Source organism: Apus apus, chromosome 4 (assembly GCF_020740795.1).
Source record: "Apus apus isolate bApuApu2 chromosome 4, bApuApu2.pri.cur, whole genome shotgun sequence".
Lineage (NCBI taxonomy): Eukaryota > Metazoa > Chordata > Aves > Apodiformes > Apodidae > Apus > Apus apus.
The window spans coordinates 47,340,574-47,455,872 of NC_067285.1; the positions used below are offsets into that span (position 1 = coordinate 47,340,574).

The 115,299-nt window shown below is 39.9% G+C and overlaps 2 protein-coding genes across 3 annotated transcripts; both read right to left on the reverse strand.

Annotated features, from left to right (window-relative positions):
• Positions 1-8,654: 8,654 nt before the first annotated feature.
• TNIP3 (TNFAIP3 interacting protein 3) lies at positions 8,655-86,585 on the reverse strand. Of its 2 annotated transcripts, XM_051616844.1 has the most exons (17): positions 84,545-86,585; positions 83,591-83,778; positions 82,330-82,522; positions 74,877-74,995; positions 73,888-74,030; positions 54,686-54,771; positions 46,077-46,209; positions 39,014-39,100; positions 37,769-37,858; positions 36,569-36,634; positions 35,114-35,245; positions 32,341-32,469; positions 27,469-27,585; positions 23,548-23,673; positions 20,252-20,410; positions 16,881-16,941; positions 8,655-9,473 (listed from the first exon to the last, which is right to left on the reverse strand). In XM_051616844.1, exons 6-17 carry the CDS (start codon positions 54,691-54,693, stop codon positions 9,442-9,444), a joined length of 1,140 nt encoding a protein of 379 aa, XP_051472804.1. In that variant the 5' UTR covers positions 54,694-54,771; positions 73,888-74,030; positions 74,877-74,995; positions 82,330-82,522; positions 83,591-83,778; positions 84,545-86,585; the 3' UTR covers positions 8,655-9,441. The 2 variants fall into 2 exon arrangements, with proteins under 2 accessions (XP_051472804.1, XP_051472806.1); XM_051616846.1 differs by lacking the exon at positions 20,252-20,410.
• A 78-nt stretch (positions 86,586-86,663) lies between these two features.
• Positions 86,664-103,732, reverse strand: QRFPR (pyroglutamylated RFamide peptide receptor). Its single transcript, XM_051616839.1, has 6 exons — positions 103,234-103,732; positions 92,506-92,664; positions 91,778-91,839; positions 90,844-91,079; positions 89,165-89,262; positions 86,664-87,261 (listed from the first exon to the last, which is right to left on the reverse strand). Exons 1-6 carry the CDS (start codon positions 103,571-103,573, stop codon positions 86,858-86,860), a joined length of 1,299 nt encoding a protein of 432 aa, XP_051472799.1. The 5' UTR covers positions 103,574-103,732; the 3' UTR covers positions 86,664-86,857.
• Between the last annotated feature and the right edge of the window lie 11,567 nt (positions 103,733-115,299).

A 115,299-nucleotide genomic window follows, 5' to 3' on the forward strand; every position in this document is an offset into this window, starting at 1 on the left:
CTTTCTAAGATTTGTGCTCAGCAAAGAGAAAGGGAAACAGCATTTTAAAGCCAAGCAAAAGCCAAATAGGAAACATACAGCTTAGAAGCCACTCATTTTCCTCATCATCATCATAAACTTTGAAAGGGGGATAAAGTGCAGCACATTTGTTTTCAAGTTGTTTTCTACTCATGTTAAAAAAGAAATGGGATGATGGAAAACTAAAGCTGGAGACAGCATTAGCACCAGCTACAGCTTAGCCACAGCACCACAATGCTGCTTCAGTGAAGGCCTGGCACTACACAGACAAAGCAGCACCCTCAGGTGCTGCTTAAAATGCCCCCCTTTTCCAGAGAAGAGAGAGTTGTTTCTCTTTGAGACCATCAAGATGATGATGACTAGGTCCACAAAAATCCCACTGCCAACCCAAAGGAAGACCAGCATCAAAGCACTTCAGCTGCACTAACTTCAGACTGGCATCAAGAACCACATTTCACTTTATTGCCTAGATTAGCTTCCAGCCCATCTACTAATTTATGGTGCACTATTTTATAATGTTCTCCTACTTTACTGGTAGCGTTACAGGTTTTCTCTGAATTGGCCTGGATCTGGATTACAAAAGTGCTATGTTTTAAGTGCTCATTCCCTCTAGAGTCAATAAAGCTCCTTCCCAGCTTAACTCACATATGCAGTTGTTTGAAGAATGTTATGATCTCCAAAGCAGAGATGAGACTGTATGGATACCCTTATTTAATCTATTTTTATACTCTTGTTCAGACAGAGCTCCCACTGATCAAACCAGACAGATTGGACTCTTATCTTCTAAACATGTCCTGATTTTTATGTGTGTACATATATATGAATGTGCACATATATTACTGACATTTTATGTTCTTATTTTACTATTCTGCTAATGCAGAATTTTATCAATGAATGGCTACAAAAAATATCAAATATAAAAACCTTGGTTCCCTAAATAGAGGACTGTCCATAATGCATAACATACAAATCCCACTTTTATTCATTATGGTCTGTGCCTCTCCCTCAGAAAAATTTCACCAGCTTGGCAAGAATGAGGGGTAAAGATCAAACAGGCAATGTGGTTCTGGGCCACTGAAGCTGTCTCCCCTAGGGACAATGTCCCACTTGGCTGAGGTCCTGCATGGATTCTCTGATGTCTAATAAGGCCTGAGTTCACACTGAGATTTCCTTGAGCAAAGAGGTTCCCATCTCCTACCTGCCCCCCTCTAAGAAGCTAACACCCTCGAGACTTGCTGGTATTCTATCCAATTTGACTGCAGCTGGCAAATACAACCTTTCACAGATGTTGCGAAGTCACTGGGAAGGCCTGGAAGAGACATGCATGCACTCCCAGGTACATTCATGCATGCAGCCAGCACAGCTTTATAAACAGTGTTCCACAGCAAACCAGGCAAAGAGCACAAACCTGTTCTGTCTGGGTCCTTTCCCCTGCGTGCAAGGGTAAGGCAGGGTCCTACCTATGTTTGGGAACTCCTAAAAATAATCCAACTCTCTGTAACAAAGAGCTTGTGCCTTGCAAAATGGAAACCAGCTCTGGGAGGTGATGGAACAGCCTGGGAAAGTATTGCAAAAGCCAGTTTTTATACTGTATGTTCTCCCTACAAAGGAAAGGTGCTTAAATTGAGAGGAGGGGTTTTTTAGGCTTGTTAATAATGATGTAATTTCAGACAAATCTAGCCTTCCTCTTAGCTATGAGCACAGCTGGGGAGGCACTGACCTCCTTGTTGAAACACGAGCTGTTGGGCAAAGGAGGGTGCAGAGAGGGGAGGAGTCCACTGCCTATTGCCACTCCAGGTGCACCACGAGCCTTTCCACAGCCTGTGGGCAGAGAAGAGACAGTGGTTTAGCTCAGGAGGCCCCTCATCACAAAAGGAAAAACAGAAGCAGAACTACAGTACACTTCTGTGAGTGAGACAGACCTCTTTGGAGCCCAATTAAACTGTTCTAGTAAACACAAAGTACCCTTATAAAAGAGTAAATAAAAAACAATGGGAATGCACATTTCCCTCAGCAGCATATAAGCAGAAAGCTGGTGCTGAGAAAACAAGCGTGGTGGGAGGAAGCAAACCTTGCCAGCCTTAACTACAACATATCCTTAACACAGGGAAAGTTTCTCAGCCTGGGAAGACTTAAAAAAAATTAAGAGCTTGGTGGATCTTGAACTCCAGGCTAAAAAGAAATCTTCATTTTCTTTTACTACAATGCTCTCCCATGGGAATATGGCATAGTGACTCTTGTTATGCGGCCAGGTTAAACATTTTAGTAATCCTGATAGATTTCTTTCCTAGAGGGAAAAGCATGTATATTTATATACTTACACCTTACATTCTAACCTTCATAACTGAGCACTTATTTTCTATATCTATAATATAAATATGCAAGTATGCTCACAAGTGCAAACTAGGATGCATTTATGTGCACATGAATGTCACTACCTCCCCAGACAGTCCTTAGCCCACCTGGAAGAACCCAAGTTATCCACTCGCATTTTTCCTGTAGAGCAAAGAAAAACCATGCAGTTTAGCAAAGCCAGAATCACCCTGGCTCTGCAGAGCCCCACTGGGTTTCTGTGGATTTCAGAGACAGAAAGTCTGCAGAATTTCAGGGAATAATCTGCAGTTCAAAGTAGCTTGAGTAATTCAATGGAGATTTAGGTGTCGGCAAGTGAAATGTATTTTTGAGAACAATTAACCCAGAGGAATGACATCCACTTAGTAGTCATGGAACATCATGCCAGTGTTATGCCCTACTAGCATACACAAATCAAGGTGCAATGTCTGTATCTTTTTCTTCTCAGATGAAGAAAGGCTTATAAGTCTTGGTAAGATTAAGCTGTTCTAAAAAAAAATGATACACTGCTCGTAAACAGTATGGGTGTTTACATACAGAAACTGAACAAAACTGGGTGGAATAGGCTGAATGAATCAGAACAAACAAGAAACCCATAAAGAGATGTTCCTTCATTATTAATATCCTCCCCCTCCTTGTTTGCCTTTCCCACGTCTCTTATCTGTGCTTTCAGATACAGAGAGCCTCACAACATGCTATGGCTTGAATGTTTGAATTCATCAAAGTGAAAACTTCTATTAATAAGCATTCAATTATTTGGAAAAGTTTCCTGGTGGTACAGCACCACTTTTGTAAGTTCTCTTCCAATAGGAATTTTACTTTCCACAAACCTCGCTTGACTCGAAAAATACAAATAGACAGTTTGCTCTGATTCCAAAGTAAAGGACTTCAGAGGAATGAGCATGAAAAGCAGAGCCTGTCACAAGCATCTGTGGAACAGTAGGAAGTTATGGTAAGCTTGTGAATAGTAGCACTGTCTAAGGCTCCCCATGGGAATACTATTAAATTAACAGCACATTCAGATTAATTGCCCTTTTTTTTTTTCTTTTTTTTTTTTTTTCCTGGGGATTTTTTTTTTTTTTCAGTTGCCCAACAGGTATCTTGTAATGCAGAGCAGTGGTTCACAGAGGTCACCCTGTGACACAGCAGCTTTGATTTAGTGCTGAGGTTTTCTGGTTTTGCAGCTTTTTCTTAGCTGTGTTTCAAAGTCACAAATTATCAATTTATCAGACAGAAAGAGAAAAGCAGTTACAGTGCGCCGACCCAACCACACCCAAATCCTCAGGGAAGTCAAGATGTCTCCTCAGAAGTCATGAGCAGTGAGAGAACATCATACACACATTTTAATTGTTATTATTAAGGATTAGGAACAATCCCTGGGAGCTGGCATTACTGGGCCAGACTCAAGCCTGCTTTTAGCTAATTGTAATGCAACATTCATACCTCAAACCTGATTTTATTGAGTTCCCTTCTAGAGCAAGTATATCACCAGAGGCTCCATGTCCCCCATTGACATCCACTAATTCTTGACCATGGGGGAATTATAACAAAGTAATCCCTCCCCTGCTACTGCCAATGTAAGAGGGCACTGTTATACCAGTTCATAAGTGATCAGCTTTTCTCCTGCACAGCCATCATGTTCCTTCCTAAAAGGAAGTTGAAAATATGGGGAACTAACTGCCCCTCCAAAGATGTTTTGGTGTCTGAATGGGTTGCTTATGCAGAAAGAATTGTAATTAAATACCCTGCTCTTTGGTGTCAATGACTGTGTTTTTCTGGTATCATTGCTAGTCCCTCCATTATGCACAACTAGGTTTGTTTCTTCTGACACTTTATTTCTACAGATTATATGTTGGATCACAACTACATAAGGACAGGCTTCCAATTTGGTGTTGCAGAGAAAGAGGGGAAAAAACAGAAATTACAAAAAGACCACCTCTTCTTTCAGTCTTTGTAAAAGTGCAGCCTTTCCTAACTTTAGCACAGGTTAAGTAATAGATTTAAGTGACTGCTATATTTAGTCAAAGTGATGCCTGTTTTTGTGAATAACCTGCAAAGGATCTGTGCATGTGCCAGCTCTATAGGGTAATGTGATTGCCTTAAATAGATTAACTTGGGATTTACATGATTAAGAGCTGAAATACAGGATGCCCAAACACAGAAGGCACAAAATTAAAACTTCCTCCAGGAATATTAAAATATCTCACTCTCTTTTCTCAACTAAACCAAATAATTACATTAAACAAACAAATGGGATGATTAAAATGTCAATAAAGGACCTTTACCCTTCATCAAAACTGTAACTTCTTTCAATCAGGTCATGTGATACAAATATTAGTAGCACACGTCCTCCTTTCTCTCCACAAGATTTCCCTTTTCCAAATCCTTTCCGTTGGCCGTGGGAAGAGCCCCAGCCACTCCTTGGTTTGATATCTCCCATGAGACCAAGAAAGTTGCAACCTATGGTCTCAATTCTTGCAAGATCTCAACTCCTACAGCAATCAGCAGATTCTATCAGGGACCATGCCCCATCATGTACCGTGCTTGCCTGTCCTCAGCCCTGCTCTCACAACTACCAGCCCATTGCATGGTTGGCAACGAGCACGGACACTTGGCTCCTCTGTAAGCAGCCCTTAAACAGGAAGCACCTGGGTGTTCCCCATTTACAGGGCAGGTGGAAGAGCAGCTGTTGCTGCCATCAGTGAAAACACAGCATTAGCCAGCATCCTGGCTCCTGGTGGGAAAGTGTTTTACTAACCAGAAAAATACTTTCCACCCTGTGGTGTCTTGCAGACCTTTAAACTTGCATCTGCAAAAATCAGAGAAATTTTTCTGTCATTCTCACAACAAAGTTAAATTACAGAAACAACTTTTAAAATGTGAGGATTTTCTTTTTTTAAAATAAGAGAGGAAACTTCAACATGATTAGAAATATTCCCTAAGCTCAGCAAGGGGTGGTGTGGGCAAGATAGAATTTCCAGCTCATGAGGGAAGTAAGAACCGTGTTCCCAGTCTATTGAGGGGAGCGGGGGGGAAATATGGAGAGCTGGACCAGCTGAGCTTTGCTTGGCCAAAAAGGTATTGTCCTACACCAGCTTTTCCTAATTCTATTCTAGGCTACAGAAAGGGAGAGGGGGATGAAGACCAGAAAATCTGGGCATCTTGTAATCCTGATTCTTCCAAAACATGTTGTAATGGAAAGTAGAATGCTGACAGAGCAATGACAGATAGAAGGATGGGAGTAAGATGTGGAGCTAACAAAGAGCAAATCTGTGGGTGTAAGAAACCAGAGCCAAAGGGTATAGTGCATTCTTTAATCCACAGCATCGACCATGAATTTCTAGATCTACTGTTTATATAAATTGATTCACCTCAGAAGCAAGTATTTTCATTGCTGATATGTTCTTACTATAATTTATAAGATTATATATAACAATTCAACAGTCTTCATTGTAGTGGGCAAAACATCAAACCCTCTTACAGGTCTGCAGTATGGCACTCTTTGCAAGTAGAATCAAACAAAAAAACTTCAAGTCAGCAAAATGCTGGTGTCATATGTATTAGGTCAATTAAAAAAAAAAACTAAAAGTATGGGATAAAATTCCCCAAAGACCCTCAAGCTTTTAAATACCTTATTTGTGTTAATGACTTGATGAGTTCAAGCACCCTCCTGTTTTAATGTTGAATAATTACTGTTATGGTAATCAAAACATCATTTAGTGAATCAAGCATATAATGTTGAAGATATTCTAAAATAATATTGAAAGCAGATAATTTAACTCAACACATGAAGACTTGCTCTCATTCCTAGCAATGAAAATTTCTCCACAACATGCTTGGTGCATAACACTGCAACCAAATGGGAAAAGTTTGGTTTAGAACAAAAGTCTACAGAAACTCATGCCAAAACATACATTAAATGTTCTCTAGAATATGTTTTTTAATAAAATTTTGTGTGTCTATTAGATATTATAACTCACCATTCAAAATCTGTACAAACTCGTGTCAATGTGTGCTCCCACCAAGTAACAAGGCTTTTCAAGGACTGATCCCCACTCATGCCTGGACCCCTCCCATCATTTTAACATGCTGAGTAATCAGTTTCATTATGGGTCAGTTCCTTATTCTATACCTAAAACTTCATCCCCTTGTAAGTGTTCTTAATATGGCAGTTGAGTCCTTATGACAGTCATACAGGGATACAAGTCAAGTGTTCCTGATACATCTCACCAGGTGGGCAGACTGGCCAGCATCAATGCAGGGCATGTCAGCTTCTGCTAGACAAGTGAAAATATCCCCTTAAACTGCTGAAAAGTTTTGATAGAAAAATCACTTCATGTTTGTCTTGTTTTCCCAAACCACCATAAGAGAGGAAATGAAGGGGCAGAAAATGTGGGTGTACCTCATTACTGCTGTTACAGGTTTGGGTATTCAAATAAATGCCTGGTATGGTAGGAAAAGAAATTTACTCTCTGTATATGAATGACTCCTCTTGCAATGTGCATAGTAATTCCAACATTCTCAAAACTTGAGCAGTTCCTACAAGAAGAGGAAGGAAAAAACCCAAAAAGGCTTTCCACAAACACATTAGCCCTTACTGTGAAATTGGTCCACTCACCACTGATAACACAAAAACATCAGAGAAAGCCAAATAGAAAGAATCAGATGGAAAATTTGGAAATTGTTTGGAAAATAAAATACATTAAAAAAAGATTGGGAAATGCCAGAAGGCTTTTCAAAAGGCCAGGGGAAGAACTGAGAGTGCTGATACCCAGTTTGGCCAAAGCTTGAATAAGGAAAAATGTCTGTTTTAAGTACTACGGTCGATTTTAACTAAAATAACTCACCCCCAGAATCTGGTCCATGTCACTGCAGAAAGCATATTCTTTGGGGATGTTTCAATCTGACTATGCTATTTCAAACAGATGACAGCACCTGCATTTGGGAAACAGATCATTTCAGGAAAACCAAGAAGAAAATCCACTGTACAGGCATTTCATACAAATGTTAAAAGATACTAATTCTCTTATCGTATTATACAAGGAATACCCCACACTTCACATGATTAGGATCTGTGTGAGTCAAGGTTTACAGTCTTGTGCCCAAGACAGCCAAACATTAAAAGCCTGTGACTAAACAGAGTGGGGGGGAAGACCCAAAAGAGGAAAAAAGAAGACAGCCATGCAAATTATTTTCTGCCTGTGAACAGCCCATGTTGAATCATCCGCTTGGGCCAGATAATGCCTGCAAAAGTTGTCAGATAATGAGTTAAGCACCACAAAAGCAAGGCACAAACCTTCGCCGTCAGTTGAGGGAACAGAGGAAATTAATGAAATGGGGGTTTGTTGCCTCCCACACCAACCACACAGAAGCTCGTCTGTTTTGAGGATTCACGACAGCTTTGAGTGCAGGGTGCTCTGCCCACAGCACTGGTCACCTGCTGAGAGCTAGCATTGAACTGGGTTACATTATAATTGGATTTTCCGAAGGCAGCACATTAGCATTTTCCATGATCTCACCCTTATTAGCCAAATCACTAATCAGGGGTAGCACAGTTATATTGTTTGCTGGTTAAGCTATCTGGTGCTACAGTGTCTGTCAGCCAGCTCAAATTCATGCATAGATAAAAACTCCTCTCTCTCTAACAGAGACTCTGGAGTCTATTCTGTAGCTAATGTTCCAGTCAAATTCTAATTTCCAGTAGTTCATGGAAAAGCAATTTCTACCCAGAGGTTGGTTCACTCAGCGCTTTGCTCTTGTTCTTCCTGAGTTAAGAGCTTCATTTCTTTGATCAGTGTAAGCAAAAGCAGCATTGCTGTAAAATGTGACAGCAGAAAAATCCTTTGCCATGGACTTTTGTGTCCAAAATCAAGCACAGAACATGTTTAATCCCGTTCTATTATTTTCATGCACAGACCTTTGTATATTGATGGGAATGGAAATACCTGTTCTAAAAGCAGAAATGACACAGGCAGGAGATCTCTTTACTGATGGCTCTGTCTTTGCATGGCTCGATAAGCTGTTTGTGTGGAAACTTGAACTCTAACTTCTGAGCTATGAGGAAAGCACACACGACATCTCATGCAGCCTTATGGTGCAAAAATCTCAGTTCTTTCTTTTAGGTGGGACCCCAGCAGGTGCAGGTACCTGTCTCCCAACAGCTGCCCTGTTAAAAACATGAAAGGAAGAGGCAAATTTGCAAGATTATCAAGTAATGTTTGCTGAACACTCACTCACCACAATTTTCTGAAAAATAATAATAAAAAAAATATTATCTAAATACAATTTCATTTAAAAAGCCAGGTTTTATTCTCAGGTTAGAGGTTACACGATGATGTTCAGATGCATTACAAGAATAATTTGGAAATATAAAGCCATTTTCACTACGAAGTTAAACCCATTAAATATATGTATTCAGATTCTTCTGATCCAAACAAGCATACACAGAAAAAAATGATTAGATTTCTTCTGGAGCCAAAACAAAAGGAGGGCTGGCCCTGACTCAAAAAGGGGAACAGGTTCCTTCCACCTGGCCTGGCATCAGCAGTGCCCTGCTTACAATTACAGGAATATGTTAAAACAGTGAAGCAGATTTCCCTTCTACCAAAGAATCAAGAAAAAGAGGACAGAATTCAAGATGGTATATAAACAAATTATTCCCTGGAATCAAATAAAGAAGACTGTAACTCTCAAACAAACAAACAAACAAAAAATCACATTATTTGGCTTATAAGCTCTTTAATTCAAACCAAATGTGACTGTCTCTGCTTCCCCAGCAATAGCTGTATCTTCTCTCATAAGGCTTTTTAACAGATTCTCATAGGCAGCACACACAGCATCTTCAGAACAAAGGGCAATAATGCTTCCCAGCAGAGTTTAACTGGATTCTGAGGATCACCAGCCTGTACGATCTGCTTTTCTATTGTCCTCGCAGGGATTTCACCAGGCATAAATAACATGCACTGAGGAGATAAGGAGCTAGGGGCAAAAAAGCCTCAGAACAAAACAGAATAATGAAGTTGCAAGACTAGCTTGCAGCCTTTGGTCTACACTTCTCCAGGTCATAGGCTGTCAGCGATGGGCTCTCTTATCCAAGGATGAATCTGCAAAAGTAAATCAATACAAGTTATTTTGACATTGAGAAACACAAGTCACTTATGATTAATTTCCTCTGTTTTGTAACACACGCATGCACCCCCCCCGAGTCAATACTGTACATAATTACAAGTCTGTAATCAATCCAATAGAAATGACATTAAGTGTGAAGAAGCAAAAGAGGGCAGGGATATCATACAGTGCACTAGCAGTGTCTCTCTCAACTTCAATCTAGCCCTGATTGTTAATACAGAATGAACAGTAGGTTCTAATAACCTAAAGCCCTCATATAAAATCTTTCTAGACCTCTAAAAAGGTGCTCATAGGTATAAATTAGCATTAGGTGCACCCAAGAGAGAAGGTAAGTACCACAGAGGGAAGAATTAGGTAGCAGTACCTACAGCTAAGTAGGTGTCTGTGGTTCAAAGATGTGTTTGACAGTAACTCACTGGAGCTAGGAAAAGAAAATAAAATTGAAAAAAGGAAATATACTATGGCCAGAGTAACACATACTTCCTTCCTGAAGTTTCAAAAGATCTAGAAATGCTGTAACATGTCACTAGTAGCAAACACACTAGCACATAAAGTATTTCACTTAAAAGAGAAACATTAAGAGTGAAATATTTCCAGCGGGGCTTGAATTTGCCTAGGAGAATTGCTCTGCAGCTCAGTAACCCCATCATTCACTTCCAAACCCACATTGCTGAAGATATTCAAACGTATATGGAAGAAAACTTGATCCAAAGGTCCACATTTGTAGCAAGCAGCAGTACCATGAATCACAAATTTGTGTGACACCTTTTCCTTGCAGGTTAGTACCACAACTAAAATTCATGTTATTTGTTCACAGAAGCCAGGAAGAGCAAAAATTAGCAGACTGGTTCTTTGTGCAAGAAAGATAAATCAAAGTACTTGTGTGTCCATTTTATTCCACATAAAATAGATGCCTATAACAGCAAAGAAGGTGAAACAAAATTTTCTAAGAAGAAAAGTGCTTCCAAGCTTTACATCAAATTTTGGTATGCATATAACAATAAAAAGGGGGGAGCAGAGGGTGGTGGAAAAAGAGGACTCTGATATTCAAACACCTCAGGCAGCTATACCATGGGGATGTCTTTTAATTGTTTTTATTCCTTCCCAGTCCTGAGTCCCAGTGGGACACACTGAGGTCACCCTGCTTATGCCAAGATGCTTTTGGCTCCTAAAATTCTTGCCTAGCTGATGCAAAGCAGAAGGTTCCACAGCACTGCAGGCACTGCCTGCCAGAAAAGAAAGGCAAACATGATATAACATGCAGTTCCCCAAATGGAAGAGTGTCTCTCACCTAGGATGGCATTAACCATTCAGAAAACCTTCTGTATATTTTGCAGCACAAGCAGGCTTCAGAGCCCAGCACAGAGTACTTTTACACTTAAAACATACAACAGGCAAAGGAAGGTGGATTCCTTATAGCCAGGGTGGGTAGGAACTGGCTGCTACTTTAATAAGCAAATGGAATGGAATGGACATTTACATTGCTCCTTTAGATGATCAGTGAGGAACTAAGGATATTTCCAGATCACAGGTGGATGCTTCATCAAGTCATCAGGAAAAAAAATGATGTAATGAGAACAGCCACCACGTCACCTATCAGCAGAGGACCCCCATCAATGTCTATTTTCAGGCAAGTTCCCTTAAATGCCTTGATTCTTCCCTATGTTTTACTCTCAAAGGGAGAAAAAATGCCAGCGTCTGAAGCCATTTAAAATCTAACTGGTACTGAATGATCATAGAATCATAGAATCATAGAATCCTAGGGGTTGGAAGGGACCTCGAAAGATCATCTAGTCCAACCCCCCTGCCAGAGCAGGGTCACCTAGAGCACATCACACAGGAAGGCATCCAGGCGGGTTTTGAATGTCTCCAGCGAAGGAGACTCCACAACCTCTCTGGGCAGCCTGTTCCAGTGCTCTGTCACTCTTACAGTAAAAAAATTTTTCCTGATATTCATCTTAAACCTCCTATGCTCCAACTTGTATCCATTACCCCTTGTCCTATCACTGGTCTTCACTGAAAAAAGCTTAACTCCATCGTCTTGACACTCACCCTTTACATATTTGTAAACATTGATGAGGTCACCCCTCAGTCTCCTTTTCTCCAAACTAAAGAGACCCAGCTCCCTCAGCCTTTCCTCATAAGGGAGATGTTCCACTCCCTTAATCATCCTTGTGGCTCTGCGCTGGACTCTTTCAAGCACTTCCCTGTCCTTCTTGAACTGAGGGGCCCAGAACTGGACACAATATTCCAGATGTGGCCTCACCAATGCAGAATAGAGGGGGAGGAGAAATCCTGATATGTTGTTTCATAGAAATAAAATTATCAAATCATGCAGCTGTTTAAATTACATATTCCGTTCCTCTTCACATGAGACTTTTCTGCCTGGCACTCTGAAAAACTACGTAACGTTCTGTGATCTTTTGCTTAAGCTGACTTTTAAAAGCAATACATTTCTAAGAAAAGGCAACTACTCACATTCTGGAGTTAGAAATTAAAGGTGTGCTAATGGCCTCTTTTCTACACTGCAGAAATCCAGTTGTATTGGTAAAAATCCTGAAAATAATCACATTTTCATTCCCAGTGGCGATGGCAAGCTGCTAATTAAATCTGTCTTGACTGGTTGGGAGCTCTGATAATTTCTAATGTAATGTATGCACTGAGGACAGGCTAATACCACAAATATTGAGGGTCTGGGATTTTTTCCAGGGAAATTAAGATGTCAGTTAATTGACTTTTTTCCTGTCTGGTTTTCATTGAAGACCTCCACAAATCCATTTTTCAGTTTTTCATTTTGCACCCCCCTCCCTACAGATGTCATTATTTTCAGTGGAAAACCCCACACTTCTCCCTCCTCTTCTTCCAATTAGCTGTAATTATAACAACATTAGCAGCAAAGTAGGTACCTTGAGGGCAAAAATCTGGAAAGGAGTAGAGTGTGGAAGGGAACAAGAGATTATATTACAATGAAAGTAAGTGGAGACACCATGCTTCTTCATGTGCTCATCTGGGCATCCTTAGGGCTTTGCAGGTCAATTTTTGCTTTCCCTAGGTGTGCCAATACAAGGCGGTGACCACCTGCTCTCCCCACAAGCCTCCAGAGATGGCCCTTGAACTGAAAGGCTCATGAAGGCCTGAAACAAAGGCTTCTCCCCGTGCCTGCCACAACTGGATCCAAAATTAAAATGTACCATTTAGGTCAAAGAAATCCAGTAGTTATATCTGATGTTCTCAAGGGGCAACCGGGGTTCATAAATACATGTACTGAGAATATTTCTGCCAAGAAAACGAATACAGTAAGATTAATTTTGGAAATGAAAAAGGCAATACATGCCAGCAACTGTGGCATGCAAAAGGGTTTTTGCTCTGAGTAGGGCTTTGAGTAATAAACCTCTTTTCCAGAGAATTTTTCATTAAAAAACTGTGTTCAGGGAAAATCTCCAGAAGTCAATCTTTTTTTTTCAACTGTCTTTTCAATTTTGCACAGTTGGATAAGGAAGGAAGTCAACAGTGCTTGCCAAATACAGCGACATTAAGTACACTTGCTGGAAATCTTTCTGCCTTGCTCCTTAAAAAGGGGGAAAACAAACAAACAAACAAACAAACAAAACAAACAAAAAAACCCAAACAAAAACCCACCCCACAACCAAGAACAAAGAGATTGGAAACCAGTTCCAGGAACATTGCGTGCCCAAGCATGAAGAGACTTAGGAGCTAATGTCCCTCCAAAGGCAGCATTGCTGGTCAAACAAGGCTAAGCTGGAAGAATTTAAGTTTAGGACCAGGCTTGCTGCACAACAAAGAACCTGGGGAGGAACCAGCCCCGTGGTGGGCAGGAGGAGTTATTCTCCTGAAAATATATTGCTGGCTCAGTGAGATCACAACTCATCATCTTCCTTAATCTCTACCAATCTCCCATAATTTACCTTTCCACATTGCCTTTCTCTCTTTATTGTGACCTTCAAGGAAATGTTTTTGCTTTTTTGGAAGCCCAATGAATTTCTCTAATTCTCCTTTGCAGACAGATGGTTGCCTGTTGAGGACTCCCCTGAGTGGTCTTTCCCTAGCAGCCTGACCACCATTGCAGCCCACCTATAGAGAGCATGGCTGGACACAAAGCATTCCTCTCCACCTCTTCACCCCGCCTGATTTCAGCTGGAGCATGTCATATTTGGGAAGATATGGAGAAGAAATACTTATGTTCACAAACAAGCTGAACTCTGGTATGAGTTATCTGAGTTTTTAAGCCTTTTAACAAGAGGCGCAATATGAAACTTTCTGGATACAAATGGGAAGAAAACGCTAGTAAAATCAGACCAATAAATATGAATTCAGCCCACATCCTCCTATTTGCAAACCACCCCTTAAATATTTCTGGATTCAGTTTGGATCCCAGTGGTGGTGGAAAACTGAACTCTTTATTAGATTGCAGCATGGAAGAGCAGGAGGAGAAGAACCAGGTTAAACATTCAGCTCCCTGTGCCTGTGCAGATGCACAGACAGCAGGCAACTGCATCCTGAGTGTAGCCTGGCATGAAAGCCACCCCAACCCCTGGGCATGCCTTGAGTACCTGTTGCACTGTGAATGAACAAGGGTGTGGAATACCTTCCTCTCACCCATTGAATGAAGTTATTTTCAGGCTAATTATAAAGGGCTCAAATAAAAAAGTGCCAGATCCACACCCGCAGGCTACCATGAAAGTTCAGTGCTGGAGGCAACATTGCTCCTCAGACCTGAGTGCAAGTGATCCTCTACTGACTACCAAAACATAGATCTGTGGAGAAAATAACAGACTGGAGTATAAACTTTGAAAAACAAGATCAAATAGGATTGATGAAATTTCTGTAGCAGATTAAAAAAAAAACAAACACTAAATAAAAAAATTTCAGTGATTATCCTATTTGCATAGATAGAGGGAACGAGGTGTTCCTTAGAGAAAACAGAAAGACAGCTAGGTGCAAATAACTTGCTCCTTCACAAGGAACAGGACAGAGGGAGGAAAACACAATCTAAGTATATCTATCCAAGACTGCAGAAAAAATTAATAATTCCTCCTTGGTGACAATATACCTTTGCAGTCCCAATGACGTTACAGCAAACTACTTGATGTACAGACACACATAGATTTCAGCTATCTTTAAAAGAGGCACTTTTTTGATAGTATATAATAAAAAGAATCAGTTTCATTATTCATTTCACTTGTGTTCACCTCTAAAGTTACAAACTGTGACCTGTATTTTGTAATTATTCCTTAAGAAAAAATAGTCAGTGCTAAAGAAAAAAATCGTTAAGTAAAACTTCAAGGTTTCCCCTAGAAACATCAGTCTCCTGAAATGAAACTGCCTCATGCCTAGAAGTTGCTGCCCTGCTGCCTTTTTTTTTTTTTCCTATAATGAAGCCCTATCTCAGAAGAGATAAGGTTTATTGGTCAATTTATCATCTAACGAGGAAATGAAGACGAGAAATGAGACTCAGGAATGTTGCTTCAGGTACTAGCTCATTTAAACCCACCATTGTAATTAGCAACTAGCTCATTTAAACCCACCATTGTAATTAGCACTCACACAAAATAGAACAAAGAAATTGGGACATCAAGAATACTTTCATCACATATTCTTGGCATTTCTATCTTTGATACCCTCTCAACACACTTAAATGCAAATTAGATATAGGTGACTATATATAATACATAACCCAGGGTAGTGCCTTTTAATTGATCGCAGGGGTCGGATTTCTGTGTGATCAACGGCTAATAGTCTTTGTTCTATCAGCAAAGATAAAAAGAGTAAGAGTCCCAAAGATTTTAAAACAGACATCCTAGACAGTGCCATGATGGGACTTGTAGAGAATTCCTCTTTGTGAAGACTGAAGACAAAGGAAAGAGACAAGTCTCAAAGTGTCCTATTCCCTGTCCTATTGAGGAGGAGAAATTTGGATGTTCTGGACAAGGAACAGTAACAGAAAGACAGAGCATGGATTTAAAAATCTCTTTTTCAGGAAGCCAGAGTCAAGTCATATATTCAAGTAGGGTAAAAGAAGAACTCTCTCTCTTCAGATTCTCCAAGTGTACTGCCCTGGACCACAGCTGAAATTGGTGTCCAGACTTGTTTCAATCACTGTTATAAACATGTTCCCTGTATTCTCTGGTGCAGTAAATCACTGAAGAGTTTAAGTGGGAGGAACTACAAAATTAATCTCCCATCCTCTCTTGCAGTCACAGAACTACTTTCCCCACAACCACATCAGAACCCTCCAAACAGCTGCCATGTAATTATGGGAAGCTCATCCTCCAATTTAGTGAGCCATGTACCCACCCTACTCTCTCTTCTGTGCAAATGTGGACCACAATAAGTGGAATAGTTCCTCTGTAGCCATCTTCTTCTAGATGTTACAAAACAGCTTTTGGTGATGAGTCCCTGCAACTCCATATGGTATCCACTCATACCACTGAATGGCAGATGCAAGAAGCACACACACTCCTGCAGTGCACACCAGCAAACTTTGCTGGTCCTTCTGCAGCACAGGAGTATGTGTCATTCATCTGAGATAGCACCTCCAACAAAGGGCCATGAGATATGACAAAAAGAGAAAAACCCAACAAATTTAGATGCCTTAATTCCCAACCACTTAGAGAGAAAAAGGGTGGTTTATGGAAGTTTCTGAGGAGAAAATTCAGAGGGGCAGATTCCTCCCCCAGCACAACATCCCTTTTTCTTTGTGCTCTCTAGCATCCATCTTTTGAGTGGTCTGAAACAAGTACTTTGAAATGGCCAGGAACCTAGCATGATTCCAAAAGCAGGTACAAATATTAAATAGCCCTCCTGCTTTCCAAAAGATAATTTGCACAGACACTTTGGCAACTAATTAACTTTGTCCAATTACATGGTTTTATTTTCAGACCTGGCACCTTGAATTATTAGAGGAGATCAAGAATAGCCATGGGCAATTTACCTTTAAGGTGAAACAAGGTCCTAAAGCCTGTACTTCATTCCCAAGGACTTCTAAAAACTGCCCCATCTTGGCCCCCAGGTTTGACACATCATTAAGTTTAGTCTTGGCTGGCGCAACAGAAGCTCTAAGGACAACTCTGAGAATATCTTTTCTTTAGGATTATTACTAGGTGTTTAATGAGGCAAACGTGTGATCCTATAATGTGTAATAGAGACATTTTGTTAATTGCAATGAAGCTGAAAGCCGTAATGTAGATGGTATTACATTAGAAACCTCACCTGTGTTGCACAAACACCAGCCTCAGTTCTTTGAGGCAAAGCTGTGACATAAGCACTCAACAGATAAATAGGAAAGTTTACTCTATATCCCTCAAAGGCCCCCATTTACAAAAAGTGCATTTAAAATATGCTCTGTACAGCTGTTGTCTTACCATTTGCCTTGTGCTGTACATCTGGCGGAAACTGGTCAGGAACATACCACTGATAGTCTGGCTGCACAGAACAATAAAACATTATTACAGCAATATGGACTGCATAGACTCTTCAAACAAAAGAACAGTGACATGATAAAAATATAATTGCACTGTGAAGTTTTTTATTAGTCATACAAAAGGAGTTTACAAAAAAATGTTATATTTTAGCTTTATATTTCCACTGATTAAGTCTTTCAGCTTGCTCCCTTTTTTATTGCTTGTGGTTTAGGTGCTGCACTCATTAAAAATATTGATGCAAACCTTTCTAGATCCCACAAATCAAAAGAGACATTACCAGAAAGAAATCAGGTTTTAAAAGAGCTAAAGAATAAAGTGCACCTGAAGATACTAGCAGGCATCCCATTCTTGGTACTAAACAACCCCAGAGAAACCTGGTACACATGTACAGGTGAAGCTGTTCCAGTCTGAAAACATGTAACATCTGTAACACATTTCAGTGTGACAAAAATAACCCACTTAATAAATTTCTCTCCCCTCCTCCCTTCCTTACAGGTTAGCATTAGTGTTACTATAACATTAGCTCTTCTCAAATAACTTCCTGAAAATATTGTGGGATGGGTAAAAATCCCACCTTTCTTACAAGAGGAAGTATTGGGAAGGTTATGTCCATGTAAACAGTTTTGTTCAGGGAAATCTTGGTAGAAATACTGCATTGTATTTTATACCACACACCATGGTAAATGAGTAGCAAATTACCACTCGAGAAAACAACTTTGGGGCCAGACATTTCAGTTGAAGCTGTATTAAGCTGTCTATCTGGTTTAAGTAGTACATGCAAGCTTGTCAAATTCCAGGTAATTACTGCTTCAAAATTAGTTAAACTGTGAAAATACTTCTTGTCTTGCAGAAATTTACTCTGACAAAATCCTGAGTAGTCCCAAGGAGACTCTTACAGATTTCAACTTGTAGGGAAGAAATTTCATAATCTTCTAAAGAAGTTTTGCCTAAATTAAGATGACAGGATGAAGCTGCAGACACAGAAAACAGATTTAACTTCTGTGCATGCTGTCATTCATAGTTAAAAGCAGTAATCACTCATACATTGTCAGGAAAAAAAGGAGCTAACCTATTTTCACTTAAATTATATCATCCACAGTAATTATTAACTAATTCTGTGCTGGTGGGCAAACAGAATAGGCTTTGGTACACAGCAAGACTGTTTTGCTTTAAGCACAGGTAGCTCTTCCACCAATGGCTCAAAATATACTTATTTGCATTGCTTTTTTGAATTTCTGTTGAATTTTCTGTTCTCTGATCTACTCTTTCGTAAGAACGTACACTACACAAACTTGAATGAATTTCAGAAAGAAGAGGTGTATTTCATGTCAGACTGAACAAAATGCTTCTGCTAACAATGTAAAAAGGAAGGAAAAGGTGCAAGATATAAAAAGAATGAAAAAGCAAAAGCACAGACTAAACACACAGCATTACATACATTAACTCAGGACACTCATTAAATTCTAACACCTTTCCTCATTGCTAAACAAATTGCTAAGGGAGGTATCAAAAGCTCAGAGCAGCAGCGCTGCACTCACACAGGAAGAATTTCAAAGAAAACTCAGAATGAAACTGGGAGTTACAAAGCAACCAGTCAAAATGACCCCAGTGCTCCGGCAGGAATGGCAAAGTTGTAAACCTGGTGATCCCTCGCAGAATTAGAAACCCAGATGATGAAAGTTCAGGGAGAAGAGCCAAAATAATCTGGGACAACGTCCAAAGTGCAGTGAAAAATATTCTGCAATACTTCCAACTCTGATAAATAGGCAGATAAGCACACTCCTGAAGCACAGAAATTACTTGTTTGACCACAGCTTTTCTGATGGATTCCTACAGCCTGAAAGCCTTATGTGTGTTTTGCAAAAATTCAGATATAATTTCTCAAATAATGAGCATCTTTCCATATGTGACAGCTTTATAGCCAGCAACAGATACTGTGCATTCAGAATGACATTCACCATGTGTAAATGAATTCTGGCTAGGTTTGAACACACACAGCCCACACTGATAACCCAAAGTACTTCAGAAATACCATACATTGAAGCAGTACTTTCCTTGAGATAGGTAACTCTTCCTCACATAACCTGCCCTAGAGCAAAGCTATTCTTTGTGCTGAGGAAGACAGGATTCTCTCGTATGCCAGGAGGAAGGGCAGATTTCCCATTGTGTTAGCTATACTCAGAGATAATTTCCACTTCTGTTAATTTTTTTTTTTTTAATTTATGTTATTTTTTTGGAGTACACAGGGAAAACTGCATTCCTAAAGCATTCACAGCCAGAGTGTCTCACCCTCAATAGAACCTTATTCCTCACGTAATCCTGTTTCACAGCAGTCTACTGGAAGGAAGATACTACTGGGTACAAGCAACAGTATCTGGTATTTTGTCCTTACAGCTTAAAAGCAACATTCTGAATCCTGCCAATCCTGTCCCAGAAGGCGTGGGGGAAACCTGGGATTGTGCAGTCTGGCTGAATAGAGTAACCATAAGTGAAGACGGAAAGTAATTTTCAAATAGGACCAGAGAAAGAAATACCCAGTGTAAGACATTGGAAATAAGACATTTAGTCAATAAGCTTTCTTAGACCAAACAGAGGGAAGAGACCAGAATAATGCTGACCACAGCTACGTTCTTCTTTCCCTTACTATTGTTTATATTGAAAGCCCAGAACAGGCTTCAGAGAGCAGATCCATATTTATGAATTTGAGTAACTATATAGCTAGAAAGGAAGTGGAAGTAAATTAATCTAAGAAATCAGCAAGAGTCCAATCAAACTTTTTAAATTAAGGAATGACCACCGGTATTCATTGAAAACAAATGTATAATATCCCTTTTTTCTTCTTAGTGGTATTGTAGATAAATAGTATTTGCCAAAGTAAATTCAAAATATATAAGAACATATACTTAAAGTATATGTCATCAACCATATATTTAAATCACTGCATTTTTCCCCTTTGTGCAGATTTCTGTTGGTTATTCTTTAATTTGCACATGGCAGCACTTTGTGCAATTCAACACCAAAGCACTACAACAGCAAGGAAGAAAAGAATATGGCTATCAAAGAGAAAATCAGCGTTTCTGAGCAGATGGTAAGCGAAGAGACTGCAGAGAGATCAAGAAGACTTTTCCAGACCTAGGACTAATTCTAAAACTAGTACAAAATCTTAATCTGAAACCAACAACAAACTGGGAAACAACAGATTTAGTTACTGGTAAGGATGGCACTGTGGTAGCACCACATTATCCTCCTGTGGTCAACATGCTGTGAGAAAATCAGTGCCTTTGGGAAATGGGAGATGGCAGGAACCTTACTGAGTGCTGTTGCTGTTCATGTGCGCTGCAAGATGCTGAGTGTGCTCGAGGATCTGGATAGTGAAGAACCAACCCACAACTTCCATAATTAACACATGGTGAGAGAAAGAGGGGAGGTGGGTAGCTGGGCCTCTCAGACTGTATTGGGAGGTCTTTTGTCTGTCAAAAAATAAGAAAAACACAATGAAGTGCATTACTAGCTGGATGCTGTAGCACGATGCTCCATCTCTCAATGTGCCTGCCTCAGTTTCCCTCTATGATTCAATTACATTTGTCTCTCTGTTTTGCAGGCCCAGGCCTGGAGTGGAGAGTGGAAAGATTCCCATGGGAAATAAAAGGACATAGCAAGCTCTGAGCTGGTAACAACCTTGAAAGATATAAACAGAGGGCCACGTTAGTGTTCGTACCTCTGGTGTTGAAGAACAGAGCGCCCAGCCCAGCCACAACTAGGCCCCAAACAAAGATAAAGAAAGAACAAAGAGATAAACAAGTTTGCTTGGTAAGAACAAGGCCTTCATTGTTTTTTGTACTGTTTTACTTTTGTTCTCCAATGAGAGATACTGGAGGTACAGCTAAATAGTTAAATGACAGCAGTCAATCCACTTTAATCTATAAAAGCCTGATCCCATCTTGGATCAGAGAGACCTCCTGTACCCTTTCCCAGGAGGTTGCTGGACCCTATCCTCTCCAGGGGGGACACCTGCCAGAGAGATTGATTCTCAAGAATTAAGATACACCCAGGGACACCCAGCTGCAGCCGGGCAAGGGTGAGAGATATTAACTCCTTTTTTGTCTTTACTAGTGCACTTAATATTAAGCAACTGCTCATCATTAAGTTTTAAGATTCCAGACTCCTTTTAATGTTGATAATTACAGTTCTAGACCTAGTAGAAAACTTAGTAATAAGTAAGTTGCCAACATTTTTAATGGTTAACCTTTTTTGCTTGTTCTAACTACTAATAGTGTATTTTATTGTTAAGATTACACTTCTGTATTCTAACCTTAGCTTCTGTTCCCATCTCCCAATTTCCCTACCATTTGTCTGTGCTTGTGCCTTCTAAGGGTTAAGACCCCACTGTCATATACAATAAATTTCAATCAGTGCTTATATGCCCTGTCTGCCACCCCATCCTGTTCAGGACAGGTACCATGACCAAAAGAATATTCCAATACAAACTAATCAGGAAAAAAGCTACAGGGAAGAAACTCTCCTCTCTCTCAGCATGGGTCACAATGCTGCTCATTTAACCCCTTCAGACTCTTTATGACTTAAAAAATTATTTTAAAAAGCTGACTTGTGCCACACCAGAGTCTTGACACTTTTAAAATGAGAAAATACTGGTTTCAAGATATGGCAAGCACATTTCTGGGAGTTTTGTATATTCAAGAACTATTTCATTTGCACAGGGTAGCTTTCAATAGTTCGAAGTACAACTAGATGAACAGGCACTTGTATAACAAGAAAAAAAAAAAAATATTGGTAAAGGACCTTGAGATTTGGATCTGCCTTTCCTTAGGCCCTCTGTGTCCCAACAGAGTCAATGGGAATTTGCCTAAGGACAGAGCAGGGAGGCATAAAAGATGATTAACGTTCTATGAGTCAAAACTAAATAATTTGATTTAAGAAAGCAAACTAACAAATATTCTGTAATGTTCCTCTCATGTTTAAAATCTCTCACAAACTCTGTTTAATCAAATCCCAAGGCCAGAAGAGACAAACAAGTTGATCTCTAGTGTAAACTGCCAACGCAATGCAGGGATAGTCAAGTTGCACGTAGACATTACACAGCATTTGTACAGCCCTTGGTATGCTGTAGACATGCACTGAAGGTTACTGCATGCAATGCCAACAGGTTTGTCCAAGGTGGTTCTATATGCCCTGAGGGACAAACAAAAGCATAGAATGGTTTGGGTCGGAAGGGACCTTCATGATCATCTAGTTCCAACCCCATTGCCAGGGACACCTCCCACTAGACTAGGTCACTCCCAAGCCCCATCCAACCTAGCCTTGAACACTCTCAGGGAGGGGTCAGCCACAACTTCCCTGGGCAACCTGTTCCAGTGTCTTACCACCCTCACATTGCAGAATTTCCTCCTAATATTCAACCTAAATCTCCCCTCTTTCAGGTTAAAGCCATTTCCCTTATTCTCTCACTCCATGCCCTTGTAAAAAAGTCCCTCTCCAGCTTTCCTGTAGCCCCTTCAGATACTGGAAGGCCACTACAGGGTTTCTCTGGAGCCTTCTCTCTCAGAAGGCCCCAACTCTCCCAGCTTGTTTTCATAGGAGAGGTGCTCCAGCCCTCTCATCATCTTTGTGGCCCTCTTCTGGACTCACTCCAACAGCCCCACATCCTTCTTGTGTCGGGGCACTCCCTGTGGCATTGTAATTCTACACTTGCATGAAATGCTTCCAAGTACCCATAAAATCACTGGCAAGTCTGGGGCCTTACTGCAGCAGCACCCAGGATGCCTGACCTGCTCTGCACTCCCGCTAAAGCTGATGGGAGCAAAGGGCGGCTGACGGCCCCTCACCTTGTACCACTGCAAGACTCTCCTAGTATCGATGCATGGCTTGGTTGAGGACAAGTCAATGCTGAAGTTTCTGTTTCACAACAATGTTGGGAAGGAGAATAAATCATCACAGAACATTTTGGTATTTCATCATTCTTTTAAAATGTTGCACAATTTTGTCAAGACAGGAAACCTCGAAATTTCATCATTTTTAAATGGGGATTGAGAAAGCTCAGAGTTTTACATGCCGTGATTTTACTGTGGCTTCCCGAATGTCAGTGAACAGAATACTGACACTGCTCTGAAGAGATAAAAAGGATGTAGCAACAAAAAATTATTGCAGGGGCTGCTCAGCTAATTTGGACGGAAACTTTTTTTTCCTCAGCAATATTAACATTACTCTGTAATTCCACTGCAAAGGTCAAGATTAATTACAGAAGCTTCTTATTTAAAAAGTTGGTTTGATGTTACAATTCTTAAATCAAGTGCCAGTGAAACAATCAACAGTCCTCTGGATTTGTTTTTGGTTCCCCCCTCCATTTTAAGATATGTTTGAAGAGTTTTTGCAATAAATACTCCCTTCATCTATTTAATTTAGAAGCAATATCTAATCATCTCTCATCTTCTTTCTGCATTACTTCAGAATGATTTCATCCCAGGTGGTGACCTCATAAAAGTCCAAAGTCAATTAATGGAAGCCAGAAAGCCTTGGGTTGTATGGAAAGTGAGAAAATAAAAATAAAATACACATGCGCTGGCAGTGGTAACTTTCTTTTGACTCATACCTGAGAGTTTAGTTTATTCAGTTGAGACTGTAATCTCTCGTTAGTTTTCTGCAAAGCTTCTTTCTCCTCATTAAGTCTTTCTCTGTCAGATCTCTCCTTCCTGAAGTCTTCTTCATATATTTGTACCTGCAATCATTATGACCACATATGTAAATTTTGGCAGAGCCATAACGGAAATTTTCAATCAGTTTATTACTCAGTTGCTTTTTAAACACTGACAAAGCAGCGAGGTGCATTGCAAAGGGATCCCTCCGCTTTCCAATTGTGCCACCAAAAATTTTATGACCAACAAAACATGACAAGCAATGGCTATTCTACAATAGTTGCTGTCAATTGACACAGCCCACAGCTTCAGTATTCACAGACCCTTGTAATTTAAGAGGCTGACTAGGGGATATCAGTTTTATATGTTATAAATAAGATGCAAATACTAAAGACATTGATCTTTTAAGGGATAAATAATAGCAGGACAAGCATTTCACCAACATTTTTTCCAGTTTTCTCTTCAATCTTGAGCACTTTAACTTTCTCCTGTACCTCAGATGCAAGCAATCAGCATCCTGCTGGAGATACAAGGTGCTAGTCCAGCACAAAAAACCCGACTCTGGCACACAGTCTGACAGAGCGTTATCACCTTACCCGACCTAATTATAAGCCACTGTAACCAAACAATATCCTGCTTTTTTGTAGCTCACTGAACACCCTTGGCCTTGAGCCTGCTTTGCTTTACATCTTTCTGTAATTGTCTGCAGCTTTACCTTACCCACTAAGCTAGCTGTCTAACCAAGGTGTGGCCCAAAGGACTCATCCCTGCAGAGTAAGTGGTAGTATTTAGAGCAGTGGTCACATATTAACGACCAGAAGACTTGGACTAGTAGTTAGCTACTAGTAGTAGTTAGCATTGTCAAGGAATTTAGACCTTGGCTGGAAAATAGTGGGAAAAAAACCAAACCCTGTAGGAGACTATCACAGAACAGTTTGAGTTGGAAGGGACCTTCAAGATCATCTTAGTTACAACCCCCCTGCATGGGCAAGGACACCTCTCACTAGACCAGGTTGTTCCAAGCCCCATCCAACCTGCCCTTCAACACTCTGAGGGAGGGGTCAGCCACAACTTCCCTGGACAATCTGTGCCAGTGTCCCACCACTCTCAGACTAAAGAATTTCTTCCTAATATCTACCCTAAATCTCTCCTCTTCCCAGTTTTGATCCAATCCCCTTTGTCCTATCTCTCCATGCCCTTGTAAAAAGTCCCTCCCCAGCTTTCCTGTAGCCCCCTTCAGATACTGGAAGGCCGCTATAGGGTCTTCCCAGAGCCTTCTCTTCTCCAGGCTGAACAATCCCAACTCTCCCAGCCTGTCTTTGTAGGAGAGGTTCTCCAGCCCTTGCATTATCTTTGTGGCCCTCCTCTGGACTTTCTCCAGGAGCTCCATGTCCTTCTTATGTTGAGGGCTGCAGAACTGGACACAGTACTCTAGGTAGGGTCTCACAAGAGCTGAGTAAAGGGGGAGAATCACCTCCCTGACCCTGCTGGCCATGCTGCTCTTGATGCAGCCCAGGACAGGGTTAGTTTATGGCGCACGGTGCCGGCTCATGTTGAGCTTCTCATCCACCATCACCCCCAGGTCCTTCTTCCCCAGGCTGTTCTCAATCCATTCTCCACCCAGCCTGTATTTTTGCTTAGGATTGCCCCAACCCAGGTGCAGAACCCTTGCACTTGGCCTTGATGAACTTCATGCAGTTTTCACGAGTCCACTTCTCAAGCCTGTCAAGCTCCCTCTGGATGAGACCCAGATGTTAGAAACTGTATGGGGGGGGGCGGGGGGAAAGGCCTGTGTATCTTTTGTCTGTAAGATAGGACTTCTTTTTCATCCTCTTAAACTGCAGCCTGAAGAACCTACCTGTGCCAGTGCAGAACCAGAGGGGAATATTACATACATAATTCAAAATGGAAATACAGAGGTTTGACACTGTTCCTAGAAGATAAGCTGCCTTTCAAACACTGAAGGATGCAATGGCTGAGCTGTTTTTCTGTCACCGAGAATCACAGAGCTTCATCCCATTAAAAAATATCTGACCACCCTGGGCACAGTCAGCAAGTGCATGAATCCAGAAGCAAATCACAAATCCGTAAATTAGTTGGTGTTAAGCTTTCTGGCTTAACTCTTCAGCTAATGGGCAGGCATCCACCTGGTAAGGAGCTGGAGGTTGGTGGCACTTCTACTGACAAGCAACAGCAAAAGCACATTGGGCTGGGAACTGCCAACAGAACTTTCAGAAGTCCTTCATGTGTTCTTGGTTGGTCACTAAAGCCTGCTGCCAGTCTATTTCCAAAGAACTTGTTTGTTGTGGCTCATGCCCTGCCCATCATACAGATCAAGTTTTCTTTTTGCTGGCAGCAGCACTGTGACTTCACAGGAGGACTAAAGAAATATTAATACCTCAGGGTAAGAAAAAAAGTCAACAAAGGGCTCTATAAATTATTTTTACAACTCGTCTGTTGCAGCTAGTTTTTGCAAGGTACTTTTTTTTTTTCCAGACTCCATGGTCCCCTAGTAGGTCTAACCCCCTCCCTGAGTAACACTGTGTAAAAGGAACAAAGGCTTTCTGTGTGGCCCTGTGGGGACTCAGCTCCACAGCCTGTGCCTGGAGGAGGCACACATGACCCTGACCCTCCAAAGCAGAGGCAAAGTTGTTGCTTGCAGTAATCCAGGTCTCTTGTATCCCTGTCCATCTACACGCTTCCCTCATTTCTTCTCTTCCCCTCTTGCTGTCCCACCCCAGCTCCCCAGTACAATGTATTGAAACTGTGAGGGAGCTACTTTGTCTCAGTTCTGCCATATACTCTGAGACAGATGGGGACACCTCCCAAGGAATGAATGCCTTCATCTCTTCTGTCATGGCCAGGGACTGGCTGATGACAGCCAAGCTCTGGTGAGACTCTGTCACGTTGCTGTTTGTCCCAAGAGTCCCTCCTCCATACAGTTAGAACCTTCTGCTCCATGTCGTGCAGAAGGAAGTCTGGACTCACTGTACTGGTTTATACAACTAGAAAAAGACATTCATAAAATGGATACCCCATGAGAATTCTGGAAAAAAAAAAGGTTTACTTGATTTTATTGTGTAGAATGAAATAACTCATTACTGTACAATCAAGTACAGCATTTTATTCTCCAGCATGTGGCAAGCATTACATTAGAGAGCAAAATCTGGCTCTGCTGTCAAACGTGACAGAAACAAGTATTTTATTTCCATTGAATAAAATTCCCATTCTGATCACATCCATTTGTGTGTCAATTATGTTCACCCTAACACTGTCCAGGATAACAGACATAAAATGTAAAATTATCTGAAAAGTATAAGGTTTTTAAAATCATTCTTTCATATGGAAAGAAAAAGAGTGCACAAAGCACTTGAATTGCTCAGAACAAAGATTAAAAAAAATAAATACACTTCTCTGTAGTGACTGGTATGCAGGTTATGGACGGAAATGTTTTGCCTCACACTTTGGAAAATTGTAATGCCCACACTCTATAGTTTTCCAAGACTAGGATTCTTAGACAATTCACTAAACTTTCAGATTCTAAGAAAAAAATGAGCAGAAGACATGATAGCAATCCCTATGAATTGAATTCAGCCCCTAGCAGAGAGCTGGCAGGACATCTCCAAGGGTCAGGAGAGCCACCCTGCTGCTCTGAGTCCTACACTGAGTCCTTGCTCCAGTCCTTTGCAAGGACTCAGTTTCACTTCATGGACACTACTGTGATGACAGCGTCTTCAGAAACACCATTTGAATGGGCTACAGCTAAACTGGTTCTTCCTTTTCAAAGTTCTACATAGCAAGTCTAGCAGGCATAATTCTTGGGAGGGCAGAACTATACTGTATGAAACCCACACAGGCTTACTTTCAGCTGCTCTCACCTGCTGTCTGAGAACTTCAACTTGGGTTTTCATGTCCTCAATGCTGTTCCTGTCACCTTTCTCTGAAGAAGTCCCAGGAACAGGTGAGTGCTGCTTTTTCAACACATCTCGAAGGGCCTGCAACGTCAAACAGCAAAATCACTAAAAAGGGATTCACTATAATATTTTTAAATAATTAGAATGTTTGCTCTCTAAGCAGATTACAGTGAGTCACAGACTTGCACGGTTTTCCCTTCACTTGCCGTTTCTTCAATTATATACACTCAATATAAACCCTGTGAATAATAAAAATTCATGACTTGTTCCAAATTTTCAAAGTGCCTACCCTACATCCATGAATTTGAGACAGTGCCATTTAGGAGACTGTGCTTTTACTTTTGCTTTGCATTTACCTATGGAAATCACAGCAGCAAATCTCATTCATAAACACCATTTCCCCATGCAAGTCAGAATTAGAGAAAACAAAGAAAGGTATCTGTACTCAGCTGAGGCCAAAAACAATGAAATAAAAAACCCAGGAACATAAAAGTGATGTTCAAAGGCAGCCTAAAAACGTGACTACATTAAGGTCAGACGGAAACTTTTTTTTTTTTTTCTCTAAGAGTACAAATTTCTTCAACTGGAACCGAAATAAAACCTCCAGTTGAGAGGAAGTTTTGCAGTCTCTATAGCTTGTCACTAGAGGGAGTTATGAATACACACACTACACTGGTAATGCTCTTACTCTATTTTCCAGTCAAATTCTGCCATAGTGCTTTGCAGATTTTGTTTATTTTTAACAGCATTACACAGCTCTCCCTTTGACTGGAATAAATTTTAAGTGTCTCTTACCCCTCTCTGTCTATAAACACACATTTCACTTTTTTTTACTCTAGCACAAATATTCCCCATTCAGTCCTTTTCAATGTCTCTCACATAAGACTTAGACTCAGCTAACTTCATCCATTTTAGAAAGTTCAGCTCCTCATAATGATCCCCTGCTCTCCCTTGCTGGCCACACTTCATTCATGAAATAAGGGAAAGAGGGAAGATAATCTGAAGAGGGAAGAGTCAGAGGGAGAAGTGTCCAAGCAGGAAAACAAGTATCTAAAATAACCCAAGGATTAGTATTAACTAACAAAAGGGCAACAACAAAAAAATTAATAAAAATTAGCAGTTTCCATGGAGAGCACAGAAGAGAAAAGGGAGGATTTTTATCTGATGAGCTACTGTTCCTAAGCATTGTGGAGAAGATAGATTGGTATAATAGTGGCAAAGCTTGTGTGTGCCACGTCAATGTGCCATGTCAATCCATAAGTAAGGTTGAACATAAACATGGGAGGATTGACAGCTTACTGACTAACCCTCCTTTTTCCCCTTTGAGCCCCTGCTAATCCTTTTTAAATGATGACATTGCAGTGCTCTGCATAAATAGTAAAATAAATTATAAAAGCAAGCTTCACAAAGGTGTTTAGCTTGGGCATGGATGGCCAGCAGTAATGAGAGTCAGTGAAGTTTGACAATATCATATGACACGTTCCCTAGCTGACTCCAGCCCAGATCCATTCCAGGCACGTGGTTTGTTAAGCATACTACTAAGGACAAAGGCAAATGAAACGTGTTTTTCTGCTACCCCCTGTCTACACGGGACACATCTCCATCTTGGTGACAACCACAGAATCACCAGCCTTATTTGGGTGGCAGGGGACCTCCAGAGGCCCAAACTCCTGCTCAGAGCCAGGCCAAAGAGGTCAGGTTACTCAGGGACTGTCTTCCAAGGAAAATTATTTCATGGCCTCTCCAGGCAACCTCTTCTAATATTTAACCAACCTCAAAAGCAAGTGCTTCAGATACCCCAAAGCAAAGATAACTGTCTTGTTTCCTTTACAACACATCATTTTCCCAGTCATCTGCTGCACTCACTTTTTATATAGCTCTGTCTTCTGTTAAAGTCTTTTATTAGGACGTATCTTACTAATCATGGCCATCCCAACATTACCAAATGGTAAAACACCTTTGCAATTAATTATATATATTCACATAAGATGTTGACTGATCTATTAATTCTTGAACAAATATCACTACATAAACATATTTTTCTTGCAGTTCACTTCCTGGAATTATATCATGACATAGACATAGTAGTTATTTGGGCAACTCTTCAGGGTATTTTTTATTTGGGTTGTTGGGTTTTTTTGAGGAGATTCTTCATCTGAGAATTATGAAGAAAAAAAACAACAAAAACCAGAAAAATCCAGAAAATTCAATCTTCAGAAGGTTCACAGTAGAGAAAAATAAGGTGAGGATTTTTTAAACCCCATTTGGAAGCAGTACCGTGAGTCTTCATTTTATAATCTCACATAAAATAGGAAACTGGAGCATGTATAATGCTGAATTTGTTTAGCATCATCGTAAGCCCAGATCAAAATCTTTGAGGAAAGATTATAAGAGTCATTTTGAGAAGTGCTAGGTATGGGGGGAAAAAAGGTAAAATTTTGTAATGCTGCCATTAGATCAACAGCAAATTATTAACAATTATGTCATTATAGGAGATTTAGGTCCCAAGTATAAAATGGACACTAAAGTTAATACTCAGAGCTGTAACCAGGATATTTATCTTGCAAAATTCCCATCACTCTGAACTGACAAAACGTGGGGCTGCTTTAGAGTCATTTGTGGAAGAAATTAAGATATTAGTATTCCACTAGTTTTAACAAACAACTGCGAATAAAATCCTGATAAACACTTGAAATTAAAAGTAAATAACTGAGCTCAGTAATTTCAAGGTAGCAAATCTGAGAAATGACTAAGAACTTCTAGGCACCTAGAACTACTTTGCTTTCCAAAGCAACAAAAAGGACAAGTGGTCTATGCACCTAGAAACGTCTTAATCTAACCTCAAGAGTGTGTTAAGCTTGGGTGGAAATTTGGAAGAGAATTGCCTTGTAGACATGAGAACTGGTATTAAGTAAAGCACTCTTTAATCTGATGTATTTCATAAAAAACAGATTTTCTTACCAGAGGAAATAAATTAGAGCTTACTAGTCTATGTTTAAATAACAATTGAGATGGTGCTGCAGCAAATTATGAAATAAGTCAGAAATTTGGCTTGTACTTGAACAGCCACAGGAAAGCAAATAAAATTGGGATATAGTGTTGCAAACTGTTTTTGCATTGCAACACCACTTTCATGCTGCAGACATTCAAAGTAGGATCAGATGGGTCTCTGCTTTGGGTAGTCTGGATGACCAGATTAAAGCTGGATGAAACAGGAAGTAAAAAGGTCGATGTACCTAAAGCAAAACAGTTAATGTACTCAGAAACAAGTAGTAGTATCTTGCATGAAATGGGAAATAAACAGCTTAAAATGACTGAGATGAAAAAAACATTCTTATTAGCAGGCATAGCTGTATTTCAGAAGATTAAAAGAGATGGGTCATTTTAGCTAAACTGTCCTCCCGTGAAAATACAACTGCTCTGTGTAGCTACAGGGAAAGAGCAAGTGCCCCTGACAGCAATCATATTTTCACTAGAGGACAGTTCTGCTTCATGAAGGGGACAGAGATGCCCATGTGAGAAGCAGATCTGTTCAACACCACCAGCAGAAGAACAAATTAACAACATCTGGCCAGAATAAATTAGGCCAATTGAAAGAGATGAAAGCATCTAATGCAAGAAGGGTTACAGCTCCAGAACAGCCTTCCAACAAAAGCACAGTAGAAAAAGCTTCGGTATTTTTAAGGAAAGAGTTGTTTTGATTTTGGAGAATATGTCACTGAAACCGCAAGAGCAGAAAACTAGACTTAAAAGGGCACATAAGGTGCCTTCCAGTCTTACCTGTACTCATAACATGAGATTCAAAGGATGCGAAGTGACAGAAAATCAGTAAACTATTTGTTGGAAAGTGTGTTGCATGAAATTGATGTTTCATTTAAAAGAAGGGTCTATTTATCCATCTGCCTCAGTTCCAACCACACCACAAGATAAAAGAGCAAAATAAAATATTGAAATAAATTATTTTACAAACAAGACCTCAAATGAAAGATACACTGAGGCTTTGAGCAAGTCCTGTCAGTGCATTTCAGAAAGAGCCAGTGTTCATATGTTCTGTGAGATTTTTTAATATGGAGACACTACTTTTTTGCCTTGACTTTTGCACATCATGGTCCCTTAGCTTTTGTATCACTTAAAAGCTACATGGCAATGGTTACTGCAGTTCATTTCCTCAGGAAGTGTTTGTGGTTCACCAGGAAAAAAAAAAAAATGTTAGAAAACACCCACTGCTTTATGTGATCTTTTGATTAAACAAAGTTACATGTATTACTTTCCTTCAGTTAAAAAAAATAAATCCCATGTTATTTATTTGGCTATTTCATCAATGAAATATATACACATAATACTTACATGTATGAACATACATGTGTATTCATTTAAAAAGACAGGAACATACCTTGTGAAAAGAAGCCATTATTCTCAAACAGAGTAGATGTAAACCAACAATTTTTAAACTCTATTTTTTTTAATTACAGTGTTTCACTATATGCATACTGAAGCATCTTTGTGCCATTTCACTTTTGTTCGAAGGAAGGAGAACATAGAAGAAGCTTTGATATGACAGGTAGAGAGGTTTCACAGCAGAAGCCAAAGATTCTCTTAACTTTCCTCTTTACAATGCAACACTACTATTTGCAAAGAAGAGCATAGACAGGTATCAGCTAAAGAAAGTTCCTGCTTGTTTCCTCATCTCCTGAACAGTGACCATGAGTTTGCTACCATGAACACATTGTTCACCCAAGATTGAAAAGATGGACATCTGGTAGTGTCACTGGTTGAGAATAAAGACCCTAGAATTAAAGGAAGAGGTCCTGGTCAGGGGCTTACTCTTGTTCATACCTTATTGAGACGACTTATTTCACACTCATAGTGTTCTTTCTTTCTGACCATTGAGGCATTCTTCTGCTTCAGGAGCTTGTTCTCTTCCTTCATTTCATGGAGAGCTTCACTAAGGACTTTTGTTTCTTTCTGGGATGCAAAAATAGAGAGATGCTGCTAAAATGCAGATGGAACCATTTTTCCAGAACAATTTTCAGAATATCTGCTGTCTGGCAGACGTGCTGCCTTTTTATTGTCCCAAACACAGCTGGGAAGGGAAGCAACAGGAAGGCGGATGGTTAGTAAAACCCAGATATGACAAAGTCTGTTGAAATAGTTTTGAACACTCACCATATGATGTGACAGAGACAACATACCAGACTAAATCCTTGCTCTCTACAGCCTGCAGTTGGACAAAGACATGAAAAAGCTGGCAGGCCAAGCAGATCAGTGCCATACAGATGATTATCCCAAACCTGCATTGCTCTTATGTACTCATAGCATAAGGCCAGGGCTAAACACTGGTGGAGTCCCAAGTGTTCCAAGTGTCATACAACATTAAAGACAAAACCAAATCTCAGTATCACATAGTCTGGGGACTTTTTCCACTACATGAGAAACTGAGGCAGGTCTCAGTCTGCTCAATAATTAGCAAGCTACCAACCAAGGCTTACAAGTCTGCTTTCTTTGACATCATCACAGCAGCTGTTGACATGAGCTTGACTCTTCCAAGTGTGTGTGCCTACACTGTTGCCAATCCAGCAAACTACCAGGAAGATGCCCCTACTTGCACCAGGATTTACACACTACGTTGTTCAAGGTGGTATTCTAGGAATTATACTGAGATAGACCAAACTTTAAGTTTGATTCTCTTCTCCTATCGCTTTAGGCATAGCTATTTTCAATTTATGGTGAAAGGAGCTTAGATCTGAATCAAACCCTGAAGCAAATGGTATTATGTAAGCTTCTCTTGCAGAGTAATAAATTCCTCAATAGCCTGCTTTTGACAGACTGTCTTAAACCAAAGTTGTTTAGACATATGAAACAGAATGGCCTGATCTACAAACAAACAAACAACAAAAGAAAGAAGTATTCCAAATATTCTTCTGCAGCTCCTTTATCTGAAGGAAAAAATGAGATCCAATAATCTCACACACAGAACACCATATGAATGTGTTTTTTTCTGTGCAACAGGCATATCTCTGTGCAGCCAGCTAGTTTGAAGATTTTAAGGTTTGGGCACATGAGAAGTGCATCACAGTAAGCTATGAGCAGCACAGGATAACCTGAGTAACAATCCTTGTTGCTCATTCAAAAATCTCTACTTCTAGCAGCTGCCTCCGCAAATGTGTAGGTCTGCATCTATGCACGACATCCAAAAAGTAAAGAAATTCAGAATAAACAGAAGAACTTACTGGCTGAGTATATAACATGTAAAGAAATCGCTGACCTAAGGCTGAAGTTCCATGCAGGTTAACCTGTCCCTGTTTATTCTAGTCATTTACTTCATTGTTCATTTATGCAGTTAAAAAATTTGGAGAGTGTAGTGCTCTCCCTTACCTTTTCAAATAGGTAGTTAGGGCTACATTTCACAGCTATCATATACTAAAGGGCAGGCAGCAAAAACCTTAGTAATATAAACAGGAAGATGGATTGTCTTGCATTGAATCCACAGTCAGAGCAAATACAGGGAGTGATTCAGCAAGCACATAACATTATTTGCTTTAAAGCATATGGAAGTTCCTGTTGGTTGGAAATTAGTCATGTGCTTAGCTAAGACCATACTGTAATTGATAAGCAAGTAAGAGGAATGTTCTGTTTATGAAGATAAAAGCTAAGGGATTTGCATTTCTTCTCCTGCAGTAGTTAACTAGCATTTCATCTGAGCCTGGAAGTGATGTGATTGCCGCTTGTTTTCAGGTTTGTTTCATGTTATCACACAAATGGAGACGCCCGACTTCAGCCTTCAGAGCACCATCCAGAAACTCTGACAAGAGGACATGAAGTGTATGGTAACGTGAAGCAGAATGAGAATAGCAAGTGGTGCCTGTACAATGGGGCACAAAGTTTTGTGTATACTTTGGCCATCTATGCGGCGATCACTCAGGTTGGTGGTTTTACTGCAGTGGGAATTCAGCTTAGGGGTCTAACTTGATACGTGAATAGCTACACAAGAGCCTCTGCCTAAGGAATCATGAGAGAGATGCCCAAGCCACTATTAGGGTGAGGTGAATCCTCTGTTAGAGCAGCTGATCAACCCAGGCGCTTTCAGCCCTAGTAACTTGACTGACTACATTTCTAATATTTGCAGGGAGCTGCAACAGTAGCACATGTATAAAGGCTATATTGTCAATACCAAAACATGCATGTCTGGAGCCGAACTCTTTCCTTCAAGTATTTATTGCCAAGCACTTTGGGTAACATCTACAATGATGTTTCTATTCTACTTGAAATTATGGTAGCAGTTTCACTCACAAAGCAATTCACCCCAAACTGAACAGTGAGGAAGGAAATCTCCCCAGTATTTGTATCAATCTGCTCTTTACTCCCCCACGCACACTAACGCTGTGTTCTCCGACCATTTCTGTTGAAAAGGCTCCATACATCTGTTTCTCTGATCTGACAGAAGATCAGCCACTGCCTTGGGTTCAATACTGAAGAGCACTCCACACTACAATCTCATCTCATTGCTGTGTGACAACCCACGCCCTGCCACTCTCAAGAGGAGAAAGAGGAAAGGCAAGACAGGGCTCAGTGCTGAGCACGAACAAGGTTACAGAGGGCACCTTCCTACCATCTCCTGCAATGGTCTCTCCCTGCCCAGGGCTTGCAATCTCTCATCTTCTGGATGCTGCCGATGCCTCTCTTCTTCCAGCTCACTGACTCTCCTCTCTGACACATCCAGTTTTGCTTTCATTTCTGCCAGCTGAAAAGCAAGCGACACAACATGACGGACTGACAGGGAATCCAGAAAGGTACAGCTCCTTGAAGGTGCCCTCAAATCCTTCCTACTGATTGGTGTGAAGGAGTGGATCTGGTCATGCATAAAGACCCCAGACATTGACTTTCTCCTCCCCACCCTCCAGGTTCTGCTGCTCTGTCTGCAGTGGAGACTCCCAATGACCCCAAGCAAATTCTCTGTTGGGATTATAACCCACTTGGGTCTTGCACTGCTTTTCTGCCAAAAAACAGTTACCATGGATCTGTCCCTACAAATGACTTTTCCATTTATTGTTCTTTCATTTTTCCTTTTGCAATTTGGACTCTCTCTGCAGTGGTGCATATCTAAATGGTCTAGCCAGAGGCATAAAATGGTCACATTCTAAATGAGGAAGATCCATTTAAATTCCTCTTCTTTGAGGGCAGGGGGGGAAAAATAAATCCAGATCTCAGTAAAGCTTACTGGAAAATATCAGAGAGAAAATTTTCCTGATAAACACATGAGGTCATTTGTAAACTTCCTTTTCATAAAACGAAACAGGAGATGAGAAGTGTCAGTGAACCAACTTGGTTTTTTGAATACCAGGCAAAATTATAAGCAACCAATTTCCTGGGCATCTGATTATAATGTCTGCAGCAAAGATGCCACAAAGCCACAAGCAGGGAATGAAAGCTGTGCCGACAGGTCTTAACCAAAAGAAAAAAACTTAGCTTCCAACCCAAGACATTCTATGATTCTATGGAAAAGTATTTATTTATTTTAAAAAAAAAATAATATTATGAGCTTTATTATAGGGCAGTTTCTCAAAAGTAAAAAAGTATCCCTGCTTATAGAAGGCAGCATTAAAGGAGGATTTATCTGAGAGTTCCCCCACTACAGGCAGACCTAGTGAGCTTCCAGGCTTCACAAGCCAGCCACAAGAGAAGAGACAAGAACAAATAATGTGATGACGATGCAGATCAGTGGCCCGGCACACCAGACCCTGCAGGCTAATTTTCAGCCAGTTGTGCTCTGATGTATGAGCAATTTTTGTTACTTTGTGGAGGGCATGAAGTGTCTGCTGTTAGGTCCCTACTTATTCAGGGGATGCCCTCCTGCTCTTGTTATTTTGTCCTACTCAAGACTGAACATGCATTAGCTTCACTTTTATGTGATAAAGCTTTATTTAACGAGTGAGTTAAGACAAAGTAAACATAATGCCTTTCCTCCCTAAGATACTTCCTATAACTATGGTTGGTTGGTATTTAAGCACAGACTTAACTATCAGCAGATGACAAATATTCCAATAGTAGTAGTCAACATTGTTACCTGTTTTTCATAAAGCTGTTTCATACGTCTGAATTGATGATCCCATTGCTTGTTCACCTCCAGCAGCTGTAATTATCAGGAAGTCACCGTAAATATCCCTTATTTTAACACTGTCAAATAACTAATGAACAGACTGGCATTCTAATTTTCCAGCTATGAGTGTCCACAGCCTCCTCACTATTTGACCAGTTCATTTCAGAAAAAGAAAGTTTAAGGTTTGGCAAACTTTACAGCTCATCTGCCAGTGCTTTGGTATTTCAGTTCAAGTATGTGAACGTTCAGGAAGTAACATAGAAGACACGCAAATACACAAGCTACAGGTGAGTAATTTGCAACACTGTACAAATTCCAAGCTGTAACTCCTAAATGTCCAAGGATTTCCTTGTTAGTTTGCTTCAAGATCCCTAAATATATTTTCAGTTAGGAGGTCCTGGATTTCAAAAAAGTGAATTGAAGACTCCTACTGACTGCACTTACCACTGGGTGCAAATTCCGCTTGCCTTTCTCAGTGTCACTAAACTGAGCAACCACAAGCATGCACATGCAAGGTGGGCAGACTGGCCAACACCATGCATGCAAGTGGTAGGAGTGAAGTCAGTTTGTGTGCATTTTGATTGCAGAAAGCCAAATATGACCTTCTGAAGCATTTTCGTTTGTAGGATATAGGGTCAACCCTTTATGATGCTCAGCAAATTAACGACTTCCAGTTTGTTGCTACCTGTGACAAAGACACCATTGGCTCTTACTCATAGTGGTTCCTTGGCTTTTACAATAGTGCTCATTAAGAAAATTTGCCCTTTGTACTATTTAAATCTCTGCTTTCCTAGGTTCATAGCCACGTTACAATAAGTCATCATTTGTTTTTAGGGACAGTTCTGCAAATATAACTCTGTCTAGCTCGGCAGAGAGAAGTAGGACTATAGGAACATGTTTAAACATAATTTTAAGTGCTAGCAAAATCTGGGCTTTGAAGAAATGCAAAGCAGAAAATCTCCACAAAGAAACTGTGTGCAGGATGAGATTCTTCAGGAAAAACACAGGCCTTGCTGGACTGGCAGGTAAAACCAACTGCAGCATAAACACAGTGCAAACAACAGTGATAAATAATTCAGTGATTTCCTGTCCCAGGCATAACTACTGATACTGCGATGTCTGTCTTCAGGTTTTGTATGTAAAGGTTAAGGGTAAACTTAAGATTACCTCTCGCCTCTGTCTTTCCAGTGAGAGGATCTGTTGTTCAAGAGAGCTGGCTGATTTAGTCTTCTTTTTGGTCAGTAATATGTGCCTTGACTGGAGAAAATAAATGTTCAAAAATTAATGCTTTCAGCATCCTCTCTTCAAGTCAAAATTATCATATAAAGCTCCAATCCACCCTGTCATGTGTGTGTAAAGAGGCTGAAACTTAACATTTTCTTACATTTCAATTATTTCAGGACCTTTACATCTTCTGACATCAGATTCTGAAGCGTACATCTGCTTCAACCCTGCTCAGTCTGTGTTCTAATTGAAGCATTATGCAAACAGAAACAAACAAAATTCTGTCTATTTGTACCATCTGAGACATAAAGCACAAAATAGGATTTTAATTATCTTACAGATGGTAATACAAACAAGTAGTACAAGCCACAAAAGTTTAGCATAAGTTAAAGCGGGTATAAGTAATACCCTTCATTTACGAGAACTAGGATAATTAGCCATATTGCCCCTGGTAAGTGCTTGCAGACCCAAGGCAAAAAACTTTAGCATAATGGGTTCAAAACAAGCAATACAGAAAATAAATAGGCCATTCAGATAAATCAGGAAATCAGTCTGCAATTGTTCCATTTTTCAAAGTGTGGAGGTTTGCCCATACAGAACAACAGCAGCTAAACCCCTCATTTTTATCATGGTAATGTCATACATCATAATTTCCAAGAAGTTTCTACAGATTGTCACAAAAACAAACATGTGATCTGTTAGAATATAGATGGAGAGATACATAAATATTAGGAGAACTGTACTGGAAAAAATGGCATTATTGTTTTCAGAATCTGAGCCTCAGGTGCATACCTTGGGAGTCCTATTAAAGTGTACAGGACAACCCAAAAACCTAATAGCTATGTATACACTTGGCACCAACTGGCCCAAACACTGCTCAGAGTTGTTGGGTCACTAAAATTAACCACTTTCTACCATTTGTGTAAAACAAATTAAAATAATCAGATAATTTTAGAGGGTAGGAAGGGAAACCTGATAGGGAAGGTTTTCTTTCTACAAGGGCTGTATCCAAAAATATTTCTAACATTTCCTCCTTAAACAACATAAATCATTTGGACAAATCTACTGGACACAAAAATGAGCCCATAATTGTCAATCTACCGAGTGACACAAATGGTGGCTGCACCAGTTCGAGCCATTCTTGTTCATCAGACATTACTTCAGAGGACAGCCAAAACAGTCACTTACATTTAGTGGATCTGCTGGGGCTTCCATGTCACTCATACCTTCCCATGCACATCCAAGATGGCCTTGAGCATTTGCTTCACTACGAGTCTTTGAAGAAGAGCAACAAAACAGATATTTTACATTAGCTAAAGGAGCAGAAGAACTGCCTTAAGACCCAGAAGATCCACGAGTGCTGTCTGTGGAAGCAGCAGAGGTTCAGAAATAAGTGGTGGAATTCTGATTTCAACCTTTTCTTCCTTCCTTGCTGGGGCTTCCCAGAGGAGTTGAAGCACACTGCCTATGACTAATATGCTGGGCAAGGCAATAGTGCCTTAGTGTGCATGTAAATCACAATCACAACCCACTGGCCAGTTCACCCCAGGAGAGGAAGTTGCACATCTAAGGGAAGGAAGGCTATGTTTTTTCAGTAGAGGACAGAGTTTTCTATCCCTGCTTTCAGTCGAAAAAAAAAAAAAGGACTTATGTAAGCATGACAAGTATTAAGTGACACTAGGACAGTGTGAACTATCATGACAGAAAAGTCAGTGAGTCATGCTTCTAAAGAATAGGCAAGACTGTTAACAGCTATGGGGAAGAAAGAGCACACCCATACTAAACCCAACACATTTAGGGGAAAACCATGATTGGAAAACTGATTTACTTGCCCTGAAGAAAAGTTGTACAGAGATGGAGAATGACAGGTGTAATTCTTCTCCTAAGGACATCGTATCTGCAAGTTCTAGAACTTACCTTATCTATGCACACATCTAGCTTCAAGCTACTTAGGTCTTTGCTTGAGTACTCAAGGTACCCAACGCTTCAAACTTGTGTCTTAGTTTCCCATTTGGAAAGAGAAGTTAACCTTACTAAGTTAAACTCACAGAAAGGTTTCACAAAGAAAAGGCTTCCACAGGCTTCACATCCAAAGTCAGGACAAAATATAAAAGTGCAAATTATTGCTGTCTTCAGTCTTGGCACTGTGAATAATGAAGGCTTTGAGAAGGAAGCATGAAAGAAAAATTATTTTCCTTATTGTGGAATGATCTCTGGGTCTGAGGCTTTTTCAGCGGGGGCAGAGGTTGCTTATTTTCCTTTTCAAGAAACGGAGTGAAAGCTAGCCCGTGATATCTGACTTAAATTAATATAAATCTGTGGGAGTTCTTTCAGTTTCCAAAAAAGATTTAGACAAAGTAAAGTAATCCTGTGAAATGCTGGAATTTAACACATTCCAGATCTCTGGTTCGTACTGTGTGATTAAGCAACTCCTCTTTTGCAAGATACAAAACCCAACTTAAATGAAAGCTATTATAATATTTGCATATGAAATATATCCTCCCCACCTGATGTTTTCTTTATTTTTTTCCTGGCTTATGTAGTGGCTGGAAAACTTCTGGGGTATAAAGGAAAAAAAAAGCCAAGAAACCCCCCAAATGTTATTTTAATAAAGACATTTTAGATTCTACATAGGATTCATCTGACTCATCAAAAAATGAAAGAATTTCCCCTGTACTTATACCAAAACTAGTCTTTGAGCATAACCCTCCCAGGTACTGCATTGGTTTAAACCAGGAAGAACCACTGGCTGGTAACGCACCGTGATTTCCACAACTGCAATTCTTGACAGTTCTGCAGTGTATAATATACAGTAAGAAATACGACCCTGTAACTGTCAGACAATAAAACAAAGTAAACTTCTGTACCACCAAAGCAGGGTTGAGTGCAAGAGGAAGGCCATCCTCTGGGAAACAGACATGTAAGAAGACCACTTTCTAAAGTGAAAAGAACTTACTAATAGTTAAACTGTAAAATCCCCATAGTGCAGAAGGAAGAGGAAGCACCACACATTTTTAAAAGGAGAGAGTATTATAATATTATCAAAGTTTATGTCAAATCAAAGCTTACACCTAATGACTTCAAATCTTGTTGCAGAAGAAGGCAATACCCTTATAATACACACAGGGAAACTGTTCAATTGAATGCTAAATGTCTTCCAAATGTTAATATCAGATCAGAGAATGATGACATCTCCTTTCACCCACAGTCTGCCCATCTGCAGCAGCTGCATCTGCAGCATCCCTCAGCAGGCTGTCACTGGACGATTTTGGGTTCTTACTGTACTAAAGTTAGGGCACATGGGGAGTTCAGAGGCAGCTGCTGAAGGAGAGGATATGGTAGTAACTAGACACAAATGACACGAACATCCACCATCTTCTCACAATGTCCTGCCACCTTGCACTGGCCTGCAACACTCCTACAGATTATAAACTCATGGAAACAGCCTATCTAGAAAATACCAACACTGAGAACTTCATAAAAATACAATCAGAAAACTTCCCTTTCCACACTTGCTCTCATGGGCAATAGCCCTCAAGCACAGACACCCTCCCTTACCCCAGCTCCCGCACTCGGCAGGTCCATTACCATTCCAGCAGCAGCTAAGCTGTGGGAGAAAGTGTAAGTTGAACAGCTGTGTTTTATGGTCTGGCCTGCTACTGTAAACCAGCCCCAGTTTCCTAATCCCTCACAACAGCGCACTGCAATGTGCTACATGAGGTGCTGAGCAGTCCCTGCAGCAGGGAGAGAAGAACAAACTCAGGGCACAGCCCTACTCATCAACTCCAGCTCCCTCTTGAAAGATGTTGGTGGTCAAACTAGTTTGAAGAGAGGATGAGGCTAAGACCCCGGAGTGCACACAGTTGTTACTATTATTCCATTCAAAAGTTTCCTGGAAAGCCAGGTGGTCATTAGGACACCAAGTCCTTTGTTCATGATATCTTAATTACTGTATTAACGACTACTGAAAGTGAATGATTCTCTGTCAGACTGGAGGATTTGAAGGTGCCATTTATATAGATTTTAACTAGTTTCAACACTGTTCCTTTAAGCTCTTCGCTCTCCCCATAACACTGTGAGAGAACTGGGGAGAGCTAGAGCAAAAGGTGAAGCTCCTGGAAAAGCAAAGGCTATAACAGAAACAGCATCTCCACATCTCTGCCTTTCCATGCCAAAATTACCTGCACGTTTCATAGACAAATTCACAGCTTGTCTATTTTCTCTCTCTTTGAGCTTACCACAGTGACTGAGCAACAACAGCCATAATCCTTTCCCACACCAGGACTATGCGTAAGAGTTTTGAGTTGAGTTTTGCCATTTTGCTGAAATAGGTGTTGTTTGCATACAGTTTGGCACCATCACCAAATGCAGTTTATTGCCTCATTGATAGGGCACATCTTTCACCTAACATTGCAGTCTTGTTTGAAAGATGTAGCACTCCTTGCTAACCAATAATAAGCTCTGAGCTAGCCATGCCTGGATGGAAGCTCTTGTCTTCGTTACTACCCTTCACCCTAGGTATACATGTTAAAAACAATGCCATATTTTCATGCACCATCTTAGCTATTGCTCTTCACCATGAGTATTTCACACAAAATGCAACAGAATAGAAATGGCACTAAGTACTCTTCAGTGCCTAACCAGGCAAGCTTAGCATCCATATGGATAACGCTGATGCACATTTGCACAGTGCCTAAAGTCAAATGCTCTTAAACGTATTTGATAGGAAATACATTCAAAAGGAGACAATGTGCTATTCAAGAACAGTGCTGTTCAGTTGTGCAAGCAGCTTGAGGGGAGAGAGGTAACTTGTTCCATCCCTCACAAGCACTTTTCTGTACTAATTGCCACGTTTAGAACAGTACTGGGTATTGGAAAGAGAAGAATATGTCTGAAATCTATGTGAATAGAAAAAATTTCAGTGAGTAGGGAATAAAAGGTCAAGCTCTTTTGAGGTGGTGGTATTCTTCCAGAAAAAACTAGGAGAAACTGAAGCAAAATGGCTGTCTCTCTCTGTAAAAACGGTCAGTAGCACTGACAGGAGACAGACAAGGAGATGACAATACTAATTTTCTTTGGTATTGCAGAGATAAAGACACTACGTTTATCAGTCTACTGCTAAGCAATGAAGAACAAATTAGTTGTACAACAGCATTACAGAAATATAGAAATATCCTTGAAACATTTTCATAGTGAAAGATTTTCATAATTTCAAAGACTTTCACATTTTCAGAGTGTTGGATCTTTATTCTGGGAAATTAAGATAATAAAAGCTACTTGTCACTTGTGAAAATTCTGTCTGGCAGTAACTGCAGTGAAACCAAGAACTTTTAAAATGCTTTATTCAAGTAAAAGTGAATTACTCCTTGATGATGACCAAATGAATGTCAGGTATCTGCTGTGAGGTTTGTCAGGTTTGTTTGGTTGGGTGGGTTTTTATCTATTGTACTGTTCAGCTGCAGAACTGTAGAAGCCAGATTTACTCTGAGACTACTTGGGTACTTCTGGGGACCCTTCTGTTTGCTCACATTTTGATCAAGCTTTGCTTTTGGCTTTATTCCTGAAGCTGTTGTTATGCCAGCAGTGCTTGCTAAAATATTCATTGCAAACTCTTTTCCCATTCTGGTGCACATGGTGAAATGGTAAAAACCGAGAAATTTTAGTTGAAGAATAAAATCAGCTCTGAAACCAGAAGAAGAAACTGCCTCTTCCTGTCTAAACCACGTGCTTCACTCAAAGAAGTGTGGTAGAAAGGGGTTTTCCCTTAAGTAAGTATGTCAGCCTCAACCTTTTTATGCTGTTCAGTTAGGTTCTCACTCCAACAGAAACACATGTGTAGATGCAAATGTGTGCCGTAATAGGTGGGAACCAGATAAAATTAGAGCAAGATGCGGCTTCAGAGTCAGTAAAACATAGCACAGGCTTCTGCTGCAGGTTTTCCTTTATCCACTTGTCCATCATCCCCAGTGAGACTAACTGTAAGGGCACAGCTACTCAAGTACCTACATGTTTGCAGACTCAGGCCTGATAACGCCAATCTAAGTTTCATGGACAAATAATTGGATAATAATTTTTAACTGTATCAAATAGGCTATTTTTAGGTTCACAACGTAGTTGTTGCAAGTCCAGATAGCCTTTAAATGAAATTTTTCTCTTTCTCACTTCACACCCAAAACAGTTTAGGTGCTTGAAAGCTTACTGGGGTTTTTTCAACCAACTGATCCCATAACATACTTTACCTCTGTCAACTTTAACTCTACATCGACACATGGCTAATTATTTTAGTTGCTATTCCTCCTTTCCTATTTGATACTTCCATTTGCCCTCACCTCCCCCAGAAAACACCCTCCAGTGTGTAAAATCTTCATGAAGCCCTAAATATAGTGAAAACATTCTGCATGAATAATTTTTAATAATAGTTGGGGTTTTGATGCATAATATTTAGTCTAGATTTTTCCAGTTGAATATAATCACCTTCGTAATTCAATCTGAAAAACAAAGCTGCTTTTTTGTGGTAGGCAATATAATTCTTTGATTTCTTATACTAAAATAGCAAATTGCTTGATCCTTTTGGCCTTCAGTTTCCCGCTCTGAGGAAGACAGAACAAGGAACCCTTTCCTTCCTGAGGCACATTTTAAGGACAGGTATTTCTACATGGCCCCTGCAAGACTGGAGCTTGCAATCACTCTTGTTCTCATACTCTCCTGCTGCTCATTGCAGCAGTAAGTGGTGTTACAGAAAACGGGGAATAGATAAGTAGATGTGAATTAGAAATTATCAGTTGTTCTAATCAATAAAAGATTTCATCATATGTTTTCCTTTTTTTGACAATGGCTTTAGCAAAATTAAACACATCTGCTGAGAAGAGCTTAAATAGGTATAAAATAATGATGCCACACTAATGTCTTACCTCTCATTCCAGCTTACCACTTAAAAAAAACCCAGATAGTTCGCTCACCTAGACAAACTACATTTAGAGACACAGGCACTCCAGTCCTTTATATTAGGCAATACTGCCACAGTGTTCTGTGTGCAGTGCGGAAGTGGAAATAGCTGAGGTGAGCACATACTTTTCCTCCTCATGACCCCCAAGTCCTTTCCTACCTCTCCTCTTGTTGGAAGGAGGCTAATGTGGGGGACCAGGTGTTTCCACAGATCAGCTGTGGCTTGCTGTTCTGCCCTGTCATTTCATAGCTCAGTACTACTTGGATTCTGCATTGTCTTCCGTTTCACCACACTTACTCCTCCCCTGGGGCCAGGAATCCCCATTCCTCCCTGTGGTTTCCCTCTCCCTGTTTCTAATCCCACTAGTCTGACCCTGGGACATCTCCTTAGGCTCAGCTCAGCTTCACACCCTGAGGTCATGAGTCACTTTGGAGATGGCAGTTTACATGTGAAAGGAGCTATGTGTAATTTTGGATTTCATAGAAGAGAGTCAGTCATCTCTCCTTCATCTCCTCATCCATTTCCTGCATCACACCTCAGGGAGCAGCCTTCAGAGGTTTCCTCCCCCGACCTCCGACTCTGTGGTGAAGTTAAGACAGGCAGGTAAGAGTGTGACCCCTTGCAGGTGGATGGCAATCACTCCTCTCTCCCTTTCCCAGTTTGCAGAAAACAGGAATTTCTTCTTGTCCTCCTATGGTACAATAAGCAGCTTGCAATTTCAGGGCAGAGGATGGAAACTAAGAGGGAAACCTAGAACAAGTTTCTGTCATGCTTGTTAACCACTGCTTCACTGCAAGCAAAGAGAACCATCTTAGCTGGTGGCTTATGATTTTCTGTTTGTAATACCACAGAAGCGTGTATTTGAATAATCATTTTTCTTCTTCTTTCTTCCTATTTATCTAAAAGCCTTTCTCATGCTCCCAAAGATATTTGTTCCCCCACACCTCTGCTCACCATCAGTTAAATCAGAACAACCAAACAGCCTAAAGAAATGTCATTGTTCTTGAGGTGTGCAGTATTTTTGGATCTGTAATATTCCAAAGGCACAGCTGGCTACAGAGGGTGGCACTTTGGATAACCAGTAGGTTTAGTTGACCTTTTAAAGCACTATAGACCATATCTTCTCTCTTAGTCTTCTCATAACAGAAAGAAGTTGCACATGAAAAAAAAAAAAAAAAAAGTGTAGCAAGTTTATTGCATAATTTCAGAAATCAAAAAGTTTCATGCATAATCAAGTCACCAAGGGAACATCCCCTGAATGTTCCTTCCTGGCAGATCAACATTGCAAAAGCAGACTGAGCTTACCTTAAGGGAACACAAAGTTCTCTGACGGTCTGGACTCTCTTGGGCAATAGGCTCGGGCTCCTCACACAACTGGTAAGTGTTATTCTTCTCTATCAGGTTTCTTATTTCAACATCAAGCTCTTTACTTTCACACCTGTTTGTAAAAAAATAGCTATGTTACGTATTCTACCAAAACTTGGAAGTGCAGAGAAGGTAAATTTGTCATCTGCCTTCTGAATGTGACAATGCAGACAGCAGTGGCAGTCCTGCATCAAGCTGCTGCTGCCTTCCTTCCTGGTATGCAGAGAGCAGTAAAGCACCATCACACAGACAGCCTCTAAGTGCTTTGTGGCAAAAATTTATCTAAAATACTTAAACATGCAGTCCTTATGAATTTTACTACCTTATGCCTACAAAACCCAAGTCAATCCTTTGAGGGATTATTTGAAGATGGGTCATGTGCCCTCAACCCCACGCATCTGCCTGCAGTTTTAAGAATTTTATATCCAGGTTTAACACAAAATGCTACCTAAATTATTAAATTGGTTTTAAAGTCCAAAACTAGTGCTCAGTTCACAAAGTTTTTCAATGGCAGTTTGTGCTTCATAATAGATACCTGACATGCATTTTCAAATGCATTTTCAATAAAATGATAAAAAGGGGAAAAAAAAAATTAAAGGTTGGATCAGATGATCCTTGAGGTCCCTTCCAACCTGACATTCTATGAAAATTTTTTTTCATGAAATTTCCTTTTAAAAACACTCATATCTTGTAAAAAACACTGTCATGAACACTAAAATTATAACTGTTTGGTAACAAAATTCTTTTATTTCAGACTCTCTGCTAAGGACACACAGGACTTAAGTGCACTTAGGGGTTTGCTCCAAATTTGCAGAACTAACCAGGATTTCACTTGATACACCACAATGGCAGAATGGGACTTTCAGAGAACTAACCAAGGCATAACTAAAACAAACCCTAGACCCAACCCAAGTTTTGAAGAAATACTCATGTATTTTGCAAGCTCCCTTAATGTCCTAATCAGCTTAAACCAACTCTAAACGTAAGTAAAGCATGACCAGCCAGCAAATTTCAAGGCTCAAAAGTACAACCAACCTGTTACAGAAAAATTACTTCTTAATCTATGCAGAAAATAATTCATTTCAACTGTCAGTAAAACTGAAAACAGTAAGAATTTCTCAGCTATACTTACTGCAATTTAGACTGGCAATCCATAGGGATCGCACTGCAGGTTCTGAGGAAACTCTTGAAGGGCAATTGGTAAAATCCAATAAACAAACCCATCTATCCTAATCATAACAGTAAACAAGTCTGGTGGTTTTTTGCTGACAGCATAAAATGACACATTTTTTTCTCACTTTTCACAACACAGGGACTACAACAGAAATGCATTTTGATTTAACATTAATGCAAAATCTTTTGCAGAGGTACTACAATAAAATACCAACAGCAGCAAATAGGGACAAACAAAACTCAAGAAGCTGGAATGTCATGACAGTTTCAGAGCTGCTGTGAAGCCTGCCTGCACCAGCAAAAACAAGTTTTATGGCAGAAATAAGATATTTGGATTGTTCCGAGCTAGACATAGGGAAATGGGACTTTTACACAAAAAAGCAAGACTGGGTTTTTTTGACGCTGGAATGTCCTGAAGCACTGAACACAGCACATGATTTTTCTTCTCTGCAGAAAGATATTTCTTCATATTAACTTTCTGCCTTTTTTTTTTTTTTAAACCAATATAGCAACTAGTGTGCACTCAAAGAAGCAGAGTACCCGACTGAAGAGTATTTTCATTTGTTAGACCACTTTAACTGGCCATAACTCCCCTTCATAGTCCTGACGATGAAGAGAAAGACCTCAATGCACATTTTGATGAATCTCAGGAGGTGCAGCAGGCTGCAGCTGCTCTGGGTGCTGGTGGCAGCTCCCAAAGCCTCAGCTGCGTGTGGGTGGCAGGTGAGCCCCGGCAGCACGGGCACCGCACGGCAGCTCGTGAAGAAAACTACAGAATGAAATCAACCACCCTTGCAAAAGAAATCTAGCCTTTTTATGCCTCATGAAACATTGCATAATCCTGGATGGACCAGTGCAAGGGGCAATTTTTCTTTTTTGAACAATTCTGTGCTAAGGCTCCTGGATAAGAAATTATCAGACAGCAGCATGACCAAGAGCTCTGCTTATAGCCTTCACACAGGCTTGGGCCAAAGCAGTCAGGGGCTTCTTAAACTCTTTTAAATCAAATAAAGCATCTTAGAATAAAATAACTATTCAAAATAAAGAGCAATGTCCAGGTGCAGTCCTGAGGACAACAGAAGATGGGCAGCCAACTCTGGCAGGAGTGCAGCAGCAAGTATTTAAGCAGGCTGCACTCTGCTGCTGGTTCAGCCACAGTGAGAGAAGCTGTGTGACCACAGCCTCCTGAGATCAGAGCATGAATCAAGCTGGGAAATACCCATAAAGACAGTGGGTTGGTTTTAAATATGTATTTTCAACCCGGAAGTGTTCATTCCCCGGCTCTGCTCTGCACAGTTTGCCTGGTGCTGTGGCTGTAAATGATGTTCAGCTCTGGCTGCTCCCACCCAGTCTCTCTGCATTCTTGTGTCTGGGCTTAGGAGCATCAGGGCAAGAGCAGGAACCCACTGTGCCAAGGGAAAAGAAAGTGAACAGTGAAAGACTCAAATCCATACAAACTGCTGCTCTGTAATATCTCTGTGTTTTGACATAATCTCAGAAGTAAAAAAAAAAAATCTACTCTGTTAACGGGATTTCTCAGTGCATTTGGTTTTCCCTTGTTTTTTATAGACTCAGGTCTAAAATGACAAAAGATCTGAGTGCTTGAATACATCTTCAAGGTACTGGTGATTAGGAGCTACCCCAGAACCAGACAGTGCTTGATGACTAGCTGAGCTTCCCCTGGAGAGCTCCAGAGGGCACACAGCATTAGCTTCTGCGGCAAGCAGCTGTTTCAAAACCACTTTTCGTTTTGTGAAGGTCACAGGTACGTTTCTGCATCATTAATATCCTTACTTTGCTGTTGCAAATATTTTCTAAAATAAGCTGTTTTGGGGTTTTGATAATTAAATCATGCAAATAGGCAACCTGTTAGGAAAAAAATCCCCACAGAAAAAAAACATCCATTCAAATTTGGGAGATAGAGGGTTTTATGTTTTGTAAAACCAGTTAGATATTATTAAAGCATTTTCATGTGGCTATATGGGACAAAGTATACCACTTCTATGTGCAAAAGCTTTAAAAATTATCTCAAGATACAAGAAATACACAACTCATCCTCTTACATAGTGTGCTATGATTAATGCAGAAGCCAATAAAATACAAGAATATAAAATCTTCTTTGTAAAGTTTGAGTTAGTTGTTAAATTTCCTTTTTTGAGAAAATTAAGACATTTCACACAGAAGCAGAACCCACAGACGTAATGAAGTACACTGGTCTCCCAGCAGAAGTTTTAGCAGCTTGTAGAAAAAGGAGCCCAACCTTACTCACAATTTCCATGCCATTATCTGAGAAGCAGTATCAAATGTCCTCCTAGCCATGTCCTCCAAAAATAAGACATGAGGTCTGTTCTCTCTGGTTTGCAAGTTGCCATACCCATGCAGGAGTTCAGTGTTAGAGACTAACTACACATCACAAACTAAAGATATTTTGATTTCTCCCACATATTTACCTAGAAGCATTTTAAATAGTTTTCATATCTTTGCACTGTTCCAATTTCCAGGTTCTATGGGCTTCTCATAATTATTTATAAATGACCAAATTCTTTTTACAGGTTTTTTTTCAGCTGGGAACCAGTATAAAAATTGTGCCCAGCACATGCTTTGTACGTGAAGAGAACTGAAATTCACATGCAGATCAATCCCACCCAGCTAAATAAAGCGTGCCGGTCTGCCTGTCCTCACAGGGTCAGGCAATGAAGCACTGGTTGTGCACACACAGGTAACTGATTAAATCATGTGTGTAACTGAGTCAGAGCAAAACCTCTGTTTGGCCCAAAACTGTCACCCAAGTCAGAATATGATGGCACCAGAAAGGAAGCGTGAGGTGTGGACACCAGTGGCTTTAAAGTCCAAGTCCTGGTCAGGAGATGAAGCAGAAGACAGAACAACCCTCACTACTACAGTCTTCGTAATGAAGCAGTAACCAGTTAAGCACAGAGCAGGCTCTGTGCTCTTTTGATGAGCCACATGCTTTGGGCTTGTAGCAGTATAGCTTGATGGCCTAAAAGGACAAGTATAAATCAAATAGCCAGGCACAAGCCCCATGCAGAGACCCAGCTCTGCAGATGGTACCATTTGTGAGCTCTTGGCTTTCGCTGGTTTTCATTGGAAACTGGCATTACCATTGACTAACACAGGTAAATGGGGCAAAAACAGACATAACCACATATCCCAAGCCAGTTATTGCAAAATATTAATACCAAAGAAACATAACTCTATTTGAAATAATAATTTCAAGATTGGTGAGCAGATGTCATTCTCCTGTGATTGGTGAAAGTAAAAATACACACCATTAACAACTGTGAGAAAAAGGTTTTAAGGCATGATTTACAGCCAGACCTCAACACCATGAAGTCATATTTTGATGGGAAATTAATTCCAGAGTCTAGAGGTGAAACACATGCTTCATACCCTGGGGTGGGCACTTGGGACATAGGATTCTTGCTTGGCTAAATCTAAGGAGCAGATCCATGAAAAAAAAAAACAAAACAACATTTTGGCATTGGAATTACAGAGGATGAACTGGCTCAGATAAATTAAAAAACACAGCAAATTTCAAAGCAAAGCATTTCAGCTAATATTTCCCCTATTTATGACAATGCACTTCATTTCATAAAAACGCCTTTAGAATATGAGAGAGAATGAGACAGATTAAAGAACATTTAATTGAACTTGTACTAGAAATAAACAAAACAGGCATAACATTAGGCAAATAATTCTTAATGACAGTTTATGTGTAGAACTAGACTATTATTTTAGGCTTCAAATCGATACAGGATTTCTGCTCTCTTAATTCAGTTTTGTAGAATTCTGAGATATTTTTTTTCATGCAAATACCCTGGAATTTTTATGTTTAAATCTTACCCTGTTAAGACTAAATAACGAAGAATTTCCAGTCCAACAAGCAATAGGAAGAACAAAATTTTGCCAAGAAAACAAAACCACTTTTATTACAGAACAAGTGTTGTGGTGTCATGAGCTCTTACAATTTTAGTAGATTCTGAGCTGACAGAGAATAGTAACAAAATGGTGCAAGCTCCCTGAGGATCAGTGGTGCTATTGCAGTACTCAACACCAACCAAGCGGATCTCTGCTCAGCATTTAGGCTTGGGAATTTGAGCCAGATCTCTTGAAATTGAGCTCCACTAGTTCTACGTTCCACCTCAGATGTAGCACTATAAAAAACAGTTTACTGGGTATAAAGCAGACTGCACTGGTACAAAGGCAAAAAAGAACACCTGGCTTGGATGATTATGAGAATATACTTTAAAAATACAGGTGTTGTGGTTTTGTTTGTTTGTTTTTGTTTTGTGGGGGGGGTTTTGTTGTTGGTTTTGTTTTTTTTTAAAGGCAACACATTATTTCAGGTTTTTCCCAACTTAATTTTTTCACTCAAGTTTCACCAGAAAAAATTCACCCAGTGTTTCAAAAGCATAGCTGGAAAGCCAGCCACCACCAGCAGCTGAGACCCACCTAGCAGAACTGCATTGTCTTCAGCCTGAGATCTCCCAGATGCTGAAAAAAAAAAAAAAAAACAACTGTGGCACTGTAGCTTCAGAGGTAAGAGTGAGACTAGAAATAATCTCACTCCAGTCCCAAGAAGAGAGCTCCACAAGGCGAGGTGTATGATAGGGGTTAAAACGTGTACACCCTGCGACTATAGCAGAGAAACCACTTAAACTTTCGCTCCAATCTGATGTAGCCAAAAACATCTGCCTATCACCCCATAAACGTCCCTACACTTCTGTTCCCTTTACGACAAAAGAATGGAGCTTTTAAGGCACATTTAATAGCCAGCAGCTGTTTGGCTGTCAAATGCCACATCTGGAGAAGCTGTGGGCTGTTAATGTGCACAGAAACAATTATTCTTTAACAGTTTTGCTTAATTTTAAGAATTACACAAATCACAACAACAAAAGAGGTGCATGTTCTTAACGGAAACACATCTGGTTTCTCTGAAAAAAAGCCAAAAAAAAAAAAAGGGCCTAGTGACTAATTGAAGCTGCACCTATAATCTGTCCCATCTCAGTGAAGAGAGAAGTAAAGCTACTGATACACAGCCACTTAGTGCCTTCCCAGATTTTGACTGTTCCCCTCAACAAATATGTAACATGCAAGAAGGTAACGACTAGCTGCTTCACATGGAATGGCACAATATGTATCACTTGGTGCTGCTCCCCTCTGTGCCCAGTTTCTTGTCCTTTGGGACTGAGTTTCAATGCAGCCAACCCACTGCCATACCGTACACAGCCTGTGCACCAGAAAAACAACATCATTCCCCCTTCACTTGGATCTTCTGCTTAATTATACTACCCAGACCAATTTCTTCCTGATGGGCAGCATTTGGGCTGAGTTCAAACCTCAGGGAAGGCAATTAGGTTATTTTCATCAACATCCTCAGGCTTTAAATGAGCCATGAATGAGTTACAGTTCACTGTCTCTGAAGAAGCAGTAAATGGAGCACTGTCACCCAGACTTATTACCCACGACTCCTGTAGCTACGTGTGGATCACTAGTGGAAAGGGAATGGAAATTCTGCCATGAAAATCAACCAAATTGAAAGCTTGGCCAAGCAGAGCCACCAAGTAGCATGTGCTTTCTGAGCAGATTAATTCCCCCACTGAAACACACAGATGCAGAAAGCTGGTGGGAGATGGCAGCAAAGTGTTAAAAGAACTGAAAACTAAGAGCTAAAAAACAAGAAGTGTGACAAATGTAGAGGTTTTCAAGTGCTTGCTCTTTTTCTATGAAGACCAATAGCTAAAAAAGCTTTCACCCTGTTTAGGACACTCTCCTAGCCTCAGTAGGTGCCTTTTCAAAATGCTTCCCTTCCCACAGCCCTTTCTGGACTGGCTGCTTGCCCCACAAATCCAGCTCGACTGGCTCCTCACTCTATTCAGATCTTCCATGTACTCATTTCTGTGAAAAGGTATGATTTCTGACATAATTACACAGTTGACATTTTTAACTGGTACTTCACACAGCTATTCTTTCTTTTCCCAAATCAGGCAACACCACAACCAGAACACAAGCTATGGACAGCCCACTTTGCCTCCTAGTTCAGCCTTGGCTAGGATGTGGATGCATCAGCAACACCTTACTGACATGGGCTGCACGATCAAGGGACAAAAAGAAAACATGGTGTATTTGGATCAGTGTCCCCCACACAGACCTGAGATACTTGCAGTGATCTACTAACAAGCAGAATAAACAGATGAACACCATTTGAAAATACAGCCAGGAAACTTAACACGCAATAACTGACAGAGTACAACCAGCTCTGTTAAGTCAAGCCAACTTCTTGCCTGTTAGGCAGCCAAGCTGAAAGGCAGAGGAAGCTTGCTGTACGGCTCTCTGCATCACAGGTGCAAGTGACTGGCACATAGTTTCATGAGGGATGCCATTGTGCCAGGGCCAGATGGGAACCTGGCACCTTCTTCCCTTCACAGAGACAGGTTGGGGTCAAACTACACTCTCAGCAGCAGCTCACGGTGTCTTGAATAATTGGGAAATGCCAGTACACAAGTTCAAACCCAGTTATTTCACAATAAATTAACCCGGGTAAAAGCACTTCTTACAGTTAGAAAGAAGGGTGGGTTATTTCTTTGGCTTTCCCAAAGAATCTACGGTTACCTTAAAACAACTTTTTCTCTCTCTCTCTCAAATCCACAGCTTTTTAAAGCTACTTTTTTATCATTCTCATCTACCTCAAATTGTTATTATTTTTTTTCCAGATGTTATTTACTGAATACAGCAGTACTTACTGAAGTATGCAGAGCTATTAATTTCCTTAGAGCTCCTTACTGCTCACTGACAATCTTAGAAAGGCACTGCCATCTTCACAGCCTCATTAGAGGCTGTAACCATAATGTGATCTCTTTATCTCAATAGTCTAGAGTACACAACCTGATTATCTCTGTAGCCTACAGTACAACCTCTTTTACTGCTGTTATCAGCAGAACTAGTGTTAGTTCATGAAGAAGCAGGTGCCTAAGGAGGCTGTGAAATCTCCACACTTGGATATATTTGAAACTCACCTAGACAGGCCCTGAGTAACCTAAGTATTCCTGCTTTGAGGAAGAGGTCATTGAGATGACCTCCAAAGGTCCCTTCCAGCCTACACTATTCATTATGATTTTTCTTTTCTCAGTACAGAAATTTGCCATGTTTCACTTATTTAAACAAAACTGATGCAGATCTCCATAGGACAGATTAAAGCAAGAAAAAGTAGTATTACCCAGGGTGTCTGGAACATAAATTGATTGACGTATGCAGGAAACACTCAGATATGGATTTCCAATACTATAATGTAAATTACTTTTAAAAAAAATAAAAATAAAATCAGTTTTTCAATGTAAAATTAAGATAGTTAATACCTTTCCATCTCAACACACTGATGGGGGTACAATTCTAGACGATCCTCTGCATCTTTATTCTTCCTTTTGAGATGCTCACAGTGAATCTATGAGAAACAAAGGAAAAAAGTAGATGTTAGGGGTAAATAAAACATTAACAATCTAGGAAGAAAAGTTTAAGTACACAATTAAAATGAGAGGAGAAAACTTACTTTCCTGCATTTCTGTTTGCCTCTGCATATAGCATAAATGGCTGACAAGCAAGCCAGAAATTTATTTTCACTTTCCCAGCATTATCCTGTCTTATGTCCACCACTCTGTCAGGGACAGCATTGCTAGGGTAGGAGCAGTAACAGTCCCTGGCTGTGGTGACAAGAATCTATCCAAGGAGCAAATCTGTCAGCAGTCACAAAAATATTGGAAGTGTTGCAAAAAGGGATTGTATTATTCATCCTAAAAGAAACAAATACCTTTAAAACTCCATATTTCAAGCCTGTCCTCACATTGACTAGAAAAGTCATATGCTTCATGGAAGCATCCAGTAATACTACTGTTCCAAATTTAAGAGAAGTTGAGGAATGAATCTGATCTAGATCACTTGGTGAGAAAAGAAAAGGAGCTGTGTGTGAACTATTGTGCACAAATGTTTTGTTCAAGAACTAAACAAGCTTCTAACAAGCTTCTCTTTAGTCAGGGTCAGCTACTGTCCAGCATTGAATTTCCAAAGAGAAAGGAGAGATTTTAAAAAATCCACATTTCCTAGAGAACAGGATACATATTAGGGTAGCAGTAAGCAGTCCACATTTAGATACTCCCTTTTAGATGAAAACTCCAAGCAGGCAAAAACTCAAGCTTGTTTAATTACGAGGTACCTCTCCATCACAAGTGGGAGAACAGATGATACAAAAGAAGGAGCCAACACCACCTCATCCAGAGGAGTCATTCTGTGCCCATGCTGCAGGCTGGTAACAGCCCTGGCTATGTTCCTTCAGGCTATGTGGGATACCTCTTAATCAGAAAAGGAGCCCAGAAGTCTTATCGTCGTCTTTAGAACAAAATGACGAACAAAAGTATCATGACAGTTGCTGGAAATAGAAAACTGGCAGCTTTCATAACATCTATGGTAAGGACAGCAACTTGATCACTGAAATAAAGTGGGGAGCCATCAAGAGCAAAACCTGCTATTTATAAGCTAGTAAGTTTTCAATTACAAGTGACTCTCTTTATTGGTAACATCAGCTTAATGTGAAACCACAGCCAAACATTTTATAGAAACCATGCTTCTTCATCTATGTGCAAAGCAGAAATTTAAAATAAAAGGTTGCCAGGAGAAGATCTGAGGTGTTTGGCATCCCTCCCCCTCTTAATTCCCATTCCTGCAGGCATTTCACACATTATAAATGCATCTGGTAATCACTAATTACAAGGATGCCATTAACAAAAAATGTCAATTCGGTTTCATGTGAAACTTGATTCCAGAGCAACCAAGTTTTGTGAGTGTCTGTTTAATCATAACAGAAAACATGTTGCAGTATGGAAAGCTGTATTTGTTTGATTTCAATGGGAGCTGCAGACACAGGGTACTAAGGAGAAGTAGGCCTTATTTTGGAGTGCCTAAACTTGGCTTTAAGGCATGTAACTTAAAAATATAAAATTTGATAAGCATTTTCCTAGATTGAACATTCTCTACCACCACTGAAACAACAAAAAATAAAACAAATTTACTAACTGAAATCTGACCATACTTGTCTGAATTTAAACAAGAGAAACCCAACAACACGGGATTACAATTGCTATTTCATCTCTAATCCATCCCACTGGACCCAAGACACTTCAGCAGTCTCAGATGCATTTGCCAAGTTACGCACAGTATTGCAACCTTTTAAGTGCTGAGAAACAGACCACTGAAAAGAAGATACCTTTGTTGGTAAAATTCACGCAAGAAGCAAAGCAGTTTTTAAAAACTGAACATTAAAAAAAATATATTAAAAAAAAAAGCAGTGAAAAACACAGAAAAAGGGTATTTATTTCTTAGACATGGCACTTCCAGTCTGGGGAAACGCACAAAAAGAAGCTGCTAAAGCTGACAGTTCCCAAATCACTGTATGGCCCAGCTGCACACCCAGCCAGCATAAATGAGCAGTTCTTCAGAAGTCCTACTGCTAACATCTGCTGGGGTGGGGGGCCCCCTCCCCTGCACCTCGACAAGGACCACTGTACATCTCCTGACTCTTAGTCATATGCAGATTTTTGTCCCTCAGCGCTGAGCACCTTGATTTAATACAAGTCTGCACATGCCAGCCCAGTTATCAGAAGCCATTTTGTTACCATAGCATGGGAGAACATACACCTTCCTCTATCCAGCCCAAGATACAGGGAAAAAAAGTAGTAAAAAGGTACCTGCAGTGATGGCTGGCATGAATCACCTGGCTGACCATGGTCAGACTGGTGCCAGCTAAGTAGCATTGACCCCTGCTTTGATTTGCCTCCAGTTTCCCAAACTGTTGATGCAGAGTAATGGCTTGCCTTTCACTTCTTACGGGTTTTGTGGTGACAGTTGTAAAAGGCTTTTAATTTTTAATATTTTTTTTAAAAAATTTTGTATTCTTCCCAACAAAAGCAGTAAGTCTGACCATGCTAGCAGCCCAAGTTGTCCTAAATCTAAACCTAGTTATAAAACAAAATGGAAGAGATCCAACGAGGTTATTGTACTATGTGCAAGTGTTTGTTATTAGAACAACTTTTTTATAACTATAATATGCAATTTTTATTAGATCAGACAAATTGATGCGAAGATGGATAAAATTCAGCTACTTCAAAGAATCAGGGCTCTATAGAAAACAGGGGGTCATAATGGTCATGTAAAGGATTGCTCAGAATTACATAAATTTTCTGCTTTTTGTCAAAGCTTATAAAAACAGGAACACCCTGCAGTAAAACAGGATCAGTTTTGCTCACAGATTTACGGGGCTTTGCAATAATTGAAAATCCTTGGTAAAAGCATGCAAAATTTCCTTGGTGCTCACCTACCAAATTTATCACTGCTTTAGGCCCTAAGTACTTCCTAAATACACCCAAATAGGCCAAAAAAAGCATTTTTTCATTAGCATATTAATGTGCATTAAAAATAAAGACGTTTTCCACATACGAAAAACACGTTTGGAGAGGAAAAAAAACACATTGTTCAAGAAAGACAAAAAGACTCACTAATTCCAACAAAATCTTAATTATAAGAACAATCACAGCTGCACAGGCACTCATCAAGCTAGAGTTTCGAAATGTTATCCAAAATGCATTTCACAAACATCTGAATTGTAAATGTTAAATCCTGCACTGCTCTTGCCCCATTCTCTTTTCCTTTCTCCAAGAAGAGCATCCTGTTATCCCCAACCAAGCTCATTTTCCCCAAACCTGCTCTGTAATTCACTTGTTCTTCACTTCTACCAAAGATGAATGAATGTCAGTTATGAGCCAGCGTAAAAGAGGCAAAGAAGGGAAAGGAGACTGACTGTTGTTTTGTTTTTCATGTCTAGTAAAATGATTTAATTATTCACTTTTAGAGAGCACCACCATAAACAGACATATTGTCACCTTTTCAGTGATATCCACCTTTGCATTGTGAAAGATCCAGGGTCTGTCACAGGTAGGCCAAGTAAACTTACCTCATTTAAGCATTACCGATATTGCAAAATAGCTCCAAAACAAAGTGGAACACATAATCATAAATGCTGTTGATAAATAAGCCAAAAGGTCATACATTATCTGTGCGTGGCTGTTGTGTAGGAGGAGTGGGAGGGAAAAATGGATTATTACTGTAAATGTGATCAAAATGGAAGAACAACTGAGGAAACAAAAAAGCATTTGATGAAAGAGTTCCTCAGCAACACTCACTGAAACTGATCTGAAACAGGACTAAAGCCCTCATGATTTTTTTACTCTGAAGAAGTAAAACATACAACATTTCTGTCATCTCTTCCTACCTAGGTATGCTCAGGTCTGGTTCTCACAATAGCACTAGTGTGCATTACAGCCAGCCTTTAACCAGCCCCTCCATTACAGGTCTTTCTGCTTCTGCATCCAACATTCTTTGATGAAAATGCAATTTCAGTCATGTAAATGTAGCATGAGAAAAAGCCACACAGACAGACACAGCAGGATCTGCCAGTTCTCTCCTTGCCCCGTTATCTCCTGATAAAGCACTCCAACTTCAATATTAGCCAGTTTCTAGCTGAAATTTAAGATGTGAAGCTTGATTTTTCCCAAACATAAAAAGTAGTTGGGTTCCTCAGTTCTGTCTTGCCTGATTTGGTTTAGATAAAATGAAACTGATACCTGCCCTGTGTGATGCAGGAATATTTAATGCTGAATACTTAAACTGATGTCACCATTAAGTACAATTCTCCTTGGTCACAGCAACAGTAGATTCAGAACAGCAATCACCCACAAGAACTTAATTCACAAATGCCCTCCCATGAAGCTGTGCTATCCACAACTTGATAAGCCATCTATTTACATTTATTGAGATAGCTTCGAACTATACAGCAACTGAAGTAAATTAAAACCTAAAACAACAGAAACTCCTTGATGTGGAACAGATTGAGAAATCAGCCAATTAAAGGTTGAAAACACTATTTCTACCCAAATCGGAATGCTGACTTTTGGCACAGAGCAGAAGGGATTCCAAAGAGGCTCTGCTGTGTGGGTTCTTTGGCTTTGGTCCTGGAAAGAAAAAGGTGCATTGTAACTTCTGCATTTGCTTTGCTGTACTGGATGTGGCAGGGTGATGTTGTACACAGACAGAGCCTGCTCTTCAGTCCTGCAAGTGCTGGCTCTCCACCACTGGGTGGGTGAAAAAGTTTCTGTAGACACACACAAACTAGTTTAAGTGGTGGGTACAAAATACTGTTTTAAACTACATAACCTTGTTAAAAAAATAATTATTATATTTTTTTTTTTCTTAAAATTAAAAGAGAAAACAAATTTTCAGGCATATTTCTCTCTTTGGAAACAATTTCTAAACATCTTTGCACTGCATATCTCGAAAAGTACAACTAAAAGTGAGAAAATTATTCCGTAGTGAGTATAAATCCCTTCTTCAAATAGAAATCAGTGGCACAAATGTTACCAAAAAGCAACCACAGTCATGCCCAGGGCTTGCATGACACAGACTTCTGCATTCAAGCTTACCATGTCAGTGACTCCACATACATTTCTGCACAGATGCATTTAAAGCATACGAGCTGCTTTGAAAAGTTACAAAATGTAAATTCAGCGCCAAAAATGTCATTACTACAATTCCAACATGCAAGAGTCACATAAGAAGTGACCAGAGGAAGACATAAATACCACCAAGCCATCAAAGCCACACACAGCACATCTCAAAACACCCTCAGTACTTTTCTGGCTTCCTGTAGTCACCTTCTCTCTCCTGTCAACAGAGGCCATAAAAAACTAAAAACACCAACCTGTAATTATTATAAGGTTATGAGTTTGGGTACTGGGAGGATTTCAGCTTTTCTGTTTTGAGGAGTTTTACATGAGTTGCTAGAAGATGCATGATGACAACCAAAGATGTCACCTAAAGAAAATGCCAACATTTTTCTGTGTTTTGAAACCAATTTTGTCTTTCAAGTTATTTGAGTCCGTCTGAGATTTAAATGCAGCCTGTCACTGATTTTCAGATACTGCACATAGACTCTTCATTTTTAGTATATTTAGAAAAGAACTTTTCTTCACTGGAAAATGTTAGGTTCCACTAAGCCAACTATTGTACACAGGTCTGGGGCACATACCTACAGTACACTGTTTCTGTGAAAGCAAATTGTTGTTAACAGAAAATAAATTAATTCCAAAACAGTATAAAATCTGTTGATAAAATAAAACCCTCAACAATGTATTTGATTTTGATTTGTTTAAAATTCATTTATCAAGCAGTCACAGATCTGGTAAATATACAGAAATGTGCCAACACTTGCAAACTAGGCACAGTTGATGGAATAGCATTGCATGAACCTTTCCAATATGGTATTTTCTCAATATCTGTATCCAGCTTTAACTAGCATGACAAATTATTTGGAGGTGGGCAAGATGGGGAAGATACATAACTATTTGTAAAATGTCAGCTTTAAATTTTGCAGTAAAATATAGTTCTTTATTGTTATTCACTGCCAAAGTATGGTTAGGAAACTTTCCAAGAGATAAAATACAGAAGGGAAAAGGAAAAATGCTGCAGGATAAAAGCAAGATTAATAACTATGATACTCATAGATAGTGCTCAAGATGTTTTTCCAAACATTTTTTAATGGAGATCTCACTACAATGAAACTGTGACATTGTGACAGGAAAGAGAAATGATGGAATTTTCTTGTGCAAGCCAAGAGAGAAAAGATTTAGGACCTATCAACTCCAACAACTTTGGAATTAAGTCTCTGCAATACAAAGAGGTAGCACAGCAACAGAAAGATCTCTCCAAGTATAGGGCCCATGTGGCTGGGAAGGAAGCAAGGCCGTGAGAAAATAATTCAGGATATAGGCAGACCTATCTACAAAAAGTAGCTGTGCAACAAGAACAGAAGTTTACATGTGAGAAGGTAAGAAGGATCTTATTTAGATAAGAAACGTAGCTCTGCTTTGTTTAAATTTCATGCTCTCCAGCCTAGCTTCAAAATCCCAGGTAAAGAAAAAAAAAATAAAAAGAGAAAATAAAAAGAAGAGCCCAGAGAAAGGTAGAAACAATCTAACAAGCCAGTTGCAAAAAAAGCCTTAGCATTACCAACTCACAAATGCACGTTGCTTTCCATATTTCTAGTGTGGCCACACTTCCTGGAACCAAAGCGCTGCTGCTACTAGGAATTAGGACTCTGCCAGCAGCAAATCACGGTGTACTAAGTATCCAGAAGCAAGTGACAGGAAGATGACCCTTTAAGAAGCTTTCTCCAGATTTCTAAATGGCTTGGTGTGAGCATTTTGCACTGACAATTTTTGTTTCATTGTGAGAAGGGAGATGTTGAGCAATCTGGAGTTCCTCCAGCTGCCCTAGCTCATTGGGTATGCATGCCCTCTGGCAGCAAACAACACTGGTTCTGAAAACAGAAGGGTTTCTTCTCACTAAGATGCATAGAAGCACTGCAGCTTTACATTTTTATCAAAGTAGTAATTAAAACAAGGGGGAAAAGCACACACATTTTCTTCTCCCTCTACACAAACCTCATCTCACTAGTCCTCATAGCTGACCTCATTTATGCTTATTTATCCAAAACATACTACTTGAAATTTTTAATACTGTGGCTCCAAGTATTCCTTACTCAGAGTCAGAATGCATCAAAACTTCTGAGACACAGCATTACTGCCAATTTACAGCAACAAGACAATCAAAATAACACCTAGCCCAGAGTCCCAAGCCCACCCTCAAATGCTATGTGGATTATAGAAAACAATTTGTAGATGTGGATAAAGGACCAGCCTCCTAATCACAAACCCAGCTAAGAGAATCCTGTGGCTGCTACAGTCAGTAGCACAGGGAACATATCATTCTCTATAGAACAGGTGAAACTTACAAAGGCATCAGCAGAAGCATTATCCAAGGAAGGCATGCGGCTGAAACTTAGCACAGGTGTACTGAATCTTTGCATCCCTACAATTACCTCAAAATAACTGTTTGACACAGCCTTAATACTCTACACAGCAACAATCCTTCACTGCCCCCACACCTTTGATTGTCCAGCTTTATGCAAAACAAGTAAAAGAACTCTGCAATAGCTATTCTATATTAAAATATTAATGCATTTAAAATGCGTTCAGAAAAAAAAAAACCTTCTAAAATGTCAGGTTTTAGATTTAAGGTCTCTTTGGTAGATGACAGGGCAAAAGAGGCACATGCCTTCGTTTTGAGGCTAGGCAGAGATCCACTGATATGAGCTTCAAATTAATGCAGAAGTTACTCACCATATTTAGAGAAAGCACGCATCTCTGCTGCTACGTTAGGATGCACTAATCTCAATAAAGGCTCTCTGAATCAAATGGGAACTAAGTGGTTTGGAGGCAAATATATATATATAATCTCTCTCTCTCTCTCTCCCTCCCTCTCTCAAGGTTTAACCTACACGCCAGGCTTAGGGAAGCCCCTTTCTTAAAGTCATTCTAACAAGAGCATAATCATATCTCTCAAACACAGCCCACACAGATCTACTTGAAAGCACTGCTTGCAAGAGACCACAGAGGATTCCCTCTCATTCTTCAGATTACCATGGAACAGTGACACAATGGTACGCCCCCACACCAGCAAAAGCTGCTCCGTGGGAAAAGCAGCAGCCTAGCACAGTGGAAAAGTTGCATCAACTCAAAAGGTAGAGAACACAAATATGAATCTCAAAGTCGAATAATTTACTGTAAGAGGCAGATAAGTCAGGAACCCATTTCTAGGAACGCATTTTAATTAGAATTTATTCTAAAGGTTTCCCTACAGATTCAGTATGCAGTTCAACCAGTCTCCTCATCAGAAGTGACACTCAGCTTTACCTCCAACCAGAAATGCTACATTATCATATCTGGTTTTCCTTCTGAGGAAGGGGGCGTGTAGAAGTGGAGACTGCAGAAACATCTTCCCTTCACCCAAACAAGAAGTGATGCAGCATTTTCAAGAGTGTACTATTCATTCCAGGCTACAGTCCACTGCACGCAGGAGTTGATTAACCAAGTTTCATAGATGATAAAAAATTAACATTGTCATGCTGTTAACTAGAAGTAAAAGATTCATGATGGGTACTGGGTACATTCAGAAAAAGGTTTACCTTTAAGCTTGATTATTGTACTGCTTTTGGTATTGATGACAACAAACCTGTGAAGTTTTGTATCAAGGAGTAGAAATAATTCTGACATTTTTAGGAGGCTCCTGTTGTCTTCTAGGTTGGAAAAACTAGTGATCTAACTGCCCTGAGAGCATTTTCAACCTTGTAGCAGATACAGCACAGCTGCTCAGTAGAGCAGGGTGGATCTCTTTCTGTCAAACCATTTATACTCTGTTTCTCACATGCACACAGACAGCAATAATTTGCAAATTCATGTTCACTCCACTGTAGTTTCATTGAAACAAAACTATGCTGGAGGCATCTGCAATTATAGCAGAGGAAACAGCAGGCCAGGTTCAGGATGTGGGAGACCAAGGTTCAACTCCTTCCCCTGCCCTTCCCTGAAGGGAGTTTTAACTGTGTTTGTACCTCCTGGATAAATGTTTTAACTGCTGGAGTTGCAGAGCCATTTCTCCAGCCTTTTTGCAATAATAGTCTTACACAGCATATGAAGTATGTACTGTTACTTTGCTGGATAAAATGTTAATGACTTTACTTTGATGGTTCAGACATTTACTAACAGAGTTCAGATTTAGTGCCTGCCTGGTCAAACTAAAAAAAATTAAGAAAAAAGAATAACAATTGCACCAAAACCTTCCGCTTTCCATAAAAGCATCCTATTCACTCGGCTCCAAATCAGTCACTTTTTCTTACTCTGATCTCTAGCTTAGCTTTATATAAGAATTTATAAAACAGAGAACAGGCTCCACAGGGGATGTTTGAAAGCAGAAAAGCTCAGTAGCAAACTGCTAGAGCATTTTCTTGGGCTGCAACTGGCATGTACTCAAATCCTTCCAAGCAGCAAAAGAAACTGAAGCCAAGAGATATACCTCTGAGGGAAAATGCTTTTTCTATTGGATGACTGAGTAACGAGGGAATAGCATTACTTCCTCAGCAATACATTCACACAGAGTACAATGAATTCAGTCTCCTATAATTTTGGCTTTCACTGCACTCAAACACAGCTTTTGACTTTGGACTGACCAATATGTTTAATTTCTGTGGGACTGGAAACAGTTTGGGGCACCGATACTGTCATTTTGTCATCGTTTGTCAGCTCAGCAACAACAACAGAGCTAAATTAAAACTTCCCATGTGCACTGTTCCTGGGTTTAATATCCATCACCTGTTCAGCTGCACCATTGTGGTTTCTGCCAGGGAGGCCAGGAATAATCACATTTCTCCACATCCAGGACCAGGCAAAGCCAAGACTGTTAAGCCTTTAAGGTCAAGTGCCTTCTTATTTGAAAGGCCCATGAGTTAAGAGAAACAACCAAAGATGCCAATTCATTCTGGGAAGCGTTCCCTGAATAAAATGCAAATTTCTTGCAAACAATTTAACTGCAGTCATTCTGAGCTGCATACATTTACTGTCATGCTGGGCTACTTCCAGCACCTCTTCACAGCCCTGCCCAGAGCATGGATGAGGACGGATGCGCTCTTCTGTCTGCTGCAGCAACAGCTGCCTTCTGCAGATGCTAGCAAGGAACAGCACCCTTGCTGCTTCCAGAGGAGAGAAGATGAAAACATGGGCTCTTATTTTCCTGTTAACACCAGCTTAACAGTTACCTTGACTCAAAATAACTATATTGTTTCCTTTTTGACTCCTGTAAATGTTAGTGGTATGAAACTAATGACATTTTTATCACAGCAAAGCAGGCACAACAAAATGTTTTGTGCAGGCAGAGAAGAGTAGTAAATGGAAAAAACTGAAGGGGGAACCCTTTCTTTTAACCTCCAGTGGAAAATTGTGGGGGTACAACAAAATCACATATGCATCTTTTTACCTGACCTCTCCACTCCTCCCATTCAGAAGAGGAAAACCCCTTCAGCTACACCATGAACAACAGTAATAACAATTTCATTGTTTCTTATGCATATACAAGCCACTTACCTAGAGAAAGTGCAGATTGGATGGCTGCCATTCAAATTATTTTAGTGGCCACTGAAGAATTGTTTGTTTAGGGGCTTTCCATAGGGGAAAAATAAGGAAATGAGTTAGAGAAAATTTAATATAATGCAAAGACAGCAGCCTAAAGTACTGGATCCTAGGTGACTTATAAAGGCCTTAATTGCCATGTATTATTCAGGAGAGAAATGGCCACTAGAAGGAAGAAAGGAGACTGGAAAAAAAGGCATTTCAAAAGTGCTCAAAACAGTCCAGAACTCCAGTATTTTGGAGAGGAAGCTGAAGACAGATTTGCTGCCCAGGAAGTCTCTGAGATTTAGTTTTAAGTTCATACTTTGATACCACACTTAGGGCGTTAGGAATTAATTTTGCTGAAACAAGACAGCCTGCTGTTGTCAACACAAGTGTTACTAACTGGCTGTCTACAGCTGTCCTCCTCTCTTTTTGGTGCATGAATGGGAAGTGCTCCCACGCACTTTAGATTTTTGTCAAGCTAAAATACTCTGCTGCTTCACTCAGAAATAGCTGGCTGCTACTCTCTTTTTTTTTCTTTATGTATTTCTTAAACAGGTTCACATGCCCCAGATCAAGAAGTAGCAATATGAGACAGTCACAGCTGTCATGTTTTCGAGGTAAACTAAACGGTTAAAGGTGACGGTTCCTCTTAGCTCTTCAATTCTGCACACAGAATTGAAATACATTTCTGTGCTCACATAAAGTACTTTCCCAAGGATGAAGACACTACTACCCAGTTCCACACTAAATTTTAGTGAATCGTTTTGATTTTTTTTTGGACTCAGACAGTTTTTGCCTGAGATGTATTAAAACTCAAGGCACTTCTCAGCCATTTTGTTCCTGCTCCCTATGTGGTTTACTGCTTAGCCACAAATGAAAGACCACCCACAAGTTCTCCCTTCCTTGCAGAAAAATTGGAAATGCCACAGCTCCTTTACGAGGCAGTCTTAGATAGCAATTCAATCAGTTCTTTATCATTACTCAAGTATATTCTATAGCTATTTCACTGGATTTTCTTGAAGATGAAGTTGATATGATAGCAAGTACAAAAATGCTTTTACAGCAGGCCAGCAGCAGGTTCCCATACAATGTCACTTCCAACACATTTGTCAATTCTAGGAACTTTAAATATGCAACTTTGTATCAAGGAAGTTTGACTACAAGCCTTTTTTTCTGGCCAATAACAACACTTTGTTCTCCAGCTGATTACCCACCCATTGATTTCTACCATTTTTTTTTTTTTCCCCAGTAATACTCTGCAGTGTTTAAATTCTGGTCCAAACTGGAATTAAATCTAATTTTAGACAATGTTTGAATCCTCCATGAAAGGTATTTATCTTTATGCATAAGATTCAGAAAACTTTATTTCCTGTCCATACACAAGATTAATCTCTTTGGCATTTAAGAAGAGAGAAAAGTCAATCCTGAAGAATAAGTTTCCTGCTCTATATGTCAGTTAAAGTTTAAAGCAACATCTAGTGGTTTGACAGAAATATGACCTTTACCTCATGGAGACAGGTTGGGTTTTTTTGGATGAGGCAAACCATTTTCACTCAGATTCAGGAACTGCTGAAAACTGCAACTGGAAGATGCTTTTCTGCCTTTGGTATTTCTTGGCTCAGCTACAGGAAGATCAGGCACAGAGCCTGGAGGACTTACGTACCTTACATTATAACAAAATGGTACTGAGAATTTTCTCAACAAGATAATCTACCTCAAAACTAAGCTCCTGGTCTCCAATTTTCTCCTCAACAGCAAGGGAGTGAGTTCCTATATTCACCTGGCACAGAAAGGGCCAAGCATAAGACTGCAAGATGTTCAGATCTAAGTTCAAGATGATGGAATGAAGGATTATCACAAACCCCACTGTTGCCCACTCTAAGTGTAATGCACACACTCTTGACCCTAGCCTAAGATAAGACTGCACAAGAATATGTGTTTCAAAATAAGTCTAAAAACTTCACAAAACCTGCCCCTCTGTATAGAGCTCTGTGGAATTCAAGTACAGCAGAGATTTTGGTCCCATTAACTAAAGCACCATTGAAAGCTGATGATCATGGTAAGGAAACACTAGAATGACACTGAATAAGGTAATTCACAATAATATAAAACAGTAATGCACAGAAAAGCTGCTCCCGTAAACAGGAAGCTTAGCCTGGCTTTGTCAGCTTCCACCCCTATGACTGGCTGTAAATTGTCAACAACAGTAGCACAGGAGCTACTAGAGTTTGGTTTAAAAATGAAAGGAAAAGGGAAGCAAGGCCTGATGTACCCAGCAAGAGCTAGTGTTTGCCATCAGCACAGCACAGCTGGCTGAACAGAGGAAAATGCTTTCACCTGAGTTTGCAGCTGACCAAGGGCAAATAGGGGAAATGAAGGCACCTCATAGAAGGTATCCTGGATGCTGTTGACAGGAAGAAAGGTACTTCAGAGCAGATGAAGGTGGTGAGTGGGGACACATTTACTACATTTCAGGTGAAAATTGTACTCTTTCCCAGCTTCTCTGGAGGATTCAATGACTTTCTCACAATCACTAATATTCCTCACAACACTGAAGCAGAAGTTTCTCCACCCCACTCCATAAAGCACATGAATCTAATTTTCTCTTTTTGTAAAATCAAGAATAATATCTGCTTACAACTTGGCTGCATGATTGTGCAAGACATACAATTGTGTGGTAAAGCTAACAAACACATTAGAGAGAGAACTCTCTCATTGTTACAAGCCAGATCCAAATATTTCTAATGCAGTTCTCTATCACAGAAGCACACAGAAACACAGAAACACACAAATATATAAAGGCAAACATTCCTGTACGTCGCCCTACGAGAAAACTGCCTTAGAGCTGTTTCTTAAAAAAAAAAAAAAAAAAAAAAAAGACGGCTATGATCTTAGGCTGCTATTTCCACCTCATATGACCTTAATTTTACGGTAACTGTCACTTTGTGATATTCAGGGTTTTTATTCATAAGACACAGAGGCAGTGTATAGACACTGAGGAACAACCAAGAAAAATGTAAAAATTCTTTGAACGGTAAAAAAAGATGTTGTTAAAATGATAAATTTTATAAATGATAGAAGGGCAAGCCATTTGCTGTAGTGGAGATGAGGTCCTTTTTTTCTTTTTTCTTTTTTTTTTGCCTTAAAAAGAAAAAAGACAAGTGCTTTGAGCACTAGGATGCTGTAGCAAACATACACTTTTACTTCTCTGGCAATTACAACCTAGAAAATGATTAAGTACTGAAGATTATTTTATGAAGTAGGTATAGTAGTTATAGTACAGTTTAGTAGTTAGAACCTTACTCCAAACTTTAGCAAGCATTCAAGTTTACTTTAACCTGATTTCCTAAAAAAGCACATTCAGCATTTACAAACCAAAGGCAGACGTTGATCAGCAATGGGATACGTATGAAAAGGATTATTCAGACAGAACTTTATAACACAGGAGAAAAATATTAACAGTCCTAGAAATTAAAGTATTTGACTCTTGGCAGTTCACAGTCTAATCCAAGTACCAAGGTGACCTTAATTGTCTATGTAGAGATCTCACTACATAAACTACATAAATGGGGTACTATTTTCAAAATTTCTACAGGACACATGGAATCTTTTCCCTTTTTGAAAGTGACAAAAGCACTTGGGTCCAAATTTTCCAAACCAGCCAGAATCCATGCTGTACACCTAAACGCCATACGGAACCGTATGGTTGAGTACAGCTCCCGGTAGCTACAGTTTATCCAGGCTTGAGCCCAAGCCAGACCACAGATGCAGATTTCCAAAGCAATCCCTATGAACAGTCAGCTTGGGCCCCCATGCTGCCAGTTCACATAAATATCTTAGTCACACAGCCAGGCCTCTCGTCCCTGGAGACACAGACATATAATTCAATCCAAACATGGCTTTGACCCCCAAGATCCATGTGGGCGTTGCACTGTGAGGGGGCTTAACAGTTTCTGCTCAGCACCACATGAGAAAAGTCTGCAGTGCTGGACCCTGAGACACCCTCACCTGCATGGGATAATGGGAAAGCCTCGCTTTACTCACCAGTGACCTTCCCTGGAGAATCCTAACCTGCACCAGCAAAGCTGGTCAGCTTCTAGTCTCCAGAGGGACCCACCCGAGTGTCTCCACACCACAAAACCCTGGTTTGCAATATGTGCAGGGCAGCCCAGCCCCTTTGGTCCTGTTACCCTCAGAGGATGGCAGCTAAGAAAATTAGGCAATTTAAGGCATTAGTATATGATTCGGATGACCCTTTAGGACTTAAATACCTTTGAAGATAGACAAAACAAAAAATATTTTCGAGGTTGAGGGATGGAGCTGCCTATGTCCTCCCATTCATCAGTTAAGATGTTCTTCAGGCCATTAGGAAACAACTGCTCCTGAGGTCGCTGGTTCCAAGAAAGGCTCCTTTCTTCCTAAGGAAATCCCCTCACCTACAGTTAAGAGTATTTTTTTAAAAGTTCTTTCTCTTAAAGCATTAGTCAATGGCTATGGGAAATTGTACATCTTTGTGGCTTTTATTAACTTATTTACTTCATGGCACTATGCTGTAAAACCAGTAGTTAGACTTTTTTTTTTTTAACTCAAGTGTTACTGTGGGGCCTTCAGCAACCTGAAGGTCATTTCCAACGCTCAATAACGACCGTATCTCTCTATATAACCACCACCTTCCACACACTAATATTGAAAATATTGACAGAATGTCTTTAAATTGTGCCTTTTGTGGTGTAGGGTTGGGTTTTTTTGCATTCCTAGACAGTCTAGAGCAAAACAGGAATTGCTGAGTTCTGTTTATATGGCAGATAAAGCCAGAAAGGCACAAGGTACAAAAAAAATTACCAGGGGTACTTTCAGCGTACAAAAGCAGCAGAGAATGCATTGTCTCACCTAGGGCTGAGTGTGGAGGTAGCTGTCACCAGCAGAATGGGAGAGTCTGGATTACAGCCTCTAGAAGCTCTCAGGTAAACTCAGAAAATAAGGAAGGAAATCCAGAGCTGAAAGGAGGAGCAAAGTAAGAGAACACACCTGGATTGTCTGCGTATCTCTGTGGACATGAGAAGGCAGCACCAAAGGCTACTTCAAACTGAACTTTTCATCTCCCGTGTGCAGGCACAGAGATTTGAAATGGTGATCAAAACTCCAGCATGACAGAGTTGCAGAAGTTACTCCACATAAAAGAAAGCAACAGATGATGGTATCAGAAGGCTACAGCTTAAAGCAACAGGGTTTAAACCAACAGTAACATAGATATGAGGACAGTCAGATTTACAAAGAAAGAAGGAAATTTAAAGCAATTTTCCATGCCTGAAATAATATTTTTTTAAAGCAATTTGATTTTGAGTCCATAATAAACACACAAACACAAAAGGCCAAACCAAACTGTGCTTCTTGCTGAACAAATCTTGAATATTCATTACTGGGAATACAAGATCTACTATGGTTTGAGGCTATGTTGGGGGTATTTTTGTATACAACTTCAGAAATATAGAACTGCTGAATAATATTTTCAGTTTGAGATTGGTTTTGATCTATTAAACTTCTATGATGCTTACTTCTTACTGGAATTGCCATAATTCCCTAAGTTAATAAAGAAAACTTGCTTGCTTACCCCACAACACCCCAAACATTACTCTGTTTTAAACTATAACCTATGCAATGGAACAGTATTATATTTTAGTAATAATACTATTTTATAGTTGGAATCCCCTTCAGTTTGAAGCAAACAGCAGCAGTGACTCATTACAAGGCATTTTAAAAAGGGGATTTCCTACTGAAGTAAAATAGCAATGAACATTACAGAAGAAAAAAAAAAGCCAAGATGACAGCAAAGACAGAGACCAAGGAACCACTAGGGAGGGAACACAAATACAGAATAAAAATAATGGCTTTTATTTCATCTAGAGGTGCATGATCCAGACTGGATTTGTTATTTTAAAACCGAAACTAGAAGACATCCTGAAATATGAGCCTTCCCTCTGAAACCCAGCTGAGCCAACACTAGGCTGCTTTCATCAGTCAGCAGCAGGTTAGCAGTTTTCACTTCATCCTAGATGCTGGCAGAGACAGAACCGTCATACGCATCACCTACAACATCCTATCTGATACAGAAATAGGCTTCGATTTAACTGTTGCACAAGAGAGAAACATGATATCAAGCAGCAAGCCATGACCCAATACCTGGGCGCATTCCATGAGTCAGAGCGGAGCAGTCTACTGCTTTCAGTAAGTATTAAGGTCATTTTTGCAATTACTGTTTCTAGTAAAGATAAACTCCCACGCACAGTGAAAGCAGAAGGATGGTTAGAAAATACGTAGGAGGTGTCATGTGTAGGATGTAGAAACAGGGGACACCTTCTGCCTTGAATACAAATGCCAGCAATGAGGATTTTTTAGTAACTAGGTGACTGGCCAGGCATGAGGTTTTCACAGAGCATGAGCACACCACTACCTTCACAGTGGCATCATGTGCTGAAGATCAGCAGGCAAAGGATAAAACCAGGGGTTGTTCTGCCACTGAACCACAGTGATACCCACCAAGTCACATCATCTGTCTACTTCCATCCAGGAGGCATAAGAAAACTGCACAGATTCATGTTGCTACTGAACACGGTCCTTCAACAACAGATAATACTGCTGATGGAGTATAGTTGTATTTAGGTATCCTCTCTGTACTGAGTTTAACTACATAAATTCTACTGCTTCACTACAGAGAGATGGGAACAGGAGGTAGTACCAGAAAGTCAATCCACCTGCTAGCATAAAACCAAAACACTGAGATACTGAGCAACAATTCAAATATCTCACTTTCAAATGCCAAGCATCTAAAGCAAGATGTAAGCAGGCAGTGCAAATACACATTAATTAAAAGGAAAGCAATACAAGGCATATCAAACAGCTTCATTTCTCCACAGCATCTGCTGCAGGAGAACCAACCAACACTTGCACCCATTTGTTGATGAAATAGTAATGATCAGATAAATTAAAAGATGTCAGGCTTACTCCTTTGTAAAACTGTTCACACTCCACAGAGCTTTGTGGATGGGCTTTTAGTAAAATAAATAAATAAATAAATAAATTGTTCAGGTTTCTTTCTCTCCCAGTTTTTCCTCAGAACACCAAACCTTTATCAGACAGGACAATGAGCTACATACCAAGTTCATCAGCATTATTTCAGCTGCAACCGTCTCTCATAATTTCTATTTCTTAATGTTTCACTCTACAGTGAATCTAAATCTAGTTATTTTTAAGTTACAATTTATTCCTAAATAATACAAAGTGTATATACACACAATAAACACACACAGTGTAACACTGCAATGGACTAAGGAAGAGCAAATTCAACATAAGAAAGTGTAGCTATTTTTAAAAAGTTTCTGGGAAGCAATGAATTCCTACTCATGCCATTCAACAGGTTGTCCCTCAGAAAATCAAACCAGCAAACCTGAATTGACTGAATCCCAGATACACGTTCACTAGAAGGAGCATGAGTGTGTCTATTTGTTTAACATCTCGGTATAAAATATGCCATTCACTGTAGAAATCATTATAATTTTGCCCCTTGCATTTTTAGGTCAGTTATAGTAATTACTCCAGTGATGTCACATATTGATTCAAGAGTTAAAAAGGCTCTCTGCTATTCTTCAGTTCCCCTGTTGTGCTGTTTTTCTCATGTCTTCATTTAGCACCCCCAGCAGGCATTTGAAAGACATTTCTAGTGTACCTACCATGTGAAACAAATAACTGGAGGGATCAATGCTTTAACAGATTGACATTCATGTCTGCAGCAATTTTCAGAGCTTTACTGAAGAACAACATGTAAATTAATTCTCAAAATGCCACAAGAAAATTATGAAAGACAATCCCTTCACGGAAAATATTAGCATTTGTTAAGAAGATAATATGTAAAAATTATCTCAGTGAGACCATTTCTCCTAGGTCTTCAATAAATTACATCATTAAGTTTTCTACTGGTATTAAAACTCAGTATCTGGCTCAGAGTTGTGTCAGACAACTCAAATGCATTTTATATAATGAAGCTAAGTCCTGTTATGCCAAAGGAGAGGCAAATACATTGTGAGAAAAAAAAAACCAACCATAAAACTTAGTACCAAATTACCCAGAAACAACAGAAGAGAGCAGAAAAACACTCTCTATATAAAAGAAAAGCAAATTAAGCAGAAATTTGGAAAGTATGTTAAGTGAATCCATAGTATTTCTCCTATTAATTTGTTAACACAGTTAATCTTATTCTTTCCTATTTTTTCCTCAGTTACCAGTTATTTTTTATTTTAAAGAAGGTCTTATAATAAACATTTTCCTGTTGTATGCAGGTGTGCCACATGGACACAGTCGTCTGCTGTTTCCGGGCTACAACAGACTTGGCTCAGCAAGACATTAGTTTTCTCAAATACTAGCTTGCAAAATAAATAACAGCTGGTTTTACCACTCACCTTATTCTCTCTCTGCTGCCTAGGTTTGCCTCATCAGCTGTGTGCACTTGTATTTTGAGCACCTTTGGAAATGATCTTCTCCAGTCCTTTTCTCATACCATGCATCTATCCTGCATCCACAGTGTGGTCTTGAACCCAGTGACCTGAGAGATAAAAGTCCACTATTACCCTCACTGGAGCAGAAACAAGCATCCAACTGTTTTTTTTTCATACCACTCACATGCCCTGAAGAGGAAAAGGGCAACTTTCAACCTACAGCCTTCTTATGGATTTATAACTACAGCTAGTCCTCAGAATGAAGGAAGAACTTCAGGGGCAGATAGCCAGTGAAGATGAAACTGTGATAGTTATTTTTAAAGCTGCTGAGCTACTACATTTCATAGCTGAAGGAATGAAAAGGAAGTTACTCTTCCTTACTTATTCTCACTCCTTCAGCCTCCCTCTGGGTCCCAAAGGCAACAGGACCAGTCATCTTCATGCCAAAACACCAGGGGATATGGCAGCTCATTAGCAGAATCCCAAGTTCTTCACCAGGAGGAGTTTGTCACTGGTCTAGGAGTGGCCCTTTGGGTATGTTTATGTTAACACAGACAGCTCTCTCCTACTCCACTACCAGTTTTAAGTGTCAAATTACACCACAGTCCACCCCAGCCCAAACTAACATAAAGGATTACTGTTTGTTCAATTATTACATTCAGGTTCTTGGATATTTATTATAAATAGTTTTTTATAGAGCAAAGCTCAGATTTGTCAGGAATAAACAACTGCCAAGCTATTAAGCAACATCCACAACAAAAACCAGGTAAAGGCCAGACATGCCCTGAGGAACTCTGTTGTCAGGCCAGGGCAACACCTATAGGTTTTTACTACTCATGGCAAAAGTCCTAGTGACCAGGCTACAAAGCCTCTATATGAACTGCCTCTATAGCAACAGATAAACGTTTCTTACAAGGCAATGTAACCTGCACACATACATGGAATATGCCAACCTGCTAAGTCTGCTGGAAGGCCCAAGTACAAGGTCAGACAATTCGAGAGAGGACCAAGTTGCTAGATGCCTGTACAGACATTGTCAGAGCATAGTGAATTGTGCAGTCCTGAATAGTACCTGAAGAAATTAAAATCCATGTTAGACTAGAATTAAACGAACTTTCAATCTATCTAGAGAATATTATATGCTGAGGAAAATGGAGAAATCACTTTGATGATGTCTAATGATGTCTTCACGTAGCATCAAACCTCAAACTGAACTAGTTAAAAAAAAAAAAAGTAACAACACGTACATATTTCAGCTGTGTTTTTTTTTATCCAAAGGCAAGTTTGTATAGCTGTCTCCTTCCAGTATCCTAATTCATAAGTTATAAAGTGAGACTTCATGCTAGGGTTACAGCATAAATTATTCAGAGACAACAGTACCAAATATCAACAACAATGAAAACAGTTAAGATTAGGACATATATTCTAATATGGTTGCTTGTAAACTATAGAGGAGTAACAAAGTTTAACCATATCCTATGTGGAGTATTTGGGCAACATTTTGCCCAACAAGCCTTTCAGTTTCTTTCTTTCTCAAAAATGACTTCCAGACGATTCTGTGAGACACCCACCCCACAAGGTGTCACTAGAGATGCATCAGCCAAAATCCTCCTCAAACACCCTTCCCTTATCTTTGCTTCCCCTTCTAAAGCATGCTACAGACAGCTCAGAAAATGTGAAAAGCAGGAGTGTGCTTGTGCAGTGCTCTCTCCTTTAAGTTGTGGCCTGTTAAGCTGCTAGGCAATAAACTGCAAAGTGAACAAACCGAGTACATGCAGATCACTAGGAAATGCAAGTCAACTTTAGGCATAAGCTTTTAATGAACCAGCTCAAAAAACGTGCACTGTTTCTTACATTTTAGATAGTGGGAGTCATCAAAAGACATGCTGCCCCCCTTTTCAGACTCCTAACAAAGAGGAACAAAATCAGTCCTCAGCTCTGCCTCAGTTTTGTCTCATTTTATCATTCACAGTTTTATACCTATCTTTTACCAATCACACCTATCTCTGGAAGCTACATAGAGGTTTTCCAAGTATCTGATATCATTAGATATTATGGTGTGCTAGTATCCTTGTTTACAGTTATCACTTAAGACCCTTCCAATTGAAGACTGTATGAATTCAAAACTACTGTGTCGGATTAAAAAAAATTAATATTCTCCCTTCGACCTCTCCCATATACCTTGGGGGGAAAAAAAAAAAAAAATCACATCTCACTTGACATAAGGGCTAACATTTGAAAACCACCGACAGAGCTCTCAAGTACAAATTACATTTCAGTGCCTAGTTTTTCCTGTTTTCTGAAAAAATCAGTATTATTTACAGCATTAGAAGATGACATACTTACTCAGAGATAAACAGAGCTGAGGTATATCACTGACCTAGCATTCACCTGCTCCAAAAGACCTCAAGCACACCAGGTGTAATGATTTAAATTATTTATTGCCTAGCAGCCTGTCGTGGTTTGGGCCCAACACGACAACAAAGGAACAGCCACATGGCTGCTCACACACACTCACTCACTCTGGGGTGAGGAGGACAAAGCTCATGGGTCAAGACAAAGGACAAGGAGGGTTCTTCACCAATTAAGGTCCCGGGCAAAACAGACTCAACTTGGGGAACAATAATAATTTCATTTCACACTAAACACACACAGGACACAGACAACACACAGAGCAGGGCTCACACACCTTACCTCACCCCTCCCTTCTTCCTGCCCAGATCACTTTGCTCCCGGTTTCTCTCCCTCCTTCCCCCAGCAGCACAGGGGCACAGGGGAGGGGGTTTAGTCAGTTCACAGGCTGGTGGTTCCTGCTGCTCCTCCCTCCTCAGGAAGAAGAATTCCTTACAGTCCTTCCCTGCTTCCCCACGGGGTCCCTCCCATGGGAGAGAGTCCTCCAGGAACCTCTCCTTCATGAGTCCTTCCCACGAGGTCCGGAGCTGCTCCAGCCTGGGCTTCCCACAGGGTCACGGGCTGCTTTGGGAACAATCTCCTCCCCTGGCCCGGGGTCTTGCACAGCTGCGTCATCAGAGTCCACAGGCAGCAAATCAGAGTCCACTGGCCACAAAAGTCAAGTCCACTGGTCATGTTCCCCCCTCCTGGCACCCCCAGGGAATGTTCCACCACGTTCCTCCACGAGTACAGGGGGACAGCTGCCATCTCGCCATGGGTTGCAGGGAAACTTCTGCTCGGGCACCTTCTGCCCCACCAACCACCAGCACTGCTCTCCCTCTCCAGCACAGCTCTTCTCCTTTTAGTGCTCGTTCTGCTCAGGTCTCATTTCAGTTCTTTCCTATGTCAATGGCAGAGGCGCATCTGTTGTCCCTCTCCTTGGCTGGGTTTGGAGCAGGGGAAGCTTCTCAGCTTCTTACAGGAGCCGCTCCTGTGGCCCTTTCCCTGCTACCAAAAAACCCACCAAAACAAATCAGCACACAACCTGTGCACTGAAATTAATTGCTGAAGAACTTAACCAACTCCCTCCACCTATGATACGTGTCAGCTTCCAAAGAGTGCCCCAATGATGCAAGCAGCCAAGTCCCTCATGCCCATGCTGTGATCCACAGGCCCAACCTAAGTCGATTCATCTTTAGCTTTTAGGAACTGCCCCTTATTTCTTGGAGAGAATCCTTTAAATGAGTACTTCCCCATTATTTAGTTCTTCATAAAAAGCAGGAAGACCGACCATAAAAGTCTTCGCAAAGCAACAACAGGCCACGTAGCTGCTAAAGAACTTTGTCCTCGTTTCACAATCCAGCTGGAAGAGACTCATAAATAAGAAAGACGACACATGGAGCGGTATTGGCCATTTTGTCATCACAAAACTGCACTAAATTGCACACCTGTAAATAAGAATTAGGGCTGTGGATTCATGCTTCATGTTTAAGTCTGCTAAAAAGTCATTCTGTGTGAATGAGTAAGACTACTTAGCATAAGGCTTCAGGCATTTTATGAAGAGGTAGTTTCTCGATAGCTCAGGGTCTCTGTCAGACATAAATGATACCAACAACTGCAGCACAGCTTCTAGGAACAAAAAAAGCTCCAGGAGCACTTGCAGTCTTGAAAAATAGCAAGTAAGTAAGATGGCTACTGCAAAAAGCAGTGGAAACAAAAAGGCACTGACCATAGCCATTGACTGGAACAAGCAACTGTGACAAACAGAAATATCATTGCTTTCCAAGAACAAACAACCCAGATTTGTACCAAGAAAAACCAGTAGGACTACAGTTTTCTTTACTGCTGGATGGGTTTTGAATCCTCTTCATAGCTGATGCATGAATTAATGGCTTCCTTGATATTCTCTTTAATCTCAAAACCATAAGTTTACTTTAGAAAGGAAAACACCACGTGCTAAAAAAAAATAACGCTTCCTTAGTATGTTCCTAAAAATACAAACCAAAACAAAAACCATAGTGTTTGCCTTGTTTTTCACATGATTCTGAACTATTTCAATTAAAAATTGCTGATTACAGTAAACTCAGCAAACTCCTTTATCTCTTCAGGTTACTTTGCAGGTAAACAAAACAAAATACTTTTGTGGCTATCTCTTGTGCTCCTCTCCCCTCATCAGCAAAGTGGTTTTATTCCAGTTCAGACTTTATAAACAAACATCAACAACTCTTAGAAGAACTTTATCATTTTGTGAGCATGGTGCAAATTATGACAAAGGATTCCCACTGTTTTGTGTGGTTTGTGTTACATTTGGTACCCAAGATTCTTATCCTCCACCTACACTCTCAAAAGGTTCATTTGCCCTAGTATTTGTGGAGCTCTAACTTATATCACTATGGCAAGACTTGTATTTTATAGATTATCTTGACAAGCTGCTAATTTTTTTCCCTAAACAAGAGTATTTTTTGGTTTTTTAACTTTAATAGCAATGTTCCCTCACTCCCTTTGAGAGTTTAGAGGCTTCTTCATGCATTGTGTTTTAATGAATATCTATGGAGACTAACAAAAACAGATCACTTTTGAGATCCTTTACTTTTCTAAGTTAACTGCTTCAGAAGTAAGATTTCTCCTGATTGCTAATAAATAACTCTTTATTTCCCTCCCTTCCATTTCCCCTTTGGCTTCCCCTCATTCTATCACCAGAATTGGGAAGCAGGATGTCTACAGCTATGGGACTTCCAGTACACTTCAGGGAGTCTGGAAATTAGTTGTCTGAAGGATTTCAGAGAGCCTGGATCTCTATATGTTTGTAGATCCACTCACTAATTTATGTTTCAAGTGCTCAAATTCAAAAACAAGACAGACCTAAGTGTGGTACTTGTTTTGGAAAACAGAAGTTTTCCAAAGCAAAGGAGATGACTTTGATGTTCCTCTCAGAAAGGAAAACTTAAAACATCTCAGGTAAGACTTGAAAAAAAACCATAAAACAAATTGCTGTTGGATTGTTTATACTGCTGATCCTTGGTCATTAATTGCCTCTAACTTCTTAGCTCAGGTTTTTGTCCTCCCGCTGTTCCAAGCTGTGGGTAAGCCCAATACCGCACCCTCCCTCGTATCACAGCAGACCTGTTCCCTTTCCTGCCAGTGATATCCTCTTTCTGCAGGGAAAAATATAAACTTCCAAGAGTGGATTTAGATGTTTAAACTGACAAAATCAGAAAAGTGTAGGCTTTCAACTTCAGTATCCTCCAAAATACATCATGGCTAGAGCAGCCTTGTTGGCAGTATCACAGAAACCCCAAAGATTAAAATAATAAAAAAAAAAATTAAAAAAATTCCTTGTCACATGCAACTTCCACTGGGAACCAAAACAGTAGACTGAGTCGTTGTTAGCACTATCAGAGAGAGAGAGCTGTGTAACCAATGTATTTCAAAGTACCATCGCACAAAGGGGTGGTGGAGGGAATCTAACACCTCTTTCCATGTTTTTCCCTAACAGTAATTCTAGGGAGAGTGGAGCTCTATCAAGCCTTTACCAAATCCTATCATCAGACACATGCTTTCAAAAGCCGTTAGGATAAGAATCCTTTTAGGTGTACGGTGCCTGGAAGAACAAGCCCCAGACTGCTTTTTGTGTGCTGCAACGGTGCCACCTACAGCCGGAGACAGGCCAGAGCACAACCCCACGGAGCTGCAGTAGGCAGAGATTTTCCAGAGGTTTTTGCCACAAATCTACCCTTCAGAATTCCAGTTGGACTGAGGGCGCAGCTTTAATACGACATTTGGTAGGATACATTTTTACACTCTATCCATGGGGATATTTTCTGGCTATTTGTTCTTTGATTACATGATCTTTGAGACTCTTCAGCTATGGATCAAACCCAGTAATAGTGAAGTCGAGTGCCCAACAACTGAGGGTATGGAAACCATATGTTAGAGGCAAGAAGCAGAAGAACATTTCTGTTGTCACGCACACACACAAGACAGAACTACACAGAGCTTATTTTACAGACTCAAATAATAAAGTAACTGGATCTTTTAGTAAGCTATTGTTCATCTGTACAATCAAGATGGACATACACACTTGTTATTTGCAGGAAGAAAAATCAGTTCTCCCAGTGTAGCTGGCACATCACTGAGAAGCTTTACTTCCCAGGAAATAGAAATATGTAAAATCAAATAAACAGAATATGTAAACAGACTATGTTAATAAGCAGCATTAGAAACAGAATGTCAATACAAATGTATAAAGTCAAATTCAGAAATACCAATACATACTACCTGCAGGCTACCAAAAAGAGAGCATTAATAAGCACATGAAAGCTTGAGCTCATGCAAGTTACATTTTCTTCATGCACTCAGTGGGCCACATGGAAAGGCAGAAAAACATATCTTATTTATGCCAAATATGTCAGGTGGAGCTTGACCTATTTTACCACAGGGGCCTTAAGAACTCTACTAACATTTCCTGGCTCAGCTCACACCATGCGTGGCTGCACATCTCTCCACAGTGCATTGTCTCCCCACCTTCACTGTCATTACAGCTGCTCCTAGGCCTGATGCCAAGTGTCTGCCCAACAGCTGCATGTGCTTTTCTCAGTGGATCCTAACACATGCTAACCTTTGTTAGGTAAGTGCAGGTGTCTCAATAACTGCAAGATTTGTCTACCATATGCAAGCCAGATATAACCAGTACACTGGGCAAATTCTTCCCAAGGGTGCAGACAGCCTGAAATAAGGACTGGAAATACAGTTCATATATCTGATAGTCAGCCTTGATGGAATACAAATTCTAAAACAAAGGACCTGTTTCACTTCATCAAAGCTCACTGCCCTTCTTTCAAATTCATCACCTGATTATTATAACCTGTATAGAGATAAGGGGATGCCAGGGAGCTCAAGGAAAGCAACAGAGGAATAGGAAGGACAAATCTGCATAACACTTGAACAGGACTTCAGATCTTGACAGTTTTAAGAAAGCAGAGCCACTTACAATAAATTATTAACTGAATATTAATAGCATGAACTCTGTCTTATCTCAGATCAGAGATTTTTTAAAATAACTTCATAATCCATCAGCTTCACTGGAAGCTAATGATAGCTTGATTTTCCAGCAAGACACTTGGAAGCCAGTTTTGAGACATCAAAGCAGGACTTTCAGTATAGACAGAAATAAAATAAAGTGTTAAGTAAATGTTTCTTAAGGAATATATATGGTCTAGCCCCCTGTTTTGTTTCTGCATTAAATTCCTGTTGCTCAGAAAGATATATGCTTTAGAACACTGCTGGTAATCAGAATTTATCCACAACATAAGAAGAACCTGCTTTGAAAACCTTTGAAACCTTAAAAGAAACACCAACTAACCTGGAAGCAGAAAGAAATTTTTCTGATCCTCCTCTCTCCACTGTTTCAGGAAGATCTCCTCCAGTTCTCACCAGGTAAATTGGATGCAATTGGATCATACTCCTAATGCTCTGCCTCCTCCTCACTCTGGTGGAGCTCCTGCTGCCTTCTACTGCTTCCACTCCAAGAACCCAAAAGTGAAGCTACCACTCTTGCCAGCATTTTGCCCTGTACGCTTCAGTGCTGTCCCATTCTTAAAACTGCTCTATATAAACAGTTGCTAAACTTTCTCAACTTTTCTAACACTCAGATCACCCCTAATAAAATATTTAAGTATATATATTTTTTTAAATATATTAAAATCTACAAATACCTAAAAGTATAGCTTGCCATTATTATCTTCTTACTGTGTCTCTCCAAGTCACTGAAATAATTTCATCTAATGACTCCTTGCTTTTCTTCTGGGCAATAACAATCTCATCTTCAATGGTTCTTTGCATATTTTTCTCATCTCTCAGGTGTCCCTTCCCCTTCACCAATCACTTCTTTAAATAGCTTCTGCCATACCCAAAGACCCTGCAAGTAGCACATACAACCATTACATATTACCTAATCACATAATCAGCATATAGACAGAACTAAAACACTGCCAAGCTGAGAAGTTTTATACTTACTCCCTTGACATAGGCACATCACACATCTTTGCTGGCTTGACAACCATGAGTGACACGGAGCAAGGCTGCCTCCCATTATTCCTTGGGGACAGGCTGATATTCAGTATTTTTTAATTGCTATCTTCTGGCTCTCAAAAAACCTCTCCCCTCATGCCTCAATTTGAACTTTTCTCGTCTTCATGAGTTGTCATTACTAAAACAACAACAAAAAATTGTAATGGTTTTATTACATGGTTTTATGACGTGCTCAGCTCAACAACCTTTTCAGCAAAGCTAAGCAAAGGACTTGCATCTGTGCTTCACAACAACTGAACCCTAGACGAGGGTTTACACCTACTTACATCTGCTATTCAACAGCCCATCACCACAGCTGACATCATCAGCCTTCAAACATTTGTCCACCTTTCCCATCATCTCCCTTACATTTATGGCATGTTCCCTTCTAAATCCTTACAACCACTACCATTCCCTCCAAACAGATAATTTCTTGTCAGTATTCTACTAGAGCAAACTTCAGCAAGAGACAGTTTTTTTTCCTTTTTGACTGAGAATCAGCAACTTGAAAGATTTACAATTGATCTACAAACATTTTACTTAACTCATTTTGCAAAGACTAGGCAGTATGCCTTAAAATGCTAACCATAACCCAAGGTTATAAACAGCTAACTGATCATCTTTGGTGCTTGTTTTTTATTGAGACTTAGACTGAGGATGTTCTAAGAACACACTGCCAGATTGAGACACACCATCTTCTCTACTACTGTTTGCAATCCTTATTCAGGGAACAATCAAAAGCTATCTAAAACCAGAATAAAACTATGAAACTTCCAATGGACATGTCCTGGTTTGCATCTAAATGCCCCCCCGGCCCCTCTTATTTGGTAGCATAAGTGTTATGAAAACTTCATCAGTGCTACAGGGGAACTGCAAGTCTTCTGTTTACTTGTTCGTCATTTTCAGATTATTTAATACCCACACAGCATTGTGTTAGCCTGTAACAGTACAAAGCCTCCTCAATATAAGCACAGTTTCTTATCTATTCATCACAAAGTACTACAGCTCAGTATCTATTTCTAATGCTTAAAACCATACCCACAAATTCATTCACCTGTTGTCCTCTGAAACTAATACACACCCCTCAAAACAATAGAAGAATCCTGCCAGGAAGAAAGCTCACTTCATGCTTACCTTTGTTTTTTTAATTCCTCCCAACTAATGGGAATTCTGTAGCAAATGCACTGTTACATTCCCCTCTACTCACTGTTTTCTTTGTTTAAACTCTCTGATTTTGGTTGAGCAAGTCCACACATTTGACACTTTTTCCTGGTCCATTCAGACTTCCAGATTCTCTTTTCAGTTGAGCGTGTCCTTTCATGATCCTGTCGTCATCCACATGCCACCGCTTCCTGGCATCATCTCTTCATAACTTTAAGGCGTAGGCCCTTACAGCTGAGAATAAAATACATTTCTCTTTAATTTTCTCAAAGTCAAAGAAATTGTAAGTGATTTGTAACCAAGATATTAGAAGGAAACTTTTTTGAGGAAGCATTTTTTCTCAAAGAACACAACCGTTTTAAGAAATATTCTCAGTTTAGGGAAATGAGCATGGTTATCTTTCTTGTTCTCTGGTAAAATTGTTAGCCAAAAAATTTTCTGATCAGATCAACCATGCAATTCTGTTAACATAAGATGGGAATAAGCAGGCAAGCTGGGAGGAGCAGGGCTGTTCTTTCCACAGCAGTGCTAGACTTCACTGGTTTGAAGTGCTCAGTTACAGCCACACACTCTTAAACACACAGTATGAGACACTGCAAGAGACAGGCTACAAGCCTGGACCAACAATTGACCCAGTTCAATAGGATGATTTGTTTTGTTATGTAAAACAAAGCTGAAGCTCTGACAGAGGAAAAATATGCTTTTAGCACAGAATTGCATAAATGCCTACTACATAGTCTGTTTATATCCATTGGCAAAATTTCAGTTCTGCTTAGGTCAATAAAGGTTTTCCTATTCCCTGCAGCTAGGACTTGTCACAAGTTTATCTGGCTCAGAGAAAATTATTGTGTAAAAACTGTGTAGTTAGTACTGACAACAGTAAGAGAACTGTCTGTAGGAGTCTGGTCTATATTGAATCAAACTCTAGCCACATGTATCTGTACTGAAGCATTTATTTATCTCTTAGCAAGAGACTGGAAGTTTTTCACCCCTCTCTCACCTTATTCTGCAAAGCCTTTTAAGCCATTTCTCTCAGGATTAGAGTAACAACTGGCACCTGCAACAGGACTGGAACGTAATAATTTAAAAACTATATATAAGCTTGTTTGAATCTTCAAACAAAGAGACTGAAAGAATGAAGTTTATAGCAGATGCTCCCCATGCAAAACAGCACCCACAATGCCAAAGAAGAATTTGCATGAAAAGTTAATACAATAATGCAACAGTTACTCATTGACATAACATTTTCTAAGACAACAGACAAAACAGATATGATTAAACAAAAACATTAAATACTCTGAAGTTTTTGTTAAATACTTCTTAAAATCTGTGATTGGAATTAGCAGTGCAAATACATAAAAAGCTTAAAATTAACAGTTTTGCAGTTACAGAGTTTGTCAAAATACATAGTTCTCATCAGTCAGGTAAACTTTACACCACCCAAGGAAAACTATGATAATAAACCACCATTAGACCCTGTTCTCCACAGCAGAAAACTTTTACTAAAAGTCTCCTGTGTAGAAAGATGAAAGACACACTAAGACAGAAATGTTCGGCAAGGGAAGTCATAGTTGTAATTGCAGGCAAAAGTTGTTGTTGTTTCTTCCAGCATTATTCAAAGGTAACGCACAGGGCCGTGTCTGCATGACTGCCTAAAGCAGGACCTGCCCTTTCTCATCTTGTTTTACCCCGACACAGCTCTCCAAAATGGTTATTTTATCTAATATATATATACTTATGTAAATAGGAGTGCTCTTAATTCCTGGCTGTCAGGACAAGTAGGGAATCTTCCCCTGACATTGCATGGGACTATACCATATACAAGACAAATACTATATATGTAAATAAAGAGTAAGCCACAAACCAGCATCAGAATGCCTTATCCAGTGGAAATTCATAAACATTGCAAAAGGATCAGTTAACTTCCAAGGATAAATTAGACTAAGCTTTCACTTACAATGAAGTGTAAAGTAGCAATGTAAAAAAATCTTAAAATATACTGCCAAGGGAACACCAAGGTCCCTTAGGTGAGGCAAGGGATGACAGAAGAGAGCACCAACATTTCATAGGCTATTTAAGGACCCAACCTAACCTCAGCTGGAGTTGCAAATTATGTATTTCAAAGCCACATTTATGGGACCAGAACTGGTGCACCTTTCTTGATGACACTTTTCCCCCAGTCCCACACTTGTAAGCACCCTTTAAAATTTTTCAGTTTGACCTACTGAGAGCAAAAATGCTTAGTATTTATAAGGATTTCAACCTCGTGATTTATTGTGAAGCCTACAAGTAACAGAACACTGGCCCTGTTTTTAGACAGCAATTAATCCACTCTGAAGACGGTAGAGAGACAGAAAAAAATTGCATATCTTCAGATAAGTATCTGGTCAAAAAGACTGTGATATTCTATTGAAAGTCTTCTGTAGAACCCAAACAGGCTCTGGATCTGTCCCTTACATCCCTCCAGAAAACAGCAACACCACATTTTCAGCCCATAAGTAACGTATCCAAACATGACTAAGTTAGACTCAGTGTTCACTCTAGAGACCACACCTCCAGCATCTGCACACTCTTGTACAGCACTTCAACTCCTACCTTTTAAGAAGAACAATGCAGTTTAAAGGGCAGTACACTGGCTTTTATATTTGTACCCAAGAATTAATCTGTATAAACAGCACATTGCGCATGCATTGTTGATTTCTAATACTCTTCCTGCTAACAAAATCTGAACATGCATGTAATGTTTAATATCTTCAGAGTCAAATTCTGGATGGCTTTCATATACTTTGTTTGTTTTCCAAAACAGTATTGCATCTCAGTCTGCATTTTTCCTGAATTCAGATCTGAAGCTCCTCTGTCATCAGAGCTGCAGAGAACAGATCTTGTAACATCAGACCCATGCCAGATTTCCAAGTTGTCCAAAAATATTATGCACTCTCTCCATAGTTCCTGTCTTCTGGCATTGAACTTCGTATGGTCCAGTGGCATGCCAGCATCCAGACACAGAAGAAACAGAACAAGCAATAGTTGCTTGATTTACCTAAAGCAGAGGGCAAACAAGCCCTAAATTAGCTTAGGAAGAAAAAAGGATTTTTGTTTCTGGAAATCACACAGTAATATTGTTTTCCAAAGTTTTACTCCTCATCCTTATAAAATATATTACATTTTGTCAACCATTATCCCAACATTGTAATAATCCACAAAATATTTTTCACCTTATTTCATCAGACAATTTAGAAAACTATTTCAAATGGCTTATTCAAATTTATCATATAAAGAGAATGCTTTTTCTATCCTTAAAAGCTCTGTGATTTTACTGCCCCTTTCCTGAGGTAGAATGCACAGTAAGCTCAGAGCTGCATAAGGCAAGGTGCCTTTTCAAATTCCTTTTTGAAGCTGGCTGATCACAGAGCTTGACCTCAATGTTGCCATCACTGAATGCCTCCCTCTTCGCTTCGTCTGAGTCAACAGGATCTCTCTGAGAAACATTTGCCTGTTGCCGCCTCATAGTGATCCCTGAGTTCCCAAGTCGCTTGCTTGGAGATGCATTTTCTTTGACAAAGCAGAAGCAGATGGCAGACAAAAAATTTTTCTTGAAGTTTTCATTCATGAAAGCATACACAATAGGGTTGCAAATAGAATTGAAGAATCCTATGATCTGGACGATTGCAAAGATCATTTTGACTGTCACATCATCATATTCCTTTTCGAAATTACCTGGAAAGGTAAAAAGGAAATATGCTGTATGCACAGGATGTCATAAATTCTTACTACTTATCTTATTTATATCCACCCTACCATTGGAAGCTTTTGTTTAAAAAAACAACAGAACACCTTGCTGGAGATTCTTAATATTAGCAATAAGGTTTCATCAGTAAGCAAAGATTAACATCTACGACACAGCCCTGCTTTGTGTATATGTAAATAAGGACAGAGTCATTCAGAAGAGGCAATTTATGAGCCAAAAAACTTGCCCAAGGGCCAAGAAACAGAAATATTCCAGTCTGTTAAGTATAGGTATATTTATTCAAGTTGTTCTTCTGGCTCTGAGTTTCATGTCCATACCAAATGTCTAAGGACTTTAACACAATCCCTGTCTTATCACTGACCACACACAGCTTCCTCCTCTGTGCTGCTCATGGAGGTAAAAATGCACCTTCTTGGTCATATCTCTCACTTTTTAATGATTGACATCACAGAGGACTCTGAATTCCTTTAATTCAAATTATCAGCAATCAAACTCTGGATACTACAGAAGCTTATACAGCAAGTAAAAAAACTGCCTTGCAGGACCTGCAAAGAGAGCAAACAATTCATGGAGTGTTACGGGCAACCTTAACATGGGACAATCCAAACAATTTTAATAGCTACAGCTTCTGCACTTCTGATTCTGTCCAGGCATAAGCATCATATGGTTCAGCTGACTGCCTGCAGGACTACTGATTTATCTGCTACAACCTTTTTTGCAATAACAGACAAAGAAACAGGCTGCTGGCTTTGGCAAGTGGAGTACAACAACCCCTGAAAGCTCTCTCCTGTTCCTACACATGGCCTGCTGCCTAGTCCCACGTGCTGTCCCACTGCCCATGCAGGAGACGAGAGTTGAACAGTGCAAGACTCCAGAGAACAGGGCAAAAAGCAAAGTTAATATGCACTGAGGGCATTTTCCAGCTAGTACCCAGTTGAGATCACTGAAAAGCTCAACTGGATTCATTGGGTATTATCACTATGATGTCCAGTATTTATATTTCAAATATGCCTATCCTCATTAAAATCAGGGCAAGTGAAGGTTAAAATATTTCTTACTAGTATAACTCAAAGCAGTATGCCAACTTAAGTGGATGCAAATAGAGATCTTCACATATTAAATTAAACTGAAATTTAAATTAAAAAGCTACTTGTTCAAGAGGTTTTATACTTGGAAATAACTTTTACCTTCCAGCCAGGTACTTTTGACCTTCAGCAAATGAGTTTAGCATGACAGACATAGAAAGAAAAAGAATCTACAGAGATATTCTCAGCATCCTAATAGTCAAGTCATGTTTTTTCTTGAGCCTTGTAAGGCCTAGCAAACCTCCTCTTCAGGACTGGATTATGTACTGAACAAATTCAGAAGCAATGACGAACTCCTTTCTAAAGAGCTACACTCTAAAAGAGCTGGTAGAAAAATTGGGTTCCCTCCCATTTACCCTGCAACAAAGTTCAGTAGGGTTTATAGCAAGACACAAAGATTATCTTCTTTTCTTTTTTTTTTTTTTTTAATGTGGCTGACAGGTTTACCTCAGATATACAGTATCTCCCTAACACTACATTAAATGCTCTTTTCAACCTAAATTATTCTACGATAACAGGTTATTTGAAACATACTAGTTTTCCATGAGCACTGCAGATTGGTCTGTCACTGAGACATGAGAGTAATTCATCTGTTGTTGGCTATGTAGCTGTATTACAAGACAGTGATCCAGGATTTATACGCACATTCATCTTTGCTAGCAGAATGTATTCTGTAGTTGAATGCTGCAGCAGCACTAGCTTTTAATAACCTGTATTTCCATTAAAAACAAACAAACAAAAAACACTTAGAAAGGCTTTACTGTAATGATGCAGGGCAGATACTCACTGTATTCTATCATCATATGAACCACATGGAAAGGGGCCCAACAGACTGCAAAGAGAAACACCACTGTCACCATCATAACAATTGCTCGCTTCTTCTTCCTGAAATTGCATCAAGACATTGAATCACTAAGGATAGACTGGTCTCTTCAAGTTAGATCTGCAAACATGTTCTGATGGTTGCAAGTGCAAATAAAAGCCTGGACAAACACTTAGAATTACACAATTCCCTTAAAACAAAAAGGTGCAGCATCATATAAATCTAGTACATAAATTAACACCTTTTATTTCTCTCATTTGGGAAAGCTACACACCTGCAGCTGCAGCAAGCAATGACACTAGTAAATCTTGCAAGACATTTTGGCTCTACTTAAGTAGATGCAATTCCAATAGTAGGAGATGGGGCGAAAAAAAAACTATACAAAATTCCACTAATAGCTCAAAAAGCAGGAATCACTTCCTAGATCTAGGAGCACTGACCATATGTGCAGCACCTGACTACACAGAGAATTTGACAAAGTGAAACTACACCTGCAACATTCAGCCTTTGCTGGTAGGTGAAGTGCTAGAATAAGAAAAAAAAAAAAAACCACATATTCCTTGCCTCCACTGCAATACCTCACAAACTCAAGGTATACATTAACTTATAATCATCCCCAAATTGATATGTAATTTATATAACTGCATTTATAGATCACAAGATAGACCTCTTCCTTGAGCTAAAGCAGCAGTACTTCACTGGTAGCAGTTATAGGATCTTCTCCTCCCTGTGAGAAAATAGACTAAGGATTAGCCCAAAGATTACATGTCACCTGAACCTCTGTAAGGTTGCACCCTCTTTCAGTTTTTACTGACAAGAGTCTGCTTCCTTAGGCACTGTGTTAGACAAATATCTAAGGATTCATTTATCTTGAAGCTGCTCATGCTCTCCTTGAAGTTGATGCTTAAGGTGATACTCTCCTCAATGAGCAGAACTGTTAGAGGTTTCTAGGATATGAAACAACAGATCGATTTGCCAAATGAAAAAAAAACAAACAAACATGAAGCAATATTAAGGGTAGCCCATATTTAGTGCTAAAGAGCAAAGTTTATAATTATTGATTTTCATAACTTCTCAGATGGAGCATCACCATCACTATAATCTCAAACACACACATCTGAGAACACTCAAAATACTTCAGAAGCTCTACCAGGTTAAATGGTATCAAAGCAGTTTTTAAATTAATTTTGATTTTTTTCCCCATATGCCAATTTAACTTATAATAGGACATAGAGCATTGTTCACAGTCTCAGAGTAATAGAACTCTCCAGAGAACACACAGAAACAATGTAGCACCATTTACCCCTATCATCTTCTAACTCACGGCTTACATCTTTTTAAAACAAGCATTTCACAATGTATGAGAGATTTATTGAAAGGGCCTGACTTTCAAGGTGTAGCTACACTATACTGTGAAGAAAAAAAATTAAAATCTAAGTTGCCTTAAATTGGGTATCTAAGTGTTAAATGACTGACTAGCTTTAAAAATCTGGTCTATGCTTGCAGACTTCCCAACAGATAAGGAAACACAGATTTCTTTTTTGGTTTTTTTGTACCGGTTTTCAGTAGCTGTCACAGGGAAAAAAAAAAACACAACAAACTTTCTAGAAGCCAACGTTCCAACCATATTTTATTTTACAAACCTTGATATTTTAGACATTTCACTCCCATGAATGGTTTGAAGAACTGAAGCATCTCCCACTCGTTTCTTAATCCAGAGCTCATAGCCAATTTTAGTGTACAAAAAAAGCATCAACATCAGTGGAAGAAGAAAGAGTATAACAAGAATAAAGGTCGTGTAGATCTTCTGATAAATCGGACTGGTCCATTCTTCTAAGCAACAAACATACACTTTTTCATACAGAAAGTCATATTTAACCTGTAACAAGTATAAAGGAGATGAGTCACTACAGTGTTTACCCTGAGTGTAAAATCCAAGCAGACTCCTTGCTCTCAATACAGCCAAAATTCAACAGAGTGACTCTTGTAAAACTCTTGTAAACATTTCCACATCAACTGTTCAGCTGATACACATTTTTCAAGTAAAAGTGAGTGCTTAGAAACCACACCTATTAGTCACTTTAAAAAAAAAAAAAAAAAAGATTTGTTAACTTTTAGGCTCACATGCAGCAGATTCTGATAAGCCTTTTTTTAAACTCCAAAAGTATAAGGTAACTCAAACCATAATGGATAGCTAGTTACATTTTAAACTATGCACAGTTCTTCCTAAATCTTGGGGAACACCACTCCATCCTGAAACCGTAATCTAAGCCCTACACTGTTTTGTGCCCAGTGCACCTATAAAGCAAAAGGAAGCCACAGTGGAAGTCACAGATGTAATTACTACTTTTTGACATAACTGGGGAGGGTAGACATGACTAGTCCCTGCTGGTAGTCCCTCTTCCAGTGCATGCAAATCCTAATCTTTAGCCTTTTTCATGCTGGCACACAGAACAAAAACTCCACTTCTCATATTCCACTCTCACTTCTTAGTTTACTGAATTTCCTTGCTAAAGGTACAAAAAAACCCAGTGAGGACTGAGTTTAAAATGTAAAGTCCCATTTCACCTAACATACCTCGAGCCGTTGCACATGCCACATTGGTGACCCAACAATAAGAGCCAGCAACCAGACTATGCCTGTAAACAAATACATTTTTAATATTTTATACAGCAGGCAGTAAAAGTTTTGGTTTGAACAGTCAAACAGCTTCATCTTCAAAAAGTCAGGCAAAGCAGACAATTTAAATAAAGAACAAAGTTTTCTGTACAAGCCATACAACAGTCAACATTCACATCAATAACAGCACATTGTTTTATTATCTGTTTTCTTTCACTCAAACTACTTTCATTTATTGGTACCCAAGTGTAGTGGCCACTTAATTTGCGTAAACAGCATTATGTGCATTCTCTGTGTTAGAATGGAAGAATAATTTACAGCTTGTAATATGGCTTTAGCAGTGCTTGTATATTCTGAACCTTTCATAAAAATAAAAATTAAAAAAGGCTGTCAAATGTTTATCAGTTTTAGCTATAAACTTATATCTGTTTATCTTATATTTTACTTTAGCAAAGTAAATATTTGATTTTAGATTCCAAATATATTGTCAGAGTTTTAGCTAGTAATCACTATACATATAGGCACTATCCTTGAGCTATTTTATAAATATTACCAGATTTATCATTAACTCTACCTCTGAATTACTGGACATATCAGAGCCTTCTGTTCTGTCGCACCATCTACACCACTTAGATTGAAGATTGTATCTCTATACACACAATTACTAGAGATGCCTAAAACCTTACCAAGCATGGTGAAAGCTCTTTTATTGGTGTACTGCCACTTCATTTTTAGTGGATGCACAATTCCCTGGTGTCTTTCCACAGCAATGCAGGTCATTGTAAGAATCTCAGTTACAATAGCAGTGGACTGAACAAATGGTACCATCTTGCAAGCGAAGGCACCTGCAATAGTCAGAAAGGATAATATGCAGTTGTTGCAGTTCACGAAACAGCTCTTCACACTAGACACTTCACTGAAGTGCTATTCTGCAAGAACAGACTAATACTCTTTGATTTATTTTAATAGCTAAACTGCTAAGTCACCTATTTAGGCTCTTCATCAAATGTACTTTTAATACTCATTCTTCCATCATACATACTACATCTGCAAAACTAAAAATTCTAAGAACCTATCCACTTGCTCTGTATCAATCTGACACTTATTGCCGTTTCACTTTCGACCAAATCTTCCCATTATCTGCTTTAAACTATGCTAAATTACAGATACATTTATTATCTTTTCATCTTGGCAGACTACTCTCCAGTTTTATGAAGATCCTAGTGTTACCTATATAAAAGTTTACCTTTTCTGCTGCTGCAAATACATTCCTTCTACTCATTTAAATACCATTCTGTTGTACACTTTGGCACTTAATGGATCATTCTGCCAAGCGATACATATATAGGAGTCCTCTAAGAGGCATTAACATAAGAGGAAAAATCAAACCTCTTCATCATCCATCCATTATCCAAGTCTCCCTCTTTTCGAATGAACACATTATGTTAATGGCACTGTCTTCTATGTCTGCATTCTTACAGTTCAGTATCAACTATTCATTTCAGTAACAGCTGAGTTATCTCCCTTACTTGACCATTAATTACCTTACCCAGACATAATCTATAAACTCAAAATATCCAAAGGAATATCTGATCCAATTGCATGTCAAGCTTTAAGGTGCTACAGACTCCTCAAGAAATAAAAGCATAGAAAACAGAAAGAAAACAAACATGAAACTATGAAAACTTAATCCTGCTCTCCATGAAGGGAACAAGGAATGGGGAAACTTCCGAACTTCCATCTGCTAGGCTGAGCTAGAAGTACCTGTAGCTTACAAGATGGAACTGGTTTGCTACTAGTCTTATCAATTCTGGGTGCCCAAAACAAAACAAAAAAACCAACTTTTTCTGTGACTCCAGAAAGGGAAGAGGGCAAGGGACACGGAAATCAGGTCTCTTTAGAGTACATATTCAACATCAGCAACACCATGAATGTGCATGAAAATCTGCCTTAAAACAGAATAAAAATAAATCTTGCAGCCCAATTTCAGGCTACTGGAATGAAACCTCAGCATGGTCAGTAGGAACTGCCTACAAGAAAATGCAGTGGGTCCGTTTCTCACCTCATATGTATTTTTTCCAAAGTGTTAGAAAATGCAAGACAAGACATCTTGACATCTTTTATCAACTTCAATTATACAATAAAATTTCCCCCACTTCTTCCTTGGCTTCATTAAGCATAAAGTAAAACCCTCCCTTATGAAACACAATCAGTCAGTACCTTATTAACTCTGCACCTCATCAGCTTCTCACTATACCCAGTACAGTATGTGCTGCAGCACCAGACCCACTCCATCAAATTTATAGTAATTCAACCAGTATGCTGAAATTTTTGTAGTGAGATAACAAACAGCAAGCTCAGACTGTACCTTCTTTGCACATAGCAAATGGTGAATACAACCAAAGAAGATGCTAAGGCACACAATCTCTGGCCACTTCTAACAATCTGTTTACTGCCATGAGTAAAGCAGAGCTAAAACAGTATTTAGCCAAACCCAAACCTACACCTTGGAACTAAAAGGAGAGTTTTCACTATTGGTTTCAAGCTTTTTCTTCACTGACTTGGTAAGTTAGGAGTGGCTCCTGTTAAAATCAACAGAAAAGCAAAATTTGTAAATTAAATAAATGTTTAAATTCCTGTTTCACTAAAGAAATCAATTCAAGTTTGAGTGGTGGAGCTATGGCAAAAAATAAATGAACAAACAAACCACCTTCCACCATATGCTGTCTCCTCTAGTTTGAAAGAAGTCAGACGTAAACAAAAGTTAAGCCCACTTGAACTGTATGCCATTATAGGGGTTTGCCTGTAACACACTGTTCTTTCCCTGAAGTCCCAGCATTCCAGGGTATTCTTCAGAAGCAAAGAAATACCATTCTATTATTTTTCTTTAGTAACAAAATGAGACAACGACTTTCACTGAAGCTAGACAAGTCTGGTGGAATTTCCAGTTTGTGCCCAAATATTCAAAGAGCAAACAGAATACCCGAGTTCATGGGCTAGAAACTCCTGAATTCAATATTGCCATTGTCTTTTACTGGTATCTTCTGTTTTTCTTCCAATAACTACAGCATCAAAGAGCACAGAACACCGCTATGCCTTTAGCTAAAACCTCAGGGGAAAAGGCTGCAGAATCTCTTTATTTAATCTCTTTGAATACAAACACAGAAAAAGTGATCACCTAAACTATATAAAGGCAATTATTTACAAGGTAGTAAGAGCCTATATAATGCCTACACAGACTGATCCTACTGAGTTGAATGAGGAGTGACATTAACACTTCCAGAAATCTGAAATAAAAGGATGTTATTCATCAGACACTTTTGACTGAAATAGAAACACATACTCTGAGGCACATGGCATACGGCACACATTTTGGCTGCTTGGTGGACTTGCTGGCCAATGCATTTTTATAACTAAGAAATTACATTATTTTTTTTAAAGGACAGTAGCTAAAAGCTTCCGTATCTCAATAGTAAAAACAGAACAGTATTTCCACCTCTCTGAACCTTCTCATGGCATGAATCCCAGGGTCTCCATCAACTTTTATTAACATTACCATATCACTTTAGTGGTCTTTTCCTTGCCCTGGATTGTCAAGCACTATAAAAACACTTTCTTCTGATACCATGAAACACTCGTGTTTCAAATGCTAAACTCCACCAAAGTTAAGTGACTGTTTAGCAAGGAAGTCCACTCTTGTTTGCAGGAGTGTTTGGAACAGATACGTCTCGGGGGAAAAAAGAAAGACTGTGTTTAGAATGTCATGGCCAAATGAAAAGTCGTCAACTGCAATGGAAATCTGACATCCACAGATCTGAGGTCCAACCACTATCCTTAATGTGTTTGAATGGGATTCAATCCTGAAATACCAAGGGTCATTGTATTGACAGAATATGTAATGTTTTCCACATAAAGCCTGTTTTTAGTTTTCAAATCTTTCATTATTTATAAGTATATGTGAGCCATTCCAAACTGCTTAGATAACTACCAAAGTCTTTATCAAAATTCTTTTAAGACTATATGTTACATAGCCTGTGTTTTCAAACTACAGACATTATCAGCTTTTGTACACATAAAAAATGAGAATAATTTATTGTTAAATAAAGTAACTACTTCAGAATGGTGGCAGTTGGGTTGGGGCATGGTAGAGGAAAAAGAGAAAGACAATCTAAATTGCTTCTCTTTTTCAAGAAGCTAAGAGATTCCCAGAAGTATTCCTTATGCACTGCTAAAAACTGCATATATTATTCAAGCAATGATTAGTTTTCCCCAGTGATATCACATTCAGAAGGCTGCAAATATAAATGGTACTCCCTTAAACAATGCTTCATGCCTTCATTATCAGATGTTGTGCCTGAAACTATTATTTAGTCACTTCATCACCCATTTAAAAGATCAGTTTTTCTTTTATTAGGGTAAGGAAAAATCCTGAAACCATTCTCTGATAAAAATTAAATCACTCCTTCCTCTGTCACAGCATTGTTGACCAACCCTTGCACTGGAGTCTCAGAGCTTGTAAACCAGTTCTGTCCAGCTTACTTGATGCCAGCAAGTTTTCTTACATTTTGTAACTTCAGGGCAAAAAACATGTCAGTTATGATCCTACAGATATCCTCAAGGGTCTTTCATTCTTGGAAAATGCATTGGTTTATATAATTTCTTGGGTATATAGGCATTTTGCATCATTAGTAAATTTCCATCCACAATGCACAAGTCTCTCACTTTTTACTTATAAAGAACATTATACATGTCTGCACAGAAGCAGGCATGAGTGTAGCACTTGATAGTAGACCTGTGGTAGTTTGTCTGTTTATGGTCAACTACAGCAGCTGAGATAATATGGCATGAACCTATGCAATTAGATCATGCCGACCAAGGTATTCCACACTGTTCATCCTCCTTCCCCCCTTCCATCCAAGGCTCACATGCAGCTTCTCTGCCCATGGGTTTACAAAACCACTGAAATGGGCACCACAGTCTTCAGGAAAACTTGGATCAGCAGCTTATTTCAAAATGTGGCAACTGGTGAGTAAAACCAAATACAAACATGTGAAGATGCAGGATAACTGTGCAGCAAAGCACTGCTACTAAAACATAAAGATACTGCAGTAAACCACTGCCTGCAATTGGGCTACAAACAAGCAGTACAGGTGGGGGTTTTTTTGGCAAGCATACAGGTTAAAGATCCAGATCTTTTCCCAAGACAGAAACTCACTATCAGGGAGCAAAACAGGAAATGGCAAACATATTCCCGATTCACTCAATGCAAAGCAGAGAATGACAGGTATTTCAACCAAAAAAAAAGGACATCATAACCACCTCAGCATGAAACACTAACGGATCTATCCACATCCTAAAACTTGCTTTATTTCTTTGCCTGATCAATGCAACAGCAAATATTTCACATCAGTCATTGTGTTTAATAGTTACACTAATTAATGTTACACACTTACTTGCAGTAAGAAATTCCCTATGCTAAATATAAGTAGAATAAGCTTCCTTTTGTCGGTGCTGTTTTGCTGCTTTTAGACAAAACACCCTGCCAATATATCATGCATATATAAGAAAATAAGCCTATTACTTCCTTTACCGAGAGATTCACTGTACGATGCAAACCATCTTCATACAGAATTCTACTCCTGCCTCTACTCATAAGCAAATACCCCAAAATACACAATAGCAGAGCATGAAGAATGAAGGATCAGGCAAGATTTCACCCATAAAGATACAACTACAAAATCACTGTGCTCTAAATGGCATCAGATCAATCCTGAAACATAATTCCCCACTGGGGAGGGCAAACGGAGACAAATCCCTCACCTGACTTACAGAAAGTCTGGACAACTTAAATTGGTAAATTAAAAACAGCAACAACAAAAAAACAAACAAACAAAAAGGTTAAAACCAGGAGATTCAAATAACTGAATCTCTTGCATCCAGCTTTACTGTCTAGTGTTAATCTTAACAGCATGTCAGAAGTTTGAGAGTATTTGGAAGCTCTTCAGTACCAAAGATCATTCCAGAAGCAAGTCAGAGTGAAGAAGTTTCTAATGTCTCACTGAAAAACTTAGAGGAATCCAAGAATACCAAACACAAAAGGCTGAGTGATTTCCATTGCTAAGATTTAGTTTTAATCCCTGGGAAAGGCATGTTTAGACATTGTCATCCAGGAAAGCTATAAATAAGGTAACAGACTTCTTGACACAAGATGTTTGGCAAAGAACAGAAAGCACTCTAAATACTCACCTGGGTAGAAGATGCCACCTGGTTTTCAAATGAGCCTTTAGAGAGGAGGAAACCACCATTTCAAGGAGCACCAGATAGGGCAGCAATGTACAAAAGACCCACTTCTCTCCTGAGTGGCAGCTGGAGGCCAGGCAAGACACATGAGAGCATCTCAAACGCTGCTGTGTGTTCAGTAGTGCCTCAAGAGTCACTACTCTAAACAACAGGAAAAGCCACCCTCCAACACTTGTCTTGAGATGCATATTCTAACTGGTAAGATGCAAAATTAACATAGCATAGTGCTAGCTCTACCATAACCACATGTTTTGTCCTTGTCTTTTGTCAGGGCTGTTATATTAGACAACATTAAAAGTAACTCTCCAGTATCCCAGGCAGTTCTGTAAAGGTAACACTGTTACTAAGCTAACTAAGCAGCATCAGAAAATAAAGCAACTCCTTCATATTCACTCAGACACAAAAGCCTAAATATATTTTCAACAGTCATATTTTCAATATGACAGTAAGACCACTACTGCTGCCTCCTCCTTATAATCATATAAGAGCAAATCCTCAATTACTTCAGTATGCACCAAGACTGCCTTTGTTGTATGCTCCAATTTACCAAGTTCCCATTTTATCTTTCTCTTATCAATAAATACCAACCCAGTGAATATTTATGCCAAACCCACAATTTTCATTTATCTTGCACAGTATCTGCCACATTACCGAGACTAGCTTGAGGAATTTTTATTGGAAGGTCCCCTAGAAATTACAGCCATTTAAGTTGCAAAGTATAAATCCAGAAAGTAAATCAGACACTGTAACTATTACAGTTTCACACAGCTATACAGATTCTTACAAGATCAGAGAACCAAAAGCAGGACCAATTTACCCAGTTTTGGGGAATATAGTGCTGCTCCCAGTGTGTAGAGCTAGCAGGTCTGCATCTATGCTGCAGGCAAAGTGAAGCACACATACAGCTTTTTAAACTGCAGTTGCTAAATTACAGGTGAAATCATGATACATTAATGAATATACTGCAGAAAAAGTCATGCCAGTGCTTTAGTTTTTCACACCTGTCAGAAGCTCTGACGAATGTAATGCAGTGTACCTGCAAAATCTTCAGGTTCTAAAGAATTTGGCAAACATGATCTAGTAGAGGAGCCACTTTACCATCCACAGTTTGAATTAGTTTACATCACCAGATATCAATCATAGAATCAATATTCTCCTTGAAGTTCTATGGTAAACTATACACACCTGGAACAATATGGGGTGAAAGTGTTTCACTCTTCACTTGAGAAGGACCAAAATGGTAGTTAGCCCTTTCTGATTGCATCCCATAATGTCTTAAAAGCTAACAGCTACTTGGAAACTATGGCTGTTCTTATGTGTGTATGTTCTGCCTCTACAGTCTAAACAGAGCATTTACAGTTTTCCCCTCACTTCTCCCATTCTGCTGTGGGTTTCTGAAGTGGAAAAGAAGTGAAAGAAAAACACGCACATACAAGCATGGAAATAAAGAACCAGTTCCAAATCTAAGACAAGTGCAAAACACACACATGTCCATTCACATCACCTAGTACAGATGGTTTAGAGATGTAAGTGCAAATAAATAAAGATATAAAGTTCCTAAAATCTCAGAAACCCAAAGATATTTCTAACATCAATTGCTTCGGGATGCTCCGCTTTTTCCAGCAGGGATATAATACATGGACAAATCATCTTCTTCTTAATTTGAATTTGGAGCTTGCTGTACTCAGAGCTGTTGCATTAAGGTGGATGAGAATAAGCTTATCCAGACTATAAAATGAAAGGCAAAAAGAAAATTAAAGCAGTAAAGCTAGCAAGGAAAAGACTCCTCACAGACTGGCAGGCTCTGATTTGCAGTGTAACTGTAATCATCATTCATGCTTCACAGTGTAAGCCTCAGAAATCAGATACCCTTGGGATACCATCAGTTTACATCTCATTTGTTTTACCCGAGTTTTACTTCTCACCTCCTGACCCTAACAGTGAAGAATGACATCCATCACTTATGTTACTTATTATGTCCTCCCAATACTGTGTTAGTGAAAGCTAATTATCTTACCAGGACCATAAAGGCTGCTGTCAAAGTCAATGGGACCTATGGATCCACGTGTACTATTCTAGCACAGCAAAGAGGGTAAAAAAAAAGTACAGTACAACTCACAGAACAGCACGCGCTTTTGTGACATCTCTTGATGCCACCAGTAACTTTCTGCTGTATTCTTTGAAGGAGAACCAGAACTACAATAGCCAAAAGGAAGGCACAGCAGTATAGCTATCAATTTAATCTATTATTTTTATTTACACATCCTTATTATTTTTAGGGTTCAACTGTAGTTTCATAGAAGGTATTGAGTTGGAAGGGACCTCTAAAGGTGATCAAGTCTAAACCCCACAATAAGCAGGGACATCTCACACTAGAACAGATTGCTCAGAGACACATCAAGCCACAACCTGAATGTCTCCAGGGATGGGGCCTCCACCACCTCTCCAGGCAACCTGTTCCAGTGATCCACCACCCTCATATTAAAGAACTTTTTCTTAACGTCCAACCTCAATCTACCCTTCTCTAGCTTAAATCCATTACCCCTTGTCCTGTTGTTACTTGTCCTAGTGAATAGGTCTTTCCCAGCCTTCTTACAGGCCCCTTTCAGGTACTGGAAGGTCCCCCAGGAGTCTTCTCTTCTTCAGGCTGAACAACCCCAACTCCCTCAGCCTGTCTTCATAAAAGAGGTGCTCTAACCTTCTGATCATTTTTGTTGCCCTCCTCTCAACACACTCCAACAGGTCCACATCCTTCTTATGTTGGGGGCTCCAGAACTGGACACAGTACTCCAGGTGAGGTATCACCAGGGCAGAGTAGAGGAGCAGAATCACCTCTCTTGATCTGCTGGCCACACTTCTCTTGATGCAGCCCAGGATGTGGTTGGCCTTCTGGACTGCAATTGCAAATTGGTGGCTTACATCCAGCTTTTCATCCACTAGTACCCCCAGGTCTGTTTCCACAGGGCTTCTCTCTACCATGTCTTCCCCCAGCCTGTATCGATACCTCTGGTTGCCCCAGCCCAGGTGCAGGACCCTGCACTTAGCCTTGTTGAACCTCATGAGATTCACTTGAGCCCACTTCTCCATGTTCCTCTGGATGGCATCCCATCCCTCTGCTGTATTGACCACACTACCCAGCTTGGTGTCATCAGCAAACTTGCTGCAGGTGCTCTCAATGCCACTGTCAATATCATTAATGAAGATAAACAACACTGGTCCCAGTATGGACCCCTGAGGACAGCACTTGTCACCATTTTCCATCTGGACATCGAGCCATTGACCAAGACCCTTTGGATGTGACCATCCAGCCAGTTCCTTACCCACTGAACAGTTCACCAATCAAACCCATCTCTCCAACTTAATGTTCAATATCTGTACTGTCTTAAAACACTGGTTACCTCCCACAAAGACAGTTCCTAAGAAAATAAAACACTTGCCTGTACTGTCACTAGCCCCTGGGATTCTGTATTTGTCACTTTTCCCAAAAATAAAGCCCATTTCTCAGTGGTTTAAGTCTTTTGTGCTTTTCAAGCCCCCTCTGACCTGCCAATTACAATCCTGCATTCTAGTCCATGGGAGGTACTGGAATTAAATCTCCATGTTCTGAAGCTAACCTTCACTGTCTCCCAAGAACAGAAGCACAGGAAGCCTTGAAAACTGAAACATAACTGTGTCACTTCAACATATTTTCTGTTAATTTTGAAACATTCTGAAAAATATTTCAATTTGTGGTTGTGCAAGGTGTTGTCTGCTACTTGCTGCAAAACCATCCCTTTTATTTTTCCACTGATAATTGTCGAACACTGTTTTCAGACCAACAATAGGAAGATACACACCATTTGCAATGTAACTTCACCATTGTCTTTTTGTTATTTTACTACTTTGGAACTGGGATGCATTAAAACAAAATAAGTTATTTTCAGACAACAGAGTGGTCTTGCCCAAAAGTTCTCCACGTCTACAGGAAGAGAACAAAATTTCCAACATACAAGCACATATTGAAAATAGTGCCTCCAGGAAAGTTGGAGAGGGACTTTTTACAAAGGCATGTAGCAACAGGACAAGAAGTAATGGCTTTAAACTGGAAGGGGGAAGATTTACATTAGACATTATGAGGAAGTTCTTCACTATGAGGTTGCTGAGACACTTGCACAGGTTTCCCAGTGAGTCGTGGATGCCCCATCCCTGAAAGTGCTCAAGACCAGGCTAGATGGTGCTTGGAGTAACCTGGCCTACTGGGAGGTGTCCCTGCCCAGGCAGTGGAGTTGAATCTAGATGATCTTTAAGGTCCCTTCCAACCAAAACAAGTCTGTGATTCTATGATACAACATAAATTCTGTGTGTCTGTTTCTCAAAGGGTGCATCCTTTTACCTCACAAAAGGCTGGGGAGGTCTGTCTCTGAGCCAACTGCTGTCAGAGCAACCTAAGCTGAATAAAGACTGGTATTTCGCTTGCCATACTAACCTCATTAGCACTTCACCATGGATAGTTTCTCACACATAGGCTGCAACTTTGATCGAATACAAGCGTGAAAGCACAATGGGTTTAACATAACCCGAGGGAATGGTAAAGCCATTATTTAATCCTGCAGAGAAGCAGGTGACGGCAGGGGAAGGTACCTAAATCGCACCCCCGGAGACAGCACCCTGGGGCTGCCATAAAATACTACGACCCCCTGGAGGGCTGCAGGGAGAGCAAAGGTTTCAAGTTGTTACCGAAGAGTTTAAACGCGAAGAGCTCCGCAGGGCTGCGCGGGAATTTCCCTGCCTTAGGTGGCTGAGGGAAGAGCAGCCTCCTCACAGCGAGGCAGCCGCGACCCTTCTCCTCAGCGCAGGAGAGACCACAACCACCAAACCCTCCCAGGCGGCGGGGGCAGAAAGGTCCCTCCCCGGCGGCGGGGGCCGGGGGGTGGAGAGAGGCGTCCTCACGGGGTGGGGGGTATCCCTGACGGCCGGCGAGAGGGGAAGAGCGGTCCCTGACAGGCGGAGAGGGCGGCCGGGGTGTTGCTCACACACTGCCGCGCTTCCCTGCCCGCCCAGCGCCCCTCGCCTCCCTCCAGCAGCCGCCGCGCCCGGAACGGCCCGGGACCGCCCGCCCCGGGCCCGGCACCCACCGCCCAGCCAGTTGGAGGAGATGTTCTGTAGCATGGTGAAGGGGACGCAGAAGAAGGCGATGAGGAGGTCGCTGAGCGCCAGGGAGCAGATGAAGATGTTGGTGACGGTCCTCATGGCTTTGCTGCGGGTCACCACGTAGAGCACCAGGCAGTTGCCGAAGAGCGCCAGGGCGAAGATGAGCACGCAGATGAGGACGAAGGCCACCTTGGTGCGCCCCGGCAGCTCCGGGATGTACACCAGCGGCTGCAGCCCGTAGAGAGCGATGAACTGCTCCCGCGTCACGTTGTTGTCCCGCAGGAGCTGCGCGAACTGCTCGGGGGTGATGTTTAGGGACCGCATGGCTCCGTCGGCCCCGCTCCCGCCCTCAGGCCCCTCAGCGCCGCCGCCCGCGCCCCGCCATCCCTCCGGCGCTCTGCCGGGACGCGGGGCCACGCAACCGTCACCGGACCCGATGCGGCGACAGAAGGCGGAGAAGCGGTGGCAGAGCCGGGAGCAACCCAGGGCAGACGGAGCGGCGGCACAAGCAGCTCCGCCCGGCGACAAACTTCGAGGCGGTGGCGGCGCCCGCAGCCTCTGCCGGCCCGGGGGGCGAGCAGAGCGGGGGCCGTGAGGCGGCAGCCAATCAGAGCGCAGCGCGGGCCCGCCCGGCGCCCCGCCCAGCCCCGCCCCGGCTCCTCCGCGCGCTGCGGCCGGTAACGGCCGCGCGGGGCCGGTAACCGCCGCTCGAAACGCCCCAGGTGGGAGCTGAAACTACCGAGCCAAGCTCCGGTCGCGTTTTGGCCCGGCTGACAGGGAAACAAAGAGGCGGTGTAGCGGGTGCGTGGCCGCCTGCGTGAGGGGAGACTCGTGCCCCCCCGAGTGGGTCACTAGGCCGTGCCCAGCCCAGGCGAGGCAGCGGGATTTTATTTCCCCCTCCATGCCAAAGCTGCTGCAGGGCCTCGCGTGATGATGAGCCAGAGCTCAAACGGAAATATATTTTCCAGACTTCTGGCCGCTGAGACGCCAGGAAGCTCCTGAAGGTTCCTTCCCCAGGCAGACGTTCAGCGGCAGCGTAACCCCTCCTGCTCCAGAGGAGGCTTGACAGAACCCCAAACCACTCAACCCAGCTGGCTAGCCTACTTAGGTAAGGTTACATCGGCTGCTAAGGTTATGTGTGCCTGGCTAACTGGCTGCAACAGGAGTTGAGAAAGTGCCACCACAGAATTAATGTGGATAATAATGAGCTGAGGTCTAACAGAGAGGTCAAGTTGAAAATATGCATTGATTTGTCTTCAAACCTGTTTTAAATTGCCCTGCACAGCTTTCTTTCTAGCACAGGTATATATATACCAGTTGTACCATATGGTAATACATTTAATAGCAACTTGTTTTTAATCAGTGACATAATGAATGATCAAAAAGGATCCAGAGAAGGCAGTAACAATACAGAAAACAGGTCTGGCAACACTTCCTCCTTCCCACAATGAAGAAACATCTATTGGGAAAATGAGATTTTGTACAGAAAGGGTTCTCCTTGCCCTGGGTACTGGAAGGCAAATGCTCATCAAACCAACTTAGTTCCCAACATTCAGACAGTCCCTTTCACGTTCTTTTAGACATGCCTTGTTGGCTAGAAAAGCTCACTCTTTCAGTCCTATAATGATCCTGCTGAGCTTATGCTCCATAATGCAGACAGGCTCCTTGTGGGTTTAATTTTCCCAGTACCATTCCTTGGACAACACTACACCAGGTGTAGCCTAAAGCCACTTTCATGTACTCTGTTAACACATCCTTTTCTATATGTCATCTTTTCCCTCTTCTCCCTCCACCCCTATTGTGTTTATAACAGAAACCTCATTTAGAAGCTCTTTTATTAACAAATAAACCAGATGCATTTTAGTAGATTTCATTCCTAATGCAAGTAAAGAAGGGCCAAATGTGGAGAAGGACAGTGTTTGTAGTCCTGGACTGCTGTGTTGTGTTATTCATTCCAAAATCATCCAAATGTATCAGGAACTTAACAAATGGGAATAAGCTTTCACCTAAATACTGCAAATAGGGTTTATGGGTAACATGGACATTTATTTTGCACCTATCCTTATTACTATGATTGCTCATTACAAGTAATCAAACAGCATTAAAAATGAAAGATGTCCGAATGGTTAATCCATGTAAACAAATCTTTAAGCCATAGGCTATGGAAGCCTGCAGGCTTTCTGCAGATTTAGCTGGGGGTTTTTTGTGCAAAGAAATTTTACAGATAACATTTATCTTGAATATTTACCCACATGGAGAAGATGAATGTAGGATTTACAGAAATTTTGATTCTCTATGAGCATTATCGATCCTCTTGCCTGAAGCAGAAATAGCATGGATATCATACAAGTGATACAGCAAATCACTAGTAATTGTATTACCCAGCTGCTTGACCTGAATAAAATTTTATTTGGAGTGAAAAGGGTTGAAGTACAAAAGGTCACCTCATCTAAAACCTACTGAAATTACTTCTCTGCTTCCCTGGGCTACAAATTATTGGTAAGTAGAGAAAAGTGTTGCTTACTTTTCAGGGCAGGCAACTTGTATTCTGCCTTATCCTGCACCCCATGGCTGCTGCCAGCTCCTGGTGCCTCCTGCAGCCCACAGGGCAAAGCCAGATGGGGCTGCTCTGACTCTCCTCACTGTCATTCAGCTCTTCAGTAAAATGATCCATCTTGTAACCGTGGTTTCTCTAGAATTGGAAATAGAGGGTGTGCATGTGTAAGAGGAAGGCAGTCTTGCCTCGGTTCTTATCAGAAGAGGTATAAAACAACCCTTTGAAACAAGAGGGCTTCTTTTTCCTTAATTTACTTTCTTTGTAGATTTGAGCAACTTCACCACTACCTCACTTGCCAGTATATATATGCGTGTGTATGTGTGTGTTTATATACACACACCAGTTTTTAATTATGATTTCCCATAGCTTTTATCATGTACCTCCAAATCCACTTCTGCTTCCACTGAAATCTGTGCATTTTTGTTATTTATGTCACTGGGAAACAGGTCATGCCATTACATAATCTTTGTAATATTTAAAATAATCTTGGTTCTAAATTTGAGAAGCTATAGTGTGTTGTAAAATAAATACTATTAGTAACCTACACACACCTTTATAGATTATAATAAATTACAAGGCACTTTTCTGTTACTCTGATTATTATTTGTGATACTGATGTGTTTACATATACAAAGTAGGGTTTGAAAAATGAAAATATTGTAACAGATAATTATACAGAAACAGTGCAGTTTTCATTATTCTTAACTGAAAAAAAATAGCCCACTATTAATCAAATGTCTAGAAAGATGTTTGTTCTGTATATAGAATCCCAGTGAAACAACTTGGCAACATGTTTGCCAGCAATTTTACTTTGACTTCAATGAAATTATGTATTCTTTTGTCACAAAGCTACAGACTGATAAGCATGAAAACTGATGAAATATGAGTTTTACCAGATTTCACTCTGTCAAATGCCCTGATATCTTCATACCACCGCATGCTAATTTCTTTGCCTACATGATTCATCATTGTGGCACTTCATTCTTATTCCAAAAGGACAATGAATTTTCTGCAGACTGACAAATACTGTCGTTCAGTTTGAGCACAGGTGGTAAGCTTTTCTCTCCCAAAACTGAAATAAGCTATAATTGCACTCTGTTTGTTTCCCTTTAAATAGCAAGCTATAGGATACCTGTATGGCTGCAGTGAAAAAAAGCCAACAAAGAATGTGCATATATTGTTTTGCATATGTTTTGTAAACTGAGCATGAAGTTTGTAAAAACTGTGAGCAGCACACATTTTGAACACTGAAAACAAATACTGTATAATCCTAAACCAGACATTCTAAAGCAAACCTTTCCAAATCTCTACTCACATTGCTTAGTTCAGGCAAAAGAAATAAGTGACAAAACTACTAGCACTTCCTTCTCTTTCACTCCCATGATGTTTCAAAAGACCTTGGAAGAGATAATTCCTTTCAGACCCAGGTTACCAGCATTTAAACAGCCACTGCAATTAATGACTAGTAAACCTGTTTAGATGTGGATCCTTTAGTAGAAATGTTGGGGATGCACTCACCTCTAACCTGTATGAGTACCACAGCTTTTAGGATCATTCTTGAAAGGAATGGAACATCTTACCATCATAATTCGGTAATTTCAGGTTAAGTCAAAAGTAAAGTAGCTATTCAAATTGTCAAAGCAGCCTCTGTAGCATAAATTTAGTTAGAGCATTTGCTGTTTATTGAGAATATACATTTGGGGAGAGCACTGAGGCTAAATCCTCATCTTTAAGTTTACATGCTTTTATACATTTAGACAAAGAAACGGTAAATTCTCTTAGGTAAGGGGAAACCTGACACTAATTGGACTAGAATCTCAGTTTGTTGGTAGCTAAGGATACAGATCAAGGTTGGTCTTTTCAGTATCTGTATTTCTGGCTGTTTTCTCATCTTCATGCATGCTTTCCTTTCCATTGCTTGTGATGACAGGCAGCTTCCACAAAACAAATCTTTAATAAGAAAAAGATCAAAATCTAGAATAGAGTTGCACACAGTTACAAAATATGTAGAAGTAGTTGAACAGAAAATATTTTACTTTAACCTAGCATGTGGGCTTTGACTCATAATGTGTGACTCTGCCGATAAACACTGCTGGCTGAAAAGTCTTTATTCTTGTGGAGCCTTGTCTCCACAGTTGTGTTCATGCACACCTAGACTCAGTGATGTCCTCTCAGTTTTATCACCCAGCCCTTCTGTCAGTGATATTAATGTACAGTGCATAGATGGGTATGTGAGGGAGAGATAACCCAGGGTGCGGTCAGGCAGCTGCTTGCACACCTGCCACAAGTCCCCTGCATACTCCGCTAACGACTGCCCCATGGAACCATGCAACTGCAACACCTGTGCATCTTAAAGAATTAACAGGGAAACTTTACCTCTTATGGAAACAGTAGCAAACCACCCCAGTTCAGGTTCTTACTCAACCAAACCAAGACTTTGTTGCTACTGCTGTTTTGACATTTGATTTGCAGTGTCTATCCTCTGCACTGTATCCCAGCGCCTCAAATTGTGCAACTGGCACAGAAATTGGCTCATTGAGCAAGAGTCTCTTTAAATGACCTTGAGAAATCGATCCCTTCCCACAAAAGAACACATTTCTAATAGGTCCTGATGCATATGGCACTTGCCTCTATTTCGTTTTTACCCGCTTTCTGATCCTCCTTTGGACTCCTTCCTGTTTTTTTTTTTTCCCTATTGCAAATAAAGACTTTTCTAACAAAGTCTGTGCTGGACTAGGACTTATTCTTTTAGACACTTTGGTTTCTCTTGCCATTTGTCATCCAGAAATGTTTAATGAGGAACTCGTGGAATCAAAAATAAGCTGCAGCAAGAAGAATCATGAAAGGAAAAAAACTTGCATGTATATGTTTTCTTCTACTCTCCTTCCTTCCCTATTCTCTCTCACCATGCACATAAAAAAACCCAAACAACCCACCAAAAAAACCCACAAAAACAAACAACAACAAAACCCAAACAAATTAAAAAAGAAGATAGTAAACAGCTCCACAACTTAAAATATAGTTATTGGGGTTTTTACATTTGAAGAGTGGGTTTGATCTAAGTAATTAAGTAGTGATATATGTGCAAGTATCACTCACATACATGGCAAAATGCTAAGCTGTATATTGATTAGGTTTTTAAGTTTCTTCCACCTGCTTGTGCTGAGAAGCAGTTAATCCATCCTCATTTCACTAAATCTTTTCTCCTTCCAGTGACAATTCCAGCTGTTATTCTTCTTTATTCACATACACAGAAAACCATCTACCTTTTGCCACCAGTTAAAAACTGCCACAGTTTTCCCCAATGTGAAATTAAATTTCCTCATCTTCTTATCCAATATCAAGTCTAAACCCCAGCCCTGGTACTATTCACTAGACATAGTCACAGATTCCTCAACAAATAGTTTACACTATAGCCAATGACAAATTGATCTATGTTGTCCTCAGATCAGTTGTAATGAATGTCAGGAAACAATAGGGACAACACCATGATGCAAATTGCTCCTTGTAGCCCTCATGTCCTTTTTTTTCAGTGATCTCCAGACAACTTGTATGCAGAAATCAGTTCTAAACTTCATGTAAACCTCATTTTAAATTGCAGTGATAAGATTCCAATAGTAAATATTTTCTTTCATCTAATATCTTCCAGTTAGCTGTCTGGTCAGCCTCTAATATATCAGAATATATCTCTTGCTCGTTCTTTCACTTCATGTCATCATTTTTGTACTATTTTTTGAGATTTGATTTGACTGTCAAAAAAAGCCTTATCTAAAGCATAAAGGACCTACCACCTTGCACAACTTTCAGCTGTTAGCCCTCTATTCAGCTCGCACCTGAATGAATTCTCCATCTAGGAGAAGGCAGGTTAATTTCTATATGTTCATGCAAGAAATAAAATTTAAAAGTAATTTCATTTTGCAACAGTCCAATTCTTTCCTTCCCTTCTCATCTTTTTTCATCTCCTCTTTCTCTCTTTCTATTGATATTAGTATTCAGCTTTGTCATTTGCAAAACACCGTATTAAATGTCTGTACTAGAGTGTTTTCTCTCTTTTCCTTCTTAAGTAAAGAACCACTTATCATGGAACAACAGATTCACTCCTATATACCAAGTGAAAATGGAGGGAGTCTTTGGACCTAAGCCTCTCCAGGAAAATGCAGAATATGGTGTTACAGGGATTGACAAAGAAAGCCGCACCTTTTTGGAAGAAAGTGCTTATAAGAACTGTCATTAACTTTTAAAATTTAAGTTACAGTCATGATTTGGCTTATTGAGTATTATTATAATACTTTTATATCATTTTCATACAGTAATGCTCTCAATAATGTTAAATGTTTCTATTTATAATCATTAATTTGATGTTGCCAAGTAGAGATTTAAGTTGTTTGACCTATAATAACTACTTGACAACATTTCAAGTATCAAAGACACCTCAGGGAATGTTCTTTCCTAAATCATATAATGTTGCAGTTCTCTATATGTCAAGTATTCAGTTATACAAATGACCCTACATTATTTCTGAAATGGAAATTTATGTTAGAAAATGTACTTTTTAAAGTGAAATGAGCTCATTAAGCTTCTGTAAGCAAGATAGTAGGAATCTACCTTCTTGCTAAGTGAAAACTTAATGATTTACCAATCATCTTTTGAACAGCTTATGGAAAACTACATCTATCTTCTTGTGTTTCACATTTTCATCAGGTACCCCTACGTAATTACTAAAAGCTATAAAATAAAAGGCAAGAATCACAGTTTGATAACAGACACGATGGAGAAAAAATGCTCAAAGTCAAGAGTCCCAAACACAACCTTCTTAGTCTCACAACAGTTCATCAGTTAGCAGGCATGCACACTAATTTTCCTTAACAGGCAACTGCCAGTATGATGCACAGAGGCTCAAGCTGCCCCAGTGCTTTGTGAAGAATTACAAGCAGCATATGGGGCTGATGATCCACTGTCTGGCTCTGTTTTTAAGAAACAAACTCAGTCTCTAAATAAAACCCCATTCTAAAACTCCATTAACAGGCAACAGCCAACTACAAAGAGAAATGTTTCCATTATTTCATTTGGAAGAGAGTGGAACAAGACTCTAATCCCCATAATTTGATAATTTTCAGAGAGGGAAGAGAGTCTGTCCCATTCTGTATACAGGAGGACTCAATGAATGACAAAGCACCTCAGTTGCAAGATAACATTTCCATTACTTCTCACTTAAAAGCTCAAGCCAACAGCTTCTGTCCTCCAGAAAGCCATGCTGCAGTGCATGCACCCAGCTCACCAAAAGAGCTTGAGATCTGCAGCAGGGTTCAATAACTGACAGATTATTTTGCCTTTTGTACTCCGATACTGGGAATAGTCACCAAATGCCATGCCACCCATGCCCATCCACGGGTAGGCAACTATTTTGTTAATCCTAGGAGGAGTTCAGCACAGTTCACTTGTCACAGGTCATTGCAATGATCCATATTTTGCTTTAGGACAGTGGATTTCGTGCTTTATAGCTGCTACATCTTGTAGAATGGTTTTCTAAAAAGATACTGGAAAAAACTGTTAATATATCTTCTGACATTTTACAGACTTTAAAGGCTGAATATTCCATACTCCAGAGCAAAGCAACTGAGTTACTCACTTTTTACCCTCATCTTGCAAAAACACTTAAAAAAATCATTACTCCTGTCAGACCAAATATCAACAGCAACAGTTAAACACAGGATTCCCTATTCATTCTATTTTATTATTTTTTCTACTTTTCTAATCTTCTTTGATGAAATTAGATTTGGATTCTTAGGTGCTTTTTTTTTTTTAATTTAAGAGTCTTCCTACTGTGATTAATTTGCACTTTCTCTTGAGAAGGTAATTAAAATAATCACACTTCTATGAAAGCTATGAACTCGATTTTCAAAACCCATCTGATGACTTAACAAGTACTAGTCTCAGTGAAAACCAGTGTACACCACCACTTACAAACTCTGAGGAAATGGCTAATCCTATCTTTTTGATCTGGGTGTTTGCTACTTTGCCATGATTTGAATAGCAACTGGATCAGTCCCTCTAATCTCCAGAAGGTTTTATTACATCAAAACACGTTCTATCCCCTAGATGTTTGGTTTGACTGGCAGTAGTTTTATCATTTAGAAATGATCATAGTATTTCAGAAATGAGGAAAAAAACTCTGCAATTTATGACATCCTCTGTACACTGCTCTGCTTTAAACCATCCACATAGTATTCAAATATGGATAAATCCCAGGCCCCTTAATACAGCCAGGCAGAGACAATGTGGGACTCATGTGAATGATAATCAAGCTATTTGCCTGTAACCTGTCTTTTAAGCATTCTTTAATACTGTTGTGACTGGTGACCCCTGCTAAGGTGCTATTGCACCATGATTTAGTTAGGTGTGATACATTTTACATAACCCATATTACTCTAAATTAATCTAAATTAGATTCAGAGCTTGCTCTGAATGAGTAATTTCTTTCTTTCAATTAGAAAGTTAAATCATTGTTCTTCCTTTGAAATGTTTTACATAACTCCAGCTAGAAAGGGTAGCACAATGTGCTAAGCAACAAGAGGCTCATGCTAGCACACTTCTGCTTCTGCTGCTTTTCTTTATGTTACTGCCTGCTGTGCCCAAAAAGAAAATTTACAAAAGGAAATATATCTGCAAAAACACAGATTTCAGGGTACAGGCAGATTTCAAGGTATAATTCTTATTAATTAATTGCTTTAGGGCATTTAACTGAATGCATGTTTAAAATGCCAGGATCAACAGTACACAGAAGCAATGGAATTTTGTGCTTCTAAGGGTTTGGGAGTTGTTTCTGAATTGGCTAAAGATGATGGTGATCACTTCTGAGACAGGTTGGCCCATTTACTTTCAGTTACAGTGTCTCCATGAATCAAGTGTCACAGCACAACATCAGCACGCACGTGCCATTGCTAGACAAATAGGAACCAAAATTTGTCTGAATTAATTCTGGAAGCCTACATATTAATTCGTAGAATACAGGTTAATCTCTAAAAAAGATTTTGTTAACATCCTAAGGGTTACGAATCAAGGGAACAGAAAAAGAAAGGCCTTCTAGACACAAAAAAGAGAGGGCAACTAGTTAACACCTCCTTTAGGCAGGAGGTATGGAAGAGGAATAGATATAATTTGTCACAGAGAGTCACATCAGACTAAGGAGGTGGTCAGTGGGCTGGCAAAAGCAGTGGCAAGAATGAGACTGAGGGGAAAGAACAGGAGTAGGAAGTGATGGAGTCTTATTCTCATAGTCCACATGGGCAAAAAATAAGTTTACTTTCCCCTTCAAGAATCATCTCAGCACTAGGTTATACTTTGCTTTTAAAAAATAGGTTAAAAGCTGATCCAGTTCCAAAAGAATTTAAAAAATATTAAATTAGTAAATAACAAAATGCCATGACCAACTAGAAAAAGATATGTAGGATTTTTTTCTGTCAGTTACAGGATTTCAGCCTAAGGCTGAAAAAACAAAAAGCTATCATAGGTCCATGCAATCACTAAAGACCAGTTTTTGGACAATTTTATGGTGGAGGTGGAGTTGTGCTACAGGAAGCTTTTATAGGTACCTAAACTATCCACAAGAGAAGTGATATTTGAAGAAGCAGCTAGGTGTTCTGTTGCCATTGCTTTAAGCTCTCTTGAGAGCCTGAAGATACTTGAATCTTTGTATGCTGGCACAACATAGGCTTTTACAATACTCAAACCCAGCCTCAAGAGCCTTGAGACATAAAACCAACTTCCTCAGCACAACTCAAGGACACAAAAGGCCAGGAAAGAGGGAAAAGGTAAGTTCATTTAAAAAATAAAGCAGTTTTCTGGAAAAAATGTGAGCATTAAATAATGAATTGTGTAATAAATCCTGGGAATCTTAAATTAGTATCAATAAGTGTTTTGAGCACAATTCATTTTTTACATTACAGAAATGTGTTCAAGGCTATCATGGTCTTTCATTTGCACATGTGTGAGTGGTTTACAAAGAAAACACTGTGAAAGGAATTATAAGCAGTTTTCTCCTGAATGTAATGGAAACAAGAAAAAGAGACCTATGAATCAAATTTGCCATCTAGTATTTCACAGATGCTATTGTATTGCACACTACCCACCATGAACTTTTTTTATTATTTAGCTCATTTTATATCAGAAAAAAAAAGTTCAGAAAATATTCCACCTGTTAAGAAGTCAATGGAAGGGAACTTTGCATTTTTTCAAGAAGTGTTTTGATCATGGCTTCATGCACTGTTTCAGTTCTTTATTTGGTACATTAAGTATTTAGTTGAAATAAGCTGAGACATTTTGCCAAAAAACCCAGTAAATCAAAAAGACTCCTGCCCAAACACAAGTTAGAGGTTTCCCTCAAAAGTTAAATCACTCTTGTATTTATCACCTCATCCTGGTAGTGCAGAGTTTTCTAGAAAAGCTGTATTTGTTTAACAGTCTTGGAGAAGCTTGTGTTTGATCCTGCATATTTCTGAGGACAGAGAGAAGATAAACAGAAAGATAGACCCTAGGAAAGTGCATTAATTTTTGTCTCTAAATGTTTCTGCATTTTCATACACAGTCAGGAAAATAACATCTCTAATCAGTATTTATGAGCATGCAACAAAACTGAGAGCCTGTTTGACCTCTCATCAATCCATTTTAATCAAGATAAATACACTGGACCATAGATTGGAGAACTACATCCTTTCTTGTGGCTGAAAAGAGACTCTAATTATCTTTTGGAGCCTATTTAAGGCCCACATACATAAATCCAACTTTCTGACTTTCAGATTGCATTATTTAACCCAGTGATGGCTGGGAGCATGGACAGAGGCAGATGGAGTAGTCTGACTTGCATTACCCCAACATGTATCTTAGTCCCACTGGGGGATTTCAGACACTCTCCTTGATTTCAGAAGAGGGTGGAGGGATAAAAAAGAGAAAGAACGCTGGCCAACAATGTGGCTCGATCTTTGACACACCACCTTCCTACAGGGACTTCTTTACTGTAAGGGTGATGGAGCACTGGAGCGAGCTGCCCAGAGAGGTTGTGGAGCCTACTTCTCTGGGGACTTTAAAGACCTGTCTGTCTGGTATTCCACCATGTTTCATGGTGCTGAAAGCAATTCCAGCCATCACCATCAGGTAGAGGTTAACAAATCCCTAGGAGCTTGGTGGTGCTGCCAGCTCAAGGCATCAAAGGAGCAATGGCCACAAGGATGCAGCCGAGCTTGCCGCTGAGCAAAGGTTCCATCGGGCACCACAGGCAAGGCCAGGGGAGAGCAGCACAGGGGCTTGGGGGCATCACTCAGGGGTCTCCAGCTAACGGATAGAAAATTAATGTTCCAAGTCATATCCAGCCCAGAAGAAGCCAAACATTTTGTTATCAAGCCTGAAGATCATCATCCCTCTCAAACTGGATTTGAACACTTTGGTCAAACTGTCTGCCCGTTGTGGGGAGACACAAGCAAGCTCTGTGCCTCCTGGG

Bases quoted from the DNA above. Each gene is read 5' to 3' on its own strand.
- QRFPR (XM_051616839.1), bottom strand. From the start codon at position 103,573: ATGCGGTCCCTAAACATCACCCCCGAGCAGTTCGCGCAGCTCCTGCGG. The intron at 91,840-92,505 runs GTAAGGTTTTAG...ATTTGTTTACAG, and splicing joins AAGAGCTTTCACCATGCTTG to GCATAGTCTGGTTGCTGGCT. The intron at 91,080-91,777 runs GTATGTTAGGTG...TACTTGTTACAG, and splicing joins GGCATGTGCAACGGCTCGAG to GTTAAATATGACTTTCTGTA.
- TNIP3 (XM_051616844.1), bottom strand. The intron at 37,859-39,013 runs GTAAGTGACTGT...TATTTTCTCCAG, and splicing joins CCCCAGCAGATCCACTAAAT to TCAAGGCACATATTACTGAC. The intron at 32,470-35,113 runs GTAGGAAGGTGC...TTTGCATCCCAG, and splicing joins AGAGACCATTGCAGGAGATG to AAAGAAACAAAAGTCCTTAG.